This window comes from Salmo salar, chromosome 05 (assembly GCF_965601325.2).
Source record: "Salmo salar chromosome 05, fSalSal1, whole genome shotgun sequence".
NCBI classification, from domain to species: Eukaryota; Metazoa; Chordata; class Actinopteri; order Salmoniformes; family Salmonidae; genus Salmo; species Salmo salar.
Window position 1 is genome coordinate 73,193,781 of NC_138295.1, and position 142,268 is coordinate 73,336,048.

General features: G+C 44.1%; 9 protein-coding genes, 1 non-coding gene and 1 pseudogene across 17 annotated transcripts in view; all 11 read right to left on the reverse strand.

Moving 5' to 3' along the window:
* The window catches only part of tnr1a (Tumor necrosis factor receptor superfamily member 1A), an 11,871-nt gene extending 9,209 nt beyond the window's left edge, over nt 1–2,662 (reverse strand). The window contains exons 1-3 of one of the 2 annotated variants that reach the window (NM_001141773.1): nt 2,572–2,662; nt 1,737–1,847; nt 1,315–1,426 (exon numbers count right to left, since the gene is read on the reverse strand). In NM_001141773.1, coding sequence (NP_001135245.1) covers nt 1,315–1,426; nt 1,737–1,802 — 178 coding nt within the window. In that variant the 5' untranslated portion in view covers nt 1,803–1,847; nt 2,572–2,662. Of the gene's footprint in view, nt 1–1,314; nt 1,427–1,736; nt 1,848–2,571 lie in introns of those variants that run through there. The other variant, XM_045717705.2, reaches the window with a different exon arrangement.
* Nucleotides 2,663–14,860: 12,198 nt separating this feature from the next.
* LOC106576951 (tumor necrosis factor receptor superfamily member 5) lies at nt 14,861–22,887 on the reverse strand. The gene is made up of 11 exons (XM_045718755.2): nt 22,729–22,887; nt 22,401–22,470; nt 22,206–22,260; nt 21,105–21,215; nt 17,599–17,760; nt 17,357–17,441; nt 16,985–17,043; nt 16,744–16,860; nt 16,357–16,376; nt 16,079–16,202; nt 14,861–15,858 (listed from the first exon to the last, which is right to left on the reverse strand). The coding sequence occupies exons 2-11, from the start codon at nt 22,467–22,469 to the stop codon at nt 15,611–15,613; spliced, it is 1,050 nt and encodes a 349-aa protein (XP_045574711.1). The 5' UTR covers nt 22,470; nt 22,729–22,887; the 3' UTR covers nt 14,861–15,610.
* A 298-nt stretch (nt 22,888–23,185) lies between these two features.
* LOC106576644 (non-homologous end joining factor IFFO1) lies at nt 23,186–59,867 on the reverse strand. Of its 4 annotated transcripts, none has more exons than XM_014153895.3 (9): nt 58,385–59,866; nt 50,370–50,430; nt 38,650–38,745; nt 34,712–34,852; nt 34,421–34,608; nt 34,101–34,227; nt 30,676–30,768; nt 29,621–29,751; nt 23,186–29,377 (listed from the first exon to the last, which is right to left on the reverse strand). In XM_014153895.3, exons 1-9 carry the CDS (start codon nt 59,395–59,397, stop codon nt 29,269–29,271), a joined length of 1,959 nt encoding a protein of 652 aa, XP_014009370.1. In that variant the 5' UTR covers nt 59,398–59,866; the 3' UTR covers nt 23,186–29,268. The 4 variants fall into 4 exon arrangements, with proteins under 4 accessions (XP_014009370.1, XP_014009365.1, XP_045574713.2 ...); XM_014153890.3 differs by having other exon boundaries at nt 30,676–30,771; XM_045718757.2 differs by lacking the exons at nt 23,186–29,377; nt 29,621–29,751 and adding an exon at nt 29,758–30,530 and having other exon boundaries at nt 58,385–59,867.
* A 155-nt stretch (nt 59,868–60,022) lies between these two features.
* Nucleotides 60,023–67,806, reverse strand: LOC106576962 (opsin 9). The gene is made up of 8 exons (XM_014154560.3): nt 67,484–67,806; nt 66,005–66,155; nt 65,666–65,805; nt 62,465–62,603; nt 62,069–62,183; nt 61,666–61,746; nt 60,897–61,473; nt 60,023–60,728 (listed from the first exon to the last, which is right to left on the reverse strand). The coding sequence occupies exons 1-8, from the start codon at nt 67,602–67,604 to the stop codon at nt 60,484–60,486; spliced, it is 1,569 nt and encodes a 522-aa protein (XP_014010035.3). The 5' UTR covers nt 67,605–67,806; the 3' UTR covers nt 60,023–60,483.
* A 2,842-nt stretch (nt 67,807–70,648) lies between these two features.
* LOC100136417 (glyceraldehyde-3-phosphate dehydrogenase) lies at nt 70,649–75,498 on the reverse strand. The gene is given in 11 exon segments (NM_001123561.1): nt 70,649–70,729; nt 70,824–71,005; nt 71,281–71,359; nt 71,646–71,797; nt 72,052–72,133; nt 72,244–72,359; nt 72,575–72,665; nt 72,906–73,012; nt 73,299–73,401; nt 74,757–74,802; nt 75,452–75,498. Coding segments are annotated over 10 exon segments (1,005 nt in total). The 5' UTR covers nt 74,780–74,802; nt 75,452–75,498; the 3' UTR covers nt 70,649–70,659.
* Nucleotides 75,499–80,640: 5,142 nt separating this feature from the next.
* Nucleotides 80,641–84,570, reverse strand: anfc1 (C-type natriuretic peptide 1). 3 transcript variants are annotated; one of them, XM_014153218.3, is made up of 3 exons: nt 84,257–84,570; nt 83,422–83,589; nt 80,641–81,510 (listed from the first exon to the last, which is right to left on the reverse strand). In XM_014153218.3, the coding sequence occupies exons 2-3, from the start codon at nt 83,518–83,520 to the stop codon at nt 81,214–81,216; spliced, it is 396 nt and encodes a 131-aa protein (XP_014008693.1). In that variant the 5' UTR covers nt 83,521–83,589; nt 84,257–84,570; the 3' UTR covers nt 80,641–81,213.
* A 14,520-nt stretch (nt 84,571–99,090) lies between these two features.
* Nucleotides 99,091–109,939, reverse strand: LOC106605733 (condensin complex subunit 1-like; annotated as a pseudogene). Its single transcript, XR_014392259.1, has 14 exons — nt 109,900–109,939; nt 109,601–109,773; nt 108,822–108,956; nt 108,651–108,738; nt 108,299–108,302; nt 106,865–106,997; nt 104,728–104,921; nt 104,389–104,530; nt 103,756–103,863; nt 103,545–103,668; nt 103,297–103,452; nt 101,457–101,622; nt 99,846–99,940; nt 99,091–99,482 (listed from the first exon to the last, which is right to left on the reverse strand). The product of XR_014392259.1 is annotated as a condensin complex subunit 1-like (transcript).
* On the reverse strand, nt 108,329–108,607 carry LOC123743267 (small nucleolar RNA U85). Its single transcript, XR_006770075.2, has one exon. It is a non-coding gene; the product is annotated as a small nucleolar RNA U85 (small nucleolar RNA).
* Nucleotides 109,940–111,432: 1,493 nt separating the features above from the next.
* Nucleotides 111,433–115,496, reverse strand: LOC106605735 (inhibitor of growth protein 4). The gene is made up of 8 exons (XM_014201635.3): nt 115,394–115,496; nt 115,012–115,083; nt 114,336–114,502; nt 114,126–114,240; nt 113,220–113,334; nt 112,965–113,109; nt 112,765–112,826; nt 111,433–111,781 (listed from the first exon to the last, which is right to left on the reverse strand). The coding sequence occupies exons 1-8, from the start codon at nt 115,473–115,475 to the stop codon at nt 111,742–111,744; spliced, it is 798 nt and encodes a 265-aa protein (XP_014057110.1). The 5' UTR covers nt 115,476–115,496; the 3' UTR covers nt 111,433–111,741.
* A 178-nt stretch (nt 115,497–115,674) lies between these two features.
* LOC106576663 (28S rRNA (cytosine(4447)-C(5))-methyltransferase) lies at nt 115,675–122,075 on the reverse strand. The gene is made up of 16 exons (XM_014153911.3): nt 121,943–122,075; nt 121,082–121,209; nt 120,873–120,915; nt 120,705–120,772; nt 120,292–120,551; nt 119,933–120,134; nt 119,595–119,794; nt 119,373–119,462; nt 119,099–119,186; nt 118,806–118,946; nt 117,658–117,797; nt 117,450–117,539; nt 117,216–117,338; nt 116,939–117,036; nt 116,697–116,833; nt 115,675–116,586 (listed from the first exon to the last, which is right to left on the reverse strand). The coding sequence occupies exons 2-16, from the start codon at nt 121,185–121,187 to the stop codon at nt 116,117–116,119; spliced, it is 2,256 nt and encodes a 751-aa protein (XP_014009386.2). The 5' UTR covers nt 121,188–121,209; nt 121,943–122,075; the 3' UTR covers nt 115,675–116,116.
* Nucleotides 122,076–130,798: 8,723 nt separating this feature from the next.
* emg1 (EMG1 N1-specific pseudouridine methyltransferase) lies at nt 130,799–139,125 on the reverse strand. The gene is made up of 5 exons (XM_014153932.3): nt 138,912–139,125; nt 138,438–138,539; nt 138,205–138,346; nt 131,564–131,772; nt 130,799–131,274 (listed from the first exon to the last, which is right to left on the reverse strand). Exons 1-5 carry the CDS (start codon nt 139,059–139,061, stop codon nt 131,161–131,163), a joined length of 717 nt encoding a protein of 238 aa, XP_014009407.1. The 5' UTR covers nt 139,062–139,125; the 3' UTR covers nt 130,799–131,160.
* Between the last annotated feature and the right edge of the window lie 3,143 nt (nt 139,126–142,268).

A 142,268-nucleotide genomic window follows, 5' to 3' on the forward strand; every position in this document is an offset into this window, starting at 1 on the left:
TCAATACACAGGCACACATCTCCCCGCTGCACCGAGCGAGCCAATTGAAGCACACGTAGCCTTCTCTTTTGCCTTGCGCAACATTTGGTGATCCAGAAACAAGAGACCACTTGTGTGGCTGTTTTGTACGGAAATCTGGGAATATTTGGCCAATTAAACATTTCTGGTTCCTCTCAGGGGGAAAAGAAAATAGACTTTTCAAACAGGATTGAGTGAAGTAGCATCAAATATGTTGAATGAGCAACTAATGAGCATGGAGAGTTTGACGAAATGACCTTATATTTTTCAGTCTAATACGGCTGTTTACTTACTTTTGTAGCTCTTCGTTAGACACACGCTTTTTGTAAACACCGGTAGGTAACTGTCCTCTCCAAGTTTAGCTGGAATTTAGCCACGAAAATATTTGAAAAATGTGATTGGTTGATGATATGACATTGGCCTACATCTCTTCTTGCGCTGTGCAGGATATCAGATCTCAACAACATTGGAGAAGTGTTAGAAGCGTCCATCAGCAGTTGAAACAATAAGAAAGCATAAACAAGTTGAGGGATGGGGCCGGAGAAACGTAGCCACTCTCAAATTCATAGACAGAGCTATGCAAGGACTGACCATCCAGGATATCAAAATGATAGTTTTAACCATGTTTTGAGACTATACAATATTTGTTAACATTTACTTTGTTTACAAACATTGGAGTAAAACAAGCTTATATTTAGGGTTCTGATGGGGTACGACAGTTGAACTAAGCTCATGGGGCATTTCTAAGTTATATTCTTCAAAAATCAATAGGTATTTCTATAACAACAATGTAATGTCATTAATTGAATCCAAAAATGGATGTAGTTACTGCAGATTTCCCCTTTAACATCACCAGCACCACATCCTTATGCTATAGTATATTGTCATATGGGCAACTTGATTGCAAAAGAGACAGGTTGGAATGTAAATTCTCATCAAATGAATAGGAAGTCTAAAAAATAAAAAAAATCTAGCTTTTTTCTAAATTAGTAGTGTTTTAATTTGTTGATAAAATGAGGGACATGATTGTTTGGTTGCAGGACGTTGGACAAAGGGCAAAAATTAGGGACCTGGTTAAATAAAGGTGAAATAAAAATAAATAAATAAAACAATCCGGGACATATAGTTACCCTAGTTCTGGGGCGAACAGTGGCACTGTTCCCTTTAAAGCGGATTTGATTTTCAACTCAATGCATAGTGTATGGAAAAGTATAAGTTACACCCACATTACCCTCTGGAATGGAAAGGCCCAGTTGTATAAGTGCAGTGTAATATAGTACAGTACAGAAGGCCTACCTTCATGGCACTTTCGACAGCATGTCCCGTTAGCATTGTGGTAATGACTCCCGTCAGGGCATTGACTCCCCTCAGGTGGTGGTGCCAAGAGGTAGGGGTCTACTGACCAGCACTGCAACATTACATTACATTGTTGTTATAGAACAGATCCAATCAAATACCAGTCATATGTAATTACTGAAAATATTTTATAACTGATTGATAGGCTACTGTATAGGCCTATTCCTGAAATGATTGACTAATTGATTTACTGATTTAATAATTTATTAACACTGAATTGATTGGTGTGAATAATTGACAAATTTGTTGGATTGGTGGGGGATAATTGATGTATTGCTGAGAAATAAGTACGACTAGATGGGGCATTATGTTATTGGTAGAGGACTCGGCATTATGCATCTGTTCGTGTTAAAATGTCTTACCAATACGAGCAGAGCGCAAACGTTCAGAATGCATTTTTCCTTCCATTTCCCTCTCAAGACGTCCATTCTTTCACACCCTTTTTCTCACTAGCACCATCTTTAAAAGAACACCTGCAGAAAGAAGAGATGGGGTAACACGTGGGACAAAACTCTTCATAATGCTTTCACATATTAGGTCTACTTGACTTACCTTTTTTCTAGTGCAAAGAAAATGTTGTCAATATGAATCAGTATTTCGCTGTGTAAAAATAACTTTAATACTACCATGTCAAGGCTATATAGATATGAACTTTGTTTGATTTAAAACGCATAGCCTAGCTTGCGTTATAACGCAAGTCTCAAAAAATAATGTACATAACCTATCGGATCTAGGCTATGTATTTATTTCTTTTAGAATGTAACCTTTGTTTATCTAGGCAAGTCAGTTAACAACAAATTCTTATTTACGACGGCCAAACCCGGCCGCCCTATGGGACTCCCAATCACGGCCAGTTGTGATAAAGTCTGGATTCGAACCAGAGTGTCTGTAGTGACGCCTCTAGCGCTGAGATGCAGTGCCTCAGTCCGCTGCGCCACTCGGGAACCCATTTATGGCGAGGCAAATTATTTGTAAATTATTTTCCGGGACTTATGTTATAACTAGGATATGCATTTTAATTCATACAAAGTTCATATCTAGTTCAAGAATACACCCCACTTAAGCCACAATAAAAACCGAGAAAACGTATTTAGTTTCGATTTCACTGTAGCGTACACCCACTGTTTTTAGCCACAGAAGTCCGATATTATCAATCTCTTTTCCCAAAACTACAGGCGGAGAGTTACCGTCACTTACCTTTATCAAAACCGCTCCTACATGACAAATGGCGATGCAGTCGAGTCTCCAATATTTAAATCTAATTTGTAGTAAGACTTTAAGAAATGCATTCAAATCTCAAAAGATACGCCAGGGTATTAAATGGCGAGTTCTAGTGAGGGGGCGGACTCAAACGGGAAAAAAGAAACGTCATTGTTTCAAGGAAGTCTGAATTGCAGGGCGTAATATAGGTTACACCATAGGTAGTATGATAAAGGCTTATAATACTCGATTGAGCAATAGCAGGCTGTGCGCCTATGGGTCACATGAGACATTTCCCAAGTGTATATAAAAACAACAATTGAAACACCTGCAGGGGGCTAGGGGGATTGTTTCTTTTATCGGGATGTAGCATAATGCTAAATATGTTGGGCGATTTGTTACATTCAGTATCACTACGTCAAGGAAATATAGTATCTAACAAAGATTTCTAGGTATATTTCAGGAAGTTGTGTGTCCCTGGAAATAATCAGAATTCATGTAAACATAATCCTTTTGAAAAGATAGCTTGTCTCTTGGCACAATTTACCCCGGGTATGGAGTAAATTGAGTACGGGGACAGGGTAGCCTAAGCATAGCGAAACATTTCTAACTGTACATTTTAAAACATTTACATTTAACATAGACTCAGGCCCAGGTGTAACCTCATATCCCAGCGATAATGTATTGTATTACGGAAGAAAACACCAATTGTGTCCAAGAGGGTAAACTCAACTGAGGAAGGCATTTTTCATCTTTTAAACTTGACTAATCACTCAAATGCGAGGTGTCTTCAAAATACTATTCATATTATGCAAAAAACATACTAATTGTAATCATCATTTGTATGGGGTGTGTTGATTAGACATTGGCTCAACTTGCCCCTCGCCCAATCAGAATCACCGTTATTCGCCAAGTACATTTACACATACTCAGAATTGTACTTGGTGATATGGTGCTGCTAGTGATGGACAACATTTAGAGACAGAATACAGACAGCAGAGTTTCAACAAAGTTTACATACATTATATATACACACAATAATAATGGTACAATTTACCCCAAAGAAACCATATTGACTATATTTGCCCACACAGCTACAAGGGTGCACTTTCATGCTAGGTTTAGGACCTCCTATTGTAGCTTATATAGACCCCAAACTGATGTATAAAACCAGTGGAGGCTGCTGAGGGGAGAACGGCTCATAATAATGGCTGGAACGAATGGAATAAAAAAAAATGGAAACCTTGTGTTTGATGTACTTGATACCATTCCACTTATTCCAGTCCAGCTGTTACCATGAGCCCGTCCTCCCCAAATAAGATGCCACCAACCTCCTGTGTATAAAAGTTTTAAAACTATCTACTTTAAAACTAACCTATAACTAGCATCATGAAACATATATCACACTAAATGTATTTGACTTTATGAAAATCCGTTTTTTGGACCTAACTTGCATGCTGCTTTTTCCATGTGGTTTCTTCCTTCACAGACTCTATGAAATGATGACCTCTTCCTAAATATTTGGTCACTTGATTCAATTTGTGTATGGTTTCCTAGAAACAACTAACCCTTTTGGCTCAACTTACCCCACATATATATATATATATATATATATATATATATATATATATATAGATGATAAAAATGCCTTATCTTTCTGTTACCTGTGTTTATCTGATTGCTCAGCAGTGCAGTGAGAAGTACTTCCTTACTTCAGAACCCACATCCTTCTCAAAGCGCTCTCACCCCCCCGGCCCCCCACACACACACTCCGCTACTGGCTGTTCTACACTGAACAAAAATATAAACGCAACATACAACAACAATTCAATTCATTACAGTTCATAAGGAAATCAATTCAAATAAATAAATTAGGCCCTGATCAGCGCGACACATCTCCTTCGCATAGAGTTGATCAGGCTGTTGATTGTGGTCTGTGGAATGTTGTCCCACTCTAAAATGACTTAGTTTTAACTTAATTAATTAGTATTGAGAGATGCACCAACCAACAGTAAAGACTGCTGAGTGTAATCGCAACATGTGTATGCCCTCTAAAGTCTCTTCTGTTCTGTGTACTAGATGTCATCCAACTACAGTACATCATCAAGAAACTAAATGTATTTTTGTCATGGGCAAAGAAACTCAAAAGGGGTGATTATACTAATTAATACAAATGTTGATCCAATTGTGCAAACAGATCCACAAGGATGATGGATTATTATAAATATGTTATTGGACCAAAAACAGATCTGGCTAATTAATCTATATGGGCCAAATAATGATGATCCCCACTTTTTCAAAAATATATAATAGCTCACAAGCAATGAAATAATCTATTATTATGGTGGGAGAATATAATACGGTTTTAAGTACCTCAATGGATTGTAAAGGAAATTACTCTACAAACTATCACCCTCAAGCACTTAAGGAGATTACGAAGATCATGGATACATTAGAACTAGTAGATGTATTGAGGTTGAAAAACCCTGACCTAGTGAGATATACATGGAGGAGGCTTAATCAAGCTATTCGTCTTGATTACTTCCTAGTCTCGTTTTTGCTGGCATCAAAAGTTTAAAAAGTATTAATAGGAGACCGAATCCATATAACTCTTACAGAATTTCCATGTGGAGATTGGAAATGTAATCAAAGCCTGTTCGATGACAATTTGTTCTTAACTGTCATAAAATAAGTTGTACTCATCCTTAAAAATGTCGTACTGGAGAGAAGAGGACCAAAACGCACCAGGTATGTGCAGGCTCATCTTGACTTTTATTCACTATCAAAATGAATGCCAAAATAACAAACCATGAGAATGATTGAACGAACGAACAACCAACCAACCAACCAACCAACCAACCAACAAACCAACCAAACCAACAAACCAACAAACCAACAAACCAACAAACCAACAAACCAACAAACCAACAAACCAACAAACAGTCTGGCAAAGCTCACAGAACAATTCCCCACAACCCCAAAGACAAACACACACACCTATATAGGACTTCCAATCAAAGGCAACTATACACACCTGCCTTCAATTGGAAGTCCCAATCATCAACCCAACATTTAACAAACACAAACCTGCCACGTCCTGACCAAAACTAAAACACTAGCTCCATCTGCTGGTCAGGACGTGACAGTACCCCCCCTCAAGGTGCAGACCCCGGAATGGACCTAAAAAACAAAAACAAGAAAATCCCCAATACCCCAACAAAAACCCAACAAACAATAACCCCTAAACCATAAGGGAGGGAAGGGAGGGTGGCTGCCGTCAACGACGGCACTGTGCTACACCCTCCCTCCCCAACCCACCTATCCTGGAGGTGGCTCAGGTGCAGGCCGTTCCAGGCTGTCGGGGCAGTCTGGCAACTCGGGACAGTCGGGGCAGTCTGGCAACTCGGGACAGTCGGGGCAGTCTGGCCACTCGGGACAGTCGGGGCAGTCTGGCCACTCGGGACAGTCGGGGCAGTCTGGCCACTCGGGACAGTCGGGGCAGTCTGGCCACTCGGGGCAGTTCAGGGCAGTCTGGCCACGCCGGCAGTTCAGGGCAGTCTGGCCACGCCGGCAGTTCAGGGCAGTCTGGCCACGCCGGCAGTTCAGCGCAGTCTGGCCACGCCGGCAGATCAGCGCAGTCTGGCCACTCCGGCAGTTCAGCGCAGTCTGGCCACTCCGGCAGTTCAGCGCAGTCTGGCCACTCCGGCAGTTCAGCGCAGTCTGGCCACTCCGGCAGTTCAGCGCAGTCTGGCCACTCCGGCAGTTCAGCGCAGTCTGACCTCTCCGGCAGTTCAGCGCAGTCTGACCTCTCTGGCGACTGTTGACTGGCGGGCAGCTCTGACGACTGTTGACTGGCGGGCAGCTCTGACGACTGTTGACTGGCGGGCAGCTCTGACGACTGTTGACTGGCGGGCAGCTCTGACGACTGTTGACTGGCGGGCAGCTCTGACGACTGTTGACTGGCGGGCAGCTCTGACGACGACTGTTGACTGGCGGGCAGCTCTGACGACGACTGTTGACTGGCGGGCAGCTCTGACGACGACTGTTGACTGGCGGGCAGCTCTGACGACGACTGTTGACTGGCGGGCAGCTCTGACGACTGTTGACTGGCGGGCAGCTCTGACGACTGTTGACTGGCGGGCAGCTCTGACGACGACTGTTGACTGGCGGGCAGCTCTGACGACGACTGTTGACTGGCGGGCAGCTCTGACGACGACTGTTGACTGGCGGGCAGCTCTGACGACGACTGTTGACTGGCGGGCAGCTCTGACGACGACTGTTGACTGGCGGGCAGCTCTGATGACGACTGTTGACTGGCGGGCAGCTCTGATGACGACTGTTGACTGGCGGGCAGCTCTTGCCCCGTCAAACAGCCCTTTTGCCCCCCCCTAAAAAATTATTGGGGGTGCCTCTCGGTCTCCCTTACCTCGCCAGCCTTCTTCCGCTACTTGGTCCTTTTTTGGTGGGGAATTCTGTCATAAAATAAGTTGTACTCATCCTTAAAAATGTCGTACTGGAGAGAAGAGGACCAAAACGCAGCAGGTATGTGCAGGCTCATCTTGACTTTTATTCACTATCAAAATGAATGCCAAAATAACAAACCATGAGAATGAATGAATGAACGACCAACCAACAAACAAACAAACAAACAACACAAACAAACAAACAAACAAACAAACAACACAAACAAACAAACAAACAAACAAACAAACAAACAAACAAACAAACAAACAAACAAACAAACAAACAAACAAACAAACAAACAGTCTGGCAAAGCTCACAGAACAATTCCCCACAACCCCAAAGACAAACACACACACCTATATAGGACTTCCAATCAAAGGCAACTATACACACCTGCCTTCAATTGGAAGTCCCAATCATCAACCCAACATTTAACAAACACAAACCTGCCACGTCCTGACCAAAACTAAAACACTAGCTCCATCTGCTGGTCAGGACGTGACATTAACTAAGACAAAATAATTCATAATTGCCGTTTTTTTTGTACAACATAGGTACAGCAGATCCCCTTATTGTATGGGACACTTTTAAATGTACTTTTAGAGGCCATTCAATACAATACTCATCATTAAAACAAAAGGAGTTTAGGTCAAAAGACGCTCTTTTTGTACAGAGCCAACAGCGTCAGAGCATTGTTCGGCTGAGGAAGTGCATAATATATACGAATCCTGAGGATTATGATTCAAAGGAACCCCAAGAAGGGTCATCCTCAGAAGGGTCATCCCCCGAAGAAAACTAAGTACGCTGCTGCGTTAACCACGGCCTGACCCCCAAAGGACTGGTTCAACAATAAAAGGAGTGCCCTTAAATCCTCCGGTTCTTCATTTCCGCATATACCATGGATATTCATACAACATACCAGGACGCTGATACGTCATAGAGAGTGGCTGAGGGGTGAGTGGCTGAGGGGAGAGTGGCTGATTGGTGAGATTAAAGAGCTTATGTTTGGTAATGTCACGCCCTGACCTTAGAGATCCCTTTTATTCTTTATTTGGTTAGGTCAGGGTGTGACTAGGGTGGGAAATCTATGTTTCTATTTCTTTGTTGGGCTAGTATGGTTCCCAATCAGAGGCAGCTGTTTGTCGTTGTTTCTAATTGGGGATCATACTTAGGCAGCCCTTTTCCCCACCTTAGATTGTGGGATCTTGTTTGTGTGTAGTTGCTTTCTGCCCTGCACATAGCTTTACGTTCGTTTTTGTATTTTGTTGTTTTTCCAGTGTCATTTTTAATAAAAGTCAAATGTACACCTACAACGCTGCACCTTGGTCTCATTCCAACAACGAGCATAACAGAAGATCCCACCACCAATGAACCAAGCAGCATGCCCAGGAGGAGCAGACATCCTGGACATGGGAGGATATCTTGGACGGAAAGGGGTCCTGGACGTGGGAAGAGATCCAGGCAGGAATGGATCGCCTTCCATGGGAGAAGACAGAGGCAGCGAGGGAGGATCAACGGCGACTTCGAAGTTCACCACCACGACGGAAGCCAGAGATGCAGCCCCCCCAAAAAAAATGTTTTGGCACACGGGGTGGTTGGCGGAGCCAGGTTTCAGACCAGAGCCAACTCCCCGCACTCGTTTTAAGGAGCGTGTGACCAGTCAGGCACCATGTTTTGTGGAGATACACAATGTGTCTCCAGTGTGCCTCCACAGCCCAGTACGTCCTGTGCCTGCTCCTCGCACTCGCCCTGAGGTGCGTGTCACCAGTCTGGTGCCACCTGTCCTGGCTCCACGCACCAGGCCTCCAGTGCGCCTTCCCAGTCCAGAGCTTCCGGCGACAGTTCCCAGTCCAGAGCTTCCTGCGACAGTTCCCAGTCCAGAGCTTCCGGCGACAGTTCCCAGTCCAGAGCTTCCGGCGACAGTTCCCAGTCCAGAGCTTCCAGAAAAAACAACATTTTTAACCCTCTTCGGAGGACAAATCTGTTTTTAAATATTTTTTTTGCTGCATACACACATACATTTTACATACATGGTACTTTTATATAAAGCAGTCACATAACAGTTAGTAGACCCGGTGCCGGTCTACGTACCGCACCGGAGCTGCCACCGAGACTAGATGCCCACCCGCACCCTCCCTTATAGAGTCAGGTTTTGCGGCCGGAGTCCGCACCTTTGGGGGGGGGGAGAGATCCCTTTTATTCTCTATTTGGTTAGGTAAGGGTGTGACTAGGGTGGGAAATCTATGTTTCTATTTCTTTGTTGGCCTAGTATGGTTCCCAATCAGAAGCAGCTGTTTGTCGTAGTCTCTAATTGGGGATCATACATAGGCAGCCCTTTTTCCCACCTTAGATTGTGGGAAGTTGTTTGTGTGTAGTTGCTTTCTGCACTGCATATAGCTTTACGTTCATTTTGTATTTTGTTGTTTTCTCCGGTGTTATTTTTAATAAAAGTAAAATGTACGCCTACCACGCTGCACCTTGGTCTCATTCCAACAACGAGCGTAACAGGTAATGTATAACTGTTATGTGACTGCTTTATATAAAAGTACCATGTATGTAAAATGTATGTGTGTATGTAGCAACAAAAAAATGTAAAAAAACAGATTTGTCCTCCGAAGAGGGTTAAAAATGTTTGTTTTTTTAATAATAAAGAAACTAAATGTACCCTTCAGCCAATGGTAAACATATAATAAGAAAACGCAGGAGGAACATTAATGAGAATCAGTCATTTGGTTTTTTTGGTTGGCAACTGTTTGTTTCTGCAGACTCTGAGGCTCAGCCCAGTCATTTCTGTTTGTTACAGTAATCTGTGTACGCTGTATGAGTAGTGAATGCTCAGAGGCCTGAGGCAAAGGTGGAGGGAGATGTGTAGAGGGTCGTCCCTGCCGCTGCTCCCTGGGCTGTAACAGTTCACCCAGGGTCGTGTGATGTGGCCTGGCTTCTGTGAAAATGCAGGTTGAGTTGAGAAGGAGCAGACCACAGAGTCAATGAAACCACGTGACCACTGACTGAGAGAGACGGCTGCATATAGTTGAACCACACTCACCACACAGGCGCAGACACATTCACAAGACACACGCGCACTCGCACACGCAGGTACACACTAAACATGATAGGCAAAATATGACATTCAGTTAACCCACAAGAGTCAATGTAGCTCAAAAGACCTGTTGTGTACATGTCCGTAAAGAATGTCAACGTCATTTCTCTCAGTCTGATCTGAGTATGTTTGACTGGACGGTGAATTTATATAAGAACGGCTGCTGCTTACAGTGAAGAAAATGACTGGTCCTAAGATGAGTGTAATGTAGTCATATTCACTCAGAAATTACCTTATCATCAAAGCAACACAGAGAGGGAGAGAGAGACAGATGAACATAAGAGAGTCTTAAAGATTGTTTTGGAACCTAATATCACAGTTTTTGATGAAAGAGAGACAGAAGGACAAACGGCAGTGGAAAGAAAGGGGGTGGAAGAGGGGCAAGTTTAGGATTTTAAGCGGCACCGTGGTTCAGAGTGAACTAGGGGGGTCGTCATAGAGAGAAAGAGAGAGAGATAGAAGTCTTTTGAAATGGCAGTTTCCCTTATGACTCATCTTTTGAATAATACTCTGACACACTGTGATCCCCAGTTCAGTCACACAGTCAGAGGGTCCAGAGTCACATCAATCTCATTCTCTCATCCTCTCTGAGACACGGTAAGTCAGACTCTACACTTCCCTACTGAAACAAGTTTTGTTCAGGTCTGTCGTTAGAGTCCTGGGCGTGCTTGATGTATCTATAATGGTATACAGTTGGATGTGTTTGTGTCATCGGGTTTTGTTACCTCTTTGTTTTTCACTGTCAGCATGTTGGCGTTTTGTCTGGAGTCAGTATCATGTGTTCTACTTTAGGTGGTCTACTGTTTCTCATGTCCTTGAAACTGTCTCTTACAGCTACTGTTGGGGCCTACGATAATGTCCTGCCATTGCAATGCTTTATCTCTTGATAATATATTGTTGGATGATATCTTTATGAATGTGGTAAACACTGAGTATACAAAACATTATGAATAGCTGCTCTTTCCATGACGGACTGACCAGGTGAAAGCTATGATCACGTCACCCCGCTCCTCCGCTCTCTCCACTGGCTTCCAGTTGAAGCTCGCATCCGCTACAAGACCATGGTGCTTGCCTACGGAGCTGTGAGGGGAACGGCAACTCCGTACCTTCAGGCTCTGATCAGGCCCTACACCCAAACAAGGGCACTGCGTTCATCCACCTCTGGCCTGCTCGCCTCCCTACCTCTGAGGAAGCACAGTTCCCGCTCAGCCCAGTCAAAACTGTTCGCTGCTCTGGCACCCCAATGGTGGAACAAGCTCCCTCACGACGCCAGAACAGCGGAGTCAATCACCACCTTCCGGAGACACCTGAAACCCCACCTCTTTAAGGAATACCTGGGATAGGATAAAGTAATCCTTCTAACCCCCCCCCCCCCCTTAAAAGATTTAGATGCACTATTGTAAAGTGGTTGTTCCACTGAATATCATAAGGTGAATGCACCAATTTGTAAGTCGCTCTGGATAAGAGCGTCTGCTAAATGACTTAAATGTAATGTAAATGTTATTGATGTCACCTGTTAAATCCACTTCAATCAGTGTAGATGAAGAGGAGGAGACAGGTTACAGAAGGATTTTTAAGCCTTGAGACATTGATTGTGTATGTGTGCCATTCAGAGGGTGAATGGGCAAGACAAAAGATTTAAGTGCCTTTAAATGGGGTATGGTAGTAGGTGCACCAGTTTGAGTGTGTCAAGAACTACAATGCTGCTGGGTTTTTTACACTCAACAGTTTCCCGAGTGTATCAAAAATGGTCCACCACCCAAAGGACATCCAGCGAACTTGACAACAGTGGGAAACATTGGAGTCAACATGGGCCATCATCCCTGTGGAACGCTTTCGACACCTTGTATAGTCCACGCCCCAACAAATTGAGGCTGTTCTGAGGGCAAAAGTGGGTGCAACCCAATATTAGGAAGGTGTTCCTAATGTTTTGTACACTCAGTGTATGTCAATGTTCTGAAGTTCATGTAAAATATCTTAAATATTGACTGTCTTCCTCTTTTTCTCTTCATTCCTCTCAGATGCATCTCTTCTGGTGGATCACCCACATCTTTCTATCCCTCCCTTCTCTCCTCTCTCTTGTCCAATCCCTCATGTGCAACAAGGAGAGACAGTATGCTTGGCCACTATCAGTGAGCCAATGGTGCTGCAACAAGTGTCCACCAGGTAAGCCATTTGAAAAATACTTTTATCAGGTGTGTGTGTGTGCATGTGTAATTTAATGTGTTGCCCTTTACAGGTCAGCATATGGTGGGACGCTGCACCGGTCAGAACAGCCCTACCCAGTGTGCTAACTGCACCAGCGGCTACTACTCAGACAGCTACAACTTCGACATAAGCTGCAAATCCTGCGATGGCTGCAGCATGAGTGGTAAGTGTGTGTGTGTGTGTGTGTGTGTGTGTGTGTGTGTGTGTGTGTGTGTGTGTGTGTGTGTGTGTGTGTGTGTGTGTGTGTGTGTGTGTGTGTGTGTGTGTGTGTGTGTGTGTGTGTGTGTGTGTGTGTGTGTGTGTGTGTGTGTATCTACACATTTCCAGCAACCTATGATTGGCACTGATGCTTGTCTTGTCTGTCTGCCTAAAACTGTTACTCACCTGTTTTTCTAAGTCATAGTTATGAAGGACTTTACAGATGAAAACACATAGCCTGCTAGGGATTTCCCCCTTCACTGTACCATGGTGGGACAGTCAGAGAGAGAGGGGGAAGGGGGGGCACTGAGAAACACTGACTCACCCACCCAGGAGTAGAGGAGGGTTTGGAGGGCTGAAGGGATGGCATGTCTACCAAATGTAAATGTAATGTCAAGGATATCAGTGGTGATGGGGGGGACAGTGGGAGGGGTTAGTGGTAGACAGATATCTCACCGCTGGAAATAACCTTTTTACTTTAGAGATAAATATCGGAAAGTGCAGCTGACAGAACATTTTCATTACATGCTGTCATCGAGTGTAGTGGTGGACAAAAATAGAGACTAACTATTTTTAAACAGAGGGTAAACACAGAGGTGAGAGGTTTGAGAGTAGCCACAGACTCAGTGAACACGTTAACTGACGTTCAGTCTAGTGAAAAGGCTGCTGTGTGTGTGTGTGTGTGTGTGTGTGTGTGTGTGTGTGTGTGTGTGTGTGTGTGTGTGTGTGTGTGTGTGTGTGTGTGTGTGTGTGTGTGTGTGTGTGTGTGAAGGGTGGGGTCAGACGGTAATATACACTTCAGTTCGTTGTGAGTCAAAACCTGATTTAACAATGTCCTATGAGTCATTTTGAAGATGAGTTATTTCATCATATTCAGGCATGATTTCAGATTGTGTTTGACTATGTGACAAAAACACTATGTCAATGTCAGTATACATGAAGGCACATAAACAAATAGACCACCTATGACTTGTGTTCCGTTACAGAGCTGCAGTATGTATCTCGCTGTTCCACCAAGCAGAATGATGTGTGCAGCTGTAAACCAGGCTACCGCTGCAAAGGCAGTGGCACCTGTCTGGACTGTGAGGAGTTCCCCAGCCCGAACACACCCAAACTCATACCGACACCTCCCATCATGCCAGCTACAGCGTCAAACCACTCGGTGCCTGGTATCCCTAATCATAGACCTAAACCTGTCACCAAACCTGGTACTGGGCCCATCACAAAACCAAACCAAGGTAAACTACAATACAATGGATACAAATGATGAAAATGTCCTGAAAGTGTTCAAAGTGACATGTAAAAATGCCATGAGAGCTGCATAGTTCTCTCTCTCACAAAACCCAAAACCTTATACAATGCCGGTGTTCATGTGTTTTATGGCCCTGACCTCTCTCTCTCTACTCCCCTCTCTCTCTCATACACACACAAACAGATGATAGCAAGTGGCTCCCGGTGTGTCTGTCTGCAGTGTGTGTGTGTCTACTGCTCACCTGCCTTGTTGCCATCTCAAAGCTCAAACCTGTTCTGCGATGGATTGGTTCAACAAACAGTAAGTCCACGTCACTGTTGATCTGTCCTGTAGTTCTTTTGAACACAATACATACACACGCACATTTGACCTAACCCTCATCTTATTGGCCCATCAGGCTTCTGGTCTCCCAAAAAGACAACTCCAGCCAATCAGAGCACAGCGGAGGAGGAAGTGCCCATGCCGGTCCAGGAAGTGTGTGGAAAGCCAGAGCTGCTACTGGACGTATGATGGAGGAAGTCGGTGTCAAAGGAGAGGATGAGAACTCACAATGGGACAGCGAGCTGGGAGACCCGGGAGACAAACAGACTACCTCACATTCCCATTGAAGTTAAACTAACCTGAAGGCTAGACAGGCTGCTGTATTGTTTTAATGCAGTGGCTTCTGTATCTAGAACTTTCAGAAAGGACAAGAAAATAGGACAAAAAGACACTTTGAAGTATGAAGACACAGGCTAAAGATGAGTGGGAGTCTGTGACCGAGAAAGAGCGGAGGGTAACTGGAAGAGTGTGAACGAGAGAGACAGACACACGCACGCGAGACAGACAGACAGACAGACATTTGTGTGCTGAATACATGTACTGTACATGTTTATGTTGAAGATGTTTTACACCTTCATTACAATTATTATGCTTTTTGCTGTATCTATGCTTTATGCTAGTGTTTACTCTTACATAGTAGTGGCTGTTTAAAACACACAGCGCTGTATTTAAAATAAAGAACAAATGTTACAGGCCTACTGTAATGTCATACAATCGCCCCATCACCTGTATTCATTGAAAAATTATATTTCATATTTTGCTTTTAATTTGTGCAAAAACAGTTCAAGGTGCCACATGAAAACAGAAAAAAACAGTTTGCAGCAGTTGAGACTGAAAGCTTTTTACACAGTTCAATAAAAGGAGAGCAAGTGGATGTGTACATGACCACCATAGTAAGATGTCTAGATCTGTCTAGGTCTAGGACAGGAAATAATGGCCATTCTAGAGTTTTGGGATTCACCAGTGTTCTGAGAGTAAGAGTGGCAGGTAGCCTAGTGGTTAGCGTGTTGGACTAGTAACCACAAGGTTGCAAGATCGAATCCCTGAGCTGACAAGGTAAAAATCTGTCGTTCTACCCCTGAACAAGGCAGTTAACCCACTGTTCCTAGGCTGTCATTGAAAATAAGAACTTGTTCTTAACTGACTTGCCTAGTTAAAAAAAAAAAAGGCTCTATTCAATCTGTATTGTGGAAGTTCAGCTTTACAGCCTGAAAGAAATGTAAAGGCAATGTTCCTGTGTCAACTGCTTTCACATTAAACACATATTAAACACATTAAACACAATCAGAAATGACCTCTATGTTTCTATCATGCAATCTGTAGTGATACAGACTGAATAGAGCCCCAGGTAGATGTTGTCCCTTACCACTGATCCGGGTCAGTGGTAAGTTGTAATCCTCCTTATGATTAACATTAGGATGTAGGGTTGGCTAAACTGATCCTAGAAGGGAAGCTTTCACTTGGTGCGTCCTCTGTCCTCAATCCCCCTCCCCTCATTGCACCTCCTCCTTGGAAACATGACTGTCCTTCCCTTGTTCCTGTGAAGGGAAGAATACACAGTCCATCTCCCCATCCCTTTCCTCCTGGGATAGATGGATGTTAGGGGAGGGTGTGGGGTGGGCCGGACATCCTTCCTCATCCCTCTCTTTCTGCCCTCTCTCTTCCGTCCCTCCACCCATACCAGTGAACTGGTTGAGTAAACTGAAGATGACTGTTCCAGCATTGTGGACATGGACTGGGCCTGAGAGAGACACAGACAGAGAGAAAGTGATATTAGATTCTATATTCATCATCAGCCTTATTCACGATGGATCTTGAAACTAATCAACTTCCCATGCTAATCCCCCATGGACTTCAAAGCATCATCTATACAAAACTCTGACGTGCATCTATTGGAAAAACCACAAGAGTAACTCAACCATATTTACATTATTTTTTTAAATTATTTGTATCTGTAGTACCCATATTTGCTGCTGTAATAGGTGGTGGATCCACTGCCTGGTGCTTAATACTGGGCTGTGTCTCTCTGGCACGGTGCTGAGGAGTTGGCTCTTTGGTCTTGTTAGGCGACGCTTCTCTTACTCCCTTCATAAGAGCACAGAAATTCACCAGAAATCCAGAGTTATTGGAATACACAATTGTCAACAATGCCTATATAGGGTTTAGGTCAGGAACACACGAATGACAATGTAAACATTACACACACAATGTAGTAAGTTACCGTAGGTATTACACATACCTTGTTACAGAACTTGAGAGCTGGAAAATAACAGACACAACTCTATTAGTCAACCCAGCAAACTGATGGTAAGCCACTCATGGGTATGTCATTGATGAATCGATGATTGAAAGGGCAATGTTTAATCATCTTAACTCTGCATTTGAATGCTTTCTAGGTACATGTAGACACTAGAAACTGGTAAGTATGTCTACACAGACAGTGTTGCAATCTTTGAATGAAATTCCATTCACAAGAAGCTACAGTTGGCTCCCAGTGCAGACCTATCCTGAGATTTAACATCACTGTCTAATCCTTTCTCATCTCATTCTAGTGTGGAGAGAGAGAGTCTGCTCTAACACAATGATCTAACTACAGTTGAGACTGAACAGAGGAACACTGCCTTACCTTGTTTGAAACAGGCTTCATCTCCTGGGCGACGGATACATAACAGAATGATAACGGCTAGGATTCCAATGACCACCATAGGACACAAAATGGCTGCCAAGTGTTTGCTGGTGTCAGCTGGTGGGGAAAGGAGATGGAGAAACTACTGTATCTGTATCTTCTCACAGTTTCAATATATTCTGACTGTAATGAAAATAACTGATGGACACACACATACACACACACTCGTACTCACACTCACCTGTGGTGTGATGAGTGGCATTGCCTGCTTGTGAGACTGGTGATCGTGGAGTGTCACAGCTGGGTGAGACAGAGGTAAAGGACACATCATGTAACATATCCATACACATTCACAGACTGTCAACACTGAAGTGGGGCCAGAGAGCTGAGAAATATATCTAATATCTCAAATATCCATTACCACTAATATATCTGACAATTCTTTGATACCAGATCTTCTGGTTGTATGAAGGTTATATAGCATAAAATACCAACTTTGCCAGAAGTGGCCCACCTGTCAGGAGAAGGCTTCAACCAGAGCCTGTTTATCTGTCTGGTTCCAGTATGTGAGAGTATGTGACAGTAGGGAGGATAAAAAAGGATAAAGGCTCACTTGGGAGGTTGACAGCGTCCACTGGGAGAGGAAGTCCTGCTGTGTTCAGAGGAAGTTCCTGTCTGGTTGTTTCTGATGCCCACTACTGTAATCAGAGCAGAGTGCACACAGGCAGGAAAACATCAACATCTATCCACAGTCAAACACACTGATTCAATACCCAGAACCTGGCAAGAATACAACACAGTGAAGGAAGACAGGCATAAGAGAAGGCCAGTGAGCACACACACACTGTACAGTACCATTGCTAGGTGGCAGGGGAGGTGGGGGCAGCTGAGGGATCTTCTCACAGTCTCTACAGTTTCCTGTCTGGTCGTCTTTGTCGGTGCAGGTAAAACCAGCCTCACAGCGACATCTAGCGTTCGATACAGTAGTACACGGCTCATCCTCCACCAGGTGCAAATCTGACAGACCCACACGCACACACACACACACACACACACACACACACACACACACACACACACACACACACACACACACACACACACACACACACACACACACACACACACACACACACACACACACACACACACACACACACACACACACACGCCAGAACAAAAGGTTTAGTACAGCTATTGCATGGTAATAAATAGTGTCCATACTGTAGACATACCTTTATGACTTTTGGTAAGAAATGACATGTACGGCATGTGGAAATCATAAGAGGGCGGTTTATGGAAATACATAGGATGGACTGAGAGTAGCTGAGGGGTGGGTTTATGGAGATAGGTGGGATGGACAGAGTAGCTGAGGGGTGGGTTTATGGAGATAGGTAGGATGGACAGAGTAGCTGAGGGGTGGGTTTATGGAGATAGGTGGGATGGAAAGAGTAGCTGAGGGGTGGGTTTATGGAGATAGGTGGGATGGACAGAGTAGTTGAGGGGTGGGTTTATGGAGATAGGTGGGATGGACAGAGTCGCTGAGGGGTGGGTTTATGGAGATAGGTGGGATTGACAGAGTAGCTGAGGGCTGGGTTTATGGAGATAGGTGAGATGGACAGAGTAGCTGAGGGGTGGGTTTATGGAGGTAGGTGGGGTGGGTTTATGGAGATAGGTGGGATGGACAGAGTAGCTGAGGGGTGGGTTTATGGAGATAGGTGGGGTGGGTTTATGGAGATAGGTGGGATGGACAGAGTAGCTGAGGGGTGGGTTTATGGAGATAGGTGGGGTGGGTTTATGGAGATAGGTGGGATAGACAGAGTAGCTGAGGGGTGGGTTTATGGAGATAGGTGGGATAGACAGAGTAGCTGAGGGGTGGGTTTATGGAGATAGGTGGGATGGACAGAGTAGCTGAGGGGTGGGTTTATGGAGATAGGTGGGATGGACAGAGTAGCTGAGGGGTGGGTTTATGGAGATAGGTGGGGTGGGTTTATGGAGATAGGTGGGATAGACAGAGTAGCTGAGGGGTGGGTTTATGGAGATAGGTGGGATAGACAGAGTAGCTGAGGGGTGGGTTTATGGAGATAGGTGGGATAGGCAGAGTAGCTGAGGGGTGGGTTTATGGAGATAGGTGGGATAGACAGAGTAGCTGAGGGGTGGGTTTATGGAGATAAGTGGGATGGACAGAGTAGCTGAGGGGTGGGTTTATGGAGATAGGTGGGATAGACAGAGTAGCTGAGGGGTGGGTTTATGGAGATAGGTGGGATGGACAGAGTAGCTGAGGGGTGGGTTTATGGAGATAGGTGGGATAGACAGAGTAGCTGAGGGGTGGGTTTATGGAGATAGGTGGGATGGACAGAGTAGCTGAGGGGTGGGTTTATGGAGATAGGTGGGATGGACAGAGTAGCTGAGGGGTGGGTTTATGGAGATAGGTGGGATAGACAGAGTAGCTGAGGGGTGGGTTTATGGAGATAGGTGGGATAGACAGAGTAGCTGAGGGGTGGGTTTATGGAGATAGGTGGGATAGACAGAGTAGCTGAGGGGTGGGTTTATGGAGATAGGTGGGATGGACAGAGTAGCTGAGGGGTGGGTTTATGGAGATAGGTGGGGTGGACAGAGTAGCTGAGGGGTGGGTTTATGGAGATAGGTGGGATGGACAGAGTAGCTGAGGGGTGGGTTTATGGAGATAGGTGGGGTGGGTTTATGGAGATAGGTGGGATAGACAGAGTAGCTGAGGGGTGGGTTTATGGAGATAGGTGGGATAGACAGAGTAGCTGAGGGGTGGGTTTATGGAGATAGGTGGGATAGGCAGAGTAGCTGAGGGGTGGGTTTATGGAGATAGGTGGGATAGACAGAGTAGCTGAGGGGTGGGTTTATGGAGATAGGTGGGATGGACAGAGTAGCTGAGGGGTGGGTGTATGGAGATAGGTGGGATAGACAGAGTAGCTGAGGGGTGGGTTTATGGAGATAGGTGGGATGGACAGAGTAGCTGAGGGGTGGGTTTATGGAGATAGGTGGGATAGACAGAGTAGCTGAGGGGTGGGTTTATGGAGATAGGTGGGATGGGTTTATGGAGATAGGTGGGATAGACAGAGTAGCTGAGGGGTGGGTTTATGGAGATAGGTGGGATAGACAGAGTAGCTGAGGGGTGGGTTTAAAAACACATGTTCTAGTTATGACTGAAAACACAATGTATAAATACTATCGATCTATCTAGATCTAATGTAAATCAAAATATCAAATTACTTTACTCTTGCTATGTAACTACTGTAAAAAATAAAAATGCAATGTATGTAATGTGAATTCAGAAAGTATTCAGACCCCTTGACTTTTTCCACATTTTGTTACATCACAGCTTTTTTTTAAATGTTCATCAATCTACACAGTTCAGTTCTCTGCTGCCAATGACTGGAACGAACTGCAAAAATCACTGAAGCTGGAGACTTTTATCTCTCTCACCAACTTTAAGCATCAGCTGTTAGAGCAGCTTACCGATCACTGCACCTGTACACAGCCCATCTGTATAGCCCACCAAACTACCCCATCCCCATATTTGTTATTTATTCTTTGCTCTTTTGCACCCCAGTATCAGTGTTAATGCTAAATTGTCATTATTTCGCCACTATGGCCTATTTATTGCCTTACCTCCCTAATCTTACTACATTTGCACACACTGTATATAGATTTTTCTATTGTGTTATTGACTGTACGTTTGTTTATCCCATGTGTAACTCTGTGTTGTTGTTTTTGTCGCACTGCTTTGCTTTATCTTGGCCAGGTCGCAGTTGTAAATGAGAACTTTTTCTCAACTGGCCTACCTGGTTAAATAAAAGGTGAAATAAATTAAATAAAAAAATGTAAAACCCGATCGAACATCTCTAGAGAGACCTGAAAATAGCTTTGCAGCGACACTCCCCAAGCCAAGCTTATAGCGTCGTATCCAAGAAGACTCGAGGCTGTAACCACTGCCAAAGGTGCTTCAACAAAGTACTGAGTAAAGGGTGAGAACACTTATGTAAATGTGATATTTAATTTTTATTTAATTTTTATACATTTGCCAAAATTTATAAAAACCTGTTTTTGCTTTGTCATTATGGGGTATTGTGAGTAGATTGATGAGGGGGGAAAAAACAATTTAATCAATTTTAGAATAAGGCTGTAACGTAACAAAATGTGGATAAAGTCAAAGGGTCTGAATACTTTCTGAATGCCCTGTACGTATAACAACAAAGTTTATTTTTGTCCTCTGAAGAGATGGGCCCCACCCCAAAAAATATTTACAAGCAATATACAGTAAGTATTTCCCACTAAATAAAGATGTTACATTGCTCTGTGAATGAGTTGTGTTTGTGTTTATGTACCACGTTTGCAGTCTTTGAAACAGGAATGACAACTGGACTCTGCATTCAATCGTGTTGTGTAGGAACCATCTCGACAGGGAGAGCACTCTGAACAGGACTTCTGATAATGACCTGAGAGAGAGAGGGGAGGTGAAACATATCAAATCAGTTTACACAGTTTAGCAGATGTTATAGAGGGTGCAACGAAATGCTTGTGTTACTAGCTCTTAACGCAGTAAAATGTCAAACAAGTACACAAATCATTTAAGTGTTGTTTTTTGTAAGAATTCAAGAACGGCAGGACGAATCCAATCAACAACCCAAATGCAATCTATGCGTATGTACACTGGAAGAATTTACACTAGATATACTAAGAATGATATGTACAGCAGTAAATATATTACAATGAGCTATGCCGGGAATACAGGTTTTAAATACTCAGTGTGAAACAGGAAGTGTCCAGTGGTTCAACGTCTGTAAGACATGGGACAGCAGATATGGAGTAAAGGAAATGAAGTTTGGGAAAAATATAGGGAAATGGGGCGATAGAGAGAACGAGGTAGAAAGAGAGGAGCGAGGAGATAGTGAAGAGACATGGGAAGTCAAGACATAAGAGAGCACTACAATAACAATACAAACTGATGGATGCTGCAGTTTTATAAATGTCCTGTAGTAGGCTACATGAGTAGTGCATGTCAGAACATAATGCTAACTCTTTTAGACACATCGGCACACACACATTCAGGTAACGTTTTAGTACACGGTCTGTTGCTGACTGAGAAGAGAGGAGCATAGCGGCACGAGAGCAGAGAATAACAGGAAGAGATGGAGCGCACAGAGCGAGAGCCTGTTGGCCTAGTCTGCATACTAATGAAGGATGTGGTCATAGCACAGAGCTCCACTTCTCATCATGAGAGAGAGAGAAACTCTCTCATAGTTTCCTCATGATTCCTAAGAACCTATGCGCACTCACACACATTCTGAAACGATCTGCCTCACTGTTAATGTAAAAAATGGTTGATTGTAGGATGAAGGGATAGAATGTGGAGATGAGGGAAGAAAAAGGGAACAATAAGTCAAATAAAAAGTAAGGGCCTATGATGGAGGGCATTTCTTTCTCACCTGGTGGACACAGTCTGCATTGTCTCCCTCCATCCATGTAATAGCTCTCTGTAGTCTGACAACACACAACACGAACACACAGTCTCATGAGGTCTACTGTCATAATGTTGTAACAGATGTCAAACGGTTCTAACAGCTTTCATAAACAGTCATAACAAATAACAAGAATGGACATAAAAGGAGTAAAATGGTTACCAGAGGATATGAGACTGCTAGGTGTGCAGACATCATTAGCATAGCCACAAATAACTGTTCCATCACCATTCTATAAACAATGTTAAATCATTAACAATCTGTCATTTGAGTTCATTCAGTAACATTTCTCAATAGGTATTAAAAAGTACACACAACAAATAATGCCAAAAGATGTTACAAGGTTCCTACATGTTGAAAATCTTAAAGTTTATCACAATTTGATGGTGACTGCACAAACTTCTAGCTTTGAGCCTCATTTCAGTTCAAAATATATCAATGTAGAAACCTGAGTTGGAAACTACCAACACATAAGATAATGTAGTCTTACCTTTTGCACTGTAGAGACCACACCAAATCTATTTGTTGTCTACAACTTCAACTCCCCCCCAACTATTATTCTTTAAGGTGTGTCTCTCTCTTCTCTACCCATCCTTTGCGTCATTATTTCCTTCACCTGTGACATCTTCCTCTCTTCCTGTCTCTCCCGCCCACTGTGTACTGACAGTGATGTTGTGGTGTATTTATAAGCCAGAGACAGACAGGCAGACAAGACAGGCATGTCAGCAGGGTGACTAATGCCTCTGAACCAAAGTCTCATCATTTTCGCCACATACTTTAAGATGTGAAAGACAGTTTGTCACAAACATTTTATCTCGCTGTCCTCGTAAAGTTAGCTTATCAGGCAGGTGGAGTTCAGGAAGTGCAGACACGCATAGCAGTCAATGCAAGTGGGCTTCTAGCATAAACTCACCAAATCCACAACAAAAAAAACACACACACAATCATATTGCTCAGCTGTCTTTTATTCTTCATTCCATCTCTCTGTCAGTATACAGAGCTCTGCGTTGAAGCACACATGTTCAAGGGGCCAGTCCAGTTTCAAATAACTCACACCTCAACAAAACAAAGACCAAGGCCTGATTTACCAAGCAGCGCAATGTTTACACTTGCTCTTTTCGGAGGGAATTATAAGATGAGATACAAAGCTAGAAACAGAAAACAGACTTTACTTCTGCCTTGACCTTTTGTTCTATGACTCGTTCCCTTTTGAACAGAGCAGGTGTAAACATGGCACTGGTGCAGATGCTTAGTAAATGAGGCCCTGGTGATTCCTAACAGTCTTCTCATTGACAACTCAGTGTATTTACCTGCATGCTAGCTTACCCAGGCCAGATGGAATTAGTTGATGGTAAAATATATGGACCAGAGAATACACTGGCCCTCACAGAGCAAGAGCATTGGCTCCTGGTCTACGACAAACATTAAGGACCCAAAAAAATATCTCCATCCACATTAAAAGTTCAGCAATGTGCCAAATCCTGGAACCTGACTCCAAAGTATTTTTGACTGTGGACCTCCTTGCATTGCCAGTGTTTAAACATACAATATATCCAACATAGCGTTTTCCTTTAATGCATACAATATCATAGCAATCATACCCTCATTATGTTAAATCATTTGCATGTGAGTAGTTATTATTTGTATTTATTATTTTTTACACTTTGGTGCCATTTCTAAAAAGAATTTACTTTGTAATCACATACACTCATGAAGAAAGTGGATTCTTGAAGGAATATTAGAGCGATTATTGTACATCATTGATTTACATATATACAGTATTTCAAGGCGATTTACAGACATTTGTAGAGATGGGAATCCAGTCAGCAGAACACATCACTGTATGGTCCCTACCACTCTAGTTTACAATGATTCAGTTAGCCTTCAGTTCAGTTGTGAAGAGGATATGAATTGGTCTATTGTCAGACAGACACCGGAAGACAGTGTGCATTTTGGGACTAATGTATTCTTCATGTTGTAAGTGAACCAGTAAAAAAACTATTTTTAAAAACCAAGGACATTAGAACACTCTCCTAAACATACACGCTGACTCATGCATACACACTGCAGAGACTCAGTCTCTCTGTGCGTGTAGAAAGAAAAAAGTACATATTCTCACACTATTTCTCTGCTGCCTTCTATTCTCCATTTTAATCTCCAGTTCTGGCCAAAGAGCAGGAACGCTAGGGCCAGGAGTTTTACTGGCCATATGACCCGAGCAGAAAAAACCCTAGTTCAAGCCTTAAAGCATAGGACCCTCAAAGTCAACTCTGGACCTCAAAGCCAGTTCCACTGCATTTGTTCATTGTTCCCCTCTAATCAGGGACTGATTTAGACCTGGGACACCAGGTGGGTGCAATTAGTAAATCAGGTAGAACAGAAAACCAGCAGGCTCCGGACCTTGTAGGGTAATAGTTGAATACCCCGGTCTAGGACCTAGGTCATGTGGTCAGGAGAAACTCCTAGCCAAAGGAATGGCATACCCAATACATACAGTTGAAGTCGGAAGTTTACAAACACCTTAGCCAAATACACTTAAACTGAGTTTTTCACAATTCCTGACATTTAATCCTAGTAAACATTCCCTGCCTTAGGTCTGTTAGGATGACCACTTTATTTTAAGAATGCGAAATGTCCGAATAACAGAAGAGAGAATGATTTATTTAAATTTTTATTTCTTTCATCACATTCCCAGTGGGTCAGAAGTTTACATACTCAAGTACTATTTGGTAGCATTGCCTTTAAATTGTTTAACTTTGGTCAAACGTTTCGGGTAGCCTTCCACAAGCTTCCCACAATAAGTTGGGGGAATTTTGGCCCATTCCTCCTGACAGATATGGTGTAACTGAGTCCGGTTTGTAGGCTCCTTGCTCGCACACGCTTTTTCAGTTCTGCCCACAAATTTTCTATAGGATTGAGGTCAGGGCTTTGTGATGGTCGGAGTGACCATCACAACCTTGACAACCTTGACATTGTTGTCCTTAAGCCATTTTGCCACAACTTTGGAAGTATGCTTGGGGTCATTGTCCATTTGGAGGACCCATTTGCAACCAAGCTTTAACTTCCTGACTGATGTCTTGAGATGTTGCTTCAATATATCCACATAATTTTCCTTCCTCATGACGCCATCTATTTCCTAACTGACTTGCCAAAACTATAGTTTGTTAACAAGAAATTTGTGGAGTGGTTGAAAAACGAGTTTTAATGACTCCAACCTAAGTGTATGTAAACTTCCAACTTTAACTGTAGCTTAAGACATGCATATAATTTCTCCATGGTTTCAAAACCTGTTCTTCACAACCTATATAATCGTTCAGAGAAAGCCTTGGAAACCCTTCTAGAATACTAGAATATTGAGGTGTGACCAGCAGCCTGCACCTGTTTCAACAACTTCCCCATCAAACAAGAAAAAGAAAAACACAAATGAAATGGACCTAAAACTGAAGCCTCCATTTGGTTGTTGATAAATAGATAGTATTTGTGAAGGAATCCTTGTGTTCTATTATTGAGTTATTAAATATTGTTTATCTGAGGTAAGAGAGAGTGTTTTATATTCAATGTCAAGCATCTTTCAATGTCAACGAAGACGAACAAAAATGTATTGTACATCTACATTCTACTGAATAATAACATTGTGTATGTTGAATTAAGAGAGGGGAAATCTACTCCTCAGCTGTAACGATTTCACCCCATCTACAAATATGAAGTGACAAGTGGAGAAAATAAAGTAAGTTTTCCTCAGTAATTGTTTACATTCGTGACGTGTACGAGTTTTAATTATTACAGATGTAGAATCTTAATTTGAGCCAGGACAAAATTCTGCAGCAACAGGAAATGTGATGTATTATGTGGATTATAATTAATGGCCATTTTTGTATGGGTTAATGCATTTTTCATTAGGGAAAATCAAGTCTGAAATTTCAAAGTGGAAATTACAAACTTTAGAAGCCCTTTTAGAACAGGAAAATTCTCAGCAACAAAGGTGATCAAATTAAGATCCTACATCTGTACATGTCATTATTATTCTTCTGTTACATATAATGCTCTTATTATTGCTGTTACTGCTGTATTATTGAATATACATATTTGCTTTGCTCTTTCTTTATAACGGCTAACTTTTAAGCTCAAAAATAGGTTAGGTCATATCAAGCACCGTGTCAGATAGATTTTCAGCATCAGTATTTAGTACTTCTATAACAATGTCTCAGCAATATTTCTCAAAGTTCATTCAGACTGCTTGTTTTCAGTTGCTTTGGCACTCAAGTAGCAAAAACAAATTATCTCAGCAGGTCATCAATCTATCCATCTATTCATTCATCTGTCCATCTATCCGTACTGTACATTCATCTGTCTGTCTATCTATTTGTTCATCTGTAGACATTCTGTCTTTTATAGCCTGTTCATCAATCTTCCGTTTCTCTCTGATACAATACTACTGATGCATTTCAGTCCTTACCAACCAGATCAGACTGCAGCACATAGAAATAGAGAGCACAGAACAGATACATAGATCTCTCCTATCTAACTTACCATAGCCTAGCCTACCTATCTCCCTGCTAGAGGACAGAGTAGCAGGGCCTTTCTCTGCTGCTGGAAACTATACAAAACATTAGTATACATTAGACAGCTCGTAGGTATAATAACACTTGGGTGTCAATGCCCTTTGTCATATGTATCCCTCTCCCTGTGTCAGTGACAGAGAGACACAGAGAGCAGGGCAAGGCCCCAGAGCTGACCTCAGATCAGCTTCAACAGAGTATTTACACTATTTACACTGCACTACCACATATAGGGCCGACACAGAGCCTATTACTAGCCTGGTCCCAGATCAGTATGTGCTCTAGCGAACTTCTCTCACCATAGTTGCCATGCCAATAGTCAAAGTACCTGATATAAGTGGATCAGTGGCAGAGATGGGCTCTCTGGAGACACATAGAAAATCATATGGCATGACAACAATAGTTAGAGGAGTTGACTAAAGCACATATACAGATCTGGAACCAGGCTAGGCTATGGTCATCACTAGTTTACACAAGCACAAAGTCATAAACCCTTCCTATTTCTACAATTTATCTTCTTAAAATCTGACCCTAAACTTAACCACACTGCTAAAGCTTCTGCCTAACCCTAACCTTAAATTAAGACCAAAAAGCACATTTTTATTTTAATGACATTTTACGATATAGCCTATTTTGACTTTGTGGCTATGTTATCTAGTGGAAACCCTAGGCTACGGCTGCATTCTAAAACAAAAATCTCTGCTCTCTCTCTCTCCCCCCTCTCTCCTCTTGTTGACTCTGGTTACAGTCTCCTATTTACTTTACTCGACACAGTAAAATGGTATTACATTATAATTACAATAAAACGACTTTTGGGGTTCTTTGGGATTCAGTGAAACAAGCACCACTATGTAACATTTAGTACCAGGTAGTTACCAATTGTGTTGAAGAAAGAATAAAATGTTACACAATGTTATCCAATAATTCCTTAGTAAATAGCAGGTAAGTGAAACAGGACGGTAAAATAATGTTACCTTGGCACCCTGTCTGGTGTCAACAAAAGGGCAGAGAATCGAGCAGGCTTTTGTTTCAAAATGTGACTCATGAGTTCAGAATCACACACAGGGGATATCAGTGACGCCATCGGAGTGACTGCATCTTAGAGTTTAGTTTACTACTTGACTTTTTCTAGTTTTCATTGATACATATGAATGAAGTGTAGATGACTTGATAAAATGAGTGATTTGATATTATTTTAGTCTGTTTGAATAACTATGATACAGTACAGTATATTTCTGTTTTGTTGCTAATAAAGTGATACATCTGGAGTTTTTGTCTCTTGCCAACTGGGCTTTGCTTTGTTTAAGGGTGCGTTCGTACATTTTCTCTGGCCATCTACTCCGATTTCAAAGCACTCTCATCTGAGTGTAACAGAGCGCAGAATAACTGATGACTTTACTAGCGCTCAACACCCGTTGAATAGGGCCGGTGTCAGTAAACATCGGCAAAAAGCTTAATTAAATTGTTGCCAGCATCACAGTTAGAGTCACCAACACGCTGGATAACATGTAAACAACCTAACCAACTCTGCTAGGGAGAGTAAAATGGTCAGAGTGAGGTGTTCTCTCATTCTGTGTCTGGAAGTAGCTAGCAAGTTAACCAACGTTAGTCTGTTAGCTTGGGTGCTTGACTGCCGTTGTGAGGTCAGAACGCTCGGATAAACCCTACTCCTCGGCCAGAGCGTCCAGCGTGCGCTCGGGAACGCTCCAAGAGCGAAACACTCTGAATTTACGAACGGACAATCTGACAACGCTTTGAATTACGAACGCCCAGAGCGCACTCTGGCACTCCAGTGAATTTACGAACACATCCTAAGGCTTATATTTACTGTGTTATACTTCTAGGTGAGTTTGACTGAGTCTGAAAACAACCCTCATAATGTAGCAACAGGACAGCACACTGTTAGAATGATCTGCTATGCTAGCCTGACATGAATGTATTGGTGTGTGTTGGTGTGTGTGCGGTGTGTTTATCATTATGGCTGTGTGGAAATGGATCATGCTATAGGGGAGTTATTACCATGGTTCTCTGTAGTACCAACAACTACCTACCTTAAGAGTACACGCTAGCCTACAATTCATATGAGTTCATTCAAATATTGCTCATACTTTTCTATGAGGTATTCTCAATTCAAGTGGTGTATTTCAATCCATTACCTTGTTACCTTTGCTCTGCTAAACAGTGGAGTCTTATGTACAGACGTCCATGGTGCTAGTAATACCACTTCCCAGTAGAGGGGACTAAAAGCTGTTGGAAACACACAACACTACACCGTCGCTAAAACAGATAGATCTGACACTTTCCTATATTGAAGCTTGTGAATGAAGATGGCATGAAGAAAATTAAAAATAGACAAATAAGCATCTAGTGGTTAGAATGTAAACATGGCGTTGCTATAGTGACGGCGGAGTGTTGAGTGGTGCTGTGGTTGGATGGAATGAAGGTCATGTGATGGAGGTGGTCTTGATAGGTCATGATCTGGGAGGAGAGTTGGAGAGAGGTGGTGACGCTGTTGTCCCTTCCTTCTCTGCCTGGTCAACGCTCTCTTCACCAGCCACAGCCACAGGAGAGCCAGGCTTACTATAAAGAGAGCGAGCAAGAGATTGAGAGAAAGAAAGAGAAAGAGCGAGAGAGAGAAAGAAGATCATTTTTGGGGGAATGCATCATTTAGACAATAACAGGTATACAGTAGGCACAAGAATGCGTTTAGAACTTGGTCAAAGAAAATTTACGGATTACTGTAAACTACTGTAAGTCATTAAAAGTAAGCCAAAGAGAAATCGTGAGAGAGAAGTGAATGCCGGTGGCAGAGAGTGAGTGTACCTGTCCCCACTCTGGGTGATGAGTCTCCTGCAGGTCTCCATCTGTACATCCAGGCCTCTCTTCATAGAACACATCTCCATGTATTCATGTAGGTGACGGTTCATATCACTCTTAGCTGTAGCCAAGTCATACTGGGGAGAAACACATCACTCTTAGCTGTAGCCAAGTCATACTGGGGAGAAACACATCACTCTTAGCTGTAGCCAAGTCATACTGGGGAGAAACACATCACTCTTAGCTGTAGCCGAGTCATACTGGGGAGAAACACATCACTCTTAGCTGTAGCCGAGTCATACTGGGGAGAAACACATCACTCTTAGCTGTAGCCGAGTCATACTGGGGAGAAACACATCACTCTTAGCTGTAGCCAAGTCATACTGGGGAGAAACACATCACTCTTAGCTGTAGCCAAGTCATACTGGGGAGAAACACATCACTCTTAGCTGTAGCCGAGTCATACTGGGGAGAAACACATCACTCTTAGCTGTAGCCGAGTCATACTGGGGAGAAACACATCACTCTTAGCTGTAGCCGAGTCATACTGGGGAGAAACACATCACTCTTAGCTGTAGCTGAGTCATACTGGGGAGAAACACATCACTCTTAGCTGTAGCCAAGTCATACTGGGGAGAAACACATCACTCTTAGCTGTAGCTGAGTCATACTGGGGAGAAACACATCACTCTTAGCTGTAGCCGAGTCATACTGGGGAGAAACACATCACTCTTAGCTGTAGCTGAGTCATACTGGGGAGAAACACATCACTCTTAGCTGTAGCCAAGTCATACTGGGGAGAAACACATCACTCTTAGCTGTAGCCGAGTCATACTGGGGAGAAACACATCACTCTTAGCTGTAGCTGAGTCATACTGGGGAGAAACACATCACTCTTAGCTGTAGCCAAGTCATACTGGGGAGAAACACATCACTCTTAGCTGTAGCTGAGTCATACTGGGGAGAAACACATCACTCTTAGCTGTAGCTGAGTCATACTGGGGAGAAACACATGGTCAAACACTAACATAGCCCTAGACACACTGTCTCACACCCCCCACCTCAATCTGGTCGATGGTCTCTTGGTATTCTTTCTCCCTGGATTTGAATAAGTCCTCAGTGTCGTTAATCACCTTCTCCAGACACTGGTCTTCCTGCTGAGAGGGAAGGAGGAAGAGAGAGAGAGAGAGAGAAGGAGATGGAGAGAGAGATGGAGAGAGGGGGAGACGGAGAGAGGGGGGAGACGGAGAGAGGGGGGAGACGGAGAGATGGAAGGAGACGGAGAGATGGGGAGACGGGGGGGGGAGGAGGAGACGGAGAGAGGGGGGCGGGAGATGGAAGGAGACGGAGAGAGGGGGAGACGGGGAGGGGGAGATGGAAGGAGACGGGGAGGGGGAGACGGGGTGGGCGGAGAGAGGGGAGCGGAGAGAGGGGGAGACAGAGAGAGGGGGAGACGGAGCGAGGGGGAGACGGAGCGAGGGGGAGACGGAAGGAGACGGAGAGATGGGGGAGACGGAGAGATGGGGGAGACGGAGAGGGGGAGACGGAGAGAGGGGAAGACGGAGAGAGGGGAAGACGGAGAGAGGGGGAGACGGAAGGAGACGGAGAGATGGGGGAGACGGAGAGAGGGGGAGACGGAGCGAGGGGGAGACGGAGCGAGGGGGAGACGGAGCGAGGGGGAGACGGAGCGAGGGGGAGAGATGGAAGGAGACGGAGAGAGGGGGAGACGGAGAGAGGGGGAGACGGAGAGAGGGGGAGACGGAGAGAGGGGGAGACGGAGAGAGGGGGAGATGGAGAGAGGGGGAGAAGGAGAGAGGGGGAGACGGAGAGAGGGGGAGATGGAGAGAGGGGGAGACGGAGAGAGGGGGAGACGGAGAGAGGGGGAGACGGAGAGAGGGGGAGACGGAGAGAGGGGGAGACGGAGAGAGGGGGAGACGGAGATAGGGGGAGATGGAGAGAGGGGGAGATGGAGAGAGGGGGAGACGGAGAGAGGGGGAGACGGAGAGAGGGGGAGACGGAGAGAGGGGGAGATGGAGAGAGGGGGAGATGGAGAGAGGGGGAGATGGGAAGAAAAATAAATGGAAGTGATAAATTAAAGAGTACGGTGATAGAATGATAGAGAGAGGAGAAAGATTGTGGTTGTTTATGAAGACGTGTCTGTCTGTGTGAGTATTGGTTGTTTATGAAGACGTGTCTGTCTGTGTGAGTATTGGTTGTTTATGAAGACGTGTCTGTCTGTGTGAGTATTGGTTGTTTATGAAGACGTGTCTGTCTGTGTGAGTATTGGTTGTTTATGAAGACGTGTCTGTCTGTGTGAGTATTGGTTGTTTATGAAGACGTGTCTGTCTGTGTGAGTATTGCTTGTTTATGAAGACGTGTCTGTCTGTGTGAGTATTGCTTGTTTATGAAGACGTGTCTGTGTGTGTGAGTATTGGTTGTTTATGAAGACGTGTCTGTGTGTGTGAGTATTGGTTGTTTATGAAGACGTGTCTGTGTGTGTGAGTATTGGTTGTTTATGAAGACGTGTCTGTCTGTGTGAGTATTGGTTGTTTATGAAGACGTGTCTGTGTGTGTGAGTATTGGTTGTTTATGAAGACGTGTCTGTCTGTGTGAGTATTGGTTGTATATGAAGACGTGTCTGTGTGTGTGAGTATTGGTTGTTTATGAAGACGTGTCTGTCTGTGTGAGTATTGGTTGTTTATGAAGACGTGTCTGTCTGTGTGAGTATTGGTTGTTTATGAAGACGTGTCTGTCTGTGTGAGTATTGGTTGTTTATGAAGACGTGTCTGTCTGTGTGAGTATTGGTTGTTTACGAAGACGTGTCTGTCTGTGTGAGTATTGGTTGTTTATGAAGACGTGTCTGTCTGTGTGAGTATTGGTTGTTTATGAAGACGTGTCTGTCTGTGTGAGTATTGGTTGTTTATGAAGACGTGTCTGTCTGTGTGAGTATTGGTTGTATATGAAGACGTGTCTGTGTGTGTGAGTATTGGTTGTTTATGAAGACGTGTCTGTCTGTGTGAGTATTGGTTGTTTATGAAGACGTGTCTGTCTGTGTGAGTATTGGTTGTTTATGAAGACGTGTCTGTGTGAGTATTGGTTGTATATGAAGACGTGTCTGTGTGTGTGAGTATTGGTTGTTTATGAAGACGTGTCTGTCTGTGTGAGTATTGGTTGTTTATGAAGACGTGTCTGTCTGTGTGAGTATTGGTTGTTTATGAAGACGTGTCTGTCTGTGTGAGTATTGGTTGTTTATGAAGACGTGTCTGTCTGTGTGAGTATTGGTTGTATATGAATACGTGTCTGTGTGTGTGAGTATTGGTTGTTTATGAAGACGTGTCTGTCTGTGTGAGTATTGGTTGTTTATGAAGACGTGTCTGTCTGTGTGAGTATTGGTTGTTTATGAAGACGTGTCTGTGTGAGTATTGGTTGTATATGAAGACGTGTCTGTGTGTGTGAGTATTGCTTGTTTATGAAGACGTGTCTGTGTGTGTGAGTATTGGTTGTTTATGAAGACGTGTCTGTCTGTGTGAGTATTGGTTGTTTATGAAGACGTGTCTGTCTGTGTGAGTATTGGTTGTATATGAAGACGTGTCTGTCTGTGTGAGTATTGGTTGTTTATGAAGACATGTCTGTGTGTGTGAGTATTGGTTGTTTATGAAGACATGTCTGTGTGTGTGAGTATTGACCAGACAGTACAACACAGTAGTGTTACACCTGGTACACCTCATGACCAGACAGTACAACACAGTAGTGTTACACATAGCTGAGGTAATCTACTGATGTAATCAGTTAATTAAATTACACTGAGTAAGGCCTTTTTATTTACCTCAGAGTGACAAGACACTGTTAAAAATGTTTCTTCTGACTGGTAAATGGAAAACAGATACTAACTAGTGTGTGTGTGTGTGTCAGTGTGTGTCAGTGTGTGTGCGTGTGTGTGTGTGTGTGCGTGTGTGTCAGTGTGCAGACACAAGCCTCCAGGCATGCAGTCATTAGTGAAAAGCTTTTTGGAGTGTGTGAGTGTGTTGGGGGAACATTTTTTTTTTTTTTTAAATCGCCTGCTAAAATATATTTCCCAGAGGAGTGAAGGTCAGTGCCCTGGGACAGTTTAAACCACTAGCACCACTGAAATCAGACAGCCAGGCCCAATGCCTGTGAGCAATAAACCCTGTTTTCAGCAGGCCATTAGCCCATCCCTCACCCGACTCATCTGTCTAGCTCTATTCAAAACCATTTCCTGGAAAATACAATTGACAATGCTATAAACTGAGTAACTGCGAATACAGAAACAACTGATAAATGTCTATGGGCTGTTGTGTAACCTCTGCAAAAAGATATCCGTACTACTTGGACAAAGGCATTGCACTAAGTTATCGATTTATACTTATGAGAAGTTGAAGGTACTGCTTCCATAGTTCTAACATCAGTTAACCCCATAGAGTTACTATGGAATACCTAAACATCAACATTCTAAAGCGCTCCATACCTCTCCTGGCTGGTGGGTGGTCTCCGGAGCCAGAGTGCATCCTGGGAAGTCCTCCCACAGCAGCAGAGTCTCCTCTGTCTCCTCCCAGGCCAAGCTGTCACAGTCATCTTCAAACTCACACTCCCGCCTGCAACACACACACGTTTGTTTATTAAAGTTTGTTTGGCCTCTGGAGAAACTGCACATGGAAGATTCCTTCTTATCAGTCTAATACCTTTACTATGGTAGAGTATAGACTGTGTAGAAGCTGGTTGTACCTGTAGAAGCCAGATAAGAGAAACTACACATGTAACAAACACCAGTCCTGTAATGTTACTCACAGCTGGTTGAGCATCCTCTGCATTTCCTCGTTGATCTGACTGGCTGACGAGCCACAGAGCTCCTCCTCTCTGGGCAGGCCCCCATCGCTCTCCGAGGTGCTGATAGTCTCATCACCCTCGCTACTGTTGACGGACAGCGGGGTCTGTTTCCGGGGGCGACAGTTGATGGCAGACTGGGTGTTAGGGACCTAGGAGTGGAAAGAGAGACTTAGACAGACACAGACAGACTGACACAGACAGACACCGTCAGAGACAGACAGACACCGTCAGACAGAAAGACAGACAGACTACCTGATACATCTGGATGACATCCTCACAGTTCCTCTGCTGGGCCACGTCACACAGGCGAGCCGTGATGTCGATGCGTCTACAGATGTCCATGTCCACCTTCATGGCCTTCTCCTGGATCTTACTGTCCAGATCAGACATGTTCTACACAGAAAGAGAGATTGTTACGGTCTCCTAGTAACAGTAATCATCCTAACCAGACCAGGAGTGATCTCTGTGTAGAGTGTGAGAAACAGACTAGGGGACCCAGTGGGACAGGAGAATGAACCAGACAATATTGAGAGTGAAAAGGGTCATCGATGAGCAGATGATTTGTGTGCAGTCAGATCAGGACAGTATGAGGCTGTGTGTGTATATGGGAGAAAGATGTATACCAGTTGTTGATGATGGTTCTGTTAGGTGTGTATGGCAACATGAGATGGCGCCGATAGAGATGGCAGCTTCGCTTCAAGTCCTTAGGAAACTGCAGTATTTAGTTTTTTTATGCATTATTTCTTAGTGTTAGCCCAGAAAACCTTAAGTGTTATTACATACAGCTGGGAAGAACTATTGGATATCAGAGAGACATCAACTTACCAGCACAACCAGCACTACAACCAGGAATATGACTTTCCCAAAGCGGATCCTTTGTCTGCAACTCCCAGGGCATTTGAACTGATTCCAGAGGCCAACCCAAAACAACGCCGTCGGAGGAAAGGGTGCCGGAGCGGTCTTCTAGTGAGGCTTCGGATACGCGCATACCACCCACAGCTTCCAAGTATATTACTCGCTAACGTCTAGTCCCTAGTTAACAAAGTCGACGAAATTAGGGCAAGAGTTGCTTTCCAAAGAGATATCCGGGATTGTAACATACTCTGTTTCACGGAGTCCGTACAGCCACAGCCAACGGGATTTTCAGTGCATCGCGCCGACAGGAACAAACATCTCTCTGATAAGAAGAAGGGCGGGGTGTATGTTTCATGATTAACGACTCATGGTGTAATTGTAAGAACATACAAGTTCTTTTGTTCACCTGACCTAGAATTCCTCACAATCAAATGCAGACCCTATTATCTCGCAAGAGAACTCTCCTTGGTTATCGTCACAGCCATGTATATCCCCCTGCAAGCGGATACCAAGACGGTCATCAAGGAACTTCACTGGACTTCATGCAAACTGGAAAGCATATATCCTGAGGCTGCATTTATTGTAGCTGGGGATTTTAACAAAGCTAATCTGAGAACAAGGCTACCTAAATTCTATCAGTATATCGATTGCAGTACAGGAGCGAGTAACACACTCGACCACTGCTACTCTAACTTCTGCGATGCATACAAGGCCCTCCCCCGCCCTCCTTTTGGCAAATCTGACCATGACTGCATCTTGTTACTCCCCTCCTATAGTCAGAAACTAAAACAGGAAGCGCCCGTGCATAGGTCTATCCAACGCTGGTCTGACCAATTGTATTCCACGCTTCAAGATTGCTTCGATCACATGGACTGGGATATGTTCCGGGTAGCCTCAGACAATAACATTGACATATACACTGATTCGGTGAGCGAGTTTATAAGGAAGTGTATCCGTGTACCCACTGTGACTAAAACTTTCCCTAACCAGACACCATGGATTGATCGCAGCAGTCGCTCAAAACTGAAAGCACGTACCACCGCATTTAACCATGGCAAGGCGACTGGAAACATGTCCAAATACAAACAGTGTAGCTATTCCCGCCGTAGCCTTCCCTGTAGCTCAGTTGGTAGAGCATGGTGTTTGCAACGCCAGGGTTGTGGGTTCGATTCCCACGGGGGGCCAGCACAGAAAAAATGAAATGTATGCATTCACTACTGTAAGTCGCTCTGGATAAGAGCGTCTGCTAAATGACTAAAATGTAAAAAAAAAAAAAATGTCAAAAATGTAAGGCAATCAAATAAGCAAAGCGTCAGTATAGAGACAAAGTGGAGTCGCAATTCAACGGCTCAAACATGAGACGTATGTGGCAGGGTCTACAGACAATCAGGGATTACAAAAAGAAAACCATTCCCGTCACGGACATAGACGTCTCGCTCCCAGACAAATTCAAACAACTTCTTTGCGCGTTTTGAGGACAATAAAGTGCCACCAACACAGCCCACTACCAAAGACTGTGGGCTCTCCTTCTCCGTGGCCAACGTGAGTAAAACACTTAAACCTGTTAACCCTCGCAAGGCTTCCGGCCCAGACGGCATCCCTAGCCGCGTCCTCAGAGCATGCACAGACCAGCTGGCTGGTGTGTTTACGGACATATTCAATCAATCCCTATCCGTCTGCTGTCCCCACATGCTTCAAGATGTCCACCATTGTTCCTGTACCCAATAAGGCAAAGGTAACTGAACTAAATGACTATCGCCCGGTAGCACTCACTTCTGTCATCATGAAGTGCTTTGAGAGACTAGTCAAGGATCATATCACCTCCAACCTACCTGTCACCCTAGACCCACTCCAATTTGCTTACCGCCGCAATAGGCCCACAGACGATGCAATCGCCATCACACTGCCCTATCCCATCTGGACAAGAGGAATAGCTACGTAAGAATGATGTTCATTGACTACAGCTCAGCATTCAACACCATAGTACCCTCCAAACTCATCATTAAGCTTGAGACCCTGGGTCTCGACCCCGCCCTGTGCAACTGGGTCCTGGACTTCCTGACGGGCCGCCCCCAGGTGGTGAAGGTAGGAAACAACATCTCCACTCCGCTGATCCTCAACACTGGGGCCCCACACGGGTGCGTTCTTAGCCCTCTCCTGTACTCCTTGTTCACCCATGACTGCGTGACCATGCACGCCTCCAGCTCAATTATCAAGTTTGCAGACGACACTACAGTAGTAGGCTTGATTACCAACAACGACGAGACGGCCTACAGGGAGGAGGTGAGGGCCCTCGGAATGTGGTGTCAGGAAAATAACCTCTCACTCAATGTCAGCAAAACAAAAGAGAGGATTGTGGACTTGAGGAAACAGCAAAGGGAGCACCCCCCTATCCACATCGACGGGACAGTAGTGGAGAAGGTGGAAAGTGAAGGTCCTCGGTGTATATATCACCGACAAACTGAAATGGTCCACGCACACAGACAGTATGGTGAAGAAGGCGCAATATCGCCTCTTCAACCTCAGGAGGCTGAAAAAATGTTGGCTTGTAACCGAAAACCCTCAATAACTTTTACAGGTGCACAATTGAGAGCATCCTGTCGGGCTGTATCACCGCCTGTAACACTAACTGCACCACCCACAACCGCAGGGCTCTCCAGTGGGAGGTGCGGTCTGCACACCGCATCACCGGGGGCAAACTACCTGCCCTCCAGGACACCTACAACACCCGATGTCACAGGAAGGCAAAAAGATCAAGGACAACAACCACCCGAGCCACTGCCTGTTCACCCCGCTTCCATCCAGAAGGCGAGGTCAGTACAGGTGCATCAAATCTGGGACAGAGAGATTGAAAAAGAGCTTCTATCTCAAGGCCATCCGATTGTTAAACAGCCACCACTAGCACAGAGAGGGGGCTGCCTACCTACAGACTTGATATCATTGGCCACTTTAATAAATGGAACACTAGTCACTTTAATAATGCCACTTTAAGAATGTTTACATATCTGGCATTACGTATCACATATGTATATACTGTATCCTTCACTATCTATTCTTCACTATCTGTTGCATCTTAGCCGCTCTGTCACTGCTCATCCATATATTTTATACTTATATATTCTCATCTCATTCCTTTACTAGATTGTGTGTATTAGGTTTTGTTGTGGAATTTGTTAGATATTACCTGTTAGATACTGCTGCACTGTCAGATCTAGAAGCATAAGCATTTCACTACACTCGCAATAACATCTGCTAACCATGTGTATGTGACCAATACAATTGGATTGGATAAGAGAAGGTGCATATTGAGAGGAACTTTGTGGATGTAGACTCACGTTGCTCATGAGGCCTTTGAAGAGCACCAGTTCAGCCTTCAGCTGCTGCACTCTGACAGCCAACTCATCCTGACAGCCCTCACTCTCCTGGAGGTCCTACAAACAAAACACACACATAATCATGAGATGCATGTCCATGCACACAGGTACACGCAGACACACAAACGCACGCAGGCCTGCACGAACACACACACAACCCCACCACTCACACACATCCTGCAAACCAGCTCAGCCCCTACTTTCTGGAAAAGGCCAAATTATAAACTCAGCAACAACAAAAAAACAGCCTCTCACTGTCAACTGCGTTTATTTACAGCAAACTTTACATGTGTAAATATTTGTATGAACATAACAAGATTCAACAACTGAGACATAAATAGAACAAGTTCCACAGAAATGTGACTAACAGAAATGGAATAATGTGTCCCTGAACAAAGGGGGGTCAAAATCAAAAGTAACAGTCAGTATCTGGTGTGGCCACCAGCTGCATTAAGTACTGCAGTGCATCTCCTCCTCATGGACTGCACCAGATTTGCCTGTTCTTGCTGTGAGATGTTACCCCACTCTTCCACCAAGGCACATACAAGTTCCCTGACATTTCTGGGGGGAAATGTCCCTATCCCTCACCCACCAATCCAACAGGTCCAAGACGTGCTCAATGGGATTGAGATCCGGGCTCTTTGCTGGCCATGGCAGAACACTGACATTCCTGTCTTGCAGGAATTCACGTGCAGAACGAGCACTATGGCTGGTGGCATTGTCATGCTGGAGGGTCATGTCAGGATGAGCCTGCAGGAAGGGTACCACATGAGGGAGGAGGATGTCTTCTCTGTAACGCACAGCGTTGAGATTGCCTGCAAAGACAACAAGCTCAGTCCAATGATGCTGTGACACACCGCCCCAGACCATGATGGACCCTCCACCTCCAAATGGATCCCGCTCCAGAGTACAGGCCTCGGTGTAATGCTTATTCCTTCGACGATAAACGCGAATCCGACCATCACCCCTGGTGAGACAAAACCACAACTCGTCAGTGAAGAGTACTTTTTGCCAGGCATGTCTGGTCCAGCGACAGTGGGTTTGTGCCCATAGGCGACATTGTTGCCAAAGATGTCTGGTGAGGACCTACCTTACAACAGGCCTACAAGCCCTCAGTCCTGTGACCTTAATTGCCTACCGTCTGTAAGCTGTTAGTGTCTTAACGACCGTTTCATGTTCATTAATTGTGTATGGTTCATTGAACAAGCATGGAAAACAGCGTCTAAACCCTTTACAATTAAGATCTGTGAAGTTATTTGGATTTTTACTAATTATCATTGAAAGACAGGGTCCTGTAAAAGGGACGTTTCTTTTTTTGCTGAGTTTATATTGAGCATCTCAGGGTAGGGCCAAACAGTAATACATTCTATATTGACCAACTCAGGGTAGGGCCAAACAGTAAAACATTCTATATTGACCAACTCAGGGTAGGGCCAAACAGTAATACATTCTATATTGACCCACTCAGGGTAGGGCCAAACAGTAAAACATTCTATAATGACCATCTCAGGGTAGGGACAAACAGTAAAACATTATACACTGCTCAAAAAAATTAAGGGAACACTTAAACAACACAATGTAACTCCAAGTCAATCACACTTCTGTGAAATCAAACTGTCCACTTAGGAAGCAACACTGATTGACAATAAATGTCACATGCTGTTGTGCAAATGGAATAGACAACAGGTGGAAATTATAGGCAATTAGCAAGACACCCCCAATAAAGGAGTGGTTCTGCAGGTGGGGACCACAGACCACTTCTCAGTTCCTATGCTTCCTGGCTGATGTTTTGGTCACTTTTGAATGCTGGCGGTGCTTTCACTCTAGTGGTAGCATGAGACGGAGTCTACAACCCACACAAGTGGCTCAGGTAGTGCAGCTCATCCAGGATGGCACATCAATGCGAGCTGTGGCAAGAAGGTTTGCTGTGTCTGTCAGCATAGTGTCCAGAGCATGGAGGTGCTACCAGGAGACAGGCCAGTACATCAGGAGACGTGGAGGAGGCCGTAGGAGGGCAACAACCCAGCAGCAGGACTGCTACCTCCGCATTTGTGCAAGGAGGAGCAGGAGAAGCACTGCCAGAGCCCTGCATAATGACCTCCAGCAGGCCACAAATGTGCATGTGTCTGCTCAAACGGTCAGAAACAGACTCCATGAGGGTGGTATGAGGGCCCGACGTCCACAGGTGGGGGTTGTGCTTACAGCCCAACACCGTGCAGGACGTTTGGCATTTGCCAGAGAACACCAAGATTGGCAAATTCACCACTGGTGCCCTGTGCTCTTCACAGATGAAAGCAGGTTCACACTGAGCATGTGACAGACGTGACAGAGTCTGGAGACGCCGTGGAGAACGTTCTGCTGCCTGCAACATCCTCCAGCATGACCGGTTTGGCGGTGGGTCAGTCATGGTGTGGGGTGGCATTTCTTTGGGGGGCCGCACAGCCCTCCATGTGCTCGCCAGAGGTAGCCTGGCTGCCATTAGGTACCGAGATGAGATCCTCAGACCCCTTGTGAGACCATATGCTGGTGCGGTTGGCCCTGGGTTTCTCCTAATGCAAGACAGTGCTAGACCTCATGTGGCTGGAGTGTGTCAGCAGTTCCTGCAAGAGGAAGGCATTGATGCTATGGACTGGCCCGCCCGTTCCCCAGACCTGAATCCAATTGAGCACATCTGGGACATCATGTCTCACTCGATTCACCAACGCCACGTTGCACCACAGACTGTCCAGGAGTTGGCAGATGCTTTAGTCCAGGTCTGGGAGGAGATCCCTCAGGAGACCATCCGCCACCTCATCAGGAGCATGCCCAGGCGTTGTAGGGAGGTCATACAGGCACGTAGAGGCCACACACACTACTGAGCCTCATTTTTACTTGTTTTAAGGACATTACATCAAAGTTGGATCAGCCTGTAGTGTGGTTTTCCACTTTAATTTTGAGTGTGACTCCAAATCCAGACCTCCATGGGTTGATCAATTGGATTTCCATTGATTATTTTTGTGTGATTTTGTTGTCAGCACATTCAACAATGTAAAGAAAACAGTATTTAATAAGATTATTTCTTTCATTCAGATCTAGGATGTGTTGTTTAAGTGTTCCCTTTATTTTTTTGAGCAGTATATATTGACCAACTCAAGGTAGGGAAAAACAGTAAAACATTCTATATTGACCATTTCAGGGTAGGGCCAAACAGTAAAACATTCTATATTGACCAAGTCAGGGTAGGGCCAAACAGTAAAACATTCTATATTGACCATCTCAGGGTAGGGCCAAACAGTAATACATTCTATATTGACCATCTCAGGGTAGGGCCAAACAGTAAAACATTCTATATTGACCAACTCAGGGTAGGGCCAAACAGTAAAACATTCTATATTGACCATCTCAGGGTAGGGCTAAACAGTAAAACATTCTATATTGACCAACTCAAGGTAAGGAAAAACAGTAAAACATTATATATTGAGCATCTCAGGGTAGGGCTAAACAGTAAAACATTCTATATTGACCAACTCAGGGTAGGGCCAAACAGTAAAACATTCTATATTGACCATCTCAGGGTAGGGACAAACAGTAAAACATTCTATATTGACCAACTCAAGGTAAGGAAAAACAGTAAAACATTATATATTGAGCATCTCAGGGTAGGGCCAAACAGTAAAACATTCTATATTGACCAACTCAGGGTAGGGACAAACAGTAATACATTCTATATTGACCAACTCAGGGTAGGGCCAAACAGTAATACATTCTATATTGACCAACTCAGGGTAGGGACAAAACGTAAACATCATATTTTATCTTTATAAATCTTGACTCAAATCGCACTTCAAATCCAAAGTACAACAGTATAATCTGTCCATGATGATTATATATTCTTTACAGTGTAAGGATAGATGTTCTTACCCTAAGTCTTACTACAAATCCAAAGTACAACACACAAACATACAGTACATACACACAGATTATACATTGACAACCCTGCCTACTTAATCTCATGAGTGCCTTGGATTATATTGTTGATCTAATTCTCCCTCTTTTCTCTGAAGTATTTGATTCCGTAAACTACTAGCCATAATATTTTGCAGAACTTCTTCCTGAGATATGTCTTGACATAAAAGTTGATTGTGTCTGTGGTGCAAATGAAATAGGGTAACTTGACTTGACTCATCCCTGAGTGTTTCTTTGTGTAACTCTTGTACATTGTTCTGCATGGATAGTTGAATGTAAAGTGGAACTTTGCTGCATGCCATGTGGTCTCCTGTTGGCTCAACAGAGCCTGTCTAACTGGGTTAGGTAGATGTCCCCTGCAGTTGCATCCTCACACATCCGCACACACAACAAACCTGAGAAACCAGAGCCCCACCTGGCTCAGCTACATATGCTCACCGATGGCAAGATGGCGCCGACAGACATGGCAGCTCTGCTTCTAGCTCCTTAGCAACTTTGCAGTATTTTGGTTTTTTTTGTGTTATTTTTTACAAACGGAAAGAACTTTTGAATATCATAGTGGTGGTAACTCACCAGCATTACGACCAGGAATAGGACTTTCCCAATTTGGAACCTTTGTTCGTAACCCCCAGGGCATTTGAACTTATCCCAGAGGCTGCTACAAGACGCCGCTGTCGGAGAAGAGTAGACTTCAAGTCTGACTCAGGAGGCGTGCACACCATCTACCGGTTCCGAGGATATTACTCGCTAATGTTTAGTCCCTGGACAATAAAGTATACGAGCTCAGGGCGAGGATCTCCTCCAGAGAGACATCAGGGACTGTAACATACTCTGTTTCACGGAATCAAGGCTCTCTCCGGATATACTGTCCCAGTCAATACAGCCAGCTGGGTTCTCAGTACATCGCGCACACAGGAATAGAGAACTCTCCGGGAAGAAGAAAGGCGGGGGTGTATGTTTCATGATTAACTACTTATGGTGTGATTGTGATAATGTACAGAACTCAAGTCCTTTTGTTCATCAGACCTAGATTACCTCACAATCAAATGCCGACTGTATTACCTACCAAAATAATTCTCTACAGTTATGGTCACAGCCGTGTACATTCCCCCTCAAGCCAATACCACGACGGCCCTTAAGGAACTACACTGGACTTTGTGCAAACTAGAAACCACATATCCTGAGGCCGCATTTATTGTATTTGGGGATTTTAACAAAGCAAATTTGAAGAAAACGCACCCGAAGTTCTATTAACACATTGACTGTAGTACCCATGCTGCTAAAAACCACATGACCACTGCTACTCCAACTTCCGCGACATATGTGGCAGGGTCTACAGACAATCACGAATTACAAAGGGAAAACCAGCTACGTCGAGGACACCGACGTCTTGCTCACGGACAAGCTAAACACCTTCTTCACCTGATTTGAGGATAACACAGTGCCACCAACACAGCCCACTCCCAAGGACTGTGGAAGTGCACTGCCCGCACTTCAAGGACATCAACCACCTGAGCCATGGCCTGTTCACCCCGCTATTGTCCAGAAGGCGAGGTCAGGATGATAGCGGGGTAAACAGGCCGTGTCTCGGGTGGTTGATGTTGTAGATTATCTTTTTGGCCTTCCTGTGACATCAGGTGTTGTAGGTGTCCTGGAAGGCAGGCAGTGTGCCCCCGGTGATACGTTGGGCAGACCGCACCTCTGGAGAGTCCTGTGGTTGCGAGCAGTACACTTCTGGTCACAAGACGCAGGCCTCCTTATTGTCCCTAGAATTTCCAAGCAAACAGCTGGATGCAGGGCTTTCTCCTATGGAGCTCAATTTTTATGGAATGGTTTGCCTACCCATGTGAGAGACGCAGACTTGGTCTCGACCTTTAAGTCATCTCTTCAGTAGGTCCTATGATTGTGTGTAGTCTGGCCCAGGGGTGTGAAGTTGAACGGAAAGGCACTGGAGCGACGAACCGCCCTTGCTGTCTCTGCCTGGCCGGTTCCCCTCTCTCCACTGGGATTCTCTGCCTCTAACCCTATTACGGGGGCTGAGTCACTGGCTTACTGGTGCTCTTCCATGTCGTACCTAGGAGGGGTGCGTCACTTGAGTGGGTTGAGTCACTGACGTGATCTTTCTGTCTGGGTTGGCGCCCCTCTCAGGTTCGTGCCCTGGGGGAGATCTTCGTGGGCTATACTCAGCCTTGTCTCAGGGTAGTAGGTTGGTGGTTGAAGATATCCCTCTAGTGGTGTGGGGGCTGTGCTTTGGCAAAGTGGGTGGGGTTATATCCTGCCTGGTTGGCCCTGTCCGGGGGTATCATCGGACAGAGCCACAGTGTCTCCCGACCCCTCCTGTCTCAGCCTCCAGTATTTATGCTGCAATATTTAGTGTCGGGGGGCTAGGATCAGTCTGTTATATGTGGAGTATTTATCCTGTCTTATCCGGTGTCCTGTGTGAATTTAAGTATGCTCCCTTTAACTCTCTATCTTTCTCCCTTTTCTCTCAGAGGACCTGAGCCCTAGAACCATGCCTCAGGACTACCTGGCCTGATGACTCCTTGCTGTCCCCAGTCCACCCCAGTCCACCTGCTGCTGATCCAGTTTCAACTGTTCTGCTTGCGGCTATGGAACCCTGACCTGTTCAATGGACGTGCTACCTTGTCCCAGACCTGCTGTTTTCAACTCTCTCTCTACCATACCTGCTGTGTCTAACTCTGAATGATCGGCTATGAAAGCCAACTGACATTTACTCCTGAGGTGCTGACCTGTTGAACCCTCTACAACCACTGTGATTATTATTATTATTATTATTATTATTATTATATGACCCTGCTGGTCATCTATGAACGTTTGAACATCTTGGGTATGGTCTGTTATAATCTCCACCCGGCACAGCCTGAAGAGGACTGGCCACCCCTCAGAGCCTGGCTCCTCTCTAGGTTTCTTCCTAGGTTCCTGCCTTTCTAGGTAGTTTTTCCTAGCCACCGTGCTTCTACATCTGCATTGCTTGCTGTTTGGTGTTTTAGGCTGGGTTTCTGTATAGCACTTTGTGACATCGGCTGATGTAAAAAGGGCTTTATAAATAAATTTGATTGATTGATTGAGTACAGATGCATCAAAGCTGGGACCGAGAGACTGAAAAACAGCTTCTATCGCAAGGCCATCAGACTGTAAACTAGCCATCACTTGCCGGCTACCAACCGGTTACTCAACCCTGCACCTTCGAGGCTGCTGTCCAATATACATAGACATGGAATCACTGGTCACTTTAATAGATGTTTACATACTGTTTGACTCATTTCATATGTATATACTGTATTATAATCTACAGTATTTTAGTCAATGCCACTCTGACATTGCTCATCCTAATATTTATACACTACCGGTCAAAAGTTTAAGAACACCTACTCATTCAAGGGTTTTTCTTTATTTTTACTATTTTCTACATTGTAGAATAATAGTGTAAACATCAAAACTATGAATAACAAATATAGAATCATGTAGTAACCAAAAATTGTTAAACAAATCAAAATATATTTTATATTTGAAATTCATCAAATAGCCAACCCTTGCCTTGATTACAGCTTTGCACACTCTTGGCATTCTCTCAACTAGCTTCAGTTGGAATGTTTTCCTAACAGTCTTGAAGGAGTTCCCACATATGCTGAGCACTTGTTGGCTGCTTTTCCTTCACTCTGCGCTCCGACTCATCCCAAACCACCTCAATTTGGTTGAGGTCGGGGGATTGTGGAGGCCAGGTCATCTGATGCAACACTCCATCATTCTCCTTCTTGGTAAAATAGCCCTTACACAGCCTGGAGGTGTGTTGGGTCATTTTCCTGTTGAAATACAAATGATAGTCCCACTAAGCGCAAACCAGATGCAAAGGCATATCGCTGAAGAATGCTGTGGTAGCCATGCTGGTTAAGTGTGCCTTGAATTCTAAATAAATCACAGACATTGTCACCAGCAAAGCACCCCCACACCATAGCACCTCCTCCTCCCTGCTTTACGGTGGGAAATACGGAGATCATCCTTTCACTCACACAGCGGTTGGAACCAAAAATCTCCAATTTGGACTCCAGACCAAAGGACAAATTTCCACTGGTCTAATGTCCATTGCTCGTGTTTCTTTGCCCAAGCAAGTCTCTTCTTCTTATTGGTGTCCTTTAGTAGTGGTTTCTTTGCAGCAAAAAGGCCTGATTCACACAGTCTCCTCTGAACTAGAGGTTGACCAATTAATCGGAATGGCCGATTAATTAGGGCCGATTTCAAGTTTTCATAACAATCGGAAAACGGTATTTTTGGAAGCCGATTTGGCCGATTTTTTATATATATATTTTTAGACCTTTATTTAACTTGGCAAGTCAGTTAAAAACACATTATTATTTTCAATGACGGCCTAGGAATGGTGGGTTAACTGCCTTGTTCAGGGGCAGAACAACAGATTTTTACCTTGTCAGCTCGGGGATTCAATCTTGCAACCTTACGGTTAACTAGTCCAACGCTCTAACCACCTGCTTTACATTGCACTCCACGAGGAGCCTGCCTGTTACACGAATGCAGTAAGAAGCCAAGGTAAGTTGCTAGCTAGCATTAAACGTATCTTATAAAAAACAATCAATCAATCATAATCACTAGTTACTTACACATGGTTGATGATATTACCAGTTTATCTAGCCTGCCCTGCGTTGCATATAATCGCTTAGTTACACGTTGCTCCAACCATAGACATCAATGCCTTTCTTAAAATCAATACACAAGTATATATTTTAAAACCTGCATATTTAGTTAATATTGCCTGCTAACATGAATTTCATTTAACTAGGGAAAATGTGTCACTTCTCTTGCAACAGAGTCAGGGTACATGCAGCAGTTTGGGCCGCCTGGCTCGTTGCGAACTGTGAAGACTATTTCTTCCTAACAAAGACAGCCGACTTCACCAAACGGGGGATGATTTAACAAAAGTGCATTTGCGAAAAAATCACAATCGTTGCACGACTGTACCTAACCATAAACATCAATGCCTTTCTTAAAATCAATACACAAGTATATATTTTTAAACCTGCATATTTAGCTAAAAGAAATCCAGGTTAGCAGGCAATATTAACCAGGGGAAATTGTGTCATTTCTCTTGCGTTCATTGCACGCAGAGTCAGGGTATATGCAACAGTTTGGGCCGCCTGGCTCGTTGCGAACAAATTTGCCAGAATTTTACGTAATTATGACATAACATTGAAGGTTGTGCAATGTAACAGGAATATTTAGACTTAGGGATGCCACCCGTTAGATAAAATACGGAATGATTCCATATTTCACTGAAAGGAAAAACGTTTTGTTTTCGAGATGATAGTTTCCGGATTCGACCATATTAATGACCAAAGTCTTGTATTTCTGTGTGTTATTATATTATAATTAAGTCTATGATTTGATAGAGCAGTCTGACTGAGCGGTGGTAGGCAGCAGCAGGCTCGTAAGCATTCATTCAAACAGCACTTTCGTGCGTTTTGCCAGCAGCTCTTCGCTGTGCTTCAAGCATTGCGCTGTTTATGACTTCAAGTCTATCAACTCCCAAGATTAGGCTGGTGTAACCCATGTGAAATGGCTAGCTAGTTAGCGGGTGCGCGCTAATAAAGTTTCAAACGTCACTCGCTCTGAGACTTGGAGTAGTTGTTCCCCTTGCTCTACATGGGTAACGCTGCTTCGAGGGTGGCTGTTATCGATGTGTTCCTGGTTCGAGCCCAGGTAGGAGCGAGGAGAGGGACAGAAGCTATACTGTTACACTGGCAATACTAAAGTGCCTATAAGAACATCCAATAGTCAAAGGTATATGAAATACAAATCGTATAGAGAGAAATAGTCGTATAATTCCTATAATAACTACAACCTAAAACTTCTTACCTGGGAATATTGAAGACTCATGTTAAAAGGAACCACCAGCTTTCATATGTTCTCATGTTCTGAGCAAGGAACTTAAACGTTAGCTTTCTTACATGGCACATATTGCACTTTTACTTTCTTCTCCAACATTTTGTTTTTGCTTTATTTAAACCAAATTGAACATGTTTCATTATTTACTTGAGGCTAAATTGATTTTATTGATGTATTATATTAAGTTAAAATAAGTGTTCATTCAGTATTGTTGTAATTGTCATTATTACAAATAAATAAAAATCGGTCGATTAATCGGTATCGGCTTTTTTTTGGTCCTCCGTTGTTGAAAAATCATAATCGGTCGACCTCTACTCTGAACAGTTGATGTTGAGATGGGTCTGTTACTTGAACTCTGTGAAGCATTTATTTGGGCTGCAATTTCTGAGGCTGGTAACTCTAATGAACTTATTCTCTGCAGCAGAGGTAACTCTGGGTCTTCCATTCCTGTGGCGGTCCTCATGAGAGCCAGTTTCATCATAGCGCTTGATGGTTTTTGCGACTGCACTTGAAGAACTTTCAAAGTCCTTGAAATTTTCCGTATTGACTGACATTCATGTCTTAAAGTAATGATAGACTGTCATTTCTCTTTGCTTATTTGAGCTGTTATTGCCATAATATGGACTTGGTCTTTTACCAAATAGGACTATGTTCTGTATACCACCCCTACCTTGTCACAACACAATTTATTGGCTCAAACGCATTGAGATGGATAGAAATTCCACAAATGAACTTTTAATAAGGCACACCTGTTAATTGAAATGCATTCCAGGTGACTACCTCATGAAACTGGTTGAGAGAATGCCAAGAGTGTGCAAAGCTGTCATCAAGGCAAAGGGTGGCTATTTGAGGAATCTCAAATATAAAATATATTTTGATTTGTTTAACACTTTTTTGGTTACTACATGATTCCATATGTGTTATTTCATAGTTCTGATGTCTTCACTATTAATCTACAATGTAGAAAATAGTAAAAATAAAGAAAAACCCTTGAATGAGTAGGTGTTCTTAAACTTTTGACCGGTAGTGTATATTTCTTAACTCCACTCTTTTACTTTAGATTTGTGTGAATTGATGTGAATTGTTAGATATTACTGCACTGTTGGAGCTAGGAACACAAGCATTTCTCTACACCCCCAATAACATCTGCTTAATATGTATGTGACCAATAAAATGTGGAAGTAGGACGTACAAATGACTTTCAGATGTAACTGTCTGACAGGGACCAACGGTGCCATTTTGGGGAGTTGATATTGTTGCTGTAATTCACACATACTGAATGTGTGTAAGTAGCTACACCACTTCCTCAAATAGTTAACCATTTGGCTGTTTGATCATGACAGTCAGCTGCTTTCTATAACACGTATGACGAACGTCATGGGAGGAGCATCTAACTAGTAGGTTAGGGATTTATACATAGCCTACAGTACAATTACGTTAGCTGTTTATAAACATACTATATTAGGTTAGTGGTTTGCACACTATTCAACCAAGCTGTTTCACACAAGCAATTGTATTAGGTTGTTTGGCATGCGTCAGGGCAATGTGAAACGTGTCAACACCGCCAGAACCTCAGACACAGCGTCAGAGACAACACTGCGCTTCTGGCCCCGCGCCCTAACTTACTGTATAGATCAGTGAGGAGGGCCTTTGTGTCTACAAGCATTGAGCTCCTAAACATTTCAATGTAATGTCTTGTTGTCATGTTTGATATGTTGACACGGCTTTGTTCGTGTCCCTGCAAAGTGTAACAGAAAGAGAGGATACATTTACCCCCTATGTATCAATCAATAAGAGAGGCCGGGCACACACACTGTTACCTCCTGTAGGTCTTCCATCTTCTGCTGCATGTCCACTCTGACAGTGTACTCCTCCTCCCACCTACACAACAAAAAGTAATGTGAAGTAAATGACACAGCAAAATGGCAACATCATAATAATAACTATTAACTGTGTGTGTGTGTGTGTGTGTGTGTGTGTGTGTGTGTGTGTGTGTGTGTGTGTGTGTGTGTGTGTGTGTGTGTGTGTGTGTGTGTGTGTGTGTGTGTGTGTCTGAAACCCCTGGTCCATGAATCTGGGCCCCAGGGTCAGACAGCACCATCCATCTAGTGAACAGTAATCTCATTAAAAGCCTGTACAGTTGACATGTTAGAACTACGATGGCTGATTCAGTGACTCTACACACCACACAGACCCCACTGCACAGCACTGCCATTTATAGAATTGCTACTTAAAATGTACAATACTGCGACATGTCGGAGTCTTTACCAAACTGCTCTTAAAACAAATAGGAGGTTATATAGTGTACAGGGAGGCGTTTTTTTGTGCCATTGTGCACACTGTTGGGATTGAGATAGATGGGTAAGGTGAGAGTGAGGGAGAGGGAGAGAGCGAGGGAAAGATGAGCTGAGCTCTCTTTGGAAGCCACCTCCCTTTTCCAGCAATCACAGCCTGCCGTGCAGAGTATACCGCATTGCAGATACTAGGTGGAGGGGAAGGCGCATGGCCGCATGCAGTTGGGGAGAGAGAGAGGAAGAAAGAGATGATGTGGGGGAAGGGGCTTGAAGAGAGGAGAGTGGAGTTGGCAGTGGAGAGCATGCGAGAGAGAGAGAGAGAGAGAGAGAGAGAGAGAGAGAGAGAGAGAGAGAGAGAGAGAGAGAGAGAGAGAGAGAGAGAGAGAGAGAGAGAGAGAGAGAGTGAGAGAGAGAGAGAGAGAATTTGGTATAGATCAGACATAACCTAACCCACTCTAATCAATTCATTAAAACAGGAACATTTCCCATCTGGTTGGAAATAAATAGGGAAATGATCTCAGAGAAAATGGTTGTCCTGTGTGGTACCTATATCTCCCCACACATGAATGATGACAGCTTCTCCATCCTAGAGGGGGAGATCAACCCTTTCCAGGCCCAGAGACATGTACTAGTCTGTGGCGACCTAAAGCCAGAACCCGACACTCTTAGCAGACAGGGAGACAAACACCTACTTGGAGGTGACAGTATTCCCTCCCCAATATGCCCCCTAGACACAGCTGACAAAACAACCAACAAAAACAGGTCACAACTCCTGCAGCTCTGTTGCATGCTGGGTCTAGACATAGTCAATGGTAGGCTTCGAGGGGACTCCTACGGTAGGTACACCTACAGTTCATCTCTTGGCAGTAGTACTGTAGACTACTTTATCACCGACCTCAACCCAGTGTCTCTCGAAACGATCACAGTCATCCCACTGACACCCCTATCAGATCACAGCAAAATCACTATCTTCTTGAACAGAGCAATACTCAACCAAGGCATTGAAGCTGAACAAACTACATGCTTTTAAGAAATGCTATAGATGGAAGGAGGGTAGTGTAGAAACCAAAAAACGATTGGCCAACAACAAATCCAATCCCTCCTAGACAATTTCCAGGACAAAATGTTTCCCTGCAATAGTGAAGGTGTAAACGTGCAGTAACACTATATTTGATCTATCAGCTAACATATCAAATTTAAATTCAAGCAGAATACCTAAGAAAACTAACAATGAGAAATGGTTTGATGAAGAACGCAAAAACCTAAGAAAGAAATTGAGAAACCTATCCAACCAAAAACACAGAGACCCAGAAAACCTGAGTCTACGCCTTCACTATGGTGAATCACTAAAACAATACAGAAATACACTACAGATAAAGAAGGAACATCATTTCAGAAATCAGCTCAATGTAATTGAAGAATCCATAGAATCAAATCACTTCTGGGAAATTGGAACACACTAAACAAACAACACAAAGAGCTATCTATCCATAATGGAGCTGTATGGATAAACCACTTCTCCAACCTTTTCAGTTGTATAACAAAGAACAAACATATACATGATCATTTACGAAACTTAGAATCAGCTATTAAAGACTACCAGAACCCACTGGACTCCAATTACATTGGATGAGCTACAGGCCTGTGGTGTTGATGGTATACTAAACTAAATGATTAAATATACAGACCACAAATTCAAATAGGTTATTCTTAAACTCTTCAACATTATCCTCAGCACTGGCATCGTCCCCAATATTTGGAACCAAGGTCTGATCATCCCAATCCACAAAAGTGGAGACAAATTTGACCCCAATAATTATAGTGGAATCTGCTTCAACAGCAATCTCTGAAAATTCCTCTGCACCACCATCAACAGCAGACTCCATCATTTCCTTGTATACACCATGCACACCCTTAGTGACAAACGAACCAAAATAAAAGCAAAGTCTTTTCATGCTTTGTTGATTTCAAAAAAGCTTTTTGCAAAGGCACTAGAACAGCCTGCAGCACCAGGCCTCACAAATAAAAGGTATACTGTTTGCAGATGATCTGGTTCTTCTGTCCCCAACCAAGGAGGGCCGAACGCAGCACCTAGATCTTCTGCACAGATTCTGTCAGACTTGGGCCCTGAAAGTGAATCTCAGTAAGACAAAAATAATGGTGTTCCAAAAAAGGTCCAGAAGCCATGACAACAAATACAAATTCTATCTAGATAGTGTTGCCCTAGAGCACACACATAGTTATACCTACCTCGGCCTAAACATTAACACCAACGCTAACTTCCACAAGGCTGGGAACAATCTGAGAGACAAGGCAAGAAGGACCTTCTACCCCATCAAAAAGAACATAACCCTTGACATCCCAATCAGTAATAGAACCCATTGCCCTCTATGGTTGTGAGGTCTGGGGTCCACTCACCAACCAAGAATTCACAAAACGGGACAAACACCCAATTGAGACTCTGCATGCAGAATCTTGCAAAAAATAACTTTGTGTGCAACGGAAAACCCAAAATAATGCATGCAGAGCAGAATGAGGACTATACCCACTAGTTATCAAAGTGCAGAAAAGAGATGTTCAATTCTACAAACAACTAAAAGAAAGCGACGCCCACACATTACATCACAAAGCCCTCACCTACAGAGAGATGAACATAGAGAAGAGTCCCCTCAGCCAGCTGGTTCTGTGGCTCTGTTCACAAACACAAACAGACCCACAGAGCTCCAGGATAGCAACACAATTACACCCAACCAAATTATGAGAAAGCAAAAGGATAACTATTTGACACACTGGAAAGAACCAACCAAAAAAACCGAGCAAATTGGATTCACTTTTTTTTTTATTTCACCTTTATTTAACCAGGTAGGTCATTTGAGAACAAGTTCTCATTTACAACTGCGACCTGGCCAAGATAAAGCAAAGCAGTGCGACACAAACAACACAGAGTTACACATGGGGTAAACAAACGTACAGTCAATAACACAATAGAAAAATCTATATACAGTGTGTGCAAATGTAGTAAGATTAGGGAGGTAAGGCAATAAATAGGCCATAGTAGCAAAGTAATTACAGTTTAGCAATTAAACACTGGAGTGATAGGTATGCAGAAGATGAATGTGCAAGTAGAGATACTGGGGTGCAAAGGAGAAAATAAAAAAAAATATATAAATAAATAACAATATGGGGATGAGGTAGTTGGGTGGGCTATTTACAGATGGGCTGTGTACAGGTGCAATGATTAGTAGTAAGGCTCTGACAGCTGAATGCTATTTGGCCCTAAACAGAGAGTACAAGAATACCTGACCACTGTGACTGACCCAAAATGTACAGACTCAGTGAGCATAGCCTTGCTATTGACAGAGACCCCCATAGGCAGACCTGGCTATGTGCATAATGCACACAAAATGAGGTGGAAACTGAGCTGAACTTCCTAACCTCCTGCCAAATGTACGACCATATTAGAGACACATATTTCCCACAGATCACACGGACCCACAAAGAATTTGAAACAAATCAAACATTGATAAACTCCCATATCTGTTAGGTGAAATACCACAGTGTGCCATCACAGCAGCAAGATGTGTGGCCCGTTGCCATGAGAAAAGGGCAACAAGTGCAGCACAAATAACATTGTAAATACCACCAATATTTATGTTGATTTATCTTCCCCTACAACCATATGCACATTGACATAACACTGTACATAGCTGATAATACAGTATAACACAAAAACATTTAAAAATATTTTTCAAAACTTTGAGTGCAATGTTTACTGTTAATTTCTAATCGTTTTTGGTGACATTGTTTTATGTCTTCTCACTTCTTTGTTTACTGTTTGTCTCACTTGCTTTGGCAATGTAAACATGTTTCCCATGCCAATAAAGCCGCATTTGATTTGATGAGAGAGAGCAAGAAAGACAGAGACAGAGAGAGGTGGAGGGAGGGATGATAATACAGGACAGAGCAAGTCAGGAAAAGAAGGGAGGAGACAGTAAGAAGGGTACAGTGGTGTAAAGTACTTAAGTAAAAATACTTCAAAGTACTATTTAAGTAGTTTTTTGGGGTAACTTTTACTTCACTACATTCCTAAAAAAATGCATGTACTTTTTATTCCATAGATTTTCCCTGACACCCAAAAGTAATCGTTACATTTTGAATGCTTAGCGGGCCAAAAATGGTCCAATTCATGCACTTATCAAGAGAACATCCCTGGTCATCACTACTGCCTCTGACCTGTCAGACTCACTAAACACAAATGCTTTGTTTCTGAATGATGTCTCAGAGGTCGACCGATTATGATTTTTCAACGCCGATGCCGATTATTGGAGGACCAAAAAAAAAACGATACCGATTTAGAATATATATATATATATATATATATATATATATATATATATATATATATATATATATATATATGTAATAATGACAATTACAACAATACTGAATGAACAATGAACACTTTTATTTTAACTTAATATAATACATAAATAATATCAATTTAGTCTCAAATAAATAATGAAACATGTTCAATTTGGTTTAAATAATATAAAAACACAGTGTTGGAGAAGAAAGTAAAAGTGCAATATGTGCCATGTAAAAAAGCTAATGTTTAAGTGCCTTGCTCAGAACATGGGAACATATGAAAGCTGGTGGTTCCTTTTAACATGAGTCTTCAATATTCCCAGTTAAGAAGTTTTAGGTTGTAGTTATTATAGGACTATGTCTCTCTATACTATTTGTATTTCATATACCTTTGACTATTGGATGTTCTTATAGGCACTTTAGTATTGCCAGCCTAATCTCGGGAGTTGATAGGCTTGAAGTCATAAACAGCGCAATGCTTGAAGCACAACGAAGAGCAGCTTGCAAATGCAGGAAAGTGCTGTTTGAATGAATGCTTACAAGCCTGCTGCTGCCTACCACCGCTCAGTCAGACTGCTCTATCAAATATCAAATCATAGACTTAATTATAATATAATAAACACACAGAAATTCGAGCCTTAGGTCATTAATATGGTCAAATCCAGAAACTATCCTTTCGAAAACAAAACGTTTTTTCTTTCAGTGAAATACGGAACCGTTCCGTATTTTATCTAACGGTGGCATCCCTAAGTCTAAATGTTCCTGTTACATTGCACAACCTTCAATGTTATGTCATAATTATGTACAATTCTGGCAAATTAATTCCGGTCTTTGTTAGGAAGAAATGATCACACAGTTCGCAACGAGCCAGGCGGCCCCTGACTCTGCGTATACCCGGAGGCCCCTGACTCTGCGTATACCCGGAGGCCCCTGACTCTGCGTATACCCGGAGGCCCCTGACTCTGCGTATACCCGGACTCTACTTGCACTGAATACAAGAGAAGTGACACAATTTCCCTAGTTAATATTGCCTGCTAATATGCATTTATTTTAACTACATATGCAGGTTTAATAAATAGGTTCATGGTTAGGTACATTTGTGCAACGATTGTGCTTTTTCGCGAATGAGCTTTTGTTAAATCATCACCCGTTTGGCGAAGTTGAAGTAGGCTGTGATTCAATGATAAATTAACAGGCACCGCATTGATTATATGCAACGCAGAACACGCTAGTTAAACTAGTAATATCATCAACCATGTGTAGTTAACTAGTGATTATGTTAAGATTGATTGTTTTTTAAGACAAGTTTAATGCTAGCTAGGAACTTACCTTGGCTACTTGCAACCACAAGGTCCTTTTGATGCTGCATTCGGTAACAGGTGGTCAGCCTGCCACGCAGTCTCCTCGTGGATTGCAATGTAATCGCCATAATCGGCATCCAAAAAGGCCGATTACCGATTGTTATGAAAACTTGAAATCGGCCCTAATTAAATCGGCCATGCCGTAGAACGACCTCTAGTCTGAGTGTTGGAGTGTGCCCCTGGCTATCTGTACATTTACAAAAACATGAACAATTGTGCCATATGGTTTGCTTAATATAAGGAATTTAAAATTATTTATAATTTTACTTTTGATAGTTAAGTACATTTAAAACGAAATGCTGGGTGACTTTCACTTTTACTTGAGTAATTTCCTATTAAGGTATCTTTACTTTTAATCAAGTATGACAATTGGGTACTTTTTCCACCACTGGAGGGGTATGACAGAACTAGCCAATGAGAGAGCGGGAACAATGAATAGCATATGAATGGATAGATGGAGAGAACAAGGGACAGGGCAGGGGAAATGGAGTGGAGGAGAAGAGTGGAGAAGAGGGAGGGAAGGCGGTGTATCTTATACTGAAACTACCTTCTTGAAGTGAATTAATAGTCCTGTGGGTTTCCCTCTCTCTATGTTTTGCCTGCAGGTAGATTTAACTGCATTACTACAACAACAGACTCATGACAGAGAGAACATTATTTCACTACACTGAAGGCCTAAATCACATCTATGACTGTACAGTACGGATGCTATCAGATATATGGATGTCTGAAGGTGAGACAAGCCTGGACTTGACTCACTTGGAGGTGGCAGTAAGGTCACATGCCTCATGAAATCACAATAAACAAAACAGCCACAAACACACACTTGTCCCAGGTCCTCCCGATCACAAACCAATCCCTGACCCTACCCAGCCTTCCTAATGGGACATACATGCTTGTCTATCACCTTACATTCATTGGGCATTTTCGCTGAGATATGTTTATCCAAATCAACTTATGGTCATACCTTCAGCATAGACCATGTCTATGTGACCTGTGCAGCGTGAATCGAAGCCTCAGCCCTGCTGTTACTAGTGCCACAAATCAGCGGTCTGGGTACTAGTTCTGTCACAGAATACAAACTGCAGCCACTTCAAACGTGCAGAGGTGCACTATGGTATCTGTATCAGATTCCTGGGACTGTGTTTGGCCCATGCCCCTGTTTTTCTAAAGGGGCGCTAAGCAGATATTCCTTCCCCAAGCCAAACCATAAGTCAAATCTTCAAGTACTTGAGCTGTGCTTGATTTATATATAGTTTGCCTGGTTCCAATAGAATAGTCCCAAAAGTACAAAATCAATGCAGTAATCCAAAAGTACAAACCACTAAAGCAAGCATACCCTGACCGAGATCTGGAGTCCACTAGCTAGTAGGAAACTCATGAGTTCAGGGGTCTTTGAACTTGAAAAGCATTGGTGTGATTGTTGAAACAGAGCCTTCCTGTGTTGGATCTCAGTTAAATGACTTCATTCTGAGTCAGTTATGGTCTGATAATGTTTGGTATTTCACCCAGCTGCCCTTTGACTGAAGGCCCTTTGCATCTCTAGCAATAAGAATGTTGTGGGCTGTGGCAGAAATAGACAGAACACAGGCAGGACACAGCTGCTCTGAAAGGCCATCTGTTGCAGTAGGGCCTTCCACGTCACCCAAGTAGCAAAATAATACATGTACGCCTATTATAGTTACATCAACTGACTTTTGCCAAGAGACATTTAATCACAACTCTAGGTCCCCGTGCGCCTTTACACCCTTCAGACAAACACGTTAATTAGGCCTTACATTGGTGAATAAATCAACCAAGGTTGATCCTATTTACCTGCGTTTGTACTCGTCTCTCTCCCTCTTGACTTTGGCCAGGACGTTGTACAGGGCTCTGATCTCCGGGGTAATGGTATCAATCTGGACCCCGACCCCGTCCGGCTGGACCCAGGACACACCGGGGCTGGTGACGCGCGTCTCCACGCCAGAACCGAGCTTGCGGGTATGGTTGTAGGACCAGATAGTACCGGGAAGGAACCGGGGAGGCGGGTTGGTGGGGGTTCCAGTGCCAGTACTGAAAAACGTTTTCCCGTTGGTGATTGAATTGGACCCGGCAGGAGAGTCGATTGTCGGGGTTGATAGGCTTACCGTGATGGTCGGATTCTGATTCGGTTCGGTGGGGTTTGTTTCAGCTTTGTTGTTGGACTCAAGCGTGAGGACAGTGTTGAGGGCAGGTGTGAAGAGGGTAGTGGGTCGTCTCGCGGAGTTATTGGTGTTTTGGAAAGGGAGTGACCCGGGCCTGAGCGGGATAGTTCCCACAAACCCGGTCTGTACACCTGTTTCTTGGGTATGGGCCCTTCTAGCACTTTCAGAACAACTTCCATCACAGCTGTTCTTCGCACCCAACGCCTGTTGTAGTTGTTTCTCTAAAATCTTATTCCTTCGCTCAAGTTCATGCACTTTGGCCAGAAAGCATCGGAAGCGTAAGTTCAGAGTCTTTAGGACACTGATATTGGAGCCCAGGTCGTTCCTCAGGGCCATCGCTGCAGGGGGTTGGGGCACAGATCGGTGATAAGAGTGGTTATTATGGTTCAGATGCAGGTAAGCTTGTGAGGGTGTGGTGAAATCGAACCCTGGCAGAGTCTCCGTGCCCAGTCCGGGATGGTCGCCCAGGAAGAAAGATGTCGGGTCGGGCGAGCAGAATACGGCTTCGGGCAGAAGGCCTGAGGGGGAATCCGGATGACTCGGTCCTCCTTGGTTCTGCTGCTGTTGATATTGGAGAAGCGAGTTCGCCCCTAACAAAGGATTCATGCTATGGTATGGAAAACTAAAGCGCTGCAGATCTGGCATGAACACGGATGGTAATTTTCTCCGTATAAAATCACAAAAATAAAATAATGACAGGCTGAAGGTTGACTTGTTGTTGGGTACCAGACGTATCCGTGACGGTCCACCTTTACCTGGTTACGTAACTGTTTCTAATTACGAATGTTATCCTCGATTTATCTCCGGTCAGTCTAAAGAGGCTCGTGGAATAAGTTCCCTCTCTCTTCCCGTCTCGCTCTGTTGCTGGATAACGGTCGCCCCAAAAAACAATGCCGAATAGGCCGGTCCGACGGCTATGCGCAGGCGACAACACTCAAATGTATTTCAGAAAAGTAATGTTTTGGTATACAGCCTATATGAGAGAAAGTACTGTTAAATGCTGCAAATCTCTAATGTATTAAAAATAAATCCAGTGTCTTCCGTCAACGCTTATCTGGCTCCAAAGTGACCACAAGACACAACAAGTGCTGTGGGATTTGGAAAGCAGTGAAACTACCGTAAATACACAAGTAGCTGGTTTTCTGTGCCCAGTAGGCAACGAACAGTTCAATAAGACCTCTTAAACTCCTAGTTCACAATTTGGGGTGGTGTTATCAGGAACATTTCAGCTTGTGAATGTAATTTTATGGTCACACCATAGGCAACAAGATTTTCCCACTTGGCTCGATTTTATTTTGTTACAAAATACACACATACAATTTGACACACTATTCTATTGTGTGAAACTATAATGTGAACCATAACCCACAGGCCGATCAGGACAGTGTTGACAAAGACAAAAGAACTACAAACTAGACTAAACTAAAAGATGGAATACTATTTTCAAAAATGCAGCAGACATCTTTGTTGGTGCTTAGATATAAAGGTAAAAAATACACACAATATGTAAAAATACAACATAGTGTATATTTTACATATCATAATTGCTGGTTATATAATAATACTATTGTTTTGGCTACATTTAAAAAAGAGTCACTACTCAAAACACTCACTATGATACAATACTCTCGTTGTTCTTACACAAAACATGTTTTATTTTAAAGCTGTTTTTAAAGAGGTCTCTGCTCCTAAACACCGCCATCCTTTCAACATCTCTTATCTCTCCCTCTATCACTCGGTCAGCAGACTACTAGAGGTGGAACCCCCCAGCTCTCTCTCTGTCTCTCTCCCTGCCTCGCTCAGACTCTGCCCGTCCATGTTGACCTGTGTGTCCTGCGAGGCCACGCCCAGTGCGTCCCACCCCACCGAGATGGTGTCGCCAGCCCTCTCTTTCTTCCCCAACTCCACCATGGGCACAGCCTTGGGCTTGCTCCTCCCTCGCCAGCTCTGGCAGTAGGAGAGGCTGCCTTTGGGGGCTGAGGAGAGAAAGAGGAGAAGAGAGAGAGAGAGAGAGAGAGAGAGAGAGAGAGAGAGAGAGAGAGAGAGAGAGAGAGAGAGAGAGAGAGAGAAATAAAGTGAGAGAGAGAGTTATCAATCATTCTGCACCTGTCCAGTCCACACCTGTAGCTATAAAGACTCCTTACTGTCAGAGTAGCTCCCTCCTCTTCCCCGCATTCTCCTCCTCTCCCCGTTCTGTCTCCCAAACAGTATGTCGTATACGTCCTCTCTGAACTCCTTGTTCATGATCTGGTAGATGAAGGGGTTAATCATGCAGTGAGACTTGGCGAACATTGCTGGTATCAGAGACACCATAGGTGGCAGGCAGGACACCGGCCGGTTGCTCCCTGTCTCCGACTCCCCCTCCTGGCCTGGGGCTGAACTGCGTGTGGAAGCAGCAGACAGACTGTGGCCTAAGCCAGAATAGGAGTAGGGATCTGGGTTGGTCACATCCCGCAAGGATTCTCCAGGGTCGTAGTAGACACTTCCGTAGTTGCTTCCGTAGTTTTCCGTGGAGGTCCAATTGAGGAGACCCATAATGTTGGGGATGTTTGGGAAGGCTGAGGCCATCCCGGTGGATCCTCCAGTCCCCATGGAGGGGCCTCCTCCCTGCATGGCCTCCCCGGCTCCATGCTCCTCCTTGGGGGCCAAGGCGGAGTAGAGGGAGACGATGGCATAGGGAGTCCAGGATAAGAGGAAGGTGGAGCACACCACAGCTGCTATCTGGGACAGACAGACAATAGATGAAACAACAGAAAGATATAATGTGCTGTCTGTACTTACACACTTGTTACAATGTTAATACAAAAGTTATTCTCTGGTAGTTCCTCTGCCTGGAATAAAGCAGATGTTACAACATCTTTCATTTCAAGCCAGTAACTAAGCTTCTTCTAACATAGTCTGTTTTCCACATACCTTTGTGAGTCTCAGGTCTTTGCTGGTGTGAGTGACAGTTGAGGAGGGAATAGATGCCAGAGCGCGACTAGAACGGTAAACCTACACAGAGAGACATGTCAGTAAACACAAACTTCAACCGTCACTGACCACAAACAAATACACAAGGGCCATGCTGCTAGACCACCAGTTGGCTACAGCTATTGAGTCCACCATCACGGTAATAGATCATGCTTGCTGGACTGTACTCAGCATGCATTCCATACGTTATAGTGTGCCCCACTCAGAATATGCCAGGACAATTGATTGATGGACAATCATTGAGTTACATGGCATGCTGTTTTTTGCAGAGTCTGAGTTGAGTTCCCTGGACTCTCCCCTACTGAATCAGCCATTTTGTGCAGCTGGGTGCAGTTTCTCTCACCGTCAGCAGAATGGTCATGTAGGAGGCGACGATGGTCAGTGTGGGGAGAAAAAAACACATGATCAGGATCAGCAAGATGTAGACCCTGTCGATCAAAGATGACCTCATCCCCCACCTCAAAGAAAAGAGGAAGAAGAAGATGTATATTTAGAGACAATACTTTTATTACCTCGTACCCAGGCTCAATTGCTGCTGCTGGATGAGATGAATGCTTTAATAACTGCAGACATTCTCACACACACACACACACACACACACACACACACACACACACACACACACACACACACCACACACACACACACACACACACACACACACACACACACACACACACACACACACACACACACACACACACCAAAACAGAGTCTAATAAGAGAGAGTCAGCAGTACCAGTTGATGGTGCAGCTGGTCCCAAAGGGTTCTGGTCCGTAGCTGCCGAAGCCGAAGACAGGCAGGGAGGCCCAGAACAGAGAATAGGACCACACCAGTCCTATGGACATGGACATGTGACGTCTCTCAATCCACTGACCTGGTAGAGAGATATGGAGGAATTTTATTTCACCATTATTTATTCTCATTGGCTTAGATCTATTTTTTTGAGAGACACCTGATAGTCCAGCATGTACTATATTATAAACAGACACATAGGAAAGGGATATGAATAAAGTGAAGCACGTTGTTTGATTGACCACTAATTAGTAAATAAGAAATAGGATTGATCCAAAGGCTTCAGGTGTATGAAGCGTGTAATGAATACATGTATTTTTCTTTATTTTAGCAGAGAGTCTCATTGAGACCAAGGTATCTGTTGCAAGTGAGCCCTGAAAATGGATGCTAGTAGTCTAAATGGTTGTGTGTGATATTTACGGTTTTCTATTTCTTTATGTAGTGCTGCATGTTGGTAGCCCAGACATTAACCCTGCCTGACAACTACCCTTCCCCTTCCTTTTAAAAATGTGTTACCTGTATTTAACTAGGCAAGTCAGTTAAGAACAAATTCTTATTTTCAAAGACGGCCTAGGAAAAGTGGGTAAACTGCCTTGTTCAGGGGCAGAACGACAGATTTTTACCTTGTCAGCTCAGGGATTCAATCTTGCAACCTTTCGGTTACTAGTCCAACACTCTAACCACTAGGCTCTAACCACTAGGCCACCTTCCCTTTCCTATAACTACCTGCGTGACTACCCCCCTATACAATAACATCATTGCTGCCTAGTGTCTACGTAACCGAAAAGTCATCTCCAAGTCAACAAGATCAAGCTGGACTCTGGACCAATCAAAAATCTTAAAAACTGCTCTAATAGTGCCCCCAATTACCTCTACAACGTGGGCTTGAAGAAAGAGTCGGACATAGAGACAGATTATAAACTACACTACATGACCAAAGGTATGTGGACACCTGCTCGTCCAACATCTCATTCCAAAATCATGGGCATTGGTATTGGTATTTTTGGTATTTTATTTGGATCCCCATTAGCTGTTGTAAAAGCAGCAGCTACTCTTCCTGTGGTCCACACAAAACATGAAACATAATACAGAACATCAATAGACAAGAACAGCCTAAGGACAGAACTACATTAAAAAAATTAAAAGGCACACCTAGCCTAAATATCAATGCATACACACAAACTATCTAGGTCAAATAGGGGAGAGCCGTTGTGCCGTGAGGTGTTGCTTCATCTGTTTTTTTTTAAACAGGTTTGCTGTTTATTTGAGCAATATGAGAACGAAGGAAGTTCCATGCAATAAGGGCTCTATATAATACTGTATGCTTTCTTGAATTTGTTCTGGATTTGGGGACTGTGAAAATACCCCTGGTGGCATGTCTGGTGGGATAAGTGTGTGTGTCAGAGCTGTGTGTAAGTTGACTATGCAAACAGTTTGGGATTTTCAACACATTCATGTTTCTTATTAAGTGAAGTGATGCAGTCAGTCTCTCCTCAACTCTTAGCCAAGAGAGACTGGAATGCATCATATTTATATCAGCCCACCTGATTACAATGAAGAGCAAAATGTGCCGCTCTGTTCTGGGCCAGCTGCAGCTTAAATAGGTCTTTACTTGCAGCACTGGACCACACGACAAATATGGAGTTGGAGTTGATGGTCCCCCTTTGCTGCTATAACAGCCTCCACTCTTCTGGGAAGGCTTTCCACTAGATGTTGGAACATTGCTGCAGGGACTTGCTTCCATTCAGCCACAATAGCATTAGTGAGGTCTGGCACTGATGTTGGGTGATTAGGCCTGGCTCGCAGTCGGCGTTCCAATTCATCCCAAAGGTGTTCTATGGGGTTGAGGTCAGGGCTCTGTGCAGGCCAGTCATGTTCTTCCACACTGATCTCAACAAACCATTTCTGTATGGACCTCGCTTTGTGCATGGTAGCATTGTCATGCTGAAACAGGAAAGGGCTGCCACAAAGTTGGAAGCACAGAGTTGTCTAGAATATCATTGTATGCTGTAGCATTAAGATTTCACTTCAGTGGAACTAAGGGGCCTGAACCATGAAAAAAAACAACCTGACCATTATTCCTCCTCCACCCACACAGTTGGCACTATGCATTCGGGCAGTTAGCGTTCTCCTGACATCCACCAAACCAAAATTAGTTCATCGGACTGCCAAATGGTGAAAAGTTTACACTGCTCCAGAGTCCAATGGCAGCAAGCTTACTCCACTCCAGCCAACGCTTGACCATGGAAACCCATTTCATGAAGCTCCGGACAAACAGTTATTGCACTGACTTTGCTTCCAGAGGCAGTTTGGAACTCGGTAGTGTGTGTTGCAACAGAGGACAGATGATTTTTACGCGCGACACGCTTCAGCACTTGGCGATCCCGTTCTGTGAGCTTGTGTGGCCGACCCCTTCACACTTCACTTTCACTTCACAATAACAGCACTTACAATTGACCTGGTCAGCTCTAGCAGGGCAGAAATTTGATGAACTGACTTGTTGGAAAGGTGGCATCTTATGACGGTGCCACATTGAAAGTCACTGAGCTCTTCAGTAAGGCCATTCTACTGTCAATGTTTGTCTATGGAGATTGCATGGCTGTGTGCTCAATTTTATACACCTGTCAGCAACAGGTGTGGCTAAAAAAGCCGAATCCACTCATTTGAAGGGGTGTCCACATACTTTTGTATATGTAGTGTATGTTTAGATTAGATCATTGAATGCAGAGGTTCTGTTCTATATTCTGTTTAAAATCAATTATCTGACGTGCTCAGTATAAAGGGCATATTCAAAGCAAGGGCCTTGTTTATGCTCTGACCCACTGACTAAAGCCTCAGGGAAAACCAAGAAGTCAATGAGGCCACTAAAAGGGGTCAACAACATCCCTTTGTGTCACCCCTTTTGTTCTCTCAATTTAGTATCAGACATGTATTTCATGTCATGAAAAGTTTGGAAAAATATAAAATAAGGATGAAAGACAAATGTAGCCTACGGAAGCTAAATGTTTTGGGGATTCAACAACACTTTATCATTGTCTTCCCAAGGGAAAATATGTAAGAAATGTATAAAATGAAGAATATAATAAGTATGTACACACATGACTCAAAAAGACAGCAAAAAGAAATGAAGGGAATCCCACTGACCGTATCTGAAGCTGCAGATCTTGAGGCAGCGGTCCAGAGAGATGAGACAGGTGGTGATGAGGGAGCCAATCCCAAAAACAAAGCCCTGCAACCCGTACCACAGGCACCCTGCTTCCCCAAACACCCAGCCATGGGACACACTGGTGGACCAGAGGAGTTAATGACCTGATAATGATCATTGGTCGTTGGAACACTAAGCACTTTGTCTGATTCATGGGATGTGAGTGTTAACTGTCAATTGTTTTGGATAAAAGACACCTGTACCATATCATTCTGTCTAGTTTGATATTCATACTATCAGTATGGGGGATTGAAGATTGGGCGACAGGAATCGCTCACCTGGAAATGATGAGGCATGGCGCCCCCAAGAGGCTGTATCCAAAATCACAGATGGCCAGGTTGATGGTCATGAGTTCTGGTGGTCTGAGTTTCTTCTTCTTTCTACAGAAAACCAACAGCACTATGCCATTCCCAACCACTGACACTACACCTGGAGAAGAAGGGAGGAGAGAAGGAAGAGAGGAGCGGGGAGATAAGAGGTTTGAAGCGACGGGGAGGGAGAGAAAGATAGAAGTACAGAGACAGACCAGCTCACTGTGAGCTCTTGGGTATAACAAGGGTCAGTAAACCGCCAGTCATTTAATATTTCAACCTCTGCTACCTTCCTGACCCCCTCAACCCACTATTAGGCTTTGAAAGCATCGGGGAACCAATCCAAAGTGAATAAATGTTATAGCTGAATCGACATGATTGCTTGCTGGCTGGCTAGTGGGGTGCAGGGTGCTGTTCATAGCCTCATTTGATTTGTTGTGTAGGTAATTATTGGGAGCAACAGGTATGGAATGTTCCATGCTGTGATTCCTCATGTGTATCCTCTCCTCTCTTCTTTCCTCTCTCCTTTTCTCTCACCTTTCCTCTCTCCTTTCCACTCTCCTCTCTCATTTCCTCTCTCTATGTATCCTCTATCCTTTCATCTCTCCTCTGTCCTTTATGTATCCTCTCTCCTTTCCTTTCTCCTCTGTCCTCTCTCCTTTCCTCTCTCTATGTATCCTCTCTCCTTTCCGCTCTCCTCTCTATGTGTCCCGTCATCTCTGGTGTGACCCTGGGGTTGCTATGCTAATACACTTTGTATTCAGTCTGTCTGCACAGCTCCATAATGGAAACAGTCATAGAGAGTTAGATCACTGACTGACTTGATCAGAAAGGTTGATCTGATGGATGACAGATCTGTGTTGAAACAAAGTAAACCCATTCAGCCATCTGTGTGGGCTCTGGATTCTGATGATTAAGATGTGAAAAGCTGTTGCCCAGCTTATATATCGAAAACCTTTCAGTCCTTTGGGATCAAATTCGATTTTGTTCATATTGTTTTTAAGTCTTGATTTATCTGAACAGAATTTCACCCCCATAAATATACCTTAAGCCAAGCCTAATTCTTCTACACTGTAGAGATTATGTTTATGATTATTTTACCAGTGAGTTACTCAGGAGGAATACCAACCAAACTCTAATGTTAACTGACACCAACACTGAATCACTCATCTGTGATAAGGAGAGATGCCTAATTTCAAATCAACCAACAACCCTGGGCCTCTATACCCAAGTCTCTAGACACTTGTATAGATCTGAAATTATTTGATGTAGTATGGTAATATCTCAAACTTGCCCTTTACGCTTTGAGGATTTTTCACCATATTGCTTATAGTACACATACTGTAAAATCCAATCCTTTCAAATCTCTATCAGTGGTTAAAGAGTATAGGGGTATAGTGGCTAGGGGTGAGAATGTGTTATAGGCAGATGGTAGATTTGACTCACCTGTGAGGATGAGGAAGATGGCGACTCCCAGGTCAGTGCTGGGGGAGAGGTGAGAAAGGAAGGCAGGAGGGATGGAGGATGGGACAGAGCCCCCCCACGAGCCATTCCCTCCCAGAGACATCAACTGGTGGAGAAAATAAGACAGAGAGAGAGATTTTACTGTAAAGCCCAGTAGATAGAAGAGGTCAAAAGAGAGAGGAGGAGAGTAACGTACTGAGACAGAGAACGTGCTAGAAAGTGGAAGGTAAGAGGTTTTAACCCCCTAGACATGCACAGAAAAACAGAGAGTTAGAGGTGTTAAATTCCCTATAGTATTAGCTAATGTGGATATAGACAGAGAAAGAGAGAGAGAGAGAGAGAGACAGCAATGCTGGGGTAGTTATATATTGATGGAGAGAGCAAAAAAAGAGGAGAGAGGAGAGCGGAGAGAAGATTGGAAAGGGTAGAGGAGAGCAGAGAGGGTAGGGGAGAAGAGAGGGGAGACGGGGTGAGTCTTACAGCCAGTGTCTTACAGCCAGAAATGTGTAAAAGTAAGAAGTGCACAATCTGGAGAAAAGTGGAGAATTGGAAAAGCAGGAAGAGAAAAAGAGAGACAGCCAATTGAAACACACACAACTATTATCACAGAATCAAACTCACTGTTCAGTTCAAAGCTGAAATGCGATCACACACACTAATGAGAAATCAACAGGTGACACACACACACCAAGAGGAGCATTCTTACTCACCTTCCTCTTCATCTGTCAACCTGCCCCTCTCTACCTCTATTTTTTACTTCCTATCTCACTCTTTTGTTCAGTCTGTCTGTGTTGTGAGTTAAGCTCTTTTTTAAATCTTAAGCCTCTGTCAATTTTTGTGCTCTATTTCTGAGAAAAGTAAATCAACTTGCTGTCGACAATCTGGCGGAGAAATGATCAGTGAGTGCGTGGTCCGAAATGGCACACAGAGGGAAAATAAATGGAAGGATCTGAGCCTTTTTGACCTCCCTCTCTCTCTCTCTCTCTCTCTCTCTCTCTCTCTCCTACTCTCTCACTCTCATCAATCTCTTTCTCTCTCTTCCATGCTCTCGCCCTCTTTCTCTCTTTCTTCCATGATCTCTCTGTATCTCTGTCACTCTTTATATCTCTATCCATTGTTTAAACTGAATACCGTAGAAGAGATATCACCACTTGTGATATAGTAACAAGAGCGCACATGTAACTGACTCATAATTTGGATGTGTGTGTTTGTGTGTGTGTCTAACAATGAGAGCAACAACACCCAGGAGACACACATCTTCTCTTCAATAAGATTATGGATGGATGATGATCTGACTACAGGAGAATAATCCTTCTCTAACTGACTGCCTTGTCAGAGCATGACGTGAGAGAGATATTAGATACTGGGATGTTGAAATAAATACATAGCCTACTGGCTGCAAACTGAACTATTACATTAACCTGATCTTAAATCCTGCTCTTATGGGGCTTAAAGTCGACCTACAAGTTTGACTTGACCTGACCCTGAGTGAGCACACACACACACGTCTGACTTGAAAGGTTACATTAAATGGTGTATGTTTAGAGGCTCAGCTTTACGACCAGAGGATACCTTAGTGTGTAGCAGTAGGTGTTCAGCCATCAACATGTTCTCTTCTCTCCTGTTGACTCACACACCTTAGTCCAGGAAGTCCTGCTGTGTGTTACTGTCACTAATAGAAAACCTCAAGTGACAGAAGAAAGTGGAGCATTTTCACTCATTAAAGTTAACAGACACTAATTCATTACTTACACTTGATTAAGTGGGTCATTTGAAAAACTCAGTGAGTTGAATGTTTGATGTAATTATGACTTATGATTATCAATTAGTATGATGGAAACCCAGTATTCTCTAAGCCCTTCTGTCCACTGTAAGCACTAAGTCAACTATAGTGAAGCCCAGTGAAAGCATGAAAACCTCCCTACATTCTCTATAGGCACCACAAGTCCACCTAAAGCCCCTGATACACACATACTGTCAAGTCTACAATAATCACTCTGTTCATTACACCTCCTGCAGCCCCCATAGGACCACCATGCTGTGAAATCCCTAGTCTAGAGGTTGTTGGTCTCTGAGCGAGTCAGAAAGGTAAAGCCCAGTAGAGTTGGATTGCCTCTCTTCCCTTTTGATTCCCTTGTCAATACCATCGATTGGGAATATTTTATGAAGTCCAATTGCGTAATCATAATGGTCAGCCATTGTCAACTTTAGTTAGTCATGCCAGGACACCCTCGGCTGAACAAATGGAGCAGGTATTGAACTGGGGGGGTGTAGAGAAAAATAATGATTCATCTCAGGAAGGGGGAGAGAAAAATAAGATACTTTAACACTGTGCAGAAAGGGAAACACTGTGCAGAAAGGGTTTGAGTGGACAAAAATGCATTCATTTTTACCTTTTGGATTCTGTGTATTGCTAGGTATTACTACACTGTTGGAGCTAGAAACACAAGATTTTCGCTACACCTGCAAATCTGTGTACACGACCAATAAACTTTTATTTGATTCGAGAAGAGAGAACTGGCAGAGGAAGTGATGCGATCATAGAACTGAAATGAAAGTGTCTGGGTTGTGTTTGAAATCATGGTTCTGTCAAATGCATAGATTCTTACAAGAGTAAATGGCTCAGAGAGCATTCAGAGATGTTTTAGTTTACAGAGCAACCTCATTGTATAGATACTGTATCTAAACTAGTCCTATGTACCCAGGGTCAGGAATAATTGTGTTGCATAGTGTTTCCATTGTGTATGAGTGATCGATCACTTCAGGTTCCTAAGCTTAATAGAAATAACAAAGGAATTATTTAAGCGTTTGTCCTTTCCCATTATCATCAACAAGTCAATACTAAGTAATTATCCTTTTATCCCATCAAGTGAAAAACAGGAAGCCATATTTACTCACAGAGGACTTTTATTCCGCTTCTGAATGAAGCAGGTTCAGTGCAACAAACAGAGAAAATCTCTTCACACCCAGATTCCATCTCACCTTTCACAAGACCAGAACAGGGTCTTTACAATACAAAAATAAATTATAGTTGTGATTGTTAGTTATTTGTTTAATGCGGGTAACTTTCTCATGGCAAGTTAAGGGTGATAGTCCAATCGAATGGGAAATATGTGGTCACGTGACGTAGCGTAGTAGCGTTTGGTTGGTTGGTTGCGTTACTCCTTGGTGGCCATGTGAGCCATCAGGTCAATGACGCGGTTGCTGTAGCCGAACTCGTTGTCATACCTGGGGAGAGAGGAGAGACACGGTCAGGTTTCTTCATCACCAAGAATGTGTAGGTGTGGATACGTGTGTGTATTTGCAGAGGATGAATGCGTACCATGTAACCAGCTTGACGAAGTGGTCGTTCAGAGCAATGCCAGCGCCGGCATCAAAGATGGAGGAGTGGGTGTCGCCGTTGAAGTCTGAAGACACAACCTGTTGCTCCGTGTATCCAAGAATTCCCTTCATGGGTCCATCAGCGGCAGCCTTGACAACCTTCTTGATGGCGTCGTAGCTGGCCTGTGGTTCAAACAACAAGAGGGGGGGGTTGTCAAATTGTTCCATCGTTGCTAAATGTACAATGCTAACTAATCATGTATAAATTAAGGCATTGTCTTGTCTACTCAACAATGGGCTATACTGCCATCTTTATTTAAAGATGTGGTCACTGTGTCTAACAACTGGTCCTAGGACAGTTATCTTGTTGCTTGTATTGGCAGGTAAGGTACACCATAGAGACACTCAGACATGATGTGTATTGGCAGTTTGGTAAGGCGGGGGGAGGGGCTACTCACAGGCTTCTCCAGACGGACGGTCAGGTCCACCACTGAGACGTTGGGGGTGGGGACACGGAAGGCCATGCCAGTGATCTTGCTGTGAGGATGAAGAGGGAGTGACAGCAGCGTAAGGTCAAAGTTCAACTTACTCCTCTACAGTTTGATATACAGACATAGTGACTGGTTCTTAGACAAATGTCTGTTTCATTGCTATACATTTTACTGTTGACTGAACTGTAGTAATGGCTGACTAGTGTTATAAATGTGTAACTGGTTAGTTATTATACTAGTGTCTAGTTAGAGGCTGTGAACTTGCGATTCTAGTATTATAATTGTCTTGTTTTACTGGTTGTTATTAGTTATTTAGAGGTTGTGGTACTGACCCGTTCAGCTCGGGGATGACCTTGCCGACAGCCTTGGCTGCTCCGGTGGAGGCAGGGATGATGTTCTGGCTGGCGCCACGTCCATCCCTCCACAGCTTTCCAGAAGGACCATCAACAGTCTTCTGGGTGGCGGTGACGGCGTGAACTGTGCTCTGAGGGAGAGAGAGAGAGAGAGCGATGTTAGTGGAAAGGGAGATGAGAGAGGAGTGACCCACATTAAGGAGGTACAGAAGTGGTGGTAGTGGGGGACGGCTGGATAAGAAAAACAGAGATGGTGTGTCGGTGATCTTAAAAACAGTCCATCCCTTGTTCTGTACTGTTAGTGTTGTGTCGGTGTGAAATCTATCGTTATGTCAGATTATACCCTCTAGGTGATTAATCCCAGGTGTTGCATTTTAATCCGTACCATCAGACCCTCAATGATGTGGTAGTTATCGTGGATGACCTTGGCCAGGGGAGCCAGGCAGTTGGTTGTGCATGAAGCATTGCTGTGGAGAGAGACGTGCTAAATTATAGTCTGAACCACAACAGAATAGCCAGGCGCTGCAGGTAGTATCTGTTAAGTGGAGGGAGTGTGTGTTCAGTCGGAGGGTCTCACCTGACAACCTTGAGGGAGTTATCGTACTTCTCGTGGTTGACGCCCATGACGAACATGGGTGCATCAGCGCTGGGAGCGGAGATGACAACCCTCTTGGCACCACCCTTCAGATGGGTCTGGAGGAGGGGGGAGAGATGTTAGAGTCCGTTATTACATTTTTTGTAGCCTGGTTAAATATCGTGGCCTAGTTATTGTATGTATTCAACATAATGCAACACATACAGGTTAAGCCTGATGGGTAAAGTGATGTTATAAAGGAGTTATTTCTGTTCTAATGATATTCCTATATCATACAGTTCTGGATGCTGTGTCTACTGATGGGGATACTTACAGAGGCCTTCTCAATGGTGGTGAAGACACCTGTTGACTCAACTACATAGGTGGCACCAGCATCTCCCCACTTGATGTTAGCTGGGTCTCTCCTGAGAACGAGAGAGAGAAGAGGAGGTTCAGGGTTATGTTATGAGGAAGCAGAGCACCATAGACTAATAGACTATCATTTATATTGTTATAGATTCCACAAGGGGGCGCCATTCCATAAGGCCACAAGGGACTTCAGGTCTCTCCTGCATATTCTACAGATGCTGACCGGATTTGTATACATTGCTTTAGATGTGGGGGGAAAAAAAGTGAATTATTTGTTACAAAATTAATGAACTCACTCGTGGAACACAGTGATTTTGTGTCCATCGATGACCAGCTTGCCACCCTCAGCCTTGACCTCACCATGGAAACGTCCGTGGGTGGAGTCATACTTGAACATGTAGACCTGAAGAGGGAGAAGGAGAGGAGGTGAGTCTCTTGGCCTATTGTTAATAGATCCTAAGTTATGACAGGGCCTTGGTTTGGTCATTGAGGGCATCAGGGTGACAGCAACATTCAAAGGTCTTGAAGTTATTGAAACCACTTAATAAGTTAGGGTGAAGAACTAATCTATACATAAGCTAAATATTTCACAAAGTCTTAACCTTAATTCTTCATACATGTCAATACATTTTTCTACTGATTCAGTGGGCTAGAAGTCCATGGTCCATTGTAGGCTTTAGGCTACTCACCATGTAGTCCAGGTCGATGAAGGGGTCGTTGATGGCCACAATCTCAACTCCCTTCTTGGAGTGGAATGCAGCACGGGTCACCAGACGCCCGATACGGCCGAATCTGGTGGACAAGACGATTCATTCCATTAATCATTTATGTCACACCCAGTCCTCAACAATAAGGAATTTCATAAACCTCTCGCTATTGAAAAATGAATGAAGTTGTGGTCCCCCATCTGTCTCTCCTGTATTCTAATGTAAGAGCTGGTGCCTTGCTCAGTAGGGAGCCATGTTTCAAAGGTCACAGATAGAAATGTCATGTACACAACTGAACTGACATTTCTGTTCCACAACATCTGACTGTTGTGTAGCACCTCAAGCAAAAGACTAAAGACTGGACATAAAGAGCTTTCAGAGAAACCTCAAATGAACATGTGGCGACCTCAAAATACTGTATTTCCATAGAAAGAGGACAGGGTTCAGGGGGGTTGTGTACCATAGCCAGCAGAGTGAACAGGACTGAGGCTGTACCCTCTGGGGTATAAAGTCTAACTGTCTACCCCTGATGTGGTAATTCTCCACCATGAAGTGAGAGGCCTGTTTGATTAGTAGTTACTTTTTAACTAGAAAAAAATCAGGTTCACAGGCAGACAGGCTCTGATACACACTGTCCTCCGAGAGGTGGAGGGGAGGCGAAGAGGAGGATAGGAGAAGGGGAACTGCAGATCCCCCGCACATATGAGTAGTGAGGCCAACGACACATTTTCAACTGTAGACTGGACAATAAAACTGTTCTATTCAACTAAGCACAAGGTGACCACTTGTCTACTAGTGAAAACATCAGAGAACAAGAGACCACCAGGGTGGCCGTCCCTGGGTTTGTGTCTGTTCTGCTAACCAGAGTGTGCCATCTGCAAAACACAAGTCTCTTCCTGCTCTTTAGTCACTGAGCTAGTTTAGAGTAAGACAGCTATTAAATGTTCTGATGGTACAGAATGTCAACAAGACACTACTGTACCCCTGACCTTTTCTCCAAAGGGTGCCTGGCTAAAAAAAGACTGGAGTAAGAGAGGGTACAGAGAGAAGGGTCATGTAAGCCAAGCTCCTCAGTGCTCGTCTGAATACTACACATCATCGGGGATGACTTGTGCATCATATGAAACTTGTGTTTCTCGCAAACAGAGGGCAGGTCCTTTCAAAAGGGGCATCAGTACTCCCTGTGTGAGGTTACCAGGGTACATCCATTAGTAAGGAATGATGTACTGAAAACTTGATTGTATTCATTACTATGTTTCTGTTATTATTAATTTATTTTAGCGAGATTGCCATTTCAAATAGATATGATTTTAAAGCGTAAACTCTGCACTGGGTCAAGCCAGAGTAGGAGATTCTAACCCTGTGTGTGTGGTGGTGATACATTGCTAGATAGTGTGTTTTGTTGTGTAAGTTAAGGGGTTAAATGAAAATGTATCTTACCCATTGACACCTACTTTCACCATTTTGCCTGAGTTGGTCTAGTCCTCTGTGGGGGGAGAGAAGAGGGGAGGGAGAGACATTAGCTATTAAAACAAATATTGACCATCCATTATGATTTCTGGGGATTTCCATACTTTATGGCATAGAACTTTGCAACCGAGTTATAGCTTTAAGGTAAGAAGAGGCATAGAGAACATAGCATAAGAGAATAATAGAGTATGCCATAGGTCCCTAGAATAGATGCAACTCATAGTAAGTTTATGCAAAGAAGAACATTTGCATTTAAAAGCACAGCAAAATGTTTTAACTGGAATAAAATGTGTGATAGTCTGTTTAAACAAATTGCAACATGTTGTAAGTAACAGTTATGAACTTTGAAAGTCTAACTAAACTTTGCGTCAGGGATTCAGAGTTCAATCATGGCAGATTGAAGTCACTTTAACAAGAGGTTTGAATAGTCTTTTCTAAAGAGAAAAACCCCTATATACATCAAGTAGTTGGAGCTGCATCTCATCAACTATGACATTAAATAAATGGCCACGCATGCAACAAGTCTTAGAATAAAACAAACAATCGCAAGGTTGTCAAGCCAAAAGCTGACAATCTCCCTAATCTTGTTGCTATCTAAGGCCCATATTATCCCCAGCCATGAATTTAGTTAAATATCCTAATGTAGCCGTTGGTTGGTCATTTACCGTTTGTGAGATGCCTCAATCCTGTCTTACGACTTTCGGGTGTGAGTGGGGACTGGCAGAGCTGGGCAACCTATTTATTTCCACCCTGTATGGACACGCCCCTTTGTACGCTACGGACTCTAAACCCCGCCCCTTTCAGAATGTCAATGTCATAAGGAAGTTGTGACAAGTCAGCCTATTATAAATTTAGTGTATGTAGCCTAACAATAAAGCTGCGTTAGCTATATGAAAACATGAATTGGGTCTTACTGTGTTCACCCTGTTTTATTTTACTAGGCAAGTCAGTTAAGAACAAATTCTTATTTACAATGACAGTCTACTGTGAAACACTGGGTTAACTACCTTGCTCAGGAGCAGAATGACACATTTTTACCTTGTCAGCTTGGGGATTTGATCCAGCAACCTTTGTGGTTACTGGCCCAACGCTCTAACCACTAGGCTACCTGCCTCCCCTTTCCTGGTATTTAAAGTAAAACTAGCATTGATTTTGTGGGTTCTAGTGAATAGTGTAGGCCTGAATATTGAGTGAAGTGCTTTCACTTTGATTCATTTTGCTTTCAGGGAAGTTCATCAGACTCTCTGTATCTGTCTGAATATATGGCCCTCTTATTTCACTCAAGGCCGCCACATTCAACCAATAGATTTTATTAACACTGAATGTTTTTTTTTGTATACCTTTTTAAACCTTCCCATAGCTTTAATTTGGAAGCATAGGAACAGATGATGCAACACTACACAGATATAATAAGTCCTTGGATGGCCAAATGATATAATAGAGGGTCTGTTCCTGTGTGACCTTCTCACTAGATAGGGAGAGCCAGACAGCGAGAGCAAACGGGGATCAAATCACTTTCCTCCACAGTGTGACATTTACAGTCCAAAGACCACGACCCTTCACTTTCAACCTCTCTCTCTCTCCTCTCCTTCTCCTGCCTAGGGTGTGAGGAGTGCTGTGTGGACCTATGGCCATGCCCTGAACACATCACATTTTGCACATTCTCATGCCTTAGGCTTAGATACAGTTTTCACAGAAATAACTTGTGTGGGTGTGTTTTGTCTGTCTACTCAAGTGACTGTGTCTAAGGAGTTGAGTTCTATCTATGTCAGAGTAACCGAATGGCAAGTCTGGTTATAACACAAGATTGGGTCTGTGGATCTGGTTTTGTTCACTTGGTGTCTCAAAAGAACATTATGATCAAGAAAACCCAAGGATTTTAGTTCTGTAAATGAAGCTACCCCTCCAGCCTTGTCTTATGTACAGAAATCCAGTCTGTCTGGCCGTGGTAGGGACATGTATATATGTAGCCCTGTGTCATGTGACACATTTTTCTAATTTGAAAGCCTTATCTTTTGCTTTAACATGAAACAGCCCACCTTGTATATTCTAGTGTACCACCCTCCTAAACCTAAACCTAATAGTTGGTTCATTGCAGAATTCTCTGACCTCTGTCTTTGGTTATGTCTAAATATGACAGGGTTATTCTTGGAGATCTAAACATTCATGTGTTTAGCCCAAATAATGCACTAGCTAGGGAGTTTTGAACCCGTTAGGATCCTTTAACTTTGTGCTACATCCCACAGGGCCGACACACAACCAAGGCCATACTGTTGATCTGGTGCTGTCCTATGGTCCGAATATTGATTACTTGGAAACTATTGATGTGTGTCTCTGACAATCTCAATGTTGTTTTTAAAATGCTTCCTCCTACTCCTCCTAAAAATGTGTTTGTCACCACTCACTCTCACATTATCTCCACAACTCCTAGTAAGTTCATCTACCAATGCCTTCTGATCCTCTACTACTCCTGTTATTTGTCTTCACAACGGTGATTTTCTGGGAAGCTACAGTGATGTATGTGAGGCTACTTTAGACTCCGTGGCACCAGTTAAAAGCAGAAATAAACTGCTGGCCAGCGTCTCACCATGGTTAAATGACCACACATCTGCTTTAAATAGTGAACTTGGAAAGGCTGAACGTAAATGGAAGGCCTGCAAACTTCAAGTATTCTATGAGATAATGAAGGAGCTGATGAGAAATGATAATGTTGCGGGTTAAAGATGCATCAGCGAACTACTTCTCTACCCTGATCTCTGAGAACTCCCACAACTTTAGAAAATGTTTGATCCCAGATTGGCAGTAGCTGACTCCATACCAGCATTGCTGTCCAGAAGGCACTTGAGGAAACTACTCTGTCTACAGCTGCCTTTTTCTCATTTGGGCAAATATCCTTTGAGTCCCTCCTTGATACTGTAGGTCACATGAAGACCTCCTCCTGCCCCTTAGACATGATCCCTGCTAGATCATTCCTACTGTTGGGTTGGCCCTTACATTCTGCCTATTGTAAGTAGCTCCCTGACTTCTGGCTCCTTTTCAGCCTATTTTAAAACTGATCTGTTCAAACCTCTCCTTAAAGAGCCCAATCTAGACAAAACAAATGATGGCTACCATTACTGCTTATGCGGTCGCTGGCTTGAAAGGTCGCTGGTTTGAATCACCAAGCCGACTACTATAGGTGAAAAATCAGTCGATGTGGCCTTGAGCAAGACACTTAACCCTAATAACGGCTGATCCCTGGCCGTGAACACACTCTCCGAGGGTTGTTCAAAAAATATATATATCTAATTCACACGTGTATGAAACACACTTGTACATGTGTGAAATAGTACAAATGTAAACACCCAAGTAATTATTATTATTGAAAAATATAATCGGGTTTTCAATAATTTCTTCTGATCATAAATGTCCCATTAGGTCAATAAGGACTTGTTGGAACCAGGGTGGGGCGTCAGTGATCTTCTCTTTCTGCTCTCTATAGGAATATAAAATGACCAATTAGTAGTCTGAACCCTTAGGCCTTTGGTTCATACGCCTCTACAAGCAAAACACATAACAACCTGTACCTAAATATCACAGTGAAGGAAATAACACAGAACTAGCGTTACATGTTCTCCAACACAGAGCGACATGCCATGACCCATGACCCATAACACATGAACAACATGTTCAACAGCAGAATAGCAGTCATGCCACCCTGCACTAATATTTTTGTCACAGGTGTTGGAATTTAGGGTGATGACGAGCCAATGACCTGGGCATAGTTGAACTACCACGACCCCATGTGAACACGCACTGCTCTTGGCCTCCGCTGCACAGCTTAAGGTCAGAGAGGTGAAGTAAAGGTCATTCTATAAATATAATCAGACCGGTCTACTCCTCGGTGGATGGTATACACTGGTGATACTGTGTACTGTATTTGACCCTGCTTAATATCACACCACATGATCACACAGTCATCATAGGTCATACTATAGTCCATGGTAGGCTAATATAAAGGCCACCTTCTCCCTTAATTTAGATTTTTCATGTAGGCCTACAGATTTCTGTAAGAAAACGTTTAATTTGTGTCTGATAATTCACTGTTCAGTTGGTTAGTTATGTTCAGATTTGTGTAGTGCTTTTGAGAAAATCAGAGGAAGCCAAAAGTAGTTTTGAATACTAAAGAGGAGCCATGGGCTTAAATCTAGACCCAGAAGACCCTAGACCAGACGCTGTGAGGCTGAGAGTACAAGAAGACTACTGCTGTAGGCTATGTGTCAATATACAGTGCCCTCTGTGATTATTGGGACAGTGAAGCATTTTTTCTTATTTTCTTGGATTTGAAATCAAACAATGACTATGAGGTTAGTGCAGACTGTCAGCTTAATTTAAGGGTATTTTCATCCATATCAGGTGAACCATTTAGAAATTACAGCACTTTTGTACATAGTCCCCCCATTTTTGGGGAGCAAAAGTCTTGGGACAAATAATGTGTATTAAAGTAGTACCAAGATAATTGTGCTTCTGTAATTTTCTTACTCATCATTATTCACGATTTATTCAGGATTATCCGTAATCATGGTAGTATCCACATTCATGTAGAAGTGTTTAGAAACCTATTCTATTCTTATTTACATTAAAAGTGAATCCAAAATGACACAATACATCATTTATCATTCATTTCTATTGGGCACAAAATAATCTGAAACTCAACCAAAACAAACCGCATCAGAAAGGTGTACAGCTGGGTTCATATGCTGCTGAATTATCATCAGTATCATAATGTCCATTAACAGAGTCCAGCACAAAGTCTGAAGTCTGGATTGCACAACGGTTTGGACCTTGCAACATGACAGACTAATTCAGACTGACCCCTTGTGGTTTACTTTAGGGACTGCATCCAGTCTTTTAACCTGAGTTAACCTCTTCTATGATGAACACACTACTGACTCTAGAGCCCTGAAACTCAACTCTGGACCTCGAAGTCAGTTCCATTGCATTTTTGAATTGTTCCCCTCTAATCATGGACTGGTTTAGACCTGGGGCACCAGGTGTGTGTAATTAATTACCAGGTAGAACAGAAAACCAGCTGGCTCCAGACCTCGTAGGGTCAGAGTTGAGTACCCCTGCTCTAGAGACTCTCAGTATCCATCTCCCAACCTCTAATGCACATTATTGACCCTGGTGAAATTCCCTCTTTCCCCAACCCAGAACTGACCCTGGTGAAATGCCCTCTTTCCCCAACCCGGAACTGACCCTGGTGAAATGCCCTCTTTCCCCAACCCAGAACTGACCCTGGTGAAATGCCCTCTTTCCCCAACCCAGAACTGACCCTGGTGAAATACCCTCTTTCCCCAACCCAGAACTGACCCTGGTGAAATGCCCTCTTTCCCCAACCCAGAACTGACCCTGGTGAAATGCCCTCTTTCCCCAACCCAGAACTGTATTTAAAGAGAGAAGATGATGTTCTGTTTGGGAAGTACTTGTCATATAGACAAGAGTTAACTCCCTTCTATAAGTGAGATACTAACGACATAGTAAATTCAGTTTGGAAGCATCAGTGGTAGCTTGATTAGTGTAGCTCCAAGCCCTAATTGGTCCTCCCACACAACCCCACCATGTTATGCAGGCATTTCATTTAGCTCGGAGGAAGACATGTACCTTCTCTCTCTCCCTCAGCTGCCTGTGGCAGATTTAATCAAAACGACCATGGAAACAGAGGTATAAATATCTGCTGTGAGAAATTGAACCTTCAAATTGAATGGAAATGCATGAATATGTAGATGACGCATGTCAATGTGAAATGAACAAATGGAGGAGTAGAGGATTTGAGGATGAATCTGCCACTGGAAGATGTCAGGACTTTAATAGAACACAACACTCAATACAACATGTTTCAGTGTACATTTATTCATGCCAAATGTATGTCAAATCAATAGCAGAGAGAAGAAACATTTGACTTTAATTATATTATTATCTTTTTTCTAATATTTATTTCCATTAAACATGCCATAACACAACTATTTCTGCAGGATTAACAAGGACAATATTAGTCAAGAAAGACAAAAGTTTTAAATACTTCATTTTAAATAAAGTGCAGGTATACTGTCAAAACAACACTCAGAGACTTAAAATAGAATAACAGCTTGATGTAAACATAACTCTGATACTTTGAAGATTCAAATGAATAGATGTACAATATAAGTACAGCTAACCCCTTCCAACAGCCAGGAGACATACAGAGTAACTGTCACTAAGCTCGATGGAACCACATTAGCAATACAGCAAGTACACTACAGCTACGCTACATGTAGACCTCCTTTGTACTCACATTAACATCCTTGTATTCACCTCATGTGTGTAAATGACTGTGTGCTGTGTAGCAGCCTACTGTGTGTTCGTCCTCATATCCCCTGAGGGACGTCAGTCTCTAACTCTCTCTCCACTAGCAGCCCAGTCCACTCATTGACCCGATCCTGTCCAGTTTGAGTCCGAAGCATCCTCGGTTCCACCCCCTCCTCGACCGGTCCGTCACAGCTCTTTTCTGATTGGCCAGGGTCCCCTTCAGGAGGCGGAGCCAGGTGCTGTCGCCCTGTGCTGGTATGTCAGCCCATTTGGGGTACTCAGCGACTTTGACCCCGGAAGTAAAAGCAGAGGAGGGCTCCTCTGGTTGGCTGCTCACCAGGTTCTCCAGGTCATCCAGGGTCAGGTCGTTGTAGCGATCCAGAAACTGCTCAACAAACTAGGCAGGAACAACAAATATGGTGTTATTATTACTACGCAGAAAAGTCACGAGAGCTCCGTACAAAAGTTATTGATGATCCATCTCTGCCCTCAATCCAAATATACCCTCTACTCCCCTCTTCCCCATCTCCCCTCTGTCCCACTCTCCCCCTACTCTCCCCATCTCCCCTCTGTCCCACTCTCCCCATCTCCCCTCTGTCCCACTCTCCCCATCTCCCCTCTGTCCCACTCTCCCCATCTCCCCACTGTCCCATCTCCCCTCTGTCCCACTCTCCCCATCTCCCCTCTGTCCCACTCTCCCCATCTCCCCTCTGTCCCACTCTCCCATCTCCCCTCTGTCCCACTCTCCCATCTCCCCTCTGTCCCACTCTCCCCATCTCCCCTCTGTCCCACTCTCCCCATCTCCCCTCTGTCCCACTCTCCCCAGCTCCCCTCTGTCCCACTCTCCCCAGCTCCCCCTACTCTCCCCAGCTCCCCTCTGTCCCACTCTCCCCAGCTCCCCTCTGTCCCACTCTCCCCAGCTCCCCTCTGTCCCACTCTCCCATCTCCCCTCTGTCCCACTCTCCCCATCTCCCCTCTGTCCCACTCTCCCCAGCTCCCCTCTGTCTCACTCTCCCATCTCCCCTCTGTCTCACTCTCCCCATCTCCCCTCTGTCCCACTCTCCCCATCTCCCCTCTGTCTCACTCTCCCCATCTCCCCCTACTCTCCCCAGCTCCCCCTGCTCTCCCCATCTCCCCTCTGTCCCACTCTCCCCAGCTCCCCTCTGTCTCACTCTCCCATCTCCCCTCTGTCTCACTCTCCCCATCTCCCCTCTGTCCCACTCTCCCCATCTCCCCTCTGTCCCACTCTCCCCATCTCCCCTCTGTCCCACTCTCCCCATCTCCCCCTACTCTCCCCAGCTCCCCCTACTCTCCCCAGCTCCCCTCTGTCCCACTCTCCCCAGCTCCCCTCTGTCCCACTCTCCCCATCTCCCCTCTGTCCCACTCTCCCCATCTCCCCTCTGTCTCACTCTCCCCATCTCCCCTCTGTCCCACTCTCCCCATCTCCCCTCTGTCCCACTCTCCCCATCTCCCCTCTGTCCCACTCTCCCCAGCTCCCCTCTGTCCCACTCTCCCCATCTCCCCTCTGTCTCACTCTCCCTATCTCCCCTCTGTCCCACTCTCCCACTCTCCCCTCTGTCCCACTCTCCCCAGCTCCCCTCTGTCCCACTCTCCCCATCTCCCCTCTGTCTCACTCTCCCTATCTCCCCTCTGTCCCACTCTCCCACTCTCCCCTCTGTCCCACTCTCCCCATCTCCCCTCTGTCTCACTCTCCCCATCTCCCCCTACTCTCCCCAGCTCCCCCTGCTCTCCCCAGCTCCCCTCTGTCCCACTCCACCAGCTCCCCTCTGTCCCACTCTCCCCATCTCCCCTCTGTCCCACTCTCCCCATCTCCCCTCTGTCCCACTCTCCCCATCTCCCCTCTGTCCCACTCTCCCCATCTCCCCTCTGTCCCACTCTCCCCATCTCCCCCTACTCTCCCCAGCTCCCCTCTGTCCCACTCTCCCCAGCTCCCCTCTGTCCCACTCTCCCCATCTCCCCTCTGTCCCACTCTCCCCAGCTCCCCTCTGTCCCACTCTCCCCAGCTCCCCTCTGTCCCACTCTCCCCATCTCCCCTCTGTCCCCATCTCCCCCTACTCTCCCCAGCTCCCCCTACTCTCCCCAGCTCCCCTCTGTCCCACTCTCCCCAGTTCCCCTCTGTCCCACTCTCCCCATCTCCCCTCTGTCCCACTCTCCCCTCTGTCCCACTCTCCCCATCTCCCCCTACTCTCCCCCTCCCTAACTTTCCACTCCCACCTCCTTCTCCATCCCCATATCCCCTCTTTTTCCTATTCTCCTCTCACTACCCCTCTCCCTTCACCCTCCTTACCTGGATGGCATCAGGTGAGGGGTGCAGGGTGCGCCCCTCTGTGTGCCCCAGGGGTGCGATCAGGAGCAGAGCAGCACAGAGCAGAGCTGGGTACAGCATGGCAGCGGTGAGTAGAGGGAGGGCGGGAACAGTAATGCAGGAGACTGGCTGGACACGACTACACTGACACTGCAATGACAACAGAATTCTGTAAAAACAGAGAGGAATTAATATGCCAATATAGATAATACAGTGACAATTAATACAACTATAATACATCTCTAAAACCATACAGAAAAATGTTTGACTACACATCACACAGAGCAATGACCACCACCACGGCTCTACTGACCATAAAGTTAAATCCATGATCATGCTTTATGATGACGTTTAATACCCTGATGTTAATAATCAAATACATGAGAAAAACGTCATTTTCGCCAAGGGAGAAATTGCCTTGTACACACAATATACTGCTGTATGAAAATCTGAGACAAGGTAGAAATTGTGACATTATGTGAGATGAGTATTGATTTTCATTGAATATCTTATAAAACATCAGATCTACAAATGAGCCCCTGATTCCTCTATAATAAATCAGTACATTATACTTCCTGGTTCTTTAAGATCAAATAGACATGGATGCATTTAAGTATTTACTCAGGAATATTACTTACTGCATGATAATAATGTACTAAATAAAATAAAACATTCATTGTATACAATGAAATATGCAGCAATACCTACTTTTTGGTACAAATTCCATCTTCCTCTTTATCTAATCAACCTGAAAGCACAGGTGCATAACCTCTCACCCTTTTGCTAAACGAACAAATAAAGAATGCATGAAACTCACACTTTGTCTTCTTCTCTTGTCTCCGATGCTGTGGGTCACTGTGTGCTCTCACAGGCTGGCTGCATCTCTATTTCTCTCACGCAGTCTTTCCCTCTCCTCTATCAGCTACCTCTCACTGTTCGGCACCTGCTGAAAGCATCACTATCTCACGCTTTGCCCCTCCTTTTCTCCTCTTCCCTCTCGCTCAGTGATGTTATTGAAAGGATGAGTTTGCCTCTTGTGTTCGCTTGGCAGTGGTTTAATGTTAGTGTATCAGCTGGGATGATGAGGTGGGTTTATACCGGCAAACATCCTCCCTCCGGCCCCCTCCATCTCCCCTCCCCTACTTCATCACTGGGATGATGTCATGGCAGTAGGAGTGTTTGTCATCACCAAGGTGACTAGAGGTTGCCGGTGGCCACACATCTCCCCTGCTTGGAACACAATGATGTCACTGGAGGACACCTGCCAGGGTCAAAGGGCAAACAGAAACATTACAAGAGCGCCCAATGGGTATAGTGGCTGGGGAGGACCAATTTTTGAAACTGGACCTACAGTGGAGGTCGTCCTCGATCGGTCTGGTAACCTCACCACCTCATCAGTAGGTGTGTATACCCCTGCACTGTATTTGTGTCATAGCATCTCTGCTGTGTATGTATAGTGGTCATTGCAAATTATGCTTTCCATCCTGTGTGTTTATAGCCTCGCTCTACCCTGTGTGTTTATAGCCTCGTTCTACCCTGTGTGTTTATAGCCTCGCTCTACCCTGTGTGTTTATAGCCTCGCTCTACCCTGTGTGTTTATAGCCTGACTCTACCCTGTGTGTTTATAGCCTCGCTCTACCCTGTGTGTTTATAGCCTCGCTCTACCCTGTGTGTTTATAGCCTCGCTCTACCCTGTGTATTTATAGGCTCGCTCTACCCTGTGTGTTTATAGCCTCGCTCTACCCTGTGTGTTTATAGCCTCGCTCTACACTGTGTGTTTATAGCCTGACTCTACCCTGTGTGTTTATAGCCTCGCTCTACCCTGTGTGTTTATAGCCTGACTCTACCCTGTGTGTTTATAGCCTGTCTCTACCCTGTGTGTTTATAGCCTGACTCTACCCTGTGTGTTTATAGACTCACTCTACCCTGTGTGTTTATAGCCTCACTCTACCCTGTGTGTTTATAGCCTGACTCTACCCTGTGTGTTTATAGCCTGACTCTACCCTGTGTGTTTATAGCCTGACTCTACCCTGTGTGTTTATAGCCTGACTCTACCCTGTGTGTTTATAGCCTGACTCTACCCTGTGTGTTTATAGCCTCGCTCTACCCTGTGTGTTTATAGCCTGACTCTACCCTGTGTGTTTATAGCCTCGCTCTACCCTGTGTGTTTATAGCCTGACTCTACCCTGTGTGTTTATAGCCTCACTCTACCCTGTGTGTTTATAGCCTCGCTCTACCCTGTGTGTTTATAGCCTGGGTCTACCCTGTACCCTGTGTTTATAGCCTCACTCTACCCTGTGTGTTTATAGTCTCGCTCTACACTGTGTGTTTATAGCCAAGCTCTAGCCTGTACCCTGTGTGTTTATAGCCTGACTCTACCCTGTGTGTTTATAGCCTCGCTCTACCCTGTGTGTTTATAGCCTCACTCTACCCTGTGTGTTTATAGCCTGACTCTACCATGTGTGTTTATAGCCTCACTCTACCCTGTGTGTTTATAGCCTCGCTCTACCCTGTGTGTTTATAGCCTCGGTCTACCCTGTGTGTTTATAGCCTGACTCTACCCTGTGTCTTTATAGCCTCGCCCTATCCTGTGTGTTTATAGCCTCGGTCTACCCTGTGTGTTTATAGCCTGACTCTACCCTGTGTGTTTATAGCCTCGCTCTACCCTGTGTGTTTATAGCCTCACTCTACCCTGTGTGTTTATAGCCTGACTCTACCCTGTGTGTTTATAGCCTCACTCTACCCTGTGTGTTTATAGCCTCGGTCCACCCTGTGTGTTTATAGCCTGACTCTACCCTGTGTGTTTATAGCCTCGCACTACCCTGTGTGTTTATAGGCTCGGTCTACCCTGTGTGTTTATAGCCTGACTCTACCCTGTGTGTTTATAGCCTGACTCTACCCTGTGTGTTTATAGCCTCACTCTACCCTGTGTGTTTATAGCCTCACTCTACCCTGTGTGTTTATAGCCTGACTCTACCCTGTACCCTGTGTGTTTATAGCCTGGGTCTACCCTTTGTGCTTATAGCCTGACTCTACCCTGTGTGTTTATAGCCTCGCTCTACCCTGTGTGTTTATAGCCTGGGTCTACCCTGTACCCTGTGTTTATAGCCTCGCTCTACCCTGTGTGTTTATAGCCTGACTCTACCCTGTGTGTTTATAGCCTCGCTCTACCCTGTGTGTTTATAGCCTGACTCTACCCTGTGTGTTTATAGCCTGACTCTACCCTGTGTGTTTATAGCCTCACACTACCCTGTGTGTTTATAGCCTCGGTCTACCCTGTGTGTTTATAGCCTCACTCTACCCTGTGAGTTTATAGCCTGACTCTACCCTGTCTGTTTATAGCCTCGCTCTACCCTGTGTGTTTATAGCCTCGCTCTACCCTGTGTGTTTATAGCCTGGGTCTACCCTTTGTGTTTATAGCCTGACTCTACCCTGTGTGTTTATAGTCTCGCTCTACCCTGTGTGTTTATAGCCTGGGTCTACCCTGTACCCTGTGTTTATAGCCTCGCTCTACCCTGTGTGTTTATAGCCTCATTCTACCCTGTGTGTTTATAGCCTCGCTCTACCCTGTGTGTTTATAGCCTCGCTCTACCCTGTGTGTTTATAGCCTGACTCTACCCTGTGTGTTTATAGCCTGACTCTACCCTGTGTGTTTATAGCCTGACTCTACCCTGTGTGTTTATAGCCTGACTCTACCCTGTGTGTTTATAGCCTGACTCTACCCTGTGTGTTTATTGCCTCGCTCTACCCTGTGTGTTTATAGCCTGACTCTACCCTGTGTGTTTATAGCCTGACTCTACCCTGTGTGTTTATAGCCTCACTCTACCCTGTGTGTTTATAGCCTCGCTCTACCCTGTGTGTTTATAGCCTCGCTCCACCCTGTGTGTTTATAGCCTCGCTCTACCCTGTGTGTTTATAGCCTGACTCTACCCTGTGTGTTTATAGCCTGAATCTACCCTGTGTGTTTATAGCCTCGCATTACCCTGTGTGTTTATAGCCTAATTCTACCCTGTGTGTTTATAGCCTTACCCTACCCTGTGTGTTTATAGCCTCGCTCTACCCTGTGTGTTTATAGCCTGACTCTACCCTGTGTGTATATAGCCTGACTCTACCCTGTGTGTTTATAGCCTGGGTCTACCCTGTGTGTTTATAGCCTCGCTCTACCCTGTGTGTTTCTAGCCTGACTCTACCCTGTGTGTTTCTAGCCTGACTCTACCCTGTGTGTTTATAGCCTGAGTCTACCCTGTGTGTTTATAGCCTCACTCTACCCTGTGTGTTTATAGCCTCGCTCTACCCTGTGTGTTTATAGCCTGACTCTACCCTGTGTGTTTATAGCCTGACTCTACCCTGTGTGTTTATAGCCTGACTCTACCCTGTGTGTTTATAGCCTCACTCTACCCTGTGTGTTTATAGCCTCGCTCTACCCTGTGTGTTTATAGCCTGACTCTACCCTGTGTGTTTATAGCCTCACTCTACCCTGTGTGTTTATAGCCTGACTCTACCCTGTGTGTTTATAGCCTCGCTCTACCCTGTGTGTTTATAGCCTGACTCTACCCTGTGTGTTTATAGCCTCGCTCTACCCTGTGTGTTCATAGCCTGACTCTACCCTGTGTGTTTATAGCCTGGCTCTACCCTGTGTGTTTATAGCCTGACTCTACCTTGTGTGTTTATAGCCTGACTCTACCTTGTGCGTTTATAGCCTGACTCTACCCTGTGTGTTTATAGCCTCGCTCTACCCTGTGTGTTTATAGCCTCGCTCTATCCTGTGTGTTTATTGCCTGGGTCTACCCTGTACCCTGTGTGTTTATAGCCTCGCTCTACCCTGTGTGTTTATAGCCTCGCTCTAGCCTGTACCCTGTGTGTTCATAGCCAAGCTCTAGCCTGTACCCTGTATGTTTATAGCCTGACTCTACCCTGTGTGTTTATAGCCTCGCGCTACCCTGTGTGTTTATAGCCTCACTCTACCCTGTGTGTTTATAGCCTGACTCTACCCTGTGTGTTTATAGCCTCACTCTACCCTGTGTGTTTATAGCCTCGCTCTACCCTGTGTGTTTATAGCCTCGGTCTACCCTGTGTGTTTATAGCCTGACTCTACCCTGTGTGTTTATAGCCTCGCCCTACCCTGTGTGTTTATAGCCTCGGGCTACCCTGTGTGTTTATAGCCTGACTCTACCGTGTGTGTTTATAGCCTCACTCTAACCTGTGTGTTTATAGCCTCACTCTACCCTGTGTGTTTATAGCCTCACTCTACCCTGTGTGTTTATAGCCTGACTCTACCCTGTACCCTGTGTGTTTATAGCCTGGGTCTACCCTTTGTGCTTATAGCCTGACTCTACCCTGTGTGTTTATAGCCTGACTCTACCCTGTGTGTTTATAGCCTGACTCTACCCTGTGTATTTATAGCCTGACTCTACCCTGTGTGTTTATAGCCTCACTCTTCCCTGTGTGTTTATAGCCTCGCTCTACCCTGTGTGTTTATAGCCTCGCTCTACCCTGTGTGTTTATAGCCTGACTCTACCCTGTGTGTTTATAGCCTGAATCTACCCTGTGTGTTTATAGCCCCGCTCTACCCTGTGTGTTTATAGCCTAATCTACCCTGTGTGTTTATAGCGTGACTCTACCCTGTGTGTATATAGCCTGACTCTACCCTGTGTATTTATAGCCTGGGTCTACCCTGTGTGTTTATAGCCTCGCTCTACCCTGTGTGTTTCTAGCCTGACTCTACCCTGTGTGTTTCTAGCCTGACTCTACCCTGTGTGTTTATAGCCTGACTCTACCCTGTGTCTTTATAGCCTCGCTCTACCCTGTGTGTTTATAGCCTGACTCTACCCTGTGTGTTTATAGCCTTACTCAACCCTGTGTGTTTATAGCCTCGCTCTACCCTGTGTGTTTATAGCCTCTATCTACCCTGTGTGTTTATAGCCTGACTCTACCCTGTGTGTTTATAGCCTCACTCTACCCTGTGTGTTTATAGCCTCGCTCTACCCTGTGTGTTTATAGCCTCGCTCTACCCTGTGTGTTTATAGCCTGACTCTACCCTGTGTGTTTATAGCCTCACTCTACCCTGTGTGTTTATAGCCTCGCTCTACCCTGTACCCTGTGTGTTTATAGCCTCACTCTACCCTGTGTGTTTATAGCCTCGCTCTACACTCTACCCTGTGTGTTTATAGCCTCGCACTACCCTGTGTGTTTATAGCCTGACTCTACCCTGTGTGTTTATAGCCTCACTCTACCCTGTGTGTTTATAGCCTCGCTCTACCCTGTGTGTTTATAGCCTGACTCTACCCTGTGTGTTTATAGCCTCACTCTACCCTGTGTGTTTATAGCCTGACTCTACCCTGTACCCTGTTTGTTTATAGCCTGGGTCTACCCTTTGTGCTTATAGCCTGACTCTACCCTGTGTGTTTATAGCCTCGCTCTACCCTGTGTGTTTATAGCCTGACTCTACCCTGTGTGTTTATAGCCTCGCTCTACCCTGTGTGTTCATAGCCTGACTCTACCCTGTGTGTTTATAGCCTGGCTCTACCCTGTGTGTTTATAGCCTGACTCTACCTTGTGTGTTTATAGCCTGACTCTACCTTGTGCGTTTATAGCCTGACTCTACCCTGTGTGTTTATAGCCTCGCTCTACCCTGTGTGTTTATAGCCTCGCTCTATCCTGTGTGTTTATAGTCTGGGTCTACCCTGTACCCTGTGTGTTTATAGCCTCGCTCTACCCTGTGTGTTTATAGCCTCGCTCTAGCCTGTACCCTGTGTGTTCATAGCCAAGCTCTAGCCTGTACCCTGTGTGTTTATAGCCTGACTCTACCCTGTGTGTTTATAGCCTCGCTCTACCCTGTGTGTTTATAGCCTCACTCTACCCTGTGTGTTTATAGCCTGACTCTACCCTGTGTGTTTATAGCCTCACTCTACCCTGTGTGTTTATAGCCTCGCTCTACCCTGTGTGTTTATAGCCTCGGTCTACCCTGTGTGTTTATAGCCTGACTCTACCCTGTGTGTTTATAGCCTCGCCCTACCCTGTGTATTTATAGCCTCGGTCTACCCTGTGTGTTTATAGCCTGACTCTACCGTGTGTGTTTATAGCCTCACTCTAACCTGTGTGTTTATAGCCTCACTCTACCCTGTGTGTTTATAGCCTCACTCTACCCTGTGTGTTTATAGCCTGACTCTACCCTGTACCCTGTGTGTTTATAGCCTGGGTCTACCCTTTGTGCTTATAGCCTGACTCTACCCTGTGTGTTTATAGCCTGACTCTACCCTGTGTGTTTATAGCCTCGCTCTACCCTGTGTGTTTATAGCCTGACTCTACCCTGTGTGTTTATAGCCTCGCTCTACCCTGTGTGTTTATAGCCTGACTCTACCTTGTGTGTTTATAGCCTCGCTCTACCCTGTGTGTTTATAGCCTGACTCTACCCTGTGTGTTTATAGCCTGACTCTACCCTGTGTGTTTATAGCCTCACACTACCCTGTGTGTTTATAGCCTCGGTCTACCCTGTGTGTTTATAGCCTCACTCTACCCTGTGAGTTTATAGCCTTACCCTACCCTGTGTGTTTATAGCCTCGCTCTACCCTGTGTGTTTATAGCCTCGCTCTACCCTGTGTGTTTATAGCCTGGGTCTACACTTTGTGTTTATAGCCTGACTCTACCCTGTGTGTTTATAGCCTCGCTCTACCCTGTGTGTTTATAGCCTGGGACTACCCTGTACCCTGTGTTTATAGCCTCGCTCTACCCTGTGTGTCTATAGACTCACTCTACCCTGTGTGTTTATAGCCTCGCTCTACCCTGTGTGTTCATAGCCTCGCTCTACCCTGTGTGTTTATAGCCTGACTCTACCCTGTGTGTTTATAGCCTGACTCTACCCTGTGTGTTTATAGCCTGACTCTACCCTGTGTATTTATAGCCTGACTCTACCCTGTGTGTTTATAGCCTGACACTACCCTGTGTGTTTATTGCCTCGCTCTACCCTGTGTGTTTATAGCCTGACTCTACCCTGTGTGTTTATAGCCTGACTCTACCCTGTGTGTTTATAGCCTCACTCTTCCCTGTGTGTTTATAGCCTCGCTCTACCCTGTGTGTTTATAGCCTCGCTCTACCCTGTGTGTTTATAGCCTGACTCTACCCTGTGTGTTTATAGCCTGAATCTACCCTGTGTGTTTATAGCCCCGCTCTACCCTGTGTGTTTATAGCCTAATCTACCCTGTGTGTTTATAGCCTGACTCTACCCTGTGTGTATATAGCCTGACTCTACCCTGTGTATTTATAGCCTGGGTCTACCCTGTGTGTTTATAGCCTCGCTCTACCCTGTGTGTTTCTAGCCTGACTCTACCCTGTGTGTTTCTAGCCTGACTCTACCCTGTGTGTTTATAGCCTGACTCTACCCTGTGTCTTTATAGCCTCGCTCTACCCTGTGTGTTTATAGCCTGACTCTACCCTGTGTGTTTATAGCCTTACTCAACCCTGTGTGTTTATAGCCTCGCTCTACCCTGTGTGTTTATAGCCTCTGTCTACCCTGTGTGTTTATAGCCTGACTCTACCCTGTGTGTTTATAGCCTCACTCTACCCTGTGTGTTTATAGCCTCGCTCTACCCTGTGTGTTTATAGCCTCGCTCTACCCTGTGTGTTTATAGCCTGACTCTACCCTGTGTGTTTATAGCCTCACTCTACCCTGTGTGTTTATAGCCTCGCTCTACCCTGTACCCTGTGTGTTTATAGCCTCACTCTACCCTGTGTGTTTATAGCCTCGCTCTACACTCTACCCTGTGTGTTTATAGCCTCGCACTACCCTGTGTGTTTATAGCCTGACTCTACCCTGTGTGTTTATAGCCTCACTCTACCCTGTGTGTTTATAGCCTCGCTCTACCCTGTGTGTTTATAGCCTGACTCTACCCTGTGTGTTTATAGCCTCACTCTACCCTGTGTGTTTATAGCCTGACTCTACCCTGTACCCTGTTTGTTTATAGCCTGGGTCTACCCTTTGTGCTTATAGCCTGACTCTACCCTGTGTGTTTATAGCCTCGCTCTACCCTGTGTGTTTATAGCCTGGGTCTACCCTGTACCCTGTGTTTATAGCCTCGCTCTACCCTGTGTGTTTATAGCCTCTCTCTACCCTGTGTGTTTATAGCCTCGCTCTACCCTGTGTGTTTATAGCCTGACTCTACCCTGTGTGTTTATAGACTCGCTCTACCCTGTGTGTTTATAGCCTCGCTCTACCCTGTGTGTTTATAGCCTGACTCTACCCTGTGTGTTTATAGCCTCGCTCTACCCTGTGTGTTTATAGCCTCGCTCTACCCTGTGTGTTTATAGCCTGACTCTACCCTGTGTGTTTATAGACTCGCTCTACCCTGTGTGTTTATAGCCTCGCTCTACCCTGTGTGTTTATAGCCTGACTCTACCCTGTGTGTTTATAGCCTCGCTCTACCCTGTGTGTTTATAGCCTGACTCTACCCTGTGTGTTTATAGCCTCGCTCTACCCTGTGTGTTTATAGCCTGACTCTACCCTGTGTGTTTATAGCCTCGCTCTACCCTGTGTGTTTATAGCCTCGGTCTACCCTGTGTGTTTATAGCCTCACTCTACCCTGTGTGTTTATAGCCTCACTCTACCCTGTGTGTTTATAGCCTGACTCTACCCTGTGTGTTTATAGCCTCGCTCTACCCTGTGTGTTTATAGCCTGACTCGACCCTGTGTGTTTATAGCCTCACTCTACCCTGTGTGTTTATAGCCTGACTCTACCCTGTGTGTTTATAGCCTCACTCTACCCTGTGTGCTTATTGCCTCGCTCTACCCTGTGTGTTTATAGCCTCACTCTACCCTGTGTGTTTATAGCCTGACTCTACCCTGTACCCTGTTTGTTTATAGCCTGGGTCTACCCTTTGTGCTTATAGCCTGACTCTACCCTGTGTGTTTATAGCCTCGCTCTACCCTGTGTGTTTATAGCCTGGGTCTACCCTGTACCCTGTGTTTATAGCCTCGCTCTACCCTGTGTGTTTATAGCCTGACTCTACCCTGTGTGTTTATAGCCTCGCTCTACCCTGTGTGTTTATAGCCTTGCTCTACCCTGTGTGTTTATAGCCTGACTCTACCCTGTGTGTTTATAGACTCGCTCTACCCTGTCTGTTTATAGCCTCGCTCTACCCTGTGTGTTTATAGCCTGACTCTACCCTGTGTGTTTATAGCCTCGCTCTACCCTGTGTGTTTATAGCCTGACTCTACCCTGTGTGTTTATAGCCTCGCTCTACCCTGTGTGTTTATAGCCTCGCTCTACCCTGTGTGTTTATAGCCTCGGTCTACCCTGTGTGTTTATAGCCTCACTCTACCCTGTGTGTTTATAGCCTGACTCTACCCTGTGTGTTTATAGCCTCACTCTACCCTGTGTGTTTATAGCCTCACTCTACCCTGTGTGTTTATAGCCTGACTCTACCCTGTGTGTTTATAGCCTCGCTCTACCCTGTGTGTTTATAGCCTGACTCGACCCTGTGTGTTTATAGCCTCACTCTACCGTGTGTTTATAGCCTCTCTCTACCCTGTACCCTGTGTGTTTATAGCCTCACTATACCCTGTGTGTTTATAGCCTCGCTCTACCCTGTGTGTTTATAGCCTGACTCTACCCTGTGTGTTTATAGCCTCACTCTACCCTGTGTGTTTATAGCCTCACTCTACCCTGTGTGTTTATAGCCTGACTCTACCCTGTGTGTTTATAGCCTCGCTCTACCCTGTGTGTTTATAGCCTCACTCTACCCTGTGTGTTTATAGCCTGACTCTACCCTGTACCCTGTTTGTTTATAGCCTGGGTCTACCCTTTGTGCTTATATCCTGACTCTACCCTGTGTGTTTATAGCCTCGCTCTACCCTGTGTGTTTATAGCCTGGGTCTACCCTGTACCCTGTGTTTATAGCCTCGCTCTACCCTGTGTGTTTATAGCCTGACTCTACCCTGTGTGTTTATAGCCTCGCTCTACCCTGTGTGTTTATAGCCTTGCTCTACCCTGTGTGTTTATAGACTCGCTCTACCCTGTGTGTTTATAGCCTCGCTCTACCCTGTGTGTTTATAGCCTGACTCTACCCTGTGTGTTTATAGCCTCGCTCTACCCTGTGTGTTTATAGCCTGACTCTACCCTGTGTGTTTATAGCCTCGCTCTACCCTGTGTGTTTATAGCCTGACTCTACCCTGTGTGTTTATAGCCTCGCTCTACCCTGTGTGTTTATAGCCTCGGTCTACCCTGTGTGTTTATAGCCTCACTCTACCCTGTGTGTTTATAGCCTGACTCTACCCTGTGTGTTTATAGCCTCACTCTACCCTGTGTGTTTATAGCCTGACTCTACCCTGTGTGTTTATAGCCTCACTCTACCCTGTGTGTTTATAGCCTCACTCTACCCTGTGTGTTTATAGCCTGACTCTACCCTGTACCCTGTGTGTTTATAGCCTGGGTCTACCCTTTGTGCTTATAGCCTGACTCTACCCTGTGTGTTTATAGCCTCGCTCTACCCTGTGTGTTTTCGCCTGGGTCTACCCTGTACCCTGTGTTTATAGCCTCGCTCTACCCTGTGTGTTTATAGCCTGACTCTACCCTGTGTGTTTATAGCCTCGCTCTACCCTGTGTGTTTATAGCCTCGCTCTACCCTGTGTGTTTATAGCCTCGCTCTACCCTGTGTGTTTATAGCCTCGCTCTACCCTGTGTGTTTATAGCCTCGCTCTACCCTGTGTGTTTATAGCCTCACTCTACCCTGTGTGTTTATAGCCTCGGTCTACCCTGTGTGTTTATAGCCTCACTCTACCCTGTGTGTTTATAGCCTCGCTCTACCCTGTGTGTTTATAGCCTGACTCTACCCTATATGTTTATAGCCTCACTCTACCCTGTGTGTGTGGTGCCTTCTCTCTCTCATACAGTGAGCTACAGTCTGTCAGTACCATCTGCTCTCAGCCCCCTGCAGCCTCTCTGCCATAACACCAGCAGGCAATGCACACAAAAGTTCAACACATGCTCTGATCCCCAGCAGATTAATCTCAGCACCCAGGACCAAATCTCTCATACGTGCTGGTGTTGTCTGTCATAAGAGACTACCTGCAGATACACAGGCATGAGCATTGACCTGATTGGCTATAGCCTACAGCCTGTTGTAGTACTGAGTCTCGTCTCCCTTGGTGTCTGATACATTTGGACTCGGTCTCGGACAGTGAGGACTCGTCATTTCTTCCCAAGACCAAAGTAAAAAACTCCTAATTATCAGCTTCCATTCAGTCAGCACATAGAACCGCTTCTCCAGGCCCAATATATTCACTCCTTTCTGGAAACATGAATATCTTAAGAGCATTTTTATCTATTATAGACAGGTTAGTACAGTGGTGAACCTATAGGTCTTCAGTGTGTGACAGGTTAGTACAGTGGTGAACCTATAGGTCTTCAGTGTGTGACAGGTTAGTACAGTGGTGAACCTATAGGTGTGACAGGTTAGTACAGTGGTGAACCTATAGGCCTTCAGTGTGTGACAGGTTAGTACAGTGGTGAACCTATAGGTCTTCAGTGTGTGACAGGTTAGTACAGTGGTGAACCTATAGGTCTTCAGTGTGTGACAGGTTAGTACAGTGGTGAACCTATAGGTCTTCAGTGTGTGACAGGTTAGTACAGTGGTGAACCTATAGGTCTTCAGTGTGTGACAGGTTAGTAGAGTGGTGAACCTATAGGCCTTCAGTATGTGACAGGTTAGTACAGTGGTGAACCTATAGGTCTTCAGTGTGTGACAGGTTAGTACAGTGGTGAACCTATAGGTCTTCAGTGTGTGACAGGTTAGTACAGTGGTAAACCTATAGACCTTCAGTGTGTGACAGGTTAGTACAGTGGTGAACCTATAGGTGTGACAGGTTAGTACAGTGGTGAACCTATAGACCTTCAGTGTGCGACAGGTTAGTACAGTGGTGAACCTATAGACCTTCAGTGTGCGACAGGTTAGTACAGTGGTGAACCTATAGGTGTGACAGGTTAGTACAGTGGTGAACCTATAGGTGTGACAGGTTAGTACAGTGGTGAACCTATAGGTCTTCAGTGTGTGACAGGCTAGTACAGTGGTGAACCTATAGGTCTTCAGTGTGTGACACCTGGGCTCAGTCTTACTTTAGGTGGTCTTGAACACAACACTGGCCTACAGACAGTAAGGTCTGGCTGTGGATGGATTTGCAAATTCAGCAACATTCTCCAGTAATACCCCTTACAGTATAATGAACACAATAAATCATGAAGCAGTTTGACAAGCTCTTGCCTCCTAAAAACATCTTCCATATCCCTTGGTACAGGCATTTGTTTAGGTCACATCAGTTGAGGTCACTCTCGGTCATCTCTGCATGGACGTCTCAAAGTGTTCCAGGGTTGACCTCGTTTTCTCTAGGGGTTCCATTTCAGGACCTTCTGAACCTCTAGGGAAAAACTGGACAGGAATCCATTGAACTACTAAAAAAAAGTGCCATTGGATTGGACACGCCCCACAGAAAGCAGCCACCAACATCACTCACCAGTCCATGAAATGGAAGTAGTTTATTTTCATGCATCTTTAGTTTCTCACAATATATTTCACAAGTCTTCATCCAACACAAAATGTCTGTCAGATTGGGTTTATAAACTCTGCGTTGGCAAACTATATTGTTAGTCTGAAGTCAGCAAAGGTGTTTTTTCTCCCTTTACATAACTCACAAAAACAGAAGTGCACTCCTGTGTCATTTAAAAGGAGAGAGAGTGAGTGGGAGGTAGAGTGGGCGAGAGGAGAGGGAAGAGTAACTACAAAAGAGAGGGGAGGGGGTGAAGCTACAACACAAGACGATGTCAGTGAAGGACGAGAGCGACCGAGGAACTTAACACAGGGAGAGAAAGAGCATGGAACAGGAGGGAAGAGGTGTGGGAGAGGGGAAGACCTTGGAGATCAATTACAGGAGGTAGAGTGGTAGAGATGGAGCACGTGTCAGAGGGAGTGAAGTCGTGTAAAATAACATGCTCTCCTTTATTTGATTTTTTTGTGTTCCACTCTGCTAACCAGCAACTCACCTAAATAGGTGTGCGTTTCTTTCGCCTCTAAAATAACATGCTACCATTTTGTTCAGGTGTCAGGCACATCATAAACAAGGTGAGAACCAGGAAAAAAGGTTTGGGATACATTTTTTTTTACATAAGTGTTTGGGGTGAAAACAGCATGTCACTAAAACTTTTCTTAGTAAGTGCCAAATTGTCCTCTTTAGTGGTCAAAACTTAAATATGAAAAACACCCCCCACACGTGACATAATTGAAAAGCCCAATGTCCTCTCAAACAGGACTTAATAAAGTGGCATGTATTGCCTCAGATACAGACCAAGAACTATATGTCCACTAGAGGACAACATTGAATTGCTGGGTCTCATGAGGATTTAGGTTAACTGTTGAACAGGTTTAATAACAGGTGGGATTACAGAATATTTAAAACTGGCAGAAATAGGAGAGCATGGAGGAGAGAGAGTGAAGGAGTAAGAACGGTAGCAACCGTGTCTAGCCAAGCTGTGACAATCCAACCTGAACACACACCATTTCACTGACCAAACACACAATGCAAGAGAAGGGCATTCAATACTCCTTGTAATGAGGGCATAAATCTGACTCCACTTGCAAACACACACAGATGACAGAGGTAGTGTGGTTCACACCAAAGGCTTATTAAAAAGTCTTGATTCAGCTACAAAAAGACTGAGTCAAAGTATTTAGTGCTGACTAAAGGAACATTACAAACGATAAAAAGTTACTTAAAGTAAAAACATGATTTAAAAAGATGACAAAACAATGGAACATGTGACAAACTAAAAGCAGAGGAAGAGGGGGTGCAGTGTCGGAGACAAGCACGTCGAGAGGTGCGGGCGATGGGTGTGGTCACTTTAGGTGTCTCGCTCTCTGCCACGACAGCGTCTGATTGGGTAAAAACAAACAAATACCAGTAACATTGACGTGTTCATTTGACAAGCAACAACTAACCAGATTTGTTCCCAACAGTAAATGCTATGAAATTGCAAAGATTAAAACAAATGCCATTTCATTCACTGGGCTCAAATGTATTTTATGACACCATCCTGCGAAGCCAGCACCAACAATCTACTGAGAGCACAGAAAGCATATCAACTGATTCATCATTAATTGAAAAGCACGGCCAACACTAACTAAAACAGACTACTGTTGGAAAGAGCAGATACCTTCTTCCTCTTCGTCACTGCTGAAGGTGATAACAGCTTTCTTAGAGGACCTCCGGGTTGGTTTAGGGGTCACAAAGCTATCGTCATGGCGACTGGATACTGAGGGCTTGGCTTGACCTTTGAGGGGAGAGAAAGAAAATCATGGAAAATAAGCTAAAGTCGATGTAATTGGCAAAAAGAAATACATTCAGGAGGGAAAGAATTCACTGTCTACCAGAAAAGGCACTACACGTGTGTGCGCTCACCTCTCTTGGGCCTGCCACCCCGTCCCTTGTTGGGTAGTGGTGTGTGAGTGGTGGTGTTCTGGCTGGGCCCAGCGCCCTCAGGACGGGTCTTCTCCATCTCAGGGCTCTCTATGTTCTCCAGCCCCTGGGTGTGGACCGCCGTCAGACGCTTCTCAAACAGAGACACGGCCAGGTCACACCACTGACGCTCAGGCCTGGAGAGAGAATTGGGGGGGGGGGGGGGGGGGGGGGGAATTTGATTATTCACTTACAACAAAGTCTTTTAAGAACAGAGGAAGTCTGATCTGACATTTGAAGAAATCATTCTCCACCCATGGTCTCGCTGATTCACTGTCTGTGGCTTAATCTAAAATGCCATTTCTGTGGAGGTCTGTGCTTTGAATGACGAGCCAGAAAGAGGGAGAGTTGGCCCCGAGTTCACTGAACAGACGACCCAGGCCTCGAATACTCCTGAGACAGAGGAACTAATGCCAGCCGTTATGACACGGAGTGGGAAAATAGAAATGAGGAGATAGGAAGGAAGAGCGAGGGGAAGACGGGCTGCTCACTTTGCTGTCCTGAAGCGCTGACACAGCTTCTCCACCAGAGACTCAGTCTGTCTCTCCTTAGTGATGTAGGAAAACAGCGACAAAGAGGGAAACATTAAAATACCACTCACATATTAGCATCCCATTTCCATGTTATTCAGCACAACAGGTTTCAAACCAGAGTCACAATGTGACCCCAGCATGCCAAGTCATCCAGAGTGTGTAAAGCCTGGGAGAGAACACAGTGGGCGACAGACACACAGGTTAAGTAGCCCTCACATTAGTAAAGCCGCCACTCGCGGGTATTTGAGTAACAGAACAATGACTCCCTGCAAGACACACTACACATAGTGAGCGCAGAAGACACTACACTGATCACAACACACAATATACACAGTGAGAGCAGAAGAGGCACACAGCTTAGTGTGGACACCACTCACTTCATGATGGTGTGGAAGTCTTCCTCGTTCATGGCTCTCTCTGGGTCTGACAGTCTGCTGATGATGTCTGGAAGCAGGTTGTAGATGGCATTGTCCTGAGAGGATCCATTACCCTCAGTCTATGTAAAAAGGTCCCCACTACACCAACTCAGATTTACAGTGCATTTAGAACGTATTCAGACCACTTGACTTTAAACACATTTTGTTACGTTACAGCCTCATTCTAAATTTGAGGAAATTGAAAATTAAAATCTACACACTATACCCCATAACGACAAAGCAAAAACAGGTTTAGAAATGTTTGCTAATTAAAAATCACATTTACATAAGTGTTCAGACCCTTTACTCAGTACTTTGTTGAAGCACCTTTGGCAGTGATTACAGCCTCGAGTCTTCTTGGGTATGATGCTACAAGCTTTGCACACCTGTATTTGGGGAGTTTCTCCCATTCTTCTCTGCAGATTCTCTCAAGCTCTGTCAGGTTGGATGGGGAGCGTTGCTGCACAGCTGTTTTCATGTCTCTCTGGAGATGTTTGATTGGGTTCAAGTCCGGCCTCTGGCTGGGCCACAAGGACATTGAGACTTGTCCCGACCAGGTTTTCATCAAGGATCTCCACAAAGCTCTGTTCATCTTTCCCTCTATCCTTACTAGTCTCCCAGTCCCTGCCGCTGACAAATATTCCCACAGCATGATGCTGCCACCATGCTTCACCGTAGGGATGGTGCCAGGTTTCCTCCGGATGTGACGCTTGGCATTCATGCAGAAGAGTTCAACTTGGTTTCAGACCAGAGAATATTTATTTTACATGGTCAGAGTTCTTTAGGTGCCGTTTGGCAAACTCCAAGCAGGCTGTCATGTGCTTTTTACTGAGGAGTGGCTTCCGTCTGGCCACTAGCATAAAGGCCTGATTGGTGAGTGCTGTTTGTCCTTCTGGAAGGTTCTCGTCTCCACAGAAGAACTCTGGAGCTCTGTCAGAGTGACCATCAGGTTCTTGGTCACCTCCCTGACCAAGGTCCTTCTCCCCCGATTGCTCAGTTTGGCCGGGCGGCCAGCTCTAGGAATAGTCTTGGTGGTTCCAATCTTCTTACATTTAAGAATGGAGGCCACTGTGTTCTTGGGGACCTTCAATGCCGCAGACATTTTTTGCTACCCTTCCCTAGATCTGTGCCTCGACACAATCCTGTCTGAGCTCTACGGGCAATTCCTTCGACCTCATGGCTTGGTTTTTGCTCTGACATGCACTGTCAACTGTGGGACTTTATATAGACAGGTGTGTGCCTTTCCAAATCATGTCCAATCAATTGAATTTACCACAGGTGGTCTCCAATCAAGTTGTAGAAAAATCAAGGCTGATCAATGGAAACAGGATGCACCTGAGCTCAATTCAAGTCTCAGCAAAGGGTTTGAATACTTATGTTAATAAGGTGTCTAAAAACCTGTTTTTGCCTTGTCATTATGGAGTAGTGTGTAGATTGGATTAAATAAAAAAAATGTTTTGAATAAGGCTGTAACGTAACAAAATGTGGAAAAAGTCAAGGGGTCTGAATACTTCCCGAAGGCACTGTATACTCCAATCAAATAGAAATGCCTGGAATTAACGCTGTGTGTACCTTGGAGGCGAGCTCACTGAAGAAGTTGAGTGCGAGGCTGGCAATGTGTGTCGGGGGGTCGATGAGCAGCACAGCCACCTCGCTGACCTGTCCTTTGACCTTCAGCACTAGCTGGGTCAGAACAGTCACTACAGTCTGCCTCACCGCCGGGTTCTCGTCACTCAGCCTGGGCAGGGGAGACAGGGACATGTTATATGATGAAGCATTTAAAAATGGCATGTAGATTTCTGCTCTAATCAGGATCAGCTGGAATACTATGAAATAGACAGACTGGCCAATCAATGATATGACAGATTAAGCAATCGATTATCTGGGTGAAAATACGACCAGCCATACATTGGACCTGGAGGCCTCGATGCCAATACCCCTGACTGGCATTAACCATAATCCTCTACAGTCAGTTCAGATGTACGTGTGGGAGGTACAGAGGGCCTCTACTCTGAGGGAGCACTAACACAAAATGACTGCAGTATCTCCCTGGCCTCCGTTGTTCTAAACAGGGGAATTAACTGCATACACTGGGAATGGATGAAGCCAGGTGAAAAAAATATGCAACTTCTCCTCCAGCCGTGGATTAGGATGTTTTCCAGAGGAACCAGACTCACCGGGTGTGTGGTCTGCGATACAGTAGACTGTCATAAGCCATAGCTTCAGTATAATTAACTAGGCATGTAAAACAGTGCATTACCATTAGGGTAAAACAAAATAATCATGTTTAATACCCTTATCAGTCCTCTCCCAGGGAGGGCTGTGTCTTTGAGGAGACCCAACACAATGGAGGTGTGTGGGAGACAATTACTGACCGCTACAAAACACTTACCATTAGGAAAAACATGAGGATTCGTGTTCATAGTGAAAAGCCTGGAAAACACTATTCATCTGAAACACCTCAAATGTAAGAATAACCAAGCATCATAATTAGCACTATACAAAGACAAAAACAGAACTAGTGGAATGATAACGAATTGTAATTAAACGTTCAATGGGGGAGGGGGTATGGCTTCAGTTCATCTCAATGTGGGAAGAACAACCAGCAATCATCATTAAGCTTTCTTCAATTAAGTCCCCATCCTTCCTACAGAGTATAACCTATGGCATCACCTGAAACGATCCCCCTTCTCCCTCCAAGCTACTCATTGTATAATTATACCACCAACAAGTAGTTCTGGACACATTCAGAACCTTCAAGTTGTTCTAGACCTTACAGAAAGTTCAGTTATAACTGTTAAGAGTGCACGAGCGAGCAGCCCATGGTTCCACAGTCCAGAAGAGCGGTTGGAGTTCTGAAGAGTACAGTACACTGTACTGTCGCGCTATAGCAACATCAGAGGTCAGAATGCTAGTGGAGGACATGACAGCATTTTCCAATGCTTCCTATTGTTTTTTCTGTTCTGAACATATGAAAATATGTTTTTCGATCAACTGGTTCAGCAGACAGCAGCAGCAGGACTGGAGCGTCTGAAGGAACAACATTAGCAGACAACCAGACATGGAACAAGCTTGTAGCCCTCAGCCATCCTCATCTAATGGGCATGATTACCTAAATTAAAAAGCCACACAATAGTACACACAGCTGGGTAATTAAATAAAGATCAGCTTGTTTGCTACTTCCATATTCTAAACCATAAAGTTTTATTAGCTGCTAGGTTAATATTTATTCACTGAATGACAGTGGCTTGTGGGGGTGCACACCTGGTACAGAGGCTCTGGGTCCAGGTGTTTGGATTACCTGGTACAGAGGCTCTGGGTCCAGGTGTTTGGATTACCTGGTACAGAGGCTCTGGGTCCAGGTGTTTGGATTACCTGGTACAGAGGCTCTGGGTCCAGGTGTTTGGATTACCTGGTACAGAGGCTCTGGGTCCAGGGCTCCAGGATGTTGGAGAAGCGGACGGTGAGGTCTCCCAGGCCGATGATGGCGTTGCCCCTGACGACGGGCAGAGAGGAACGCTCCAGCACCGTGAACAGGAGACGGATGTGCTCCTCACACACTGACAGAGGAGAGGGGACAGAGGTTGACACAAAGAGAGACCACAGCCACGCAAAGGAAAATTACAGAAAAACAAAAGGTAGTCTGGGGTGTAGACTGACCTGATCATCATGTACTGTGAGAGGGCCAGGCAGGCAGCGGTGGTGAGCTGGGGGTGGCAGTATCTCCCTGGGGAACTACACACCCTCACCAGCAGGGGCAGGAACGAGCACAACAGGTTCTCCTCTGGGGGGGAAGGGATGTGGTTTTCAAGGCAATTAAATCACAACAGGAAAAATTGACTTAGGCTTAGTTTAAAAAAAGTTTTCTTACCAGCCAGAAGCTCAGTCTCACAGATCTTGCTGATCACCTCTGCCTCAGTGTCCTCAGCAGAATCACCCATCAACCCAAGTTCTTCCTCCACAGAACTGTCATTGGCCGCTTGATGTGGGAAACATGGATCATGACAGTTGATTAAGAACTCCCTGTTCATGTCTAGTCTACTGGAAAGTTAGAGCGATTTCATCTAAAGGAGTAATTAGGAAGAAGTTAGCTGTTGTTCTTAGCCCCCTGATGGGAAGAATCATCAAGACCTGTCAATCACTGTGTTGCGTGACCAAAATTAAACTCATCAAGCGTTTCCCAGGGAGAAAAGTCACTGATTGGCAAGACAATCCTACTCACCAGGAGACTCACATGGCCTCTTTACTAATCAACATCCTGTTCTGATAACATTTGGTTTATGAAATGCAATGAGAATCAATATGACACGTATAGTAAAAGCTTCTTAAACCCAAACACAGAACATGTGTATAAACCCAGCAGTCTCATTACCACTAGGAATGCAGTATCCTAATCTCATGATTGACCATTATGTGAATTATTGCCATCATTGGTTTGGGTAAAAATACTGGACATCATAAATTTCGTGTTCTCATTCCATGTCCAGACTGACCTTGGCCTTACAGGAGGGTACCTTCGCCTTCTCCTCCCTCTCTTCAGTCTCTCCTCTGCAGCTCAGAGCTGACGCTGCGCTCCAGGTGGGACACCTGCCAGAACGCCACGCAGCCACACAGAGACAGCAGCTGGGCCAGGGACACGCAGCTCACTGCAGGGACACACATCACTATAACACAGTACTGATCATAAAGTACCAATACAAAATACTGGTCATCATAATACACTACAACACTAGGCACAGTGAAAGAGCACCAGACAACTGGAGAATGTGATCTATTCATACTACTTTGAGAAGTTGTTTTACCAGAGTGCACCAACTTTCTAAATAATCACTCAGTCTCTCACCTTGTTCTCCCTGCTCCTCAGGGTGCTGAGATACACCCAGAAACTGGCTGACATCCTTGTTTGCTAACATCTCCCCGCCCTCCACGATCTGGTCCAATAGCAGGCGAGAGCAGCGCTGGAGGAGGAGGGAGCAGAGCTGGGGACTCAGACAGGAAGTACAGCAGACGGACAGCCTGCTCCTTGAAGCTCTGCCAATGGAGGGTCCACCATCACCACACCTGGGGCGGGACCAGACACACAGTCAGGGGCAAAGACACTACATTCTCCCACTCAAGAGATGATGTGTGTGTACACACACCTTCAGCGATTGCCTGTGTGAGGCAGGTAAAGAGCTGGTGGTCCTAAGGCAGTCTGAATGGAGCTCCTTTGGATTGCTGGGGTGGGACAAATCAACTCAATCACTTTACACACTTTAAACATTCAAACGTCTATAGGGCTGACCCCATTTAGTCACCTGGTAGATTGTTTCGTCTAGGCTGTTGGTCAACAGAGATTTCTTTAGTCGAGCAGTTGCAAATATCTTTCTTTTTTCATGATGCACAAGACGCCCGTCTGATTCCCACCAGTCTCAGTGGACTAACCCATTGCAGATGCCACGGGGAAGGCACAGTACATCACTCTAAGACATGAGCTACTGAAATTGTAAATGGTTAGACAAAAGTGGCTGATGGTGGACTACAGGAAAAGGCGGGCCGAACAGGCCCCCATTAACATCGACGGGGCTGTAGTAGAGCAGGTTGAGAGCTTCAAGTTCCTTGGAGTCCACATCAACAAACTATCATGGTCCAAGACAGTCATGAAGAGGGCACGACAAAACCTTTTCCCCCCTCAGGAGACTGAAAAGATTTGACATGGGACCCCAGATCCTCAAAAAGTTCTACAGCTGCACCATCGAGAGCATCCTGACCGGTTGCATCACCGCCAAGTAGGGAAACAGCTCGGCATCTGACCTTAAGGCGCTACAGAGGGTAGTGCGAACAGCCCAGTACATTACTGGAGCCAAACTTCCTGCCATCCAGGACCTCTACACCAGACAGAGTCAGAGGAAAGCCTATAAAATTGTCAGAGACTCCAGTTACCCAAGTTATAGACTTCTCTCTGCTACCACACGGCAAGCAGTAACGGAGCACCAAGTCTAGGACCAAAAGGCTCCTCAACAGCTTCTACCCCCAAGCCGTTGAATTGGCACCTTTCCCTTCATGTTGCTATGTGCATAATAGCGAAGTTAACCAGCATATTGGTCTTAAGAACCAATGCAGCAGAAGCAGAGTAAAGAGACGAGAAAAAAACCCTTGCCTTCATTTTCTAAGATACCAATTAAGATAACTAATCCATAGCGGAACTATTAAAATGTGCCTGGCATCATAAATCATCCACAGAAATCCTGTTTGTTGCCAGATGGAGTCTTTAATAGCCTACTGATTCCATGAGCACCAAGCCTCACAACTAGAAGGTCAGAAAGCAATTTCACAAATGTGGCTGTTTTTAAATCTTTGCTATGCTGTATTAAAGGCTTCAGATTTTTGTTCAAACAGACTCTGGTATTACAATTTAGCGTTGTTTACACGGTTCCACACAGGCAGAAAACACTAATCTAACAGGACTGGGAAGAGGCGCAGCCATGATGGGTGGGGATAGGTCCACACACTACGGAGCCAGGCCCAACCAATCAGAAAACATTTTCCCCCACAACTAAAAACCAAAATACTGCTCAGCATCCCGCCTCCCCTCAGACGATCCCACAGGTAAAGAAGCTGAATGTGGAGGTCCTGGGCTGGCGTGATTACATATGGTCTGCAGTTGTGAGGCTGGTTGGATGTACTGCCAAATTCTAAAAAACAACTCTGGTGGACATTCCTGCATTCAGCATGCCAATTGCACGCTTACTCAAAACAAGCTTTTTTTGCATATGGACATATTTGTGGATCTTTGATTTTAGCTCATGAAAAAAGGGACCAACATTTGACATGTTTATACTTTTGTTCAGTATCATTGATTTTATCCAAACCCATAGGGTGTGATATACATACACACATTTTTAGAATACACTACTTTAAATTTCAAAAGAACAGGCGACTTTTGGTCAACCAAGTTAGTTTTTATTGTCTGGGACAGCCCTAGACGTGTGGGGTCTTACCCTGACATGGTCAGTGATGTTACAGATGGTGATAACAGAGTCTCTGGCCAGTAGGAAGTCTTCAGTCAACTTCTCTCCCAGAGCCACAGAGCACAGAGTGTCCAGGTTACTGAGGACCACCTCCCTCTCCGCTCTACACAGAGAAATACACAATTACATTGCGCGTTCAGGGTGTAGACTAATCTAAAATGCCACATCTGATACAAGAACGTGCATACAAACATGCTATTACACACAGCAACTTTATTGTGTGGTGCACAAATGAGGTTCCTGGCAGTATGTAAATTCACTGCTATGTCTACACACAAGAGTAGTAAACTAAGCCATTAAAATTATGCCCAGGCTCCAGATTAATCAATCATCTCGTCGGTGCTCGACCCTCCGCAGAACACACACGGTTCCAGTCTATGAGGGATAATGTGTGTAGGAGGGAGAGTTGGAGGATGTGAGGGGAGGATTAAACAGGTTATGAATGCTGCCTGCATGGAAAGAGGCGACACGGTATTGTCCAGTACACTGTGGGTGGACTGCAGATAGTCATCCCCCCCCTCCGGCAGTGACTGTCTTTGAAGGAGACCGAATGTGTGTTTACAACGCTCCTTCATTGAAAACCCTGGCGGTGAGCCCAGATTTATAAGTGGTCGTGACTTCGACTCAATGCAGAGAAGTCAGTGTACTCTGCTGTGCTCCTATTCAGAGACTGAAGACACCAGCATGCTTCAGTTCGGCTAGCCAAATGAGTGTGATTGCATACTCCCGTAAAAAAGACATTCACTTGAACGAGAAAAAAGCACCAATAGTACTGTTTGTCCATTTTGAGATGCCGTAGCCAGTACACTTCCTCAAAATAGTCTGAATTAATCTAAGATAACATCAAAATTAATGACCGATTTCCTGAGTTTATGCTGAGGATATCCTTTTTTTGTTTTTGCATCTAAGATGTTTGCTGAAGTATTTGTCGATGAAAAAATGTGCATGAGAATGGGTCGTCTCTCATTGAATGACAGAATATTGAAGAATCCCTACGGTTGACCAATCACCAACAAAAGGGGTGTAGACTTGCTGCACCCGAACTGAAAAAAAGAAAAACTTAGCGAAGTCGAAAATAAACAACGTCACAAGATGTAATAATATATGCACGTCTTCTGAAGTGGTACGGATGGGAAGCATGCAGGCACCTTAATGAGGTTTAGTGGACAAATTAACCAACACCAGACTTTTGAGACAAAGCCATGCGCCAAAGGTAGGAGTTGCCAATAGGTGCAGACCTAGGAACAGTTTACCATACATCGATAAGGGAATATTGTCATTGGGAGGTTAAGTCCAAAACTTAACTTGGATCAGAGTTTCATATTAAACAAAGATTAAGATCAATGTATTGGTCAATTGCCCACAAGGTCCAACTGAAATGTTTACTTCTGCTTTAAACCCAACCCCTCTGAAAAAGACACATACAGGTGTAGAAGCCCTCAGATTAATAAAAGAAGAGCTCCTGAATATGAAGGAGAGGTGGGTTTCTCCCTGCCTCAGATTAACACACCAGTCACACTGTCAGCACCCTCCCACTATTCTCTATCGTGTTTCTTCAGCGGGAGAAACGTGTGGGTGGGGCCAAGTCACTGTAGGCCGGCCCTTACAGCAGAGCAGCCAATCTCCACTACACTGCCAAGATTACCGGCCAGACGAGAGAGATCCCAACCCTCTTTCAGTTGGCTCGCATTCGCCTTGGTCTCATCATTGGGCATTATATGAAAGATAAATATAAAAGGTGGTGTGTATAATTTACCAGGTGCGTTTTCCTGCAGTCTCTCTCTAAGCTCTCGGAGTTTATCCGTCTCCTTCTCCAGGGGTTTCTTCACGTCAGCACTGCTCAACTACAGATGAAAGAAACAATTGTAATACTCTTTGTCTTACAATTGTGTAACTCACAGTAGTGGTTGTTCGTGCACGCGCACACCTTGCAGCTGTAGGGGTTGTGTGCGATGAAGGCAGCCAGTAGCTGGATGGCACTCTTGACCACATTGATGGATTTGTCAATCAGCCTTCCCACTGCCAAACCCATCACTTCACTGTACCTGTTCAGGGGCAGAGCCTGGGGGGAGAAATCACAGAGGACATGAGGATCGCTCAGTAATCCCAGAGGAAGTGATTCTCTCCTAGTCTCCTTTCCTTCAAAAACGGAATAGTCAGGTTTTTGCTGTAAATAAAAATATTCAAATAATTTCTGCAGGCTTGAGAGAATGACAATCAAATGGGGATCTGATGTTGAGGGACAATTCACTTCAAACTCAAACCAGTACAGGAGTGTTGGTCACTTTACTGATGTTGAGGCCACTGCATAGCTGTCACTAAGATTTCTGAATGCTCTCAGGAAAATGTCATAGCTATAGCAAAGGCCATCAACGAAGAGTTGTGTCTCCTTGCCAACTGAAACATATCCTCTCACACTCAAACACTTTCAGCAGCCTTCGTCCTGCCTTCTCCCATGTCTCTGGGATGGGCAGAGGGTGAGAATGGCTGCTAGTTTACTGTAGGTGGGCCCTTACAGCAGAGCAGCCAATCTTCGCCACTCTGCCAAGATTACCCACAAATCAGGAGGAAGGCAAACACACTCTCAGCCTGATTGGCTCATACTTGCCATTATCTCATCACTGGGCATTAGTGGATGTATTAAATGACTATAGAGCATGCTATGAGACAACATATTCAAATATGACTGGGTGCAGAAGGACCTACCTTACTGGGTGCAGTGATGATACTCTGCCTGTAAGAGTCACTCTCCAGGATTTCTGTGAGCTTGCAAAGGAGGAACACACTCATTTTGACAGCATTGAGCTGCTCCTTGCAGTCCGGGGCAGAGAGTGAGGCGTTGAGGAGGGAGGGCAGGGAGACGGACAGGCCACTCACCACTAACAGAGAAAACAATGAAATACGGATGAGGACTTCGGCTGAATAGTGAGCACTAGCAGGCACTGGTATGCCATCATGTGAATACATTGAAAGACATTTCAACACACACCATAACAAACACTGACCTTGTATGAGTAACTTCATGGTGTCCACTTTCACAGTCATGTCCACTTTATGGCAGTGCCTGTGACATACAATAAAATGCAACATGGGTCAGAATCCGAGAAATTACATCATAGTTGAGGCAGGTTTAAGAAAGAAAAATAAAATAACTTGGGTAAATATAGCTACTCACTGCAGCACAGTGTAACCCGTGTTGAAGTGTTCCAGGATGCACAATAGACCCTGGCTTCTCAGTGCAGCCTTGAAACCCGGAAAATATATAGAATAGTAAGAGTTGAGTTGCTTGGTCAGATTTCAGGATGACAATATTCTAACAATTTTAAGTCTGTAACAAACTACGGGATATTTACTGTTGAGATGGGAGGGCAGTTGTTTAGGGGAGACGACATCCTGAACCACGTACTGGTTAATGCCCCCGGTCTTCACCAGGTCACCCACGCACAAAGAAGTCCCACGACATCACTGTACACAAAAAAAACTTGTTGTAAGCCGAGTGGTTGACATTCTAGGTAACGTTAATCATAGTAAACTACGTTCATTCCATGTAGCTAGCTATAAACGACCCACTCACCCTAACAAACGTGTTCGCTAGTTAATGTATTAGCTAAGTTCGATAGTTTTTTGACCAAGTTATTAGTTGTTTGTATCGATTTCTCCGCGAAATAGCTAACGCTAGTTAGCTACCTTAGTTTGCCACAAGATACCTTTAGCTAACTACGTTAATTTATTTAATATAGCTACAGTATTTAACGTTGTTTTTAGTCAACTTTCTGACTAGCTAAATTTCACAACTAAGAAACTCCAGACATAAATAACGTTAACCAAGTATAACACACTTACCAATATTTGTTGTAGTGCTGCTCAGTCTTAGCCGCAAGTTCGGATCTTTAGAAAGGGTTGAACAGATTGAAACAGCACGGTTCTGCTCTGAAGGGTTTTGAATTTTAACAGCAGCGCGCCAGAGGACTAGGTCATCGGCATCGCTCCCGTCCTCCCACTGACCCTCCTCTTTGGTGAACAAACTACGCCATCTTTCTGCGGATAACTGACGCTACAATGTTAATGATACTTCATTACCGCAAACTCAAATATTGCAATATCAAGTACAGTAAATCCGATAACCTCATGCAATTGTATCTATGCATTGTAGCTATGCTGTTCAGAACCAATCTACTTGATAAAGGACAAGACTGATTTGAGGTAGTAGCTGTATTCAAACTGAAAATACAATTTTCCTCACATGTACCCAGGTGTCAGCTACAGCATTGATGATATTTCCCATATGAAATGCATTCTCTAAACCAGTTCCATCACATTTAAAATGTAAAATGTAGTTCAATCAACTAACTACCAAACAGATAAAAGCGCTAACGTCTTAAATGAACCTTTCAGGCTAAAATGCATTTTTTTAGAGCGCACACAATATAATCTTAAATTATGTAACAAACTTGAATACATTACAATACGTCGATCCACTTCACTCCAGTCAATCACATGTAGTCACACGCATAGTACAGTATTATGGACACTAACTGTCAAATTTTAGTGTTTATTGTTCAGTTACAAAAAAATAGAAACATAAAGATAAAAAAAACCAAAGCAACTCCCGTAACTATCAACTCTCATAACCTTTGAAACACATTTAAATACATCTGTAACCACATATCTCCTTCGCACTGCATTAAATCAAGTAAACAAAAAAAGAAAGCACCAATTGCTCTATGCTAGAAGACCAATAAACAATGTAATACTATCCTGGGGACAGAAAATGTCATGTTACTTTCTCATCACTACTAACGTAGTATCCTGACTCGACAATCGGTTGGCCCCTCTACCTTAAGGGCTTACTTTCTCTTTCTGTCTTGAGAGCAGCGTGGACAATACCTGCAGAGTTAGAAAAAAGGAAATATTCAGTTGTAAACCTTAAAATCCCATCACTATTTCCACTTTGTGAATGGGCATACTCACCGGCCAATTTATTAGATACACCAGCCTGTTCATAAAAATGGATCGCTCCTACAGACAGTGAGTCACGTGGCCATGGCTTGCTATATAAAACAGGCAGACAGGCATTCAGTTACTGTTCGACTGAATGTTAAAATTGGCAAAACGAGTGACCTAAACGATTTTGAGTGTTGTATGATCGTCATTGCTAGGCGCGCCGGAGCCAATATCTCAGAAACGGCTGCCCTCCTGAGCTTTTCACGCACGAGTGTCTACAGTTTACCGAGAATGGTGTGACAAACAAAACATATCCAGTCAGCAGCAGTCCTGTGAGCAAAAACAGAGCGTTGATGAGAGGTCGGAGGAGAAGGGCAAGAATCGTACAAGCTGACAGGTGGGCCCGCAAACAGACAAATAACAGCGCAGTGCAACAGTGCTGTGCAGAACGGCATCTAGGAATGCACAACTTATCGATCCTTGTCACGAATGGGCTATTACAGCAGACGACCAGACTAGGTTCCACTCCTATCAGCTAAAAACAAGAAGAGCGGCTTCAGTGGGCACGCGATCACCAACACCGGACGATTGAGGGGAAAAACATCGCCTGGTCCTACAAATCCCAGTTCCTGTTGCGTCATGCTGTTGGCAGAGTCAGGATTTAGTATAAGCAGCTTAAGTCTATGGACCCATCCAGCCTGGTGTCAACTGCGTACCGCTGTCCAATCTGCAGCAACTGAGTGATGCCATCGCGTCAGCATGGACAAACATCCATTTCTGACTTGTAGAATCCATGCCCCAGAGAATTCAGGCTGTTCTGGAGCCAAAGGGGGGGTCTGACCCTGTACTAGGTGTGTGTATCTAATAAACTGGCCGGTGAGTGTAGTATGTACGGTTAGTCTGTGTAGGTTGGCTGATTCCCTCACCATTTCCCTCTTGGTTTCGTCGTCAGGCCCACGCAGGCAAAGTGGAACCATTCGATGGAACACTGCAAAAACAATCAACACAGGGGTTTGATGAAGTCTGTACACACTGTAGCTTTCAAGAACCAGGATCAACACAACAATATAGGTCAGGTGAGTGCACACACTGGGGGAACTCAGGGGAGGTTTCTGGGGAAACTCACATCTGTGTTGTCACAGCCAATCATCTCTCCATAGGACACCTGGTGACACAGGCAGTAGGTGGGCTCATTGGGGTCCACTGGCATGTCCAGCACGTCAGAGGGATGCACGTTCCCAAAGTTAGCCGCTGGAGCAGTGAACTCCCCCCTGACAATGAGAGAGAATGGTGGGTGAGTACACACACACACACAATTAAGGCCAATGAAGGAGATTGTCTTCAAGGAAGGAAGTGATAGAGTGCACAATAACAAACTTACGGCTGGAGAAGTTTGACTTTCTTCTGTGCACTCTTCGGACTGCCATCTTCATCGGAGCTCTTCACTTTAGACCGAGTTTTAGCCACCTTCTTCTCTTTCAGCCCCCTGGACTCACCTGAAATATCAAAACATAGCTTTAAATATACAGTGAGCTCCAAAACTATTGGGTAAGTGACATTGTTTTTTAAATTATACAATGATTATGGAGTTAAAGTGCAGACAGTCCGCTTTCATTTGAGGGTGTTTTCATCCATATCGGGTGAATTGTTTAGAAATTACAACACTTTTTGTACATAGTCACCCCCATTTTAGGGGACCAAAAGCAGTGGGACAAATTCACCTTTGTGTATTAAAGTAGTAAAACGCTTAGTATTTGGTCCCATATTCCTAGCACGCAATGATTACATCAAGCTTGTGACTGTACAAAGTTATTGGATGCATTTGCTGTTTGTTTTGGTTGTGTTTCTGATCATTTTGTGCCAAATAGAAATTTATGGTAAATGCATTGTCATTTTGGAGTCACTTTTATTGTAAATAAGAATATCATGTTTCTAAACTCTCTACATTAAGGTCGATGCTACCATGATTACGGATAGTCCTGAATGAATTGTGAATAATGATTAGTGAGAAAGTTAGACACACAAATATACCGCCAAGACATGCTAACCTTTCACCATTACAATAACGTCACGATTAATTCAGGACTATTCGTAATCATGGTAGCATCCACGTTAATGTAGAGTGTTTAGAAACATTCTTATTAACAGTAAAAGTGACTCCAAAATGACAATACATTTACCATTATTTGTAATGATTTGATATTTTGAAGTGTGCCAAGATTCTACAAGGCAAACATTCAAGAGAAATAGACCTGCACGTACACACACACACACTTCAAATACATACTTTTCTTTCCCTTACTGGAGGTGGAATCATAGTCTGTGCTCTCTATCTGCTTCTCCTTCAGGTCGGCCTCAAAGCGGGCCAGGTCTGTGTCCAGTCTCCGGATGTGCTTGTCCACCTAGGAAACAACCACTGCACTTTAGGATTCATTTGACTGACCCACACAGGCTCCAATACAAAGGAAGCACAGAGCTCCAAAGTACTACTACTGACCATCTCATAAGTCTGCATGGCCAGTTGCACTTTGTCATCCCCAAACTCCTTGCTTTTGCTGTATGATTGCTGGATCTGCCTCAGAATAGTAAGCTTCTGTTCAGACGAGAGGGTCCTGGCGTTGGATGTGTAATCCTTTGCTAGGGAGTCTATCTGCCCCTTTAGATCTGAGAGAAAGACAGATGGGTTGGGTGAGAAGTTTGGATAAGCAATTTTATTGATGCCACTGGTCTGAGAATATCAGCCTTATGTGATGCGTGTTACTGTGTCACTTTCTTCCACAAAACATTTATTTCTTAATGAAGTATGTGTATCTAGGGCTTTTACAAGTATGAATGGATCTAAGAAATCCCAACAAAGTACTGCTATGTAAAGACGCCTCACAAAATTGTGGTGCAGTTTTTGGTCTATATGACCTGATGATGTTGGAAGATTAGCAGATTTTTGAATGGTAAATTGTTGAGGACCGTGGACATGAATGTTCTTTAGCCCTGGTAATCTGGTTGTTATGGAGGCTAGACAGATTTCATTTGCATAAATTCATCATGGGCAATTCAAATGCACAACTTGTGGGTGGGATGACTGCTACTTTATTATGCATTGTAAACATGGTTCACACATACTCTGCAGAGTAGTGAATTGGTCGGTAACAGTTGTAGTTAGTGTTATTTCTCACCCTCTGTACGTTGATCCAAGTCCCTCATCAAATTGAAGTTCCTCTGCAGTTCAAATGGCAGGTTCTCTATGCCTGTGATGAGAAATTAACAATCATTAACAACTTTTGACTGATTAATATTCATTAATAATACAAACTATTGGTATAACAAATGCATCTTCAATTTGTGATGATACTCTAGCTAGGCTACTGCCTAGCAGGCGAAACGACCGTTGGTGTGGCTTAGCTAGGTAGCTAATGCGGCCTAATTCTCCAAATAAAGCATTCCTTCTTGCAATGCATTGACTAAATATGCAGATAAATTCAAATTGACAGCTAAACTATCGAAAACATTACCCGATTTTTATCTTTAAATCTTTTAAATAATAGAAAATGAACTCACTGTCCAAATAGTGTTCCAAATACATTCCCGCCGCCATCTTGGAAAATGTAAACAACACAACTTCCGGCGAGGACGAGTTCATTGGTTTGATCCGAAATCAAATCTAAATACCGGTGTTTTAATATCAATCGATAATGCATAAGGATATTGTATTTGCACTGTGTCAGAGACTGAATGTAATTGATTAAACGTACTGTTAATGAAAACAATCTAATAACATATTTGATGTCATACATAGCCAACAATACTGCAGTAATATACAAATAAACACAAGATGGGGGTATATGGCAAACAATCCGAGACATTTTATTGGCTCAAGGATTAGTCTTTACAATACATGTCAATTTGATCAAAAGACACAAAATGTAATTAAACCAAACAGATAACATTGCAAGGAAGGAATAAAATGTGAAATGTTAAAATGTTGAACAAGAGTTGAAGTTAGAACTTTTACCATATTCCTAACCTACAACCAATCATCCACGAGGGCCATATAAAATATCTGATCTAGTATCTGTGTGGTTAGGGACAACAGCTACCTACTCCAAAGGGGGCAGGGGCTCAGGGCCCTGCTGCAGTGATTTTCAGTCCTGAGGGAGGCAACATTTATCCTAACATGCTCAGCTCTTGTTAAAATTACTTATCCGTCATGACAATTAGACCTCTGACTAGTGACAACTGCAAAATAATTAGTCTTCATTTTCATAAACATCTTATACATGTTCATTGTCCAACCTCTTCTTTTTTTAGCAGCTTCTTCAACTTATTGAATTTGTTCTTCCCCATTCTCTTCTTGCTCTGCATGGGGGATTTCCTCTGTTTATCGCGTTTTTTCTCAAACCTGCTCCTTTCCTTTGATTCTTTGGTTGTCTCCCCTTCTGTTTTGACTGTGTTGGACTTCTTGAGCTCTCCGTCCACTTTCACAGTCCCACCATCCATCTTAGCAATCTTTGCCTTTTTCTGCCCGGTCGGTTTCTCACCCTTTTTCAAGGTGCTTGGGTTTGTTGTTTTCTTGCCGATGCTTTTGGCTGGCTTCCCGTTGGCTGTGGTCTTCTGTGACACAGCTGGCTTGCCAGGGACTGGCTTCTGCTTCTTGGACTTGTTCTTAGACCCTGCTTTAGATGGTCCGTCCTCATCAGAGGAATCAGCTGTAACCTCTACTGCCTCAGATGGCTCGGTTTCCTCTTCTCCATCTGGAATAGTGACAATAACAGGATGTAAAACTAACATAACACAAGTGGTGTTTCCATGACACTGGACAAAGCATTGTGGTTTATTAGATCCAAGATGACATCTACTTTACCTTTGTCAACTGCTGTGGTTGGGACCGTGTTGGAGAACTTTTTCAGCTTGGCCACAAAGAAACCGTCCATGTTGTGGGAATGAGGATAGAACCGGCGTGAGAGTTTCAGAGAGGGATGGAATCGTCTCTCTTTGAATCTAAATAGAGGAAATATATTTGTTCATATTGCACGAGGAAATGGTTAGGTGTTACGGGTAAATATCAGGATGAATGTGAATAATGTGTTCTTATAACCCCTTTACCTGGTGAAACCTTCTTTGCCAAAGTCCAGTCCAGTCTGGACGAGTTTGACGTTTCTTTTCTTGAGAGCATAGTCCACTACCCACTCATTCTCCTCCACCTGGTGATGAAGTCAATGAGGTGAACTATTCTACTCCAAATGAATTTAATTATCACAGACATTTTGTACATGCACCAAAAAAAAGGCCACAATACAAGAAATCATTGCAATTCACTTTAAGTAAAGCCCCACAACTTAGATTGTGTTTATTTGTCATCAATGTGACACTGTGTACCCACCATGATAGAGCATGTGCAGTACACCAGATAGCCTCCAGAGGGAGACTCAGCGTTGACCGAGTCGATGGCCGCCAGGATGAGCTCCTTCTGCAGGTGGGCCAACCGCAGGATGTCAGACTCGTCCTGAGAGACAGGACGTAGGATTAGGAAGACATGAACAGGAAGTTGTCATTAAACGCCAGTGTCTACTGTAAATCTAAAGGCCTGTGTAGTGTATAATAGGTTTTTTCTCACTTTACTGGTCTTCACAGCAGGGTCTTTGGAGATTACTCCTGTGCCTGAGCAGGGAGCATCAAGCAGCACTCTGTCAAACCCACCCATTACCTACAAATATAGTAACCAACAGGTTAACATACCATCAATGGGTGTAACATACATACTTATATTGTGTTTATACAGTCCATGTATAAACTGCATGTAGAGCAAGAACCTCTCTCATTACCTTAGGGAACTGCCTCCCGTCATAGTTACAGATCATTGAGTTGGTGACTCCCAGACGGTGGATGTTGCCCACCACACTCTTCAGTCTGTCAGCACTGGCATCATTGGCCACAATCACTCCTGTGTTCCTCATCAACTGGGCTGTGGGACACACACATATACACAATAAATAAGTAATCAAATTAAAAGACAAGTCTTGCCTGTCAAGCCCCTAGATCAGGGGTTCTTCATCTTTTTCAGGATGGGCCCAAATGAGAAATTCAGTGTTTTCCTGGGTCCGAAGCTCATGAACACATGCCCCCCTTTAGGGGCCCTAAAGCGAGATATGGCTAAGTAATTGTGAGTAGCTAGGTTTCCATCCAATTGTTAACAGATTTTCATGTAAATATTCTAAAATCTGCTAAAAATGTGCATTTTCCCACCAGTGGTGTGTTTTCACCAAACCGACTTGCGTGATGACGTAGTGCACACAAAACTTACTTTTTCACATACCAAATAAATATCAAAAGTTTCCATCATCTTTTCAACTCTACCGATAGTTTTGTTTCACAGCAGATGTGCCTAATCTGGTCTTGGCATGTGCCCTCTCAGATGCAGTGCGGGTAGGCTAGTCTACATTTGTTTTTTTATGGATAAAAGCGAGAATATTTTTATTTGTCAAACAGCAGTCATGCATCGATCATCATGTCACCAGAACAAGACCCTTGATATTTATTGGCGAGGAGCATCAAGCTCATCACCGTGCACTTTCACGACTTTTTTCATCTGTAGACTAATAAATTGCATGGTTTCCCTGAGTGACGTTTCCGGCACCATTTCTCGCATAATTAATTTTACATACACAAAAAGATCCCACCATGTCGACCGAACAAATTATGTCGGCATTTACAGTAATATATTTATATATTTTTATACATCATGACTTTACTCACATAAAAAGTGTGGATGGAAACGTGGTTATTGACTGACATAGCAAGAGAAAAACAGCTGCTGCACAACCAAATGTCAAAATTATGTTTTCTTCTATTCTAACTCCCATGTCGCAACACAAGAAAGGCTGCCTTTGATTGTTAGGCTAATTGTAGAGACCAACAGCAGTAAACAGTATTGTGATCATGGTCATTCAACTCTCATTTTTTACATCCTCACCCATATAGGTGGTCTTTCCCCCGGGAGCTGAGCTCATGTCGAGCACAGTCTCCCCCTCCTGGGGAGAGAGAGCCATGACAGGCAGGAAGCTGGAGGCTCCCTGCAGCATGTAGTGACCAGCTAGGTACTCTGGGGTCGCACCTGGGAACAGGAAAACACAGCTAGGGTATACACTCATCAATTCATGCACACTTACTCATAACACACAGAAAGCTGGATAATAGTAGTAAATAGAGAATTAACATTCTAATCTTTCATACAACTATAAAAGGTTAGAGGGTGCTAGTACTGACCTATGGGTACTGAGGAGTCAAAGATGACCAGGCCCACTTTAGACCACTTCCCCAGAGGATCCAGATTCACCCCTCTGTTGATCAGGGCCTGGGACAAACAACAGACATGTCACTCAGTCAGTCTGGCAGAGGAACAGGTATTACTAATATCATCCATTTATCCTTTGGTCAATTTCAAATTGACCCTTAATCCTTTCAGAGAAACACAAATGCCTAGGGGGTGGGGTGGATTTGGGGCACCTTTATTTGATCCAAGTTGAAAGAGATTTGTTACCTGAGCCAAGTCCCTCCTCCTTGTCTTCAGTGTATTGGTCCGAATGGTGACAGGTCGCTGAATTTCATTGGCCTCCAGGAAATCAATCAGCTACAAAGCACATAAGAGGGAAGCCTTAGTTCAGCATGATGACAAAACCATTACAACAAAACGTAACCTTCCATAGATTCCTGTTCTTTTGTGTTTCTATGACATTTGGGAGAACAAAGCAATGACACATACCTCTGACACTGGGAAGATATCCAGCAGTTTGTCTATGAGGAAATTGTTGTAGCTGTAGTAAGTGGAAAGATCCTTTTTGAGGAGAGAGAGGTACTCTGTTCTCTCTTTCCCCTCCTCTCTCTTGGTAGCAAAGTGAGAGAGAACGTCCACGTTGTCCTTTATTCTCTGGTGGATGGTCTGCAGGTCTACAAGCAAAACGCCTGCAATCACAGGAGACAGAAACTCACTACAGATGGAGTCCACAGGCAATGATAAAGAACATATAGCAATGTGTAAACTGGCATAACAAAAAGCATAACTGTTAAATCTAAAAAAAAAAAGTACAAAGCTAAGCTCACCCTCTTTTGCTATCTCCTCTGCTCCAGGTAGTATGAATTTGTCCATCTCATCTATATTAGCCTGTACCGTGTCATCTTCATCCATGTCTTCATCTCCACTCTTCCCCTTATCATCATCATCATCATCATCATCATCACTCTCCTGGCCTATGGCTTCCTGCAGCTTCTTCTGCTTCCTGGCAGCTCGCTCAATGGGGAGCAGCTGAACGAGGGATGAAAAGAGGAGTAAGGAACAGATGATTCAACAGACAAAGATTCAGCACCTTGCTAAAGAACAGTAAGAACTTTGAAAGACAAACATTGTTTTGCTATTTAGAACATGTCCTGGACACATAAATTCAGTGAATAATTTCACATACCTCCTCTCCATCACCGTCTACTTCCCCCTCTCCTTCACTGCTGTCCTCCAATGCACCGTAGTCATCAACCAGGTCATCATCATCATCATCATCATCTCCTTCAATTAGCAGTTTTTCCCCTTTTTTGTTCTCCCCTCCCCCTTGTCCCTCGTCCTCTTCCTGCTCCCATTGGCTGTCACTGTCGTCCTCGTTATCCGATTGGCCGACCTCACGCTTCCTCTTTGCTGGCTTCAGCCATTCACTGTTTTCATCTGTGAATCCTTGAGAACAGGGGAAACAAACCAATTAAATCCCCATTGACATTCATGGCTATTATATTGACAACACAGTAAATGGATGGGGCTGTCTGACTCTGGATCCACATGGACTGGGTTGACTTACCCCCCAATGCTTACAAATTAACAGTAATTTACCTTTTTTTGTCTCCTCCTTCTCAATGGTTTCCTTGGGCTTTTTGGTCACTTGAGCTCGCTTCCCAGCTCTACAAAACAGCATCATCTTCAGCAAAAGTTTGTGACACATTACATAGTGGTTTAAAAAAAAGGATTGACAACATAACATCCAAAAGATTACAAACAGACCTTTTCCTGGACCTGCTTGACAGTCGTTTTGGTGCAGTATCCTCTGCAAATGACAAGCATAGTTAGTGAGCATCAACCTCTAAAGCTTCATGTCTCATTCCCAGTCATGCATCTTTGCTTTAGTGCCACTGTACTCCCAGCAAGTGAAGGAATACTGAGCATGTCTTCAGCTCTTTAGAAGCTGTATGTTATAATAGCATCCCTCTCACCATCCGTTAAGAACTTGGCCAGCTCAGTCTCTGCTCCTTTCTGCTTCCTGGACTTCCGCCCAGGCCCCTTCTTCACATAAGTGGTGGGATCCAACTTCCTACCCATGACTGACACCTACACAGGTAGTCTGGAGAGAAGATATAGCTCATGATCATGTTGGATTTACACACTAAGGCATAGGATCAGAATGGGATGAAGGTAGTCACTAACTATGCACTGAGGGCAGCTCTGAAAGATGGTTGCTAGCTATATTCTCAGTAACATGTTGCTCAGAATCTGTTCCAAGAATGTTGCAAATAACAAAATTATAATTAACGACAAATCAGCTAAACTTGAAGTGTTTATTGAAAATGTTACTGAGAACAACAACCTCTTAACTCTGACCAGCACACTGATGTGGAGAAATAAAAAGCAATGTGAAATAGAAAAAGTTAACGTCTCTAACATCACGGTGTTATATGTAACTTCCTTTTCATATGCCAAGTCGGCATTCTTGTCATAAGAATGTTAGGTAGTCATCTAGCTACTTAGTAGACAACTGCTAATCGTTAGTACACATTTCCACGCATGCTACCGTTATCCATCAATGGTATCCCCCCAATATTCAAGTATGACGATGTGCCGGTAATTAGCTAACCTTAGGTAACGACACATTGACTTCAGTTAAAAACAGACGAGTTGCATTCTAGAGACAAACCAACGTTAATCTCAGGAGGTTGCTATGAGCTGTAAAGAATGCTAGTTAGCTAACGTTAGTTAGCTGGAATTTGGTATCACATACGCAGCGCAAATCCGTCACCATGACTTGTTCATTCACTTGTGTATGGCACAAACAATTACGACAACTCTCCAAAACTCACCTTTGCAATAGTTAAAGTATAATGTATTTATTCGATCCTTGACTCCAATTTACAGATTAAATTTACGCACGTGTTATTTTTTCGAGTACAGGTTGATTCCGGAAGAAACAAACATGCGTTTCCGGCGCATGTGATATACGAAGGCAAAATACTAATCTTTACACACGGAGCACATAGTTTTCATACTCTGGAAGTAGGTTGGACATATTCTGTATCTTTTACATACTAACTGAACATAAACTTTACTCATTTTGTTTAATGTTAATGTTATTTCCCTGGGGTATTGACGACCATTGAGAATAATCAATCTATTTCGATTATATACTGAACAAAAATAGAAAAGCAACATGTAAAGCGTTGGTCCCATTTTTCATGAGCTGATGAAAAACAGATAGGAAAAGGCCGCACACTGCTACTCATGCTCCCAGGTGATATTTATAACAACGTTTCGACCCTTAAATATTCATCAGGCATCCATATCCCAGGTGGGGTGGAAGGTCCTATATTTTATTTATTTATTTCACCTTTATTTAACCAGGTAGGCAAGTTGAGAAGAAGTTCTCATTTACAATTGCGACCTGGCCAAGATAAAGCAAAGCAGTTTGACACATACAACAACACAGAGTTACACATGGAGTAAAACATACATACAGTCACCATGGCCTTTTTTGCCTTTACCTCCCTTATAGTGAGATAAGGGAGGTTAAGGCAAAAAGGCCATGGTGGCGAAGTAAATACAATATACAAATAAAATGTATTTGTCACATACACATGGTTAGCAGGTGTTAATGCAAGTGTAGCGAAATGATTGTGCTTCTAGTTCCGACCATGCAGTATTATCTAACAAGTAACCTACCAATTCCACAACAACTACCTTGTACACACAAGTGTAAAGGAGTGAATATGAACATGTACATAAAAATATATAAATGAGTGATGGCCGAACGGCGTAGGCAAGATGTAATAGATGGTATGGAGTACAGTATATACACATATGAGATGAGTATTGTAGGGTATGAAAACATAAAGCGGCATTGTTTAAGGTGGCTAGTTATACATTACATCAGGATGGCATAGAGTACAGTATATACATATGAGATGAGTAATGTAGGTTATGAAAACATTATATAAAGTGGCATTGTTTAAAGTGGCTAGTTATACATCTAATACATCAAGATGGCAAGATGCAGTAGATGGTATAGCATACAGTATATACATATGAGATGAATAATGTAGGTTATGTAAACATTATCTAATATAAATAATATAAAGTGGCAAGTGATAAATTGATTACATCAATTTTCCCATTATTAAAGTGGCTTGAGTTGAGTCAGTATGTTGGCAGCAGCCACTCAATGTTAGTGATGGCTGTTTAACAGTCTGATGGCCTTGAGATAGAAGCTGTTTTTCAGTCTCTCGGTTCCAGCATTGATGCACCTGTACTGACCTGCCCTTCTGGATGTTAGCGGGGTGAACAGGCAGTGGCTCGGGTGGTTGCTGTCCTTGATCTTTTTGGCCTTCCTGTGACATCGGGTGGTGTAGGTGTCCTGGAGGGCAGGTAGTTTGCACCCGGTGATGCGTTGTGCAGACCTCACTACCCTATGGAGAGCCTTACGGTTATGGGCGGAGCAGTTGCCGTACCAGGCGGTGATACAGCCCAACAGGATGCTCTTGATTGTACATCTGTAAACGTTTGTGAGTGTTTTTGGTGACAAGCCGAATTTCTTCAGCCCCCTGAGGTTGAAGAGGCGCTGCTGCGCCTTCTTCACCACGCTCTCTGTGTGGGTGGACCATTTCAGTTTGTCCGTGATGTGTACGCCGAGGAACTTAAAACTCTCCACCCTCTCCACTACTGTCCCGTCAATGTAGATCGGGGAGGGCTCCCTCTGCTGTTTCCTGAAGTCCAAGATCATCTCCTTTGTTTTGTTGACATTGAGTGTGAGGTTATTTTCCTGACACCACATTCCAAGGGCCCTCACCTCCTCCCTGTAGGCCGTCTCATCGTTGTTGGTAATCAAGCCTACCACTGTAGTGTCGTCTGCAAACTTGATGATTGAGTTGGATGCGTGCATGGCCACGCAGTCGTGGGTGAACAGGGAGTACAGGACAGGGCTGAGAACGCAACGTTGTGGGGACCCAGTGTTGAGGATCAGCGGGGTGGAGATGTTGTTACCTACCCTACCCACAAACACTGGAATGGTAGATTTGCAGTGGAAGAAAGTGCAAAGTAGAAATAGAAATAATGGGGTGCAAAGGAGCTAAATAAATACAGTAGGGGAAGAGGTAGTTGTTTGGGCTAAATTATAGATGAGCTATGTACAGGTGCAGTAATCTGTGAGCTGCTCTGACAGCTGGTGCTTAAAGCTAGTGAGGGAGATAAGTGTTTCCAGTTTTAGAGATTTTGTAGTTCGTTCCAGTCATTGGCAGCAGAGAACTGGAAGGAGAGGCGGCCGAAGGAGGAATTGGCTTTGGGGGTGACCAGAGAGATATACCTGCTGGAGCGCGTGCTACAGGTGGGTGCTGCTATGGTGACCAGCGAGCTGAGATAAGGGGGAACTTTACCAAGCAGAGTCTTGTATATGACCTGGAGCCAGTGGGTTTGGTGACGAGTATGAAGCGAGGGCCAGCCAACGAGAGCGTACAGGTTGCAGTGGTGGGTAGTATATGGGGCTTTGGTGACAAAACAGATGGCACTGTGAGACTGGATCCAATTTATTGAGTAGGGTATTGGAGGCTATTTTGTAAAATGACATCGCTGAAGTCGAGGATCGGTAGGATGGTCAGTTATACGAGGGTATGTTTGGCAGCATGAGTGAAAGATGCTTTTTTTGCGAAATAGGAAGCCAATTCTAGATTTAACTTTGGATTGGAGATGTTTGATGTGAGTCTGGAAGGAGAGTTTACAGTCTAACCAGACACCTAGGTATTTGTAGTTGTCCACATATTCTAAGTCAGAACCGTCCAGAGTAGTGATGCTGGACGGGCGGGCAGGTGCAGGCAGCGATCAGTTGAAGAGCATGCATTTAGTTTTACTTGTATTTAAGAGCAGTTGGAGGCCACGGAAGGAGAGTTGTATGGCATTGAAGCTCATCTGGAGGGTAGTTAACACAGTGTCCAAAGAAGGGCCAGAAGTATACAGAATGGTGTCGTCTGCGTAGAGGTGGATCAGAGACTCACCAGCAGCAAGAGTGACATCATTGATGTATACAGAGAAGATCCAATAATTGAACCCTGTGGCACCCCCATAGAGACTGCCAGAGGCCTGGACAACAGGCCCTCCGATTTGACACACTGTACTCTATCAGAGAAGTAGTTGGTGAACCAGGCGAGGCAATCATTTGAGAAACCAAGGCTATTGAATCTGCCGATGAGGATGGTGATTGACAGAGTCGAAAGCCTTGGCCAGGTCAATGAATACGGCTGCACAGTATTGTTTCTTATCGATGGCGATTAAGATATCGTTTAGGACCTTGAGCGTGGCTGAGGTGCACCCATGACCAGCTCTGAAACCAGATTGCATAGCTGAGAAGGTGCGGTGAGATTCGAAATGGTCGGTAATCTGTTTGTTGACTTGGCTTTCGAATACTTTAGAAAGGCAGGGTAGGATAGATATAGGTCTGTAGCAGTTTGGGTCAAGAGTGTCCCCCCCTTTGAAGAGGGGGGTGACCGCAGCTGCTTTCCAATCTTTGGGAATCTCAGACGACATGAAAGAGAGGTTGAACAGGCTAGTAATAGGGGTTGCAACAATTTCGTTAGATAATTTTAGAAAGAAAGGGTCCAGATTGTCTAGCCCGGCTGATTTGTAGGGGTCCAGACTTTGCAGCTCTTTCAGAACATCAGCTGACTGGATTTGGGAGGAGAAGTGGGGAAGGCTTGGGCGAGTTGCTGTGGGGGGGTGCAGTGCTGTTGACCGGGGTAGGGGTAGCCAGGTGGAAAGCATGGCCAGCCGTAGAAAAATACTTATATATATATATATAGGGCTAGTACTCAGTGACATCACTTCCTAAAACAGGAGGTAAAATGTACAACATAGGTTCACAATATTAACATTCAATGTATCAAAATACATGATCATACACAAGGAATGTGATCAATATTTACAGTAATATACATACACATACAATATTCAATTAGGATTAAAAATAAATAATAATTTGGACATTTTGAAACTGAAATAAAAGATCACAGAAATGTTCCAAAAAAGTATTTTTCAAATTGTGCATAAATTGGTTTATATCCCTGTTAGTGAGCATTTCTACTTTGCCAAGATAATCCATCCACCTGACAGGTGTGGCATATCAAGAAGCTGATTAAATAGCATGAGCATTACACAGGTGCATCTTATGCTGGGGACAATAAATGTGCAGTTTTGTCACAAAACACAATGCCACAGATGACTCAAGTTGAGGTAGCATGTAATTGGCATGATGACTGCAGGAATGTCAACCAGAGCTGTTTCCAGAGAATTTAATGTTAATGTCTCTACCATAAGCCGGCTCCATAGTGGTTTTAGAGAATCAGTATGTCCAACCGGCCTCCCAACCGAAGACCACGTGAAACCAGGCCAACCCAGGACCTTCACATCTGGCTTCTTCACCTGCAGGATGGTCTGAGACCAGCCACCCGGATAGCTGATCAAAGTGGGTTTGCACAACCAAAGAATTTCTGCACAAACTGTCAAACCGTCTCAGGGAAGCTCATCTGCGTGCTCGTAGTCCTGCAGTTCGGCATTGTAACCAACTTCAGTGGGCGAATACTCACCTTCGATGGCCACTGGCATGCTGGAGAAGTGTGCTCTTCATGGATGAATCCCGGTTTCAACTGTACCTGGCAGATGGGAGACAGAGTGTGTGGCGTCGTGTAGGCGAGCAGTTTACTGATGTCAACATTGTGAACAGTGCCCCTTGGTGGTGGGGTTATGGTATTGGCTGGCATAAGCTACAGACAGTGAACACAATTGCATTTAATCAATGGCAATTTGAATGCACAGAGGTACCGTGACGAGATCCTGAGGCTCGTGCCATTCATCCGCAGTCATCACAACAAGCTGAAAATATCCCTGTTATTCCTTGGTCTGCCTGCATACTCACCAAACATGTCACCCATTGAGCATGTTTGGGTTGCTCTGGATCAACATGCACAACATGTTCCAGTTCCCACCAATATCCAGAAACTTTGCACAGCCATCGAAGAGGAGTGGGACAACATTCCACAGGTCACAATCAACCGCCTGATCAACTCTATGCAAAGGATTCAGATCCAGGCTTCTACCTTTTTTTTTTTAGGTATCTGTGACCAACCGATGCATATTTGTAGTCCCAGTTATATGAAATCCATAGATTAGGGCCTAATGATTTTACTTCAATTGACTTATTGACCCTAAGTGTTGACCCTTCTTTTTCAAGACCTCTGCAATCCGCCCTGGCATGCTGTCAATTAACTTCTGGGCCACATCCTGACTGATGGCAGCCCATTCTTGCATAATCAATGCTTGGACTTTGTCAGAATTTGTGGGTTTTTGTTTGTCCACCCGCCTCTTGAGGATTGACCACAAGTTCTCAATGGGATTAAGGTCTGGGGAGTTTCCTGGCCATGGACCCAAAATGTCGATGTTTTGTTCCCCGAGCCATTTAGTTATCACTTTTGCCTTATGGCAAGGTGCTCCATCATGCTGGAAAAGGCATTGTTCGTCACCAAACTGTTTCTGGATGGTTGGGAGAAGTTGCTCTCGGAGGATGTGTTGGTACCATTCTTTATTCATGGCTGAGTTCTTAGGCAAAATTGTTAGTGAGCCCACTCCCTTGGCTGAGAAGCAACCCCACACATGAATGGCCTCAGGATGCTTTACTATTAGCATGACACAGGACTGATGGTAGCGCTCACCTTGTCTTCTCCGGACAACTTTTTTTCCGGATGCCCCAAACAATCGGAAAGGGGATTCATCAGAGAAAATGACTTTACGCCAGTCCTCAGCAGTCCAATCCCTGTACCTATTGCAGAATATCAGTCTGTCCCTGATGTTTTTCCTGGAGAGAAGTGGCTTCTTTGCTGCCCTTCTTGACACCAGGCCATCCTCCAAAAGTCTTCGCCTCACTGTACGTGCAGATGCACTTACACCTGCCTACTGCCATTCCTGAGCAAGCTCTGTACTGGTGGTGCCCCAATCCCGCAGCTGAATCAACTTTAGGAGACGGTCCTGGCGCTTTCTGGACTTTCTTGGGCGCCTTGAAGCCTTCTTCACAACAATTGAACCGCTCTCCTTGAAGTTCTTGATGATCCGATAAATGGTTGATTTAGGTGCAATCTTACCGGCAGCAATATCCTTGCCTGTGAAGCTCTTTTTGTGCAAAGCAATGATGACGGCACGTGTTTCCTTGCAGGTAACCATGGCTGACAGAGGAAGAACAATGATTCCAAGCACCACCCTCCTTTTGAAGCTTCCAGTCTGTTATTCGAACTCAATCAGCATGACAGAGTGATCTCCAGCCTTGTCCTCGTCAACACTCACACCTGTGTTAACGAGAGAATCACTGACATGATGTCAGCTGGTCCTTTTGTGGCAGGGCTGAAATGCAGTGGAGATGGAACATTTTGGGGGATTCAGTTCATTTGCATGGCAAAGAGGGACTTTGCAATTCGTCTGATCACTCTTCATAACATTCTGGAGTATATGTGAAAATTAATATTTGTGTCATTCACAAAACTTTTGGCCACGACTGTATGTGGGTTGCAGACATCATGTCAGTGATTTGTTAGTTTTCTTGCTTCTGATGACCCGTCCCGCGTTCAAAATACGACCGTTTAAAAAAAATATGTTTTTGTTTCGAACGACCGTTTGAAAACTGAAATTGTTGTTTTTTGTAAATTGAAATTGATAACAAAACGTTGTCATGATTTCGATCGCTAACGTATCCCACTTTCCCAACTCACTGTTTAATCAAATTAAGTAACGTTAGCTAGCCACATTTACTTTGTTATTTGCTCGAGCACAACTTGTAGTCAACGATATGCCTAGAAACGACCGCAAAAAAAATGTCAAACGAGAGAGAAAAGGGAAAGTTAACATAGAATCAAAGGGAACAGTTACAGTAATCAACAGAGGACAAGAGAAAGTTCAACTTAAACCGCCAGTAAAACCACCGGTCAAGTCGCCGGTGAAGCAGCAGACGAAGCCAGTAAAAAACCCAGGTGGTCGGGGCCTTGGGAAAGCAGGGGCTAGACGTTTGGGTCAGCTATTGAAGCGTGCAATCCAAGAAAAAAATAATGTTACAGGAAACGAAAAAGTGCCTTTGCCAAGTGAGTGATCTAGCTACTTTGCCCCCATTCCCAGGTAGCACAAACCCACAGTTTCTGTCTGTGACAAACCTCTGGCCCGGTGCAGGCTAGATGTGGATGCTAACGTTACCCGGGAACCGGGGCCAGGATGGCATCTGTCAACTCCTAGCTGTTACACGAAGAGATCGGCACATTTTGACGAGGTCACTAGGTTTTGGATCAAGGTTGCTACACTACCCACATCCTTCGGAGAGCACATTCTTCATGATTTTCAAAAAGCAATTTTGAAGTATGTGATGTTTATGTCAATTAAAATATTTCATAACCAATGAGTGTATCTCTATCTTCATCTCGATCTGTATCCAGCGACCCCAGTTCGTCTCTTCAAGTACCAGGCAGAGGCTGCATCTGCACCCAAAACCAACAATGCAAGGCATGTGGCTACCCGGGTCTCCCAGCTCATCCTTCAGGTAGTCTCCCAGTGCATGCACCGGGGTGGCATCTCCATGGTGGACCTCAAGCATGCCCTGGCTGCTGGTGGCTATGATGTCACCAAGAACAACACCTGTGTGAACTTAGCTGTGAAAGGCCTGGTGAGGAAGGAGACACTGGTGCAGACTACTGGAGCTGGTGCATCTGGGTCATTTAAACTCAACAAGGTAACTGTTTGATTAATACATTTTTGTCCATGGTGGTTTTTGTTTTAGCTCCTTGGCAACCCAGAGGACCAAGCAGAAAACAGGAATTTGGAAGCCAGCAGCAGAGAATGGGAAGGCCTTTAAACCAACAGGAAAAGGACTGAAACCAGGAGCAAAAACTACTAAACCAACAGGAAAAGCTGTGAAACCAGCAGGAAAAGGACTGAAACCAGGAGCAAAAACTACTAAACCAACAGGAAAAGCTGTGAAACCAGCAGGAAAAGGACTGAAACCAGGAGCAAAAACTACTAAACCAACAGGAAAAGCTGTGAAACCAGCAGGAAAAGCTCTGAAACCAGGAGCAAAAACAACTAAACCAACAGGAAAAACAGCTAAACCAGCAGGCAAGTCACCTAAACCAGCTAGCAAGGACAAAACAGTTGTAGGAAAAGGTCAAAGGGAAATAGGAGATAGACCAAAACATGTAAGCAAAAGCCACAAACCAGCAGGACAAGCATCAAAATCACCAGCCAAGGTCCAGAAAACAGGCTACAAAGCCCCTAAACCTGCAGGAAAGGCCTTGAAAGCAGCCAATCAGAAAACCTGCAAAATGGATGTAACCCCCAATACAAAGCCACGGATACAGCGACCTAGGGTTGCCAAAAGACGTGCTTCCTTGTGGAAATGGACCGAGAGTATGGACTAAAAGAGTAATATGCCAGTAGTAGATTTGTCAAATTACCTTAGCCTTACAATGTTATATTTTGTAAATCATATTGTTATTGGTTTTTATTATATTGTTACTCCCAAATTACATGTATATTGAGTGATTGTTCGACCAGTATTACATGAAAACATGATTTTTCTCCCCATCATGAGTGATAAATTGTTTTGTTCTCTACTCTCCAACAGTCTCTTTGACAAAGAACAATGTAAACATGAGGACAAACTATACCATTTATTTCCACTGTATAACCATGGGAACAATGATGCACTGGATACATATATAAAAAAAAACGACAAAAAAAAAAAGTAGGAAGACCATATTTGGTGCCAAGTCCTTACAGATGGTATATTCAAAACAGTATTCATTTCATATTGGAACTTTGCCTAAGTTGAGAAATGTAACATACCATATTTTACACACAATACATACACCCATAGAATCATATGAACCCACAGGAGGTAATTGGTGAAATGGACCGTTTCTGTACAATGTTCCTTGACTGAAAGTGACTGTCCGATCCATTTCTAGTCCATATTGACAACAGTTTTAGCTGGAGCAGCAGTGCGCTGTCAACTTCATCACAACACACCCCAGACCTCCTCAAAGGCAGAGCACATCTTGGCACAGGTGAGGGCAGCAGAGAGAGGGTAGTTACTGATGGAAACAGTCTTCTCTGTGTAGTCCACATTCACCTAAGACAGGAGAGGACAAGCAGAGCTCAAACCAATGCATAATAATTTACCAAATTCCAGCTCCTTTTTTAATTGGTAGAGAATAAATAAACAAAATCAACCCCCAACATCTACATTTCTAACACACACTACCTACATCAACAGTACCTGAATCAGCTTCTGCCCCAGAGAAGTAGGATGAAGATGCCCCTTAACACTGATCTAAGGTCTGTAATGAGGGAGGGTAAGTGAAGCTGATCCTGGATCGGTGCACACGGACCGTTACCCTAGAGCCTTAAGCAAAACTCACCGCTCCGTGTGCAAACGCTCCGACCACCACAGCGGCGGGCCCCTCCTCTGGTACCACGGTGCGGGCGCCCACTGCCTCCCCAGAGGAGAAGGAGGTACAAATACGGGGGCAGCCAGGGGGCAGGTGGTCTGACACAGGGTTCTTGATGAGCTTCAGCAGGCGCTGGGGGCCGTCAGCCGCCCTCACACTCAGCTTGTGCAGGAGCTGGACTAGGAGACAGAGAAATACAAGTGGGATGAAACGAGAGAGAGGGAGATGTACAGTCATTTCTGGTCACAATTTGTAGACTTGTTTACGTTCTCCCACTATTAGCTCTGACAAATTGAACACCTTAGGCATTGGCGACTCCGTTAATCATACACTGTTTACCAGGGGGCAGGGCTACCGACGTTATGGCTAATCTGAAGATGGTGCTGGCTAAAGCTAAAACTGGCGAGTGTAGAGAGTATAGGGTTATTGTTATCCACATCGGCACCAACGATGTTAGGATGAAACAGTTTGCAGTCACCAAGCGCAACAAAGCTTCAGCGTTTAAATATGCTAGAAAGATGTGTCGGCATCAAGTAATTGTCTCTGGCCCCCTCCCAGTTAGGGGGAGTGATGAGCTCTACAGCAGAGCCTCACAACTCAATCGCTGGTTGAAAACTGTTTTCTGCCCCTCCCAAAATATATAATTTGTAGATAATTGGCCCTCTTTCTGGGACTCACCAACCACGGCTGGCCTGCAGAGGAGTGACGGACTCCATCCTAGTTGGAGGGGTGCTCTCATCTTATCTTTGAACATAGACAGGGCTCTAACTCCACAATGAGATAGGGTGCAGGCCAGGCAGAAGGCTGTTAGCCACCCTGCCAGTTTAGTGGAGCCTGCCGCTAGCATAGTCAGTGTAGTCAGCTCAGCTATCCCCATTGAGACCGTGTCTGTGCCTCGATCTAGGTTGGGCAAAACTAAACATGGCGGTGTTCGCTTTAGCAATCTCACTGGAATAAAGACCTCCTCCATTCCTGTCATTATTGAAAGAGTGTGATCTCAAATCTCAAAATAGGGCTACTTAATGTTAGATCCCTCACTTGAAGGTAGTTATAGTCAATGTACTAATCATTGATCATAATCTTGATGTGATTGGCCTGACTGAAACATAGCTTAAGCCTGATGAATTTACTGTGTTAAATGATGCTTCTCCTCCTGGTTACACTATTGACCATATCCCCCCGCATAGGTAGAGGTGTTGCTAACATTTACGATAGCAAATTTCAATTTACAAAAAAATACAAATAAAAGACGTTTCGTCTAGTCATGAAATCTATGCAGCCTACTCAATCACTTTTTATCTACTGTTACAGGCCCAATGGGCCGTAAACAGCGTTCCACACTGAGTTCCCTGAATTCCTATCGGACGTTGTAGTCATGGCAGATAATATTCACATTTTTGGTGACTTTATTATTCACATGGAAAAGTCCACTCGGAGCCATCATCGACTCAGTGGGTTTTGTCCAACATGTCTCAGGACCTACTCACTGCCACAGTCATACTCTGGACCTAGTTTTGTCCCAATAAATAAATATTGTGGATCTTAATGTTTTTCCTCATAATCCTGGACTATCGGACCACCATTTTATTACGTTTGCAATCGCAACAAATAATCTGCTCAGACCCCAACCAAGGATCATCAATAGCCGTGTTATAAATTCTCAGACAACCCAAAGATTCCAAGATGCCCTTCCAGACTCCCTCTACCTACCCAAAGAAGTCAGAGTCCAAAAATAAGTTAACCACCTAACTGAAGAACAAAATGTAATCTTGCGTAATACCCTAGATGAAGTCACACCCCTAAAAACAAATAACATTGACATAAGAAACTAGCTCCCTGGTATACAGAAAATACCCGAGCCCTGAAGCACGCTTCCAGGAAATTGGAACGGAAATAGCGCTCCACCAAACTGGAAGTCTTCCGACTAGCTTGGAAAGACAGTTCCTGAAGAGCCCTCACTGCTGCTCGATCATCCTATTTTTCCAACCTAATTGAGGAGAATAAGAACAAACCAAAATGTATTTTTGATACTGTCGCAAAGCTAACTAAAAAGCAGCATTCTCCCCAAAAGAGGATGGCTTTCACTGGCTTTCATTTTCACAGCAGTGATAAATTCATTACCGTCTTTGACGAAAAGACCATGATCATTAGAAAGCAAATTACGGACTCCTATTTAAATCTGCGTATTACTCCAAAGCTCAGTTGTCCTGAGTCACAACACTGCCAGGACCTAGGATCAAGGGAGACAAGTTTTTTCATACTATATCTCATGACACATAGATGAAAATAGTCATGGCCTCTAAACCTTCAAGCTGCATACTGGACCCTATTCCAACTAAACAACTGAAAGAGCTGCTTCCTGTGCTTGACCCTCCTATGTTGAACATAATAAAACGGCTCCCTATCCACCGGATGTGTACCAAACTCACTAAAAGTGGAAGTAATAAAGCCTCTTTTGAAAAAGCCAAACCTTGACCCAGAAAATATAGTTTGTCTCGGTGGATGGTTTGTCTTCTGACAAATGAACTGTACATTTCGGTGTTCCTCAAGATTCCGTTTTAGGACCACTATTGTTTTCGCTATACATTTTTACCTCTTGGTGTTGTCATTAGGAAACATAATGTTTCACTGCTATGCGGACGATACAGAGCGGTACATTTCGATGAAACCTGGTGAAGCCCCAAAATTGGAAGCCTGTGTTTCAGACATAAGGAAGTGGATGGCGGCAAATGTTCTACTTTTAAACGTGGACAGAGATGCTAGTTCTAGGTCCCAAGAATCAAAGAGATCTTCTGTTGGATCTGACAATTAATCTTGATGGTTGTACAGTCATCTCAAATGAAACTGAAGGACCTCGGTGTTACTCTGGACCCTGATCTCTCAAGAATATTTCAAGGACAGCTTTTTTCCATCTTCATAACATTGCAAAAATCTGAACATTTCTGTCCGAAGATGCAGAAAAATGTATCCATGCTTTTGCCACTTCTAGATTAGACTATGGCAATGCTCTACTTTCCGGCTACCCGGATAAAGCACTAAATAAACTTGAATTAGTGCTAAACACATACCTACACGTACGCTACAGTCACAAGACACAGGCCTCCTTACTGTCCCTAGAATTTCTAAGCAAACAGCTGGAAGCAGGGCTTTCTCCTATAGAGCTCAATTTTTATGGAATGGTCAGCCTATCCATGTGAGAGAAGCAGACTCGGTCTCGACTAGAGGTCGACCGATTATGATTTTTCAACGCCGATACCGATTATTGGAGCCCCAAGAAAGCCGATACCGATTAATCAGACGATTTTTTAAAATTTATTTATTTGTAATAATGACAATTACAACAATACTGAATTAACACTTATTTTAACTTAATATAATACATCAATAAAATCAATTTAACCTCAAATAAATAATGAAACATGTTCAATTTGGTTTAAATAATGCAAAACAAAGTGTTGGAGAAGAAAGTAAAAGTGCAATATGTGATATGTAAGAAAGCTAATGTTTAAGTGCCTTGCTCAGAACATGGGAACATATGAAAGCTGGTGGTTCCTTTTAACATGAGTCTTCAATATTCCCAGGTAAGAAGTTTTAGGTTGTAGTTATTATAGGAATTATAGGGCTATTTCTCTCTATACAATTTGTATTTCATATACCTTTGACTATTGGATGTTCTTATCGGCACTTTAGTATTGCCAGTGTAACAGTATAGCTTCCGTCCCTCTCCTCGCTTCTACCTGGGCTCAAACCAGGAACACATCGACAACAGCCACCCTCGAAGCAGTGTTACCCATGTAGAGGACGGGGAACAACTACTCCAAGTCTCAGAGCGAGTAACGTTTGAAACGCTATTAGCGCGCACCCCACTAACTAGCTAGCCATTTCACATCGGTTACACCAGCCTCATCTTGGGAGTTGATAGGCTTGAAGGGGTGGGTATAATTTGTGGAACGTTCCAACAGGAATCTGTTCCAAAAAACGTAAAGTAAAAGGTTGCCAACCAACAACGCATACAAAGTAGCAACGCATGCAAACCTAGCTAAAGGCATCAACTCACCACGTAGCTTATTCTTAATGTTTGTCCATAGGCAAACAGACATGTGAGGACAGACATTTTTCGGAATAAACGTGATGAGTGAAAAGCGCAATGAAATAGACCACTCCCTACCCAGTATCTTATTCTGCCGCTATACAACTTTGTATGCGTTGTTTTTTTGCAATCTTTTTATTTACCAAGTTTTTGGAATAGATTTCTGTTGGAACGTTCCACAAATTATACCCACCCGGGTTGAAGTCATAAACAGCACAATGCTTGAAGCACAGCGAAGGGCTGCTGGCAAAACGCACGAAAGTGCTGTTTGAATGAATGCTTATGAGCCTGCTGGTGCCTACCACCGCTCAGTCAGACTGCTCTATCAAATCATAGACTTAATTATAATATAATAAACACACAGAAATTCGAGCCTTAGGTCATTAATATGGTCGAATCCGGAAACTATCATCTCGAAAACAAAACGTTTATTCTTTCAGTGAAATACGGAACCGTTCTGTATTTTATCTAACGGGTGGCATCCCTAAGTCTAAATGTTCCTGTTACATTGCACAACCTTCAATGTTATGTCATAATTACGTAAAATTCTGGCAAATTAGTTTGCAACGAGCCAGGCGGCCCAAACTGTTGCATATACCGTGACTCTGCGTGCAATGAACGCTGGAGATGTGACACAATTTCATGTTAGCAGGCAATATTAACTAAATATGCAGGTTAAAAATATTTACTTCGTGTATTGATTTTAAAGAAAGGCATTGATGTTTATGGTGAGGTACATTGGTGCAACGACAGTGCTTTTTTCGCAAATGTGCTTGTTAAATCAACACCCGTTTGTCGAATTAGGCTGTGATTCAATGAGAAATTAACAGGCAACGCATCGATTATATGCAACGCAGGACACGTTAGATAAACTAGTAATATCATCAACCATGTGTAATTAACTAGTGATTATGTTAAGATTGATCGTTTTTTTATAAGATAAGTTCAATGCTAGCTAGCAACTTACCTTGGCTTCTTGCTGCCCTCGCGTAACAGGTAGTCAGCCTGCCATGCAGGCTCCTCGTGGAGTGCAATGTAAGGCAGGTGGTTAGAGCGTTGGACTAGTAAGCGAAGGTAGCAAAAACGAATCCCCCCTGAACAAGGCAGTTAACCCCCGTTCCTAGGCCGTCATTGAAAATAAGAATGTGTTCTTAATCTGACTTGCAAAGTTAAATAAAGGAGTAAAAAAAAAATATATATATTTATATATCGGTGGCCAAAAATACTGATTACCGATTGTTATGAAAACTTGAAATCGGCCATTCCGATTAATCGGTCGACCTCTAGTCGCGACCTTTAAGTCTATATTGAAGACTCATCTCTTCAGTAGGTCCTATGATTGAGTGTAGCCTGGCCCAGGGGTGTGAAGGTGAGCGGAAAGGCACGGGAGCAACTAACCGCTCTTGCTGTCTCTGCCTGACCGGTTCCCTTCTCTCCACTGGGATTCTCTGCCTCTAACCCTATTACAGGGGCTGAGTCACTGGCTTACTGGTGCTCTTCCATGTCGTACCTAGGAGGGGTGCGTCACTTGAGTGGATTGAGTCACTGACGTGATCTTCCTGTCCGGATTGGCGTCCCCCTCGGGTTCGTGCCGTGGGGGAGGTCTTTGTGGGCTATACTCAGCCTTGTCTCAGGGTAGTAGGTTGGCGGTTGAAGATATCCCTCTAGTGGTGTGGGGGCTGTGCTTTTGCAAAGTGGGTGAAGTTATATCCTGCCTGGTTGGCCCTGTCCGGGGGTATAGTCGGACAGGGCCAGTGTCTCCCGACCCCTTCTGTCCCAGCCTCCAGTATTTATGATGCAATAGTTTGTGTCGGGGGGCTAGGGTCAGTCTGTTATATCTGGAGTATTTCTCATGTCTTATCCGGTGTCCTGTGTGAATTTAAGTGTATTTTCTCTCTCTCCCCCCTCCTCCTCAGGACTACCTTGCCTGATGACTCCTTGCTGTCCCCAGTCTACCTGGTCATGTTGCTGCGCCAGTTTCAACTGTTCTGCCTGCGGCTATGGAACCCTGACCTGTTCACTGGACGTGCTACCTTGTCCCGGACCTGCTGTTTTGGACCCTCTCTCTCTACCGCACCTGCTGTCTCTAACTCTGAATGATAGGCTATGAAAAGCCAAGTGACATCTACTCCTGAGGTGCTGACCTGTTGCACCCTCTACAACCACTGTGATTATTATTATTTGACCCTGCTGGTCATCTATGAACGTTTGAACATCTTGGGCCATGTTCTGTTATAATCTCCACCCGGAACAGCCAGAAGAGGACTGGCCACCCCTCAGAGCCTGGCTCCTCTCTAGGTTTCTTCCTAGGTCCCGGCCTTTCTGTGGAGTTTTTCCTAGCCACCATGCTTCCACATCTGCATTGCTTGCTGTTTGGGGTTTTAGGCTGGGTTTCTGTACAGCACTTTGTGACATCAGTTGATGTAAAAAGGGCTTTATAAATACATTTGATTGATTGGAGAGAAGGATGGTAAGAGAGTGAATGTATGAAGAGAAATTAAGCAGAACATTACTGGCTTACCCATGAGGCCACAGAAGCGGTTGAATGTTCGGGGGATGCGTGTCTGTGGGTTGATCTCAATCAAGGCGTTCCTCTCTGTGTGGATGTAAACCTGCAGGAGACCTGCCCGGTTCAATGGACTGTCCATCAGCATCAACAAACACTGGGGAACAATTACAGGATATGGCTGGGTTAGAGGAGCGAAGAAGAAAGATGACTGGTGTTCCAGGGTCAATGTGAAAATGACAGCTTACCTGATGTGTAATGTCAGGTCTAATCTTCCCAGGGTCCCGTCCACTTTTAATGATCATGCCCTTGTGTTGGTCACAGTTCAGCAGTTCAAATGTCTTGCCAACCTGAGGGGAAAGAGTACACCATGATTGACATCCTGTGTAGTGCTAGGGCAAAAACCAAAACATGTACCCAGGGGGGACCCAGAACCGAGTTTGGGAAACCCTGCTTTAGGACATGCATCAGTGGGCCTTCAGGCAGGAGCTAACCAATAGCAAATAGTTTCATCCTGGTTCATTCATAGTCACAAAAACAGTTACCGTGCAGAATACAATAGTTATATCACACATCTACCAGGCAAGTCTGGTTGAACAGGAAGCTATCTAAATTGTTTATATCCAATAACGCGGGTAGTCAGAGACGCAGCTAGCGGTAACGTTAGTTTGCAAACACAGCAGTTAGATGGCGAAAGTGAATAGCGAAATACTCGTCTTTACCTTCACTGTTTCCAGCGTTGCCCCCTCTAAAATAACTACTAGTCGCCTTTCCGCCATGCGATCGTGCAGGCTACGCATATGTTTTGCTGGTTTGGGTTCATATTCGTCTAAATGCTCAAGACCACGCTTGTCACCACTGTGGGCTTCCATGTTGCTTCGGGAAGGTAGTCGCCGGAATAACGCGTCATACTGATGGAGGAGTTTTGCCAAGGTTCTACCGCTCATTTCAATAACTAGGCAGCAGGCAGTCGTCTATGGCGGCAGATTGACGTGGACAGCATTTTCTGAGGTGAACTGACAAAGACATACCTCGAACAACAGATAAAACCTCACATAAACTGTCATTGATTTTGGGCAGAATTATCTCAAACAATGGCATATGGGCTTTTTAGGTGAGCGCTGATGCAGCCCTATGAAAGGCAGTGCCCACTTTGTCTTAAGGCATCATGTCCATTCCCAGCCGCCTCTCCAAGGTGCTGTTGGAGAGACGCAGAGCTCCACCAACATTCCGTCAAAACATTAATCTAACACAAATAATGTAGCAGATATAGTATATGGTAGAAATAGTATGTGGCCTTTTCTGTAGCTTTCAGGCCGGAGATAAAATGTATGACAATGGAATTAGAAGTAAACTTTTTACAATCAAATAGCCTAACCCAAATAGCTCCCAATTATTAGTCCTAACAGCTTGCCTGTCCACAGTTTTAACCTAGCTATTATAAACATGTTGTTTAACAAACACATTAAATGTATACGTTGTATACGTATTACTCCATAAGAAATACAATCCCCTAAACATAAAAAAATGCAACTTTCTTTTGTAGAATTATCAGCCACACATCTATGACCAAACCTCACCGATTCCGAGGGTTGGGGTTAAATGCGGAAGACACATTTCAGTTGAATGCATTCAGTTGTACATCTGTCTAGGTATCCACTTTCCTTATTTAGTTACAGTTGAAGTCGGAAGTTTACATACAGTACACTTAGGTTGGAGTCATTAAAACTCGTTTTTCAACCACTCCACAAACGTCTTGTTAACAAACTATAGTTTTGGCAAGTCAGTTAGGACATCTACTTTGTGCATGACACAAGTCATTTTTCCAACAATTGTTTACAGACAGATTATTTCACTTATAATTCACTGTATCAGACGTTTACATACACTAAGTTGACTGTGCCTTTAAACAACAAACATTTTCAGAAAAGGATGTCATGGCTTTAGAAGCTTCTGATAGGCTAATTGACATCATTTGAGTCAAATGGAGGTGTACCTGTGGATGTATTTCAAGGCTTACCTTCAAACTCAGTGCCTCTTTGCTTGACATCATGGGAAAATCAAAAGAAATCAGCCAAGACCTCAGAAAATAAATTGTAGACCTCCACCAGTCTGGTTCATCCTTGGGAGCAATTTCCAAACACCTGAAGGTACCACGTTCATCTGTACAAACAATAGTATGCAAGTATAAACACCATGGGACCACGCAGCCGTCATACCGCTCAGGAAGGAGACGCGTTCTGTCTCCTAGAGATGAACGTACTTTGGTGCAAAAAAGTGCAAATCTATCACATAACAACAGCAAAGGACCTTGTGAGGATGCTGGCGGAAACTGGTACAAAAGTATCTATATTCACAGTAAAACGAGTCCTATAATCGACATAACCTGAAAGGCCGCTCAGCAAGGAAGAAGCCACTGCTCCAAAACCGCCATAAAAAAGCCAGACTACAGTTTGCAACTGCACATGGGGACAAAGATCGTACTTTTTGGAGAAATGTCCTCTGGTCTGATTAAACAAAAATAGAACTGTTTGGCCATAATGACCATCGTTATGTTTGGAGGAAAAAGGGTGAGGCTTGCAAGCCAAAGAACACCATCCCAACCATGAAGCACAGGGGTGGCAGCATCATGTTGTGGGGGTGCTTTGCTGCAGGAGGGACTGGTGCCCTTCACAAAATGCATGTCATCATGAGGTAGGAAAATGATGTGGTTATATTGAAGCAACATCTCAAGACATCAGTCGGGAAGTTAAAGCTTGGTCACAAATGGGTATTCCAAATGGACAATGACCCCAAGCATACTTCCAAAGTTGTGGAAAAATGGCTTAAGGACAACAAAGTCAAGGTATTGGAGTGGCCATCACAAAGCCCGGACCTCAATCCTATAGAACATTTGTGGGCAGAACTGAAAAAGCGTGTGCGAGCAAGGAGGCCTACAAACCTGACTCAGTTACACCAGCTCTGTCAGGAGGAATGGGCCAAAATTCACCCAACTTATTGTGGGGAGCTTGTGGACAGCTACCCGAAACGTTTGACCCAAGTTAAACAATTTAAAGGCAATGCTACCAAATACTAATTGAGTGTAAGTAAACGTCTGACCCACTAGGAATGTAATGAAATAAATAAAAGCTGAAATAAATCATTCTCTACTATTATGACATTTCACATTCTTAAAATAAAGTGGTGATCCTAACTGACCTAAGACAGGGAATTTAACTAGGATTAAATGTCAGGAATTGGGAAAAACTGAGTTTAAATGTATTTGGCTAAAGTGTATGTAAACTTCCGACTTCAACTGTACATCCACACACTGTTCATACACACTTTTTCAACACTGTTTGTGTCTTTGGCACCATCTAAACTGGCAGACACACTCTCCCCTACACTTAATTAAGGTCAGCAGACCAGAACCTCCAAACATAACTAATAGTATCCTTATGGATAACAAGGTGTTTGTTACATACTGCAGTTTTAAATAAACCACAGACAATATGGATAGTTTTATCTCAGAACCCAGAAACAAATCTCCCATATACAGGATGTCACAAGAGACTGGATGGATGTGCCTAATGAATAATCAACTCTCCTGCCAGTTGCATTTGGACTTAGTGTTCTGTGCTATTGCCCTCTTAAAACACATTAGGTAAAAGGTAATACAACAACAACAACAACAACAAAAAATTCCCCTTGTACCACCATCTTTAAAATGCAAGTGAAAGGCCATAATGTATTATTTTGGCCACTAGATGGCAGCAATGTATGTGCACAGTTTTAGACTGATCCAATGAACCATTGCACATCTGTTCAAAATGTTGTATCAAGACTGCCCAAATGTGCCTAATTGGTTTATTAAAACATTTTCAAGTTTATAATTGTGCACTCTCCTCAAACAATAGTAATGGTATTCTTTCACTGCAATAGCTACTGTACATTGGACAGTGCAGTTAGATTAACAAGATTTTAAGATTTCTGCCCATATCAGATATGTCTATGTCCTGAGATTTTTTACTTACAACCTCATGCTAATCACATTAGCCTACGATAGCGCAACCGTCCCGCGCGGGAGGACACCGATCCGT

What these genes read in the sequence shown, in the direction of transcription:
- LOC106576663 (XM_014153911.3), bottom strand. Translation starts at nt 121,187, where the DNA reads ATGGGTAGGAAGTTGGATCCCACCACTTATGTGAAGAAGGGGCCTGGG. An exon ending in AGAGGAGATAGCAAAAGAGG is followed by an intron (nt 119,795 to 119,932) that starts GTGAGCTTAGCT and finishes CTGTGATTGCAG; the next exon opens with GCGTTTTGCTTGTAGACCTG. An exon ending in ACGGGAGGCAGTTCCCTAAG is followed by an intron (nt 117,540 to 117,657) that starts GTAATGAGAGAG and finishes CTATATTTGTAG; the next exon opens with GTAATGGGTGGGTTTGACAG.
- emg1 (XM_014153932.3), bottom strand. Translation starts at nt 139,061, where the DNA reads ATGGAAGCCCACAGTGGTGACAAGCGTGGTCTTGAGCATTTAGACGAA. An exon ending in CAACGCTGGAAACAGTGAAG is followed by an intron (nt 138,540 to 138,911) that starts GTAAAGACGAGT and finishes CTTTCCCCTCAG; the next exon opens with GTTGGCAAGACATTTGAACT. An exon ending in GACCTGACATTACACATCAG is followed by an intron (nt 138,347 to 138,437) that starts GTAAGCTGTCAT and finishes ATTGTTCCCCAG; the next exon opens with TGTTTGTTGATGCTGATGGA.
- LOC106576951 (XM_045718755.2), bottom strand. Translation starts at nt 22,469, where the DNA reads ATGGTGATGGAACAGTTATTTGTGGCTATGCTAATGATGTCTGCACAC. An exon ending in TAGCAGTCTCATATCCTCTG is followed by an intron (nt 22,261 to 22,400) that starts GTAACCATTTTA and finishes GTGTGTTGTCAG; the next exon opens with ACTACAGAGAGCTATTACAT. An exon ending in TGAAGCCTGTTTCAAACAAG is followed by an intron (nt 16,377 to 16,743) that starts GTAAGGCAGTGT and finishes GTTATTTTCCAG; the next exon opens with CTCTCAAGTTCTGTAACAAG.
- LOC106576962 (XM_014154560.3), bottom strand. Translation starts at nt 67,604, where the DNA reads ATGTCTCTGGGAGGGAATGGCTCGTGGGGGGGCTCTGTCCCATCCTCC. An exon ending in CATCTTCCTCATCCTCACAG is followed by an intron (nt 66,156 to 67,483) that starts GTGAGTCAAATC and finishes CTTCTTCTCCAG; the next exon opens with GTGTAGTGTCAGTGGTTGGG. An exon ending in ACATGACCATTCTGCTGACG is followed by an intron (nt 61,747 to 62,068) that starts GTGAGAGAAACT and finishes CTCTCTGTGTAG; the next exon opens with GTTTACCGTTCTAGTCGCGC.
- anfc1 (XM_014153218.3), bottom strand. Translation starts at nt 83,520, where the DNA reads ATGCTGTACCCAGCTCTGCTCTGTGCTGCTCTGCTCCTGATCGCACCC. An exon ending in CCTCACCTGATGCCATCCAG is followed by an intron (nt 81,511 to 83,421) that starts GTAAGGAGGGTG and finishes GTTCCTGCCTAG; the next exon opens with TTTGTTGAGCAGTTTCTGGA.
- LOC106576644 (XM_014153890.3), bottom strand. Translation starts at nt 59,397, where the DNA reads ATGCCAGATCTGCAGCGCTTTAGTTTTCCATACCATAGCATGAATCCT. An exon ending in AGATGGAAGACCTACAGGAG is followed by an intron (nt 38,746 to 50,369) that starts GTAACAGTGTGT and finishes TTTTGTTTGTAG; the next exon opens with GACCTCCAGGAGAGTGAGGG. An exon ending in AGACCATCGACCAGATTGAG is followed by an intron (nt 29,752 to 30,675) that starts GTGGGGGGTGTG and finishes GTTTCTCCCCAG; the next exon opens with TATGACTTGGCTACAGCTAA.
- LOC106605735 (XM_014201635.3), bottom strand. Translation starts at nt 115,475, where the DNA reads ATGAACTCGTCCTCGCCGGAAGTTGTGTTGTTTACATTTTCCAAGATG. An exon ending in CTTGGATCAACGTACAGAGG is followed by an intron (nt 114,503 to 115,011) that starts GTGAGAAATAAC and finishes TCTTTCTCTCAG; the next exon opens with ATCTAAAGGGGCAGATAGAC. An exon ending in ACGAAACCAAGAGGGAAATG is followed by an intron (nt 111,782 to 112,764) that starts GTGAGGGAATCA and finishes CTAACTCTGCAG; the next exon opens with GTATTGTCCACGCTGCTCTC.